The sequence below is a fragment of the Labrus mixtus genome, chromosome 14, assembly GCF_963584025.1.
Source record: "Labrus mixtus chromosome 14, fLabMix1.1, whole genome shotgun sequence".
Lineage (NCBI taxonomy): Eukaryota > Metazoa > Chordata > Actinopteri > Labriformes > Labridae > Labrus > Labrus mixtus.
In genome coordinates this window covers 16347336-16485990 of record NC_083625.1, presented here as the reverse complement: position 1 = coordinate 16485990, position 138655 = coordinate 16347336, and the positions used below count along the sequence as shown (strand labels likewise).

The following is a 138655-nucleotide window of genomic DNA, read 5'->3' as shown; positions in this document are numbered from 1 at the left end:
TTTTTTGCGGGCCTATCTTTTTCCTCAGTTTTGCTGTTTTTACACTGCCCTGCACCTATGTGATGTGCCTATAACTACCTCTTTTTCACCTTTTAAGATTAGCCTATCAGGATGGTATCATTAGTTAATAATCTCATTTGCACTTAAGCCAGGCAGGAAATGTCTTTGGCTTCACTGGCAGATTTCATGCTAATCTACGTTTATTGTTGAGATATTGATGTCAAGAACACAATGCTGAACCTGCCAGTATAGCACTAGAGGAAACATTAGAGGATTGTAAAATTCAAACGAATATATTCTCTGGGCACCTTTGAACATCTGTACAAAAATTCATGTCAGTCCATTAGCCTGGACCAAAGTGGTGAACCCACTGACAGACTGATGATGCTATTAAAAGAGCCTCACTATTAAAGTGGCTAACAAAAAGAGTTACCAAACAGATTATGTAACGTTCTATAATTGTGCCTGAGCTTTTCGACAGTGACTCTGCACACAGCTCATCTGGTTTCAGTTGAATAAACTGCACTCATTCTATTGAAAGGCGTTTAAATACCTGCTAGTTTAATTTTACCATTAAATCACAGTGAATGTTTGTGTTCAGATATACATCTGATTGAAGTCAACAAGGTTGAAATGATCTGTGTGTTATGACATATAAGTGTTTTATTTCTTTATCCGCATTACAGTCTGCGTTGTTGTGCAGTTTGTCCCAGTTGACCGACCACGGAGGCGGCAGAGGGCACACAGGGACTGAAGCCTGAGTAGGCTGTGGTTGCATGTTGGCTGGAATTCCCTCCTCTCTGCAGATTACCGCTTTGTAAGAGCAAACATATCTTTCTTTCAATGGGCTACCCCCAGCAGATACTCATTATTCGCAAAAAGCCGGGTAACACTGGTTGGATTAGCCCTAATCTGATCAACACAACTGGATCCAGCCCACATGCTCAACAACATGACAGAAGGAAATCAGCAGATATACAGACAGAGCCTGTGGCTATTGGAGTGTTGGATGAAAGAATCCCCTTTAATATTTCACTGCACCACTAAAAGCACTGCTTACACTCCACCTACACATGCTTTGCATATAGCCTCCTGCTAAAACCCCATCCAAGGACCACTTTTATAAGAGACTGAAGAACACAACAAACTCGGTTTCAAAGAACTATAGTGCTGCAGAATGCACTCGGATATGGATTTAAATAAACATCAGACAAATGCACATGTGTAGGAGTAAAAGGGAACATCTGATATCTCTGGCATCAAAGTATTTTCTATTGTCCAAATTCTTCAATTAATTAAAAAAATATGACTCTATCCTGTACAAATTAAAAACACTTTTTAAAAATCTGCAGTTCAATTGTTTATAGGAATTTAAATTAGTTACAAAACATAACTCTGAACCTTGTCTTTTCATAAGCACTCATCGTCTGTGCTTGAAAATAAAAATGAAAAGTCTCAGTGGACAGAAAATAGACAAAACAAAGGAAATAAATAAATGAAGTGAATATCAAACTAGATATTTTCATGTTTTTCATCATTTTAGTTAATTTAGCAATGGAAAAGTTTAAAGCACTATTTTGCCCCTTTACAGTAAACACAGACTCTCATACAACGTCTTCAAATGTATCAAAGCAGCTCCTCTAAATTATTCACAGGCCTCCTGGTTCCTGAGGTTTTCTTTAGCATGGGTTTTCATGTCTTTAACCATAATCTCCGGTTACATTTAGTGAACAACAGCTGAGCGTCAGAGGCAGCTGAGCGTCAGAGGCAGCATCGCTGACGGAAGTTGTATCACACTGCTGCACCCTGCTGCAGCATCACTGTAGCTTGTCAGTAGTGATCACCATCGCCGCGTTTCAGCGCTGACATGGAAGCACTCTGATGCAAAGAATGAAAGACCAACGTCACATCTCCAGTGGTGTGCCCCCTGCACCTATTCACTGCTATTCCATTATTTTTGCAGCACTGTAAACAACCAGGGTGAGTAACAAGAAACAAGATGCTTATATCATAGATATGTGCCAGATTCACATGAAGTCATATGACGTTTAAAAGTCTGCTGAAAATGTTGTCATATCTTGAGCACCACTCTTCTCTTATACACAGAAAGCTAATGCATTAATGCTCCTGAAATCCTCCTGTTTATATCTATCGCTTTATGACGTTATAATGGGAATATTTGTCTTTATATCAATGCTACGCGTAGTTTGACAGAATCACAATATCAACAAAAGAGCAGAGAAGATCATACTGGCCAACAGAAAACGTAATGCAGCAGTTTAATTACATGTGCAGATATACTGATCGCAGTCGCACCCCCTCCCACTCGCTCGAGGTGAATTCTCCTGATAAAATCCTGCTGCGTTCTCACATCAGCTCACTTAGAATTTTCTGTGGAAAAAATACCAGCAGGAGAAACTCTGGATGAAGTCTAAAAAAATCAGCTGTTTGTGTTCACACATGCAGCTCACCCCAAAAACTTTAGCAGTTCTACAGAAGTTTTGTGCAGGTGTAAAATCAATTTAAGAGTCAAACCATGTATGCATGTCATGAACACATCTGTTAGAAGACAGCTCTGGCTCCTACTGAAATTAGTATTAAATTAAATTATACAATGAATACCAAAGACTTTCTGAAAGCATTTGTATTTTATTATATGATGAGAAAGACATGACAAATCTGAGGAACAGGACTTATCAACTTGGAGCAGGTCATCCAAACTGACAGGACGCTGGGTGCAGTGGCACTTACTCAGATATTTTTATCACTGCATCGTGATAAAAGGACATGCTTTTGGGTAAGTGTCTCATCTGTTCAAGGGCTCCAAAATGGAGAGGATCCATTTTAAAGCTCGCAAATGCAGAAAATCAAAATACAAAATCACAGAAAATAGGTAAGTATGTGTTTCAAAGTGCACAATAATTTGAATTCTGAATGTATGCATTGGGCAGTAAAGCTTTAAAGCCGGTTTGGACATGTTTTTTTCTCTCACATTATTAGCAACCTCCCCTTTCTCTGCTGCTCCCATGTAACAAAGGGGTTTTTAATAATGACACTTCTTTGTTTACACAGTTGACCTGTGGCCAGAGAGTGTGAATTAAGATAGAAACTATCATGCAGCATGCTATCCCTCAGGCCAAACAATTTGACAACCTGGTCTCTGGTGCTAATGCATCATGCATGATGACTTGTTGGGTTTAATGAGGTCCCAGACTTATGAAGGATCCATGGTTGTTATATATTGATTAATTGTTGTTTATTGATATCGCAAGCATGTCTGTTTTAATACAGCATCTACAAAAATCATTACAAACCTAAGCCAAAAGAATGTTTGTTTTGGGATATTACAATATTTGAATGAACAGAAGCTGAGGAGCATTTCTTTCTATTCTCATTTTTTTTCCGTTCTTTTCCAGAAAACTCTGATGATGATGAGCCCTTATGATGGCTGTTTGATTTGTAAATGCTTGTGAGAAAGGAAGGCTGTGATGTGTCTTATGTTTGCTTTCCTGTAGAGATAAGACGATATAGATTTATTGTCATTATTACCAGCAGCTGTTTAATAGTTAAGCACAATGTCCGGAAACAGCTAGCCTAGCTTGCTGACAGGCCACAAAATACCACCAGCACTCAAAACTCATTACATAATAGACATGCTGCTGTTTTTTTTTAATCGCACTGGTAACCTCAGGGTGCTAATAGTGCAACAGAGAGTCACACCTGGCAATAGACCCCCAAACAATCTGTTGTTTTAAGGTTTTTGGTACGATGAAAAAATGAAAATGTCTACGGACAGAACTTGTTAGCTTGTTATGAAAAGTGCTGCTGGTACACAATATGATTGGCGATCAACCACACAGCTGCTAGGCAACAGCAACATGGGCAGAAAAGACTCAAACTTTATGCAGGAAATAAACAGGCATAACGATCAAAAAAGAAGAAAGAGTTTTCTTAAACATTTTGAGTTAAAAAATAATCTATACTATTAAAATTAAATGAATCTTACTCTACCACCCACCAGAAAAGAAATGAAACAATATGCAATTATGACGAGATTTGAACTAAGAGCTTTCTGAAAATGTCCACCGATGAAGTTTTCATGTGGACTTGTTTCATGAACCTGGTAAAAACGGCTCTATTTGAATATAGCACAACAACCTGTGAACTATTGCGCTAAAGAGGTACTGCAGGCATTTATTTTTACCTTTGAATGGTGCCCATCTGGCTTCATCCCTGTTCACAGTTTTTTGCTCACTGTAGTAAAGTGAAGCACTTAAACTGCTATTAATCCATCATCAAACTTTTATCAAACAACAAAAGAATTGTGATTTCAGCCAACATATGCCAACAGATCTGAACAGCCAATATATGAACAGACTTAGATAAAACAGATCTTTCCCTCTCCTAAACATCTCTTCTGCCTCCCTAAATAATACTCAAAACTGTTAAGTTAAATTACACTGGAATGTGTTGAATGTAGTTGAGTTCTTGTACTTTTTGGCAGGCTATATTTGCATAAAAAATGCCCGGTAAGGGGCGCTGGTGGGGCAGTGGTTGGAGCGCGCGCCCCATGTATGAAGGCTGTGGTCCTCCAGGCGGGCGGCCCGGGCTCGAATCCGACCTGTGGCTCCTTTCCCGCATGTCATTCCCTACTCTTTTTCTCCCTGATTTCCAACTCTATCCACTGTCCTAGCTCTCCAATAAAGGCACAAAAATGGCCAAAAATAAATCTTTAAAAAATGCCCGGTTAATACTAGAATGTCCTTATTTGGACACAGCTTATGAGTCAATTAAGTCTTAATAATGCAAAAGAAGAAGAAGAAGAAGAAGAAGAAAAAGAGGAGGAGGCTGATAAGGAGGAGGCAATCTGGCTACATAAACTGCTGCATTAGTGGGACTATCCATTGCCTACACATTGAAGTGCCCTAACATTAGCCTCTGTCTGAGCAGCACCTCACTGTTGAGTCATCGCAGAAGAGGGAGGATATGTGGCTATAATAAACACTTTATGGAGAAATATACTGTCATTTGTAACTGTCAAATTCTTCTCTGGAAAATTCTGGTCTTAAAAGATATGCCGCAGATGAGATGTGAGAAGGGAAAAAGTAAAGGCTTTATAAGATGTCTTTTTAGGTTCTCTTCTTCACATGGCATTGTAGTAAAACATACAGGAAACATCTCGATAGCAACACAAACTTAAAAACTTGAGGTTTTTTTTTCCCCACTCAAAAAATGTTCATACATTTGAGTCACTGTGAATTATTGCCATATACCCCTCACATACACTGAAAAGTAAATTGAGAAAATGCTATCAAAATAAAGATATGAAGTGATCTGTTCCTGCTGTCTGACCTGTCACCATATCCCAAAACTACATCCCATATGCACTTGGTTCAACTCCCCCCTGATTGTGCAGCCAGGCCAACAGGCTCCATCTCCGCTGTCATTTCCTGCCCTGACCTCAGTTTTAATGGACGTAACCTTCCCATTTGTGCATTTATGCACACAATCTGTCCCGGCCTTGGGCTATGTGTCACATCAATACATCCTGATCCTGAAGCATCACTCAAACCAAACACAAATTGGTGATATATAATAAACACGGCAGGCAGCATGGGGAAGTTTTCTTCGTCAGAATCAATCCACTCAAATAGTAAAAACTGTAGAAATTGTTTAATCCGATGTTTCGTTGGCTGTTCATGTCCTCTGTTTTGTTTGTTTCTCAACTTTCAGAGCTGCAAAGCAAGCATCAAACTGCAGATTCAGTATCTGCAGCCAAGCAGAGTTGGAGAACAGCCATATATTAGTAGAGAGGGACTGAGATAGAGAAAATGAAAGCTTGGTGAGAATTGATTTTTCCATACTGGAGCAAAAACTGGAGCCACACACACAGTACTACTGGACTACAGCCTTCCACCTATTGATCCTCGCTGCCAATAACACAGTCATTTGCCATCAGGGATTTGTAACAATCATTATGAACTGACCTAGCTGGAGGACAGCACTGTTGTCCGGCTTTATTCCATTCATGACATACAACAAACACACAAAATGAGCTCTAAACAGAAAGTAACTCCTCTTATGAATACAAAAAAAAAAGGTTGTCTTGCGGAAAGATCATTAGTTAAAATCTCAGTCTTCTTAACACTTTCTAATATTATCAAAATGAACGATGCAAACTGTAGGGAAAGCACAGCAATGACAAACATGTAACTCCTGCCAGAATAGAAATGTGTCAAATCATAATCATCACATTCTTTTGCTACATCAACACCTGCCAGGCGAGCATGGCATTATGCAACTCTAAAATAAGAATTTGGGAGTTTGGTGCATTTTCAAGCCCGAGTCACAAGCTAGCCTGGTTGTCTGCATAATGAGCTGCACGGCTTACATCAGCTTATCTCACTCAGATAAATCCTGCTGATTATCTTGTTTTATTTTCTATCCATCCAAAACAAAAAGCTTAAGTGCCTTTGAAAAACAATGGATTCCGGTTTGCTGAATCAGACTGAGATGTAAAACGGGCGCGTAATGCAAATACCGTAAAACTTCTAAAAGCCAATCCCAATTTAAGGCCACCTATGAGTGTTGATTAGTTTGCGGGTCAAAAATAAATCAACAAGGGTGTATCCCTCTCTCCCCCAAATCAGTGATTTGTAATATTATTTGTTTATTGATATTTTTGTACACATTTAAATATTTTTTGGTGTAAATTTACAATTTTACAGTCTTTCCCATCTTTTCTGTGGACAACGTTTGTTAGAAAATAATTCAAGGCCCATCTTAAATTGGCACTTGTCCCAAGTAAAGGCAGGGTCATTTTATAGACTGAAAGAAATGAAAGCCTGGGCTATTAATTGAAGAATTGCGGTATAGACAGAGATTTATTTTTCATTCAACAGGTCATTGTTTTCACTTCAACTCCACATGTGGCAGGAAACATATTTTTAACTTCAGACAAAACCTAAGTAAAAAATTGTAAAAAATGTGCGTTATCCAGCAGGATACATGCCCCAAAAACACATTGATATCCTATTTAGTCAAAGTATTCAAGTGTGGCCGAAGGACAACCTATAGGTTGAAGATGATGGCAGTAAAAGCTCATAGACACTCACAAGAAAATATTTTAACTGGATGAGTAATTTTTTACATAACGGCTCCCTTTTGACCTCGTTGAAATGAAAAACAGGCCCAAGTAGGAGTGCTTTAACCCTGATGTGGACAAGCCAAGCGTGTAATATTTAACTCTTCTCCTGTGATGACTGTTGAAGTGCCCTTAAGCTGAGCGCTGACCCCACAGGCACTCGTAATCCCACAGAGCACGGCTGTGGTGCACTGAGCAGTGTCAAACAAGGTGTGATGGTTTAAGACTGAATGTCCCTCCAACTTCAAACCATGTCATATAAACATTGTTTTGCATGTCCATTATATATGCATGAGGTACAATCAAGTTCAATATTCCTTTCTCTTTTTTTAAAGCCTTTTTTCACTTCAATAGGTCACGCAGCCATCTCTGCTGCTGCTCACAGAGCTGGGAGAGCTGCAGCTGATCCCAACGCGTGCAGTGTGAAGTGCAGTCGGTGGGAAGACGGATAACAAATTAATTCTCCAGACAGAACTTGGTGCCCTACATGGCAGAGAAGTGACTGGTAGACCAATTATGAAGCCATCTCAGACTCAACAAGCCTTCCTATCAAATTCATCATGTTTGTGCAGATGACTACATGGATTACAGCGTGTTACAGTTGATAAAGTGAGTTATTTATGCATCAAAAGTGTATTCAGGCAAATTAACGTCATTGCAGGCTGGTATAACACAATGTTTAAGATCATTATCAAAGAGACTGACAGCCAAATGCCCTGATTTAAACCAAACTGCATGAAGAGATGGGTAACAGCTACTATTTGAATCTACATTTTACTTCAATATTCAACTTCAAATATTCTACATAAGTCAATTTATCAAGGTATCCAGGTGAAGATGTTTTTATTTAACACTATGGATGTAGTAGGACTGGGCAGTAAAACATCTCATTATGGAGTGGTAACACAATGTACATTGATGATGATGGCACCTAGTGTATTACAAAGCAGAGATACTGAAGCCAGAAAGCATGGTTGGCACAAATGCCAAAGCCTTTATAATACTCTAAAGAATGTGAAATGGTTCTCACCTCAATTATATGGACATTAGTCGCACATTGCCTCGAAGCTACTGCTACTTTACTACTTTGTGTGTTCACTGAGTACAGTTTTGAAAAATGCTTAATTTGCATCTGAAACTGCTTCATTCTTTGCTTTACTGGTTTTAATGACGGAGTATGTATGGTTTTAAATAGGAGGAAGTTTTGTGGATATTTTTGCTTTGCATAAAACTAGACAACAATCTCCTTACCTGACCAAAAACCCACTAATAATAATAAGCAACTGGCTAGGCTAATGTAAGCAGCAACCTAGCTTTTGCCTCCTTCTGATTTCCCGTTTCAGGAAAGATGCTAATTTATAACTTGAGACTTTTTCTTTAGTGTTTTTACTACTTTTTAGTTCCAGTTGTGTTTATTTTAACGAGGGAGACCTTAGCTGATATTAAGACCCTATCATTCAAAACTTTGAGTATATAAAACAATGACGGTATACCTTCAATAACAAGCTGAGGTCCTTGAAACAAGCTAACATTAGCAGCAGCTTGTCTCTTAGCCTCTGAAGAACATTGGAGTGGCACATTTTTACCCAAAACTGCTCTATTTTGTGTTTTAAAAAGTTTGTATTATCGTTACCTCAAAAGACTATTATAATAACGTGTGATAAGCAACTTTAGCACATGCTAATATTGTAAAGTTTTTACTCTGGTTTATTCAGCCTTTGACATTTTGAGGATATTCATGAGATCATATTCCACCTTATCACCCAGCCCTATCAAACATCCATATTTCCAATAGTAAGCTCTACGACACTGATAATAACCTGCAAACATTGGCCAAAACCTTTATCTAAAATCACAGCCAGACACCACAACAACAAGAACAGCACTGTTTATCTTCACTTTCAAGTGTACAGTCATCTAAGTGCTGGACATTAGCTTCTCTGGAATTACTGAATTACAGTTTACTAAATCATAGTGGTCGGCCAATTACAGGCCATCATGCTCCATCATCCAGCTGGAGAGTTTTGGATTGCAGGACTGAGGAAAGTGTGTGTGTGAGGCCAGACACTTGGCAGGTGTCTGTGTGACAGCCAACCATTTTATGCAAACACCAGTTTCAGTTATACACATCTGTGTCATTCTTTGGATAAACCTGCCCATTAAAGACTTTGCTCAAGACATATTCAGGCCTACTGAATGTAATGACTGGAGCAAATGATCATTACTTTAGGATAAAGCCTATTACTGAGTTTCCAAGGAGTGTAATTAATACTCACAGGCGTGTGTGACAGAGAAACTGTTGGAGGACTCCAGGTTGTCAACATTATAATTGAGGTGGAAAGGTTTCTCCGTCACATTCTGGTTGGTGTTGTACAGCTGGACGGCGAACCTGAAGGCGCTGTGCTCCTGCACAGTGGAGCGCATGAACAGTCCACCTACAGGACAGAAATGTCTCATTAGAACCGCACTCACAATCATTTCATGTGGAAAAAAAAAAAATACTGATTAGCTAATACTACTACTCCACTTGAAAATGCACTCTTTAGGATTTAAATGTTTCTTCCATAGACTATGGTACAGAGTGAGTGCAGTCACCTCAAATAATCACCAAAAGCATTATTACACAGATTTGAACAAAATGACGAAATAAATACATGTTAGGCCTACTATACACACAAACACTGCGGATTCTAAAATTCATCTTTGCTTTAACAATTTAGTAACCTCCTTGTTACAAAGAAGAGCCTCATCCCAGAATCCTCCTGTCTTTACGAGAAGTGAACTTGGCTTGGATTTATGCACCAAACCGAATCAAGTGCGACTTTAAGACGTGTCCTAGTTAGAGAATATGCACTAAGACATGTAGAAATGCAGCCGGAGTACCCCTTTGAACTTACCTATGTTGATTTGATTTGGAAACCCTGCCAGCGAGTCCTCCCAAAAATACAACAAAATAAGCACTGACGCTATTGTGCGATGCCACATTTTCTCCGAGAAGTGAAATCAACTCCTGGCGTGGATGAGAAGCAGGGAGAACCATGTACACGGGCTTGTAGGCGCAAAGAAATCCACAAGATGCGGCGGGTCGGTCTCACTCGCTGTGTGCACCCACGTTGAATGCCAGCGCGACTGCAGCGCCAGATCTCGGCTGCTGCTGTTGCTGCTGCTGCTGCTGCTGCTGATGATGGAAAATCTAAAGGCAATGCTTTATCTCAAAGATGGAGGTGGTGGAGGAGAGGGTGGGGGGGGAAAAACGGTGCTCCTTACTGTGTATAAGGAGCAGTGAAATGGGCTAGAGGGAGAGAAGAAAAGAGAAGAGAGGAGGGGAGAGAAAAAGAGAGGGATAAGGGAGGGAAGGGGGGCGTTTATCAAACTTGGTCTGACGTTGAATTAAAATAAGAGCAGCCTCCAGTCCTCCTCCTCACGTCACTGCAGAGTTGGTGTGTGTTGAGGCTGTGCAGCCTTTGTTGGGCATGGTGTGAATTTGTGTGTGTGGTTGTGTGTGTGTGTGTGTGTGTGTGTGTGTGTGTGTGTGTGTGGTTGTGTGTGTGTGTGTGTGTGGTGCAAAGGAGGAGTAACACACACCAGAATCCACTCAGTTTGGGCCAATAATATACGGATGTACTTATATAGGCTGTTTGTTTGCCATGTCAGTATCTATTAGTCAACTATCTATCTATCTATCTCTCTATCTATCTTTCCCTTCTCTATGTTAAGCAGCACTCCTGCAGCAGTAACACGCATGCACACAGCACTTTAATCTCAGACTGTCCCCTGCAGGTGTTCCAGTGCAGTGTTGTGGGAACTTATTTATCCATGTTTAATCATCGCTTGCCAAGTGGCCTAACTAATGCTTCAAATTTGTATCTGGAGTCATTTAAATTCAAATCCCCCTCTCACTGGCTGCAAACACAGCTGATAGCGGGAATCGAGAAACAGAATCCACCACCGGTGTTGTGTTCTTTTTATGTGTCAGGATTTGAAAAACAAAAGCAAAGGTGGCATAGTGTCTATGCTGCTGTGTGTGATACCTATTTGTCATGTGGTGACATCACGTGTGCAGTTGCAGTGTATTAAAAACTGACAGGATGACAGTGCGCCATGTTCAATTGGTTTGGGGGGGGGGGAGCTTTTATGCCATTTTTTAGAGACAGGACAGTGGATAGAGTCAGGGATAGAGAGAATGGGGAATGACAGGCACACTTATCCATGCCAATCTTCATGCTTGAAACTTTTACTGGGTGGATGTTTGGATCCTTGTGATAGCGCTGACTGCAACAGGGCTAGTTTGTCTTCAAGGCAGAGTATACACGATGAAACAGTCGACAATTTGGCATTGAACTGCACCATGTAGTGGTTAAAGCTTATCATGTTGCAGACATTCATTCTCAAAATCTGCTAGCTAAAGACCATTTTGTTGCACATGTGGGAAATAGGGACCTGCGTGTCAACTTTAGCCGTGCCAAACCTGTCATACTTGAAGATGCTATTCTTGCTGCAGAGATTCAATTTATCAGAGGCTTGGGGAAACATTGCACAGTTTCGGAAGGAGAGAGTGTGTGGGGTTGGTGAGAAGTCTTACAGTGGTGAGCAAGTCGATGTGTTGTAGAATGTCTGAGACAGGAAGTGAAAACTCTGCAGACAACTGTACAGGCATTTAATAGATCCAATTAAATCTGCCTCTGCACCAACTCCTCCAGGGTTAGCTCCTTGACACTTGACCCAGGCATATGTTCCTGTACCCAAACAAGGGGTTCACCCTCTGGAGTGCTGTGTGGTGTAACCGACACCTAAGACGTGACTGTCCTTATGTACAAGGAAACTAGAGTGGGGCGTGCACAGATAACCAAATGCCTGCCCCGTCTCCTTTGTGTGCTTTGGCACCTGATGACACAAAGGGTGGTTCTGGCTTTCTGAAAGCTAAAATGGGTGGGTTTGACTGTCCTTGTAGATCTAGGAGCCCCTTGTCCTGTCATCCACAAACAGCTGTGGCTTTCTGCTACTAAAGGAGGGTGTCATTTAGTAGGCTATACTGGCAGCATACTACAGCTAATAGTCGGGGATTCATATTGTGGAGTCCTGGTATACGGTGTGTCACTTTGATTCTCCTGCTCTTGTTGCCTCACTTTAATCTCTAAAATCTCTCTGAGGAGTTTCTGCTTGGGTTTGCTTTTAATCTCAGTATCCTGCGGTGGTTGACCTGCTTAAGAAAAGACCTGTCAGATAATGGGGCAACTCTTTCCCCTGGTTGACCTCAACCCTCGTCCTTAGAGCCCCAGGTAGTCTCAGTCTAGTCTGATACGGTAATGCCCCTGACTGATGTGGTTGAGGCAGTCAGAGCGTGGCCTATCCCATAAACTCAGACAGAGGTTAAGAGCTTTGTAGGGAAAGCCTCATACTGCAGGAGGTTTGTAAAGGGTTTTGCTGACATCTACAGCGGGAAGTGACTGATGTGCTTGATGCACGTGATTCTTGCAGATGTCTTGTGGTTTCTTGGTTTACTTTGATGACAATATTGGTTTGCCAGACCTTTCAGGAACACCTGATGAGCCTGGATGGTGTGCTTAGGAAGCTTTCGGCAGGCCAATCATAAGCCGTTTTCACATATGCACTCCGGATAATATCTAGATATTTACAGGAGGACTTCTCCGGAGATTCTCCCGACCTAGCCGTTCACATATGCTCCTCACAGCGGGGGGACTATCCCTGTCAGAGGGGAGGGGGGTCGGGGGATTTCCTGAGGTAAGACGTGACGTAAATAAACAACGCGGAAGTAGCGGCCGAAGCAACAGAGTCTGCTACACAACAATGAGAATATTTGCCTTTATATCAATGCTATGTGTAATCCAATGGAATGACAACATCCACAAGAGAGAGGAGAACAACATACTGACGAACAGAAAACATAATGCAGCCGTTTAATAACGTGCATGGAGATCGTAGTGGTCGCAAGCAGACACTTTAGCCGGTCACTGTATATAAATATCATTCTCTTTTCATTGGCTCAAATTGAAACCTCCGGAGTATATTCGGCCACGTTCAGACATCAGCTCACTCGGATATTCTGCGGATAAAATACTAGGGGTCTGGCCGGATAAACTCTGGGTAACGTCCGCGCGAAAAATGCGGCTGTTTGCGTTCACACATAGCCTAAAGAACCTCCGGGTAGCCAAATCTCCGGAGTTTTTCAGGAGTATTTGTGAAAAGGGTTTTAGAGTTGCGTCATTTAAGTGCAACTTATGTTCCATCCATCTCAATTACCTTGAGCATGTTATCTCTGCCAAGGGGATGATGCCGGATCCTGCCAAAGTTGAGGCAGTTAGGGGGCCTGTCCCAAAAATGTAGACAGAGGTTCAGAGGCAGGGCAAGCCTCATACAACTGGAGGATTGTCAAGGGTTTTGCTAATATTGCGTGCCCTTTGCACAGTGCTTTTCAAAGGGAGGTGCTTTGTGAGAGATTGTCCGACCGCTTTTATTTAGCTTAAGGCTAGTCTGATTACAACTCCTATGTTGGCATATCCTGACACTAATTATCTTATCCTATCTTATCTTGGATACAGACTCAAGTGATTTGGGGACTGGGATGGTGTTGTGCTATGCTAGTCGGCCCTTACAAAACAAGAACGCAAACATGCCACTACCATAAAGAACTTCAGAGTATGGTTACTTTCACAAAACACTACTTACTGGGTAAAGAGTTTGTGTTACTAACTGACCATAAATATCTGCGGTGGCTGCAAAATTGTCAGTGTTTAGAGGGGCAGTAAGCCCGCTGGACAGAACTGTACTTTTCCACTTCTGAACCAGGAAGAATGCCTTATTGCAGCATTAGCTCAAGTCAAAGTTGCGAGTTTGAGTTCACACTGTTTAAAGAAATATGTAGGTTCTTGGATATTCACAAGTCCCACACATACCTTCCCCCTAGTAAGATGGGTTAACTGAGTGTTATAATCGTACCCTTTTGTCTATGCTGTCTCTTTTTGTGGAAGATACTTAGTTAAACATGGATGCTCTTTTGCCTTATGTAATGTTAGCCTATCGTAGCAGTGTCCATACTATCACCTCTTTTACTCCCATCTGTTTTGTTTGGGCAGTAACTTGTGCTGCCTGTTGTTCAATGTCATTAACAGTGGATGATTATGTGTCTAAGTTGAGGGACACATTGTCTTCTGCAGTAGAGGCAGTTCAGAGGCACCAGACCAGGGATACAGAACAACAGAAAACATCCTATGATTTCAGGGCAACTTTCAGTATTATTCTGAGGCAGAGCTTGTATGGGTGCAGCTAAGAAGCAAGGTGCGTGTCCAAAAATTACAGAGGCGTTATGGCGGCTCATTTAAAAGTGGTTGAAAGGGTGACAGATTTGCTGTATAGGCTAGTACCAGTTGAGGGAGGTCCAGAGAGTGTTGTTCATTTCAACTGACTCAAAGTCTTTACCTCCTCTTTGCCAGTGCCATCACATCCAGCTTCCAGAGTCTAGTTCAGTGTCATGGAATCCAGTTAGCTACCAGTTGGGTCCATCATCAACAAAGTCAGCATGCTGCTGCAGGAGGAGGACTTCACTGGCAAGTCGGGCGGACTGGTACTCTGTTGTGGAGAAAACATGGACAATTATTGCTGTTGACAGTCATACATACATACATACATACATAAAAGTATTCCTTTGAATGCAGACTCACAAAATACAAAGCATGAGATATTAATATTAATTTTTTTTTTAATTAACCTTTGTACTTTTAGTTGTTGATCTATTAAAGTTGCTTCTTCAGACAGCAGAGAGTCTATGAGGTAGAGGGAGGAATCAGTGCAGACAGATCTATGGACTCTGTTACTTAAAATGTTGGTGATATAACAGAGTCCATCCAATTATAACACCATCAATATGGCAAGGAAGTTGTGCTCTGCCTGGAAATCAGACTTGATTGCTGGGTAATCTCAAGCCATCCATCTAAATGCCTGATGAATGAATGTCAACAAACCCTCAGCTTGTCTTGTACACACTGCTGTGATTAAGAGCTTGACACTAATAAAGCAGTTCTGCTAAATCTGATGCAGATCTACACACTCGATTACATCGCTCTGTTTTTTTTTTCACTCGTCTTCTTGAGAACCCCAACTCTGTTAATTCCTGTCTAAATCAATAGTCTGTAATCATGTCTACAGCCTGTGCTAAATGCAGCATGGAGGGTTTTACGAAATCTCAAAGCTAGATTAAGTTTACAGGTGATTTACAGTCATATAAAATGCTTTATGTTATATGTTAATGAATTATTTAAAGCTCTCTCTGTTCTCCATGCTGCAGCACTGTGATTCATTCTATTGGAATAAAGTTATTGAACTTAATCTTTAATGATGAACCTTCCTCTGCTTAAAGTTCATCCTCTTTAATCTTTTATCTATTTCAAGACAGTAAAGTTAAATCCATTAATTCACTCCAGTGCTGCTTACTCATTACTGCAGCAGGCAACTTTTACATTCCATTAGATTAACTGAACAGTATATCAATTAGCATGTCTATACTGTAGCATATATATATATATATATATATATATGTGTGTGTGTGTGTATATATAGACAGAGAGAGAGAGAGAGAGAGCGAGAGAGAGACTGATACACTATACACACATACCGTATATGTGTGCGTGAGAGGTAGAAATCATTACAGCCTCCTGTTAGACTACTGAAAAACCAGCACAGCAGAACACTACAGAGTCCCTGCTTATTGATCTGGATGTGATTTAATGCTTGGCACACAACTCTAATTTCTCACACGACACCGCAAGCTGAACAACTGCACTATAATTAAGTTCAATTTAATGAGCAAAAATAATGTTATGACCTTTTCACAGACACACACCACAGTAAGCATGTGGTTTCTAAATATGATCCCCTGCCACATGAACCGTTAGAGTACTAGTTTCAGTGAAATTCTTACAAGTCATGCTTATGCAAGATCATTGTGTTTCAACATCTATTGCAGTTTGCAATACATCACTTTAACTCTCCATGCTGTCTCAATGCTGTTGAACCAGATCAGGGACTGTATGCAAGTTATTTCCTGAATCCCATTTTTAACTTGTCTTTGAGAAATCTCATGAGTTGCTCAAAAATGTACAAATATTCTAGTGTCAAAGAAACATTGTGTACCTTGTCTACATTGAAATAAAAGCTCCAAAATGATTTTCCTAGGACACTGAAAAGTGAGAGGGAGGATGACACCTCTGTCATTGCCAGTGTGCACCTCCAACACCTCTTCTCCCACTTTGTTAGTTGAGTACTGCAGGTAGAGTTTCATGGAAGAAGCCATGATTAAAGACGAGGCTTTCTGGCATAGCCCAAAGGCAAACACCTTACCAGCCTTAATTTGGTATTTACAGTCGGGACATGGGGGCAGCTGTGGCTCAGTGTTAGTCGCTTGTCTCTCAACCAGAAGATTGTGAGTTTGATCCCCAGCTCCTGCAGCCACATGTCAAAGAGCAAGTCACACCTTGGGCAAGACACTGAATCCCAAATTGCTCCCCCTGCTGCGTCAGCGGCCAGTTAATGTGTATGAATGGATAAATTACTGATTGACACTTTACTTGGATTGACACTTTACTTAGGCTGGCTACACCCAATTTTGGGCCTGATCATATATATATTGATCCATATTTACAATTCCAGATCGGGCTGCCTGCAAGGGCAATGAGGTGAAGCGCCACCAACTGGATGTAGCATACTTTAACAATTCACCTACAGCTCGCGCCTTATCCATCTACTCAGCCAGGATTTCACCCATATGCTTTTACTTGTTTTTGGTTTTTCGCTTCAAAAGGATGATGACATGGATAATCCTCCATATTTGTTTTCTTCTGAAGTCACGTTGATCATGTAAGTTTCTGTGAGATCTCTGGTCTGTGGAATCGCCACTGTGACGTTTTACTAACGGCAGGTGTGTGGTCTCACGGTCTGGCTGAATCTCGTCTGTTGTGTGCATTCGGAGGATTATAATGTTAAAAATTGGGTAAACTGTACAACGGTAGTAGTAGTCAGAAGACTAAAAAAGTGCTTATACAAGCTCAAGTTCATTTATTATTTTACTATTTACTATGTACATTACATCATGACAAAGGCAAACAGACATTAGTGAACCTTGACAGGGAAGAGAAGAAAAAAAGGGACCAAGAAAAAATAAGTTGTATTAATGAGAAAGTTAGTTTGACCCCAAACAATGTATCTGTGCACCAGCAAAAATACCAATGATTGCAAAGCCTTGCTTAAAATTTGCACAACTTTTTAGATACCACAAATTGTACCTCCTAGTGGAACCCCAAATGTGTACTGCTTAAGTACAAATGAATAAAACCCTGATTAAGACAGCTGTCCCCATCTTATGGTACTAAACAAACATTTTCTAATGTAACTATTAATATAATAAAAAATAAAATTATAAATAATAAAAAATAGCTAAAGGCCACCAATTCTTTTCATAGAAAAGTGACCATAGAAAAAAGCAAGACACATCTCTTTTTTGCCCCCTCTCTTCTACTGATCATTTTCATACAGTCCCTAACATGACAGTCTGATAACACAGTTTCCTTTAGTATGAAGTTTGGGAGTAAATATCGAGCAGTACGTCAGTGAAGAAGTCTATAGGAGAGCATTCAGGTTAGAACAGGACCGTGTATCCAACACACCTTGGGCATGCTTCCCACTTCCTACTGTGGCAAATAAGATCTGCTCGGGGAGTCTTCCTGAAACAAAACCTCTTTAGCAAGATTCAATAGTGTGGAAATGTCAGCAGGTCTCTCCAGAACCTTTGATGGTGTTAAAGTTAAAATGGCATTCATGAAGCGTGTACCATATGGTGGGTGCAATTCATAGCATACTGTTTTTCTGGCAAGAGGATAAACTGCATGTGAAGGTATACCACAAACTCGTGCAAATAAGTGAGATTCAGTGCAAACAAACAGAAGCACTGGTTTCAAAGAAGAATACTGTGTGTAAAGTCACACAAAAAACACCACAGATATATCCTAGAATACTCAATCACTTATCAATACCAATCTATCAAAGTCAGTGAACTTGACCTTGTTTTATATATAGCCAGTGCTTGTTTTAACCCACAGAATTAAGCACACAAGTTGTAAGCCTGAGGGAGTAGAGTGGCCTAAATACAGGCACATCCAGTGTTAGACATAACAGTGTTAGCAGGGAGCACACAACCACAGTCATCCCCAATGAAGTCATCAAAAATGAAAATTATTTCTACTCAGTTGTGATCATTCTTCACAATCCACTGTGAACATTTGTGAAAACATTTAAACACTGATGCTGCTACAAAAACAAATACCTACGAGGCTTGAACTGCCCTGAACAAGTGAGGCAGCATGTGGGCCTGTTTGAAAAGATTATGTGGCATCACCTTTCAGAAAAGGGAACACCCTCAGGAAGTTGAACTGAACTGACAAACCTTACATAAGAATTGACAGCTACCAGTAACTGGGCCAGTTTGACCATGAGTTCAACATGGGACGATTATGTAAAGGAACTACTGCACACAGGTCCAAGAGGGAAGGGTAACATAGGCTAGTAATAGGTGAGGGAGGTGACCCACCAGCATTTCATTTAGTTTATTAATCATGCAAGGCTGTGTTGAAACAGTCCGTCTGTTAGTCACATTGGATAAAAAATGTTTTGTTTCTAACACTATTGAACTTTGTTGAACTTGAAACACTACGTACTGGCAATGTAAGGGAGCACATGGGTTAAATAGACAGACAATCAGGGGATGATGAGACACAGGTGTGGGGAATCAGTGTGGGACCGACACACAAGGCAGGAAGATGAGGAGCAGGATCTGAAAAGACAGGGTGAGTAAAAAACTGCAAAAAAAACCAAACAAACAGGAAATAATAAAAAGAAATATACAACAAACGAAAAACATTAACAGAGTGGACGGTGTCAAGTGTACACTTTTGATATTGTATCTGAACCATTTCTAAGTTATATGCAAAGCTATGTGGGCTATGTTTTTTTACTCCTGTTGTTGAATCATTCTGTAAGGAATGCTTTTGTGATTTCACTTGTTTATCTAATCAAAGTTGTTTCAGTGTCATTACTCAGAGCAGCAACCTGTGAAATTAGTTGCGGAACTTCACAACAACGGGCACAGCTCTGCTATTCACATTTAAGATGACTTTTGGGGACAAAGCCTGCTGGGACAATTGGAAAGTACACAGCAGAAGCTCTTTGATGCAGGCGCAGCCTCATTTTCTCTGGGCAGACAAAATAAATGAGGGTTGGCACTGGTTAATTAAAGATGAGAAATGGAGTTGTAAACAATGTCTTCAGAACCAAACAGAGGAACTGTTCACCTAGAGCAATTATTTATTCCTGGTCAGGGATCAAAAGCCAGCAGATATCATCTAACAAAGTGTTATCAAGTTTCCTGCAAGTCAGACTGCAGCAGACGTTTTCAAAACAAAACTTTTATTTAGCCATTGAAATAGAAAACCTTAATGAAAGTGCACAGGAAAATGGGAATAATAATGCATTTGCCAAAACAGACACTACAGTATGTGCCTGCCCTCCTGGCTCCCAAGAGAGGCTGTTACATGTAACTAAATAATAAAAGTAATGCATTCAAAGTTCTTGAAATGATGATATTGTACTTTTTTTATTATCGTCCCCAAGGTCAGGGCCGCAGTAAGTGGTCTGTAGCTCCCAGAAAAGGTCAGGGGATAAAAAGAGCTTGCCGAGTTCTCTAAAATTTCACAATAAAACCTTTTATGTTCCAAGATCCTCCAAGGCTTCCTACAAAATGCCTGTATTTATTACACAACACAGAGTTTTAGCTTCAGTAAGGGCCTTGAGAATATCATCTTACCACATCTCGCAACACAGACTGGTTTTAACGCTCATCACTGAAAGAAAATCAGTTTCATTCTGACCTTTCAATCTCATTTGTGTTCTACCTATTGTATCATTAAAAGCAGATCTGATGCTACTTTATATTTTAGTCTCTGGGAGAAAAAAGTGTCACTCAGAAATGAAAAGAAGAAAAATCATTAAAAGTGATAACTAATAGTGACTGTACAGTTAGGTGTTTTGTCATTGGGAACTACAGAGGCTGTTGTGTTTCAGTGAATCTGTCAAATATATTTCTGTAGAGCGGCTGAGTGGACAAATGCAGGGTGCAGATGTGTCCTTCCATGACACTAGTTTTAGTTCAGTTTTAGCTGACAGCTCTGTGTAATCACACAGACAGACGGCGGACACAGCACAGGATGTCCCTGTGTTTGACCGTCAGGCAAAATCTACCTAACCTTCTGGAAGATGGAATCTCAACATTTATTCATGTATAAATAATTACGCTTGTTTTTTTTCCCCCCTGTCCCTTCTAGGTCTCAACTCACAGCTCTAAACATTAGAGCAAATTAACTTCACTTCCTTCAAGGTGAGCACATGTCACAAGATATTTAAATCTATTCAAGTTAGAAAAAATATATATTTTGAAAATGTATTTTCTATATTGTATTAGTTAATATTTATATAATGTAATTTTTGTTACAAAAGTGAGTGACTTAAATAAAATAAAAAGAAAGTATTTTCAAAGGTCACTGTAACCTATCTAGAGTTGCTTTGTGTGCCTAAACCCATAATACAAAAATACTATAGACAAGAGTCTAAGTTTGTGCTAGCAGCTTGTTGGCTTAATCAGGCAGTACAGGGACTTTGGGCTAAATGCTAGCATCAGCAAGATAATAGTTTAACCGTTGTAACTATTATCCTGTTTGACAGCTTTGCCAGTTAGCAAACATCTACTGGTTAGCTCTAGCATGGAGCACAGCCAAGGCAGGAGGGAATTAAAGGCAGGGTTGAAGTAGCATGATTCTTAAAGTAGCATTCCCTCGGTGCTCCGCCACCCATCCCGTCTGTGCTCCCTCAAAAGCCACGCCCCTCACTTACATGCACGAGCGGCGTTGCTCCAAAAGTGGACCTTAGCTCATCGATTGCATTGTGTAGAAACTCAATGTCTCATGTCTCATTCAGCAGTAAGTAAACACTAAACTTTATGTTAAAAAAAAACAACTTCTTTTACTACTCACACAGCCAACAATGAACTCACAGTATAAACTCTGTCATCTGTGATGCGCTTTGAGTGTGGGTTAGTTCACGCAAGGGGTAGAGTACGAGCAGGGAGGCGTGATTGGTTCATCAGATTGGTACCTCGTGGCAGACATTGGTCAAAGTTTTTACATGCTACAGGTGACGGATTTTCTTGGTTCTTTTTCAGAGTGCTTAATTATTAATTGAGGACCTGAAGACAATTTCAACCAAAATCTTAAAAAGTGTATCTGGAGAAAATGACCGTGGCGTCCCCTCACGTCACCTTTTGTACATTCTGTGCATGTGTGAGAGGAAATAACTCGGCATGTCAGCAGGCGGCGGTAGTCCGTTGTTATAACACGAGAAGGCCGTTGATGTGTAAAGGATAGAAATATCAGATATGTGTTTTCATTAATAAATTAGGCATAATGTCCTGCTAGACTTTTTTTCTCCTGTTTTAATAGGAAAGAAGATTATTCACCATATCATAGGAAATTGGCCACCATTTTAATATGGTGAGTAGTTGTTGAGTCAAAGCCACAAATATGAACGTGATGGTGAAGCTTGAGTTAGGGCCGACCAAACGACTTCACCCTCCATAGAGCCATGCAGCAGCTAGCATGAAGAGAAACACACAGATGCATCCTCTTAAACAAACAAGCCAGTTTTGGGTCCGAGTCCTTCATTTTGTTTGTTCATTTAATCCTGCAGCTAATAGTTAACAGATTGAATGGAAGACATTTTGGCTCAAGTATTTACATGAGCTGCCTAACGCACTAAATACTGGACACACAGTGTTTATGGGCCTAATGAAGAAACTTAAGTATGCACCTGACACCTGGCAATTTTACTACGCAGATAATAACCAAAGTCTGTGCGTTAATGCTTAGTGATAAAGTATTAAGTTAAATACAGTAAATGATGCATAGATGCCTTAATGAAGTATTAAACAAGTATTAAACTCACTTTGCATAAAATCTAATTGTGAATCTGCCACTGAAGGGCTGGTTAATGAACAGGGTTTTTAAATCAAATTGAAATGAGCTGATAAAGTGTAAACAAGCTTTAAGAGGACAAATATGTGTAAGGAGACTTTGCTGGGAGCCTTGCGGCAGAGTTTCAAACCAAGTGAAGATGATTTAAGGATGAATGTGTCATGAAAGTACAAGATGCATCACAATTATATAAACAAGATGTGACAAAAGCATGAGTAGGAAAATCCTCAAATAAAACAAGCTTAAACTCTAATATGGCTTTTACTGAAAAGCGGGCATGACTATGAGATAATGAAGCTGAACAGTCACTTCCCATCCATCCTCACTATGGCTAAGCACATCTGAAACACATTACAGGGCAATATCTTGGACTTGAAATGTACCAGGCTGATACAAACTCAAGACTGCAATAACTCAAACGCATTTAGAGCATATACAGTATATGTCACTCTTTATTTCTGTCTCGTACACACAAGCATGAAATGTGATAACTGTTATTAAAAAGTCATTTATACCAAACTGCCATCCAAAAGTTTGTTGCCAATGCTTTACTTTTTAGTTCTACGGCTGTGATTTCAATGAACAATGTTGAAAATAAACGTCTTAAGAGATCATTTGTTAGGATCTTTTGAGGACTTTTAGGATAATGTTGGATTAATTTAGGTTTGCCTGATAATTCTGTATTTTATGCGTTCTTCTAGGGTGAAGTGAAATGTTGTGTTTCTTCATGTTTATCACTTTAAACTTGATTGTTTTTTAAAGGGGTGAAGAATTGTGACTTTGTATCGACAAAACATCACAACAGATTTGATTTGATATACCATGAGACAGTCTGTCCTTTTTAGGTCTCTGATAAACTAGTGTGCGCTCTCTCTCTTCTTCATCTTCTCTGTCTTCTCGTCGAGCTCTTGAGTTTTGCTTTTGCAACAGCAACAAAAGCCTGTTTTTCTTATCTTTTGCACCTTAAGATATCTCAATTTAATACATCAAAAGTCACACTCCTGCCTTTGAACAACAGATATAAAGTAAAACTCCAGAGACTTTTCTACCAAGTCTACCAAGGTGGATACTTTTGGCCAGCTGAGAAACATTCCGACTCGTCTTCATCACCTGGCTGGTCAGCTGGTGTTGTCGGATTGGAGCCAAAGTGGATCACTGGACCCCTCTGGAGATCTTCTATGAGACAACTCTACAAGAAGTAGACCTGAAACATGCAATACTGATGTGGTCAAAGTTGTAATAGGATTGTTTAATTTCTCACAGACTCCAATTGTGTAGCGTTTAGATTAGCAATACCTCTAATCAACCAAAAATAATGTTCTTCATCACTATAACACTGCCAAATCTGTCTGAGACATTTTATATTATTTCCTTAAGTGCTTATCCTTCATGTATTCATTAATTTGTAATCATTTTATTCTAATTTATGTATGGGTATTATTTTCATTCAGCCATACATAATACAATAATATATATATATAAGTCAACAGTCATGTATTAAGTAGTGACTAAACATAAATTATATATATCGCCAAAGTCATTAATTATTTCTAAGAGCAGAAACTGAAGGTCAATGCATTTGAGAAGTTTGATCATCGATTATTAACTAATGTTAATTTGTTTAATTAAAGCAGGAGGGCTTTGTAAAACAACTTTTTTTTACACAACATTTTTCCGTGACCCGTAATGTCATGAATTATTAATTGATCACCTTTAAATCTCTAGATTTCATTTAAGTTTTCATCGCTGAAATCATACAGATGCAAACAATACAAATTAATTACTTGTTGTGAAAATCACACCTTATTGCCTTATTGCCTTGTTTATGAAGAAGGGGAAGCTTGAGGCAATGTTATATGTGGAGGGATGAATTAGAGGGCTTTGTAATCATTGTGCTCTTTTCTTTAAGTCAAGTCAAGTCAACTTTATTTATATAGCACATTTATAACAGCCGAGGCGGACCAAAGTGCTGTACAGTAAATTAGGCAAAATACATTACATCCAAAACATCATAAAGACACGTAAAAGCAAAAATTAAAAGTAAATTAAAACACAAAACAATAGTGAAAGTTCTAGTAGACACTACTGCTGGGATAAAACACTCAACTAGAGATACAAGCTAAGGAAAAGAAATGGGTTTTTAAAAGTGACTTAAACTGTTCAGTTGTGGCAGCAGATCTTCTATTAAATGGTAATCTGTTCCAAAGTGTCGGCGCTGCAACAGAAAAGGCTCGATCGCCCCTAGTTTTGAGCCTTGTTTTGGGCACGTACAGGAGCAGCTGGAGGACCTTAGTGCTCTGGATGGAGCATGAACATGTAGTAGTTCACTTAGGTAATGAGGTGTTGAGCCATTTAATGATTTAAAAGCCAGAAGTAAAATTTTAAAATCAATCCTGTAGCGAACAGGAAGCCAGTGGAGAGAACGGAGCAAAGGGGTTATGTGGTCCCTCTTTTTTGTGCCTGTTAGGAGGCGAGCAGCCACATTTTGGACAAGCTGCAGGCGTTGGATGGATGACTGGTCCAAGCCCACATATAGTGAGTTGCAGTAGTCCAGGCGAGATGTTATGAATGCATGTATTACTGTTTCTAGATCATTGGCAGGGAGGTATGATTTTATTTTGGCTATAAGTCTGAGCTGGTAAAAACAAACTCTAAGGCTTCAAAGACTGTTGAGAGCGCAACTGGACAGGCAATGGAGACTGAAGCTGCAGAGTAAATTCTTGACTGACATCTGAAGGCCCAAAGAACAGACGTCACCAATCCCTCTGTCCCAGCTGTCTGAGGCACTTGTGGGCATAGCTGCTGTGAATACCTCTGAATCTAAGTCACAAACTGACAGGTATTTATTGTTTGCAGATGGCACAACTGCCTAAGCATACCATTATTTCTTTTCCTCTTGACAAGATGAAAAACTGGGATAATACATAATTTAAAAGAGCCGATTCCACTGTGGTGGGGGGAGTCCACTTGTCCATTATTATTCTGAGAATGTAATTAAACTGTCACATGGAGATCCTCTGAAACAAAGTGTCTTTGAAAGAAAGAGCAGCAACTGAATCAAAACGATATTTTGAAGAACAGATTGCCCACAAATGGAGAAAGGATGGGGTGAAAGTCTAAAAATGTGGTAATTAGGAAGATATTTGAACAGCGTGATGGTTACCAGGGAGAGCTAAGGTGCAGAAGCACAGATGAATATTAATGGAAATCTGATTAAACATTCTCACGTCTTTAACTGCATATCCCACAGGCAAAGAGCTCGCAGAACAAAACAAATTAACCCAGCAATTTTAATTATCCATGCTCTGTGTTCTTTCATTCCACATCTGTTTTCCTGCCCAATGAGACCTCAACAACAGATGTTTTTAAGGACAAAACAAACATCAGATTTTCTGTCCTTTGGCTGATGTTGCGTTGATATTCTCCATAGTTCACATTACCTTCAAAAGAGTAGAGTGCTAATTCAATATTTCAGTATTATTTCAATATTCTTCTTATACTGTTTTCAGAAAACAAACAGTGTAAATGGCTCAAAGAGTTCTGCAGTTTTTGCCACCCTGCTTAATGCGAGTTGCTGCCATTAGAAGCCGAGCACAGAGTTAATAGCGTGCAATCCACCAGCGAAGCACTTTATGAATGTAATGCGCTGCCAACATTTCACAGTGATACCAACACAAAGGAACATGGCACCACTGATGTTTTTAAATGCTTATTATTGCTCAGTGAGGTTTGCAGTATATGTGAAAGCACATTAAATGCTAAAGCTGAGATGGTGACCCGGAGGCATCTGATGGAGTAGTGGAGTGGAGATATTATGGTAGTGGTGCTTGATGAATTAGGGGCAGAATATGATGCTGGTTGCATCCTACACAGATACAAGTAACTTTTATATTTAGACTATTTTTCTTACATAAGATAACCTGAGGTCTGAACAGGTGGGCTGCAGGTTTGTCACAGAAAAAAACAGGTAACATTGATTTTCATTTCTGACAAAGGGAATCAGTGCTCTTACACCTCTTGAAAAACTGCTTCAAAGTCAAGAGTTCTTTTTTCCACCTGCACCTGAACTCAGAGTCTATTTTCAGTAGATCCAGCAGTCCTGAATGATTCTTTTTCAGTAAATAAATATGTTTTCATAAACAGGGATTGAGATTAGGGACCGTCAGATGTGGGACTTTTGGGGCCGATACCAATATCGACATAAGGTAGAAAAATCCTATACCGATATCTTTCTTTGCATTTATCCCTCAAATGCAGTAATCAAACACTTGGGGAAAAGATATATATCAAAGACAAGATGGTCACTCAACTGGAAGGTAACTTCACATGTACATGCATCAGCATTTGACACTCTGAATAGTGATGATGCTTGTTGTTATCCATATAGCGCACTCTGCTGGTGACAGAGATCTGTAATACGATGAAACTCAAATTAAATGCTATTTGACTGATGAATAAATATTTTATTATCGGCACACATCTGTGATAAAATTAGCCAATACCGATTGTCACTTGATACGTTAATATCGGCCGATATAAACGACAGGCCGATTCATCTTTCGGGCTCTTATTAAGATCTGCAACAGCAATTTATCACATTATTCTGAGTAAATGTAGATTTTAAGTAAAGATGCTGTGATAAATATTTATCTGATGATAAAGTTAAAATAAGTCATTATTACCCTCTATCTCCTTCCTTGACCCAAACACATACAGGAGTGAATTTATATCACCTTTTTAACCACTTCTCTCACACATTTTATTTACATCTCTTATCCTAAAAAAACAACAACCTAAGGACTGCAGAGGAAACACACCTTTAGATTTTTGTTTAAAGCTTGTTTATAATCCGCTGTCCAAAAAAAAAAGAATAATAAATAAATAAAAACATGTGAATTGAAGTCCTTAGGTGTTTCCATGGATTGTTGGTTAGCTTAGTTTGCACCAAAGGGAAATGCACATCTCCGTGCCACTCTTTTCAAATGAGCCACGAATCACAGTTTTCAATCCGTCAATCTGACCTTCAGTTTCACTTATAATGACTTGAGTAACATTTGTCCAGCTTCCTTACCTAATTTTTATACTGGAATGTTTTTAGAACATGTGAAAAACATGCAGGCCAAGAGATGTATTGTTCTTCTCAGTGTGGTGATAAAAGATGAGGCGTATCCATAACAACGTGTGTTCATATGCATCTAGGAAACACACAAAGCACACCTCAGCTGCTCCGTCCTAAATTGAACTGAACAGCCCGCAGGCAAACTGCAATTACAGCTCCAAACAAGGTGACTGATTGGCACAGGTGGAGACTTCATTCCACGTGGATGGAGACATGTTCAATTTAGTGTTTCAATAAGGAAACCATATGTTGGATATTACTTCTAAACATTCTCAGTGAAAGAGATCTGGCTTCAAGCTATTACTTTTTTATTGATCTGAAATGGTAAAACAAATTGAAATGTGTGAGAATACTTAGGGGTAATGTGTGATTGCTGCACACATCAGAAAGGAAAACCTGCTTGTGGATGATTTGCCTCAATATTTCTCTGACATAACAGCACATATTTCCATGAAGATAAATCATACAGTAAATGTCGTCAGATTTGCAAACCTTTTCATGTCTGAGTTTCTTCTGATATTTTTTAAGAGTTCATGCCCTTGCTCATGTTTAAAATCGCCGTCAACTACACCTACAGTGTAGGAGAGAGCAGAAAGCGTTGGTGTAGTTTGAAGACTGGACAGTTCAGCTCACAGAGCCCCCCCAAACAACTGCGTCTATAAATAGGGTAACTTGGCTGCCTTTTCTCACTCTGCTCTCTGTGGTTGCTGCTCTCCCCTGTAGCATGGCCTGCCACAGCAGCACACAGCCGTCCAGCAGCCTCTAATACAGCACGAAGCGCTGGTGGTCGACACCCCTGACTCACTGGATCACATCAGCCTCGGTTCTGCTCCAAATTTGCTCAGACCTGCGGCCTGTGAGAACTTAGCAAAGATGGGGCATTACGAGCCAAGGCTCTGTGTTAGACATATTTGTTTGAAAATGTTATTTGTCTATATCCAGATGTCATCTTCATCCTAGGACCAGGAATGTGATTATCTTTGTAGCATGTAATCCTCTAATATGATCAGCAAACACAGGAGTAATTGCTCCTGAGGGAAATTTGTAATTTTAGAGGAGTTATAAAATAGTAGGGGCAGCAAAATAATAATAATTTTACTGCATATTGAAAAACAGCTATGGTCTGTGAGAGAATGTACCGTGATAAAAAAAAGTATGCAGTTTTAGGGATTCTTTTTATCATATTATTGTCACTGGATGTTATAAAGTTGAATGAGGACTGCCTCTGACAGGACTTAACTTTGGGGACATTTGGTGTGACACACATTTTGCAGCGAAGGATTGAGATTTCACAACACCTCAGACATGTTTGACTCTGCCTATAAGCTGTTATAAATGCAGATATGTGGTTTGCAGAGACAGCAAAGATGAATCTAGTAATAAGAGGCTTGTGTAGAGCTTTTGCACAGAGCACCCAACCCCTGGTGTAAATTTCTTTCAGTGGACTATACAGTATTCTCTTTTGCATCTCGAGGTATTTGCAGGAGTTAGTTTCCATGCTTTGTTTCAAAAATATTTGATTCATATATTTATTTAAATATAAACCAATACCATTAAAGGAAACTCTTTCTAAAACAGCATGAAGAGCTTGTTGTTTTTGGCATATATTCAATAAGAAGTATTAGACTTGGTGTTGACGCAGACTGCTGATGACAGGCAGGGCCGATGACAGCAGATGTTCTGATTTGACACTCTGCACTCTGACGGCACATCAGCCTCAGAACCACAGGGAAGAAGGAAAGATACACAAGTACACAACACGACTTTACAAACCCATCGATACAAAAAAAAGTAGTCGGTGAAGACAGCATTTCAGAGCTGGTTAAAGGTCAGGGGGAATATTTCGGCAAACATTCAACTTTAAACAGGAGTGTATGTGTACCTGTAACTGTACATGGAAGCTGTGGGCTGTTGAGATATTTTATTTGACTCTGCAGTATGTTTGATTATATCCTCTGAAGAACAGCAGGATGGATTCCAACACTTATTTCCCTACAGGAGCATTTAGGAACATTTTATCTTATAGTTAATGTATTTGATGTGATTTGTCAATAGAGCTGGAAACTTAAAGCTGATTTGGAGTATAACACAAGTAGCGACTCCAGATCCAAAGTTAGTATCCTGATCGAGTGCTGCTTGGAGTCAGACATGAGGAGACAGTTTATTAACTTTCTTGTTTGCCTGGCCCACTAATTTTACACACCGTTAGTTCTGAATGTTGATTAAAATCGTCGGGGAGCCTATCGATTGCTTTTTATAATATATTTCACATCACTTCTGGTTTGCAACGCTGAACACAGTGTCTGGCTGCTGTGCAGATCTCACTACAGCGAAGAGCCAATGAAGAGGCAGAAAAGCTTTTATTCAGGCTGTACTGCCTGTTTCCCACTAGAATCATGTTCCTGTGTTGTTTTCCATTAGTGGTGAAATAAAGTTAATACAGCGTTAGATTGTTCTATTATTGTTTCCTGTTCAGATGGATTCAGAAATTAATTCCTCAACCTACAAGTTCACATTGACTTTATTAGGTGAAGTCAGTGGACATGACAACAGCACTAATCTCTGAATCGAGGTGTTTTAGCAGCACCCATTGCTAATAGGTTCGTAAAATCAACAATGTAGCCATTAAGTCCTTAAAACACAAACATTAAGAAAACCGAGCAGGGCGGAAAAGAGCTCAGTGTCCTTCAACTTGGCAACTTCATAGGATTTCATTTTTTCTACAAGTTCCTTAAATTCCTACTTTTCAAAATCTGCCCCTGTCAACTGTAAGTGCTATGTTTGTGAAGTGGCGCGCCTAGAAGCAAAAGCAGCTTTGCCACAAAGTGGTAGCACAGACTAACACACAGAGTGCTGATGCACATAGCATGTCAAAATAGCCTATCAACTGTCGTATCGCATACAGAGTTCTAAACCGCCTCTGGAAGCGACATTAGCACGCGAGCTGTGAACCAAGAGCTTCATGAATTAAGTTTCCATGGACGAACTGCTGCACACAATCCTCACACGATGTGCAATGCCAAGCATTAACTAGAGAAGTGTAAAGCTCTGCAACTGGACTCTGAAGCAATGTCACCTTTTTTTATGAAAAGGACACCCACTCTTCATTATCTGACAGCTTAAAGGATGATTCTGGGTTTATCTGGTGCTAAAACAAACTAACTTTTAGAGTGCAAAAGGCTGACTTTAAGATCTGCAGTCAAGGCATAATGGTGTGTGTGGGTGCGTGTATATGTGTGTGTGTGTGTGTGTGTGTGTGTGTGTGTGTGTGTGTGTGTGTGTGTGTGTGTGTTCCTTAATTAAGGAATTTATTGATGCTACAGGGTGCAAAATACAATTAACCATTTGGACGCCTAACATTTAGTGCAACTAGTTTGGGAAAGGTTTCAAATAGTACCGAAGGGGTTTTAGACTGGAATGTAAATCTCATAGGTAATCCAACTTTTGGTAAAACATTGCATCAACCTTCACTCTCAATGACTTTTTAAGAAACAATAATGTCTGTATTTCCTTCAATAATAATTAAATGAAGACTGCTGTTGAAACGTAAAGTCTGAAAGGCTCCTGGAAATCACAGCGCTCTCATAGGTGAGGCCCTCACCTTTGACAACAGCGCCCTCTGCTGGATTTTAAATGGACATGAGGACAAAGACTATCTCAAATTCGGTTTCTTTCAGCAGGATAACATGCAAAAAAATTTTATTACTACATTATAAATAGTAACGTGATATTGAAAAATACTGCTTCTGGCATGAATTTGTGTTATTAATGCATGACGTGATCGAAAGCTTATTACACAAAAAGGCTGATAGTCAAAGATAGAATAGGAACATTCCTCAAAAGTTTTACTCATGCTGTTTTGCAGGCTCACTTCATCAGACTGATCCAAGAGTGCACTGGATAAAATCAAGTGATATTCTGTAAAGAATGTATTTGATGTGTTCATCTTCTGCTTGCTGTGAAGCAGTGAGTGTTTCTCTCAATATGTGTGATGCTCTTTGGTCTAGACTTTATTAGAATTTCCACTCGGCTCTCCATGACATAGTTTTACCTTGAGGCTTGAAACTCTGAACTCTTGCAAAATGTATTAGCACTCATGACAACTTGACAAATAGCACAATTATCTGGTTCATCGTGATGTTTATCATCATCCATCCTATGACTGCAGTTATTTTTGGATTGACCTCTATATAGATAGATAGATAGATACTTTATTTATTTCTTCTATTGAGGGAAATTCAAAGCATCCAGTAGCAGGTAACAAAGACATACATGACATGAAACATTGTTACAAATTAACCACAAAACCGACGCCCCCCTCCCATACATATATATTAACCCGAAAAAAGATTTAAAGAATACGCCTATAAGAACTTCTAAATAGAAAATATTGATTTATTTCCAAATGAAATCAAATAGGTCTTCCCCTTTGTACTGATGTAATATAAATAGAAACCCAATGGCATATAAACCTACTTCATCATAACAAATTCAACTTTTTCAGATAAATGAGAAAGTTGTAAAAAATGTCATACAAGAATCATATGGGCCTTTTATTCTAATATCTGCTGTATCCAAAAACTCTGCGAACATATATGTTAATTTAAAAAAAAAAGAATGTTTGGCTTTAATTTTTATAACAGACAATCAGCAGTTAGAAATAAATTGAGATTCATATAAAATCATGCATTGCTTAGTCATTATTTCTCAAAATACTGCTTAACACCATAGATTTGCAATCAACAATACTTTATTATTTTGTAAAATTAAGACAGAGGTCTCTTGAAAGCACAGGCATATTTGAACCATCACACAAACTACTAGGAGTAGTACTACTACTCTTTTCACTAGAAAGTATCTCCTTTCATTTAGAACATTTGCATTTGATTTTTTTTTTTAAATATCACTGAAAGTCTTGTCAGTGATTTATATTTACTGAAGTCTGCAAGGTTTTATTTTATTTAAAAAATAGTTTATGGGAGCGCTGGTGGTGCAGTGGTTGGTGCGCGCGCCCCATGTATGGAGGCTATAGTCTTCCAGGCAGGCGGCCCAGGTTCAAATCCAGCCTGTGGCTCCTTTCCCGCATGTCATTCCCCACTCTCTCTCTTCCTGATTTCAGACTCTAGCCACTGTCCTATCTCTACATTAAAGGCACAAAAAGCCTAAAAATAAATCTTAAAAAAATAATAATAAAAATAGTTTATGCGGGGCACTGATGGCCTAGCGGTTAGGTCACACCCTCTGTACAGAGGCTATAGTCTGACCTGTGGAACCTTTCCCACGTGTCATTCTCCACTCTATCGCCGATTTCCTACTCTGCTCATTGTCCTATAAAAATAAATCTAAAATATATTTATATATATTTGATGTGACTCAAAATGTGAATGATCCTTTTCACCATATAATTTGGTAATTGTTTGACTTTAAATCCTAAAGGGAACAACACAGACTATTCAAGGACAAATTTTAAAAGGGGATATCATTAAAATAAGGGTCAGAAGTTAAAGTGTTCTACATAGTTTCTGTGGTAAGGCAATTAAGAGAAAGCAAGAAATTGAAAAGCAGATTCCTAAAAAGAAACTATTGATAATTGCATTAAAAACAATCTCTTTCCTTCCCCTTGTGTTAAGAAGTGCTTTTGTATTATTTGCAAATATTCATTCAGCCCAAAACGTTGATTGAATTAAATACTTTGTCCATCAATATCTTCCAAAATTCTCTTCAAATAAAAGCCGTCCTCTAGTAACACAGATGTATTGAAATGGTGAAATGTTTTTGTTCAATTCACGAACACTGTGTCTGTTCTAAAGAGCCATTCTTTTTCTTTCTGTGTATTTCTTTGGCTCTGTACACATCATCACTGCCCACCTCTTGTACAAATTAAAGGTGTGTTTGCTGGCTCAAGTGACTCATCATCAGGTTTCAGCAGCTCGACTGCCTGTAGACGGTCCCACGCTGTCACTCTGTCCCTCCTCCTCCGCAGAGTCCTCAGAGCTGTTAACCACTGCAGCGCTGAGACTGTGGAGCTCTTCTAAAACAGACAGGAGCCCCGCTGACAAGAAGCAGACAAACCGTCGTTAAGATCAATGTGGCATTTTTGGGGGACTTGAAAATAAGAGTCTTATGCATGAAGAGTTAAGACACTACCTACCATCTGCATGTATGTCTGAAGGTTGTTCCCTTGGTGCTTGAGACTTTTGTACAGCTGTTGTCTGTGCTCTTGTATACTCAGACGTGCTCTCTCTCTCAGCAACAGAGACCTGGATCAGGTTATGTGTTGTAATCATGAGGACAGAAACAACATTTTTCTCACAGTTTTCTTTTGCTTTGCAAAGTCTTACCAGCAGCAGGTTTTTGTCTTTCATGGTCTCCCTGGGTTGTTTATTCTGGACTTTCTTTTTTATATGTTCAAACTCATAGTGGTGGCTTTTTCTCATCTCATCCTGTTTCTTTCCTGCCACTTTTTCAAACTGACGCAAAGTCATAACTGCAAGAGACAACACAGACAGATGGAAAACCACAGGGAAATGCAGCCATATACTGCGTAAACAATCATATTAGATCACAGATATGATTTCACCCCCCTGCTTTAAGCTACTGTGGGCTGAGACAGCATGCTACTAATCCTGCTACCTGCTTTGGTGTGCTCTCTTCTGGCAGTATTGACCTGCTCCTCCATCTCTCTCAGCTTCTCAGCACAGTGGTCCTTGATCTCAGACACTCTCTCCTGCAGCACTGAAAAGGAAAAAACAAATGCATGATTCTTCAGCGCAGTAGCGCACACAATGAGAAGCACATACTAATGCTGTTTCTGTACCTCTGGGCATACACCGGATTTTATTGCATCTGTGAGCAAAAGTTCACATTTAATCGTTTTGATTCATGTCATTTACATCAAACCCATGTGACCAGATTGTAAAACAGTAAAGCTAGAGGAATACAGTTAGGACCTTAGGACCTGGCATTTCAAGAATAAAAAATCAAACAGTGAAGATGTAATGTTTGAACTGTTAAAGTAGAACTAATCAATACTATACAAGCATAACAATACTTAAACATTATATATGGCAGCAGTTTTCTGTAACCCATGAAAAGCTGAAAAACAATTTCATTCTTAACATCTAACACCAAATAGAACGCACACAGTGAGCAAATATCTGTTTTAAAAAAGAGCAGCGCTATCAGCTGCAGCTTAAGAATCAGATATTTCCCTCAGGAATCAGTGTAACATCAAATAGAGCTCAAGAGGAGTACGAGTACTTGAACACAACTGCAGAATGTTAATAGTACTCTGTAACTGAAAGGAGTTCAAATATTATTAAATCAAATTATTTTTTTATTAAAAATGAAGGAACTTTTTATGGATCATTTTTGTGTAGTGATTCAGTGCTGTGTGTTCTTAACTTTTTTTAAATGCTCCCATGAAGCCAAACAATTAGTTAAGGGTAGTAGGGTTCAAAATGTGTACAAACACAAGAGTGAGGTGCCAATATGATCAATGAAAAGGGTTTTGTTTGCTTCAATTATTCCTCCCACTGGCAAATTAAAGAGCAACTCCAGTTTAAAGTACATAAACTGAATGTGCCTAATAACGGTTTTTAAACAGTCATGAGAAAATGTGCTGTTATACCATTAATGTGGATATAAAAGTAAGATATTTCCTAAATGGCCCAACTGGGAATATCATATTAGTATCGGTAACTGTCCCTGAACCAGTACAGTCAAGGTGCTCTTGAGTGTGTCACTTAATCCCCCACTGCTCCAGCAAAGCTGTGGAGCAGGCAGGAGGTGGTCAGGTGTGAAATGTGTAGGGCATTTCTGGAAAAGAGCGGGGGTGCTCAGCCGGCTTTCCCTGGATAAGTCAAGGTTGAAAAACAGTCATGCCACAGCTGCTGCCTCACCACGTTCGCTGTGCTCCTGCTGGTTGAGGAGCTCAAAGCGCAGTTTCTCCAGGTTGATTTCACTCTCCTTCAGCTGGGCCTGGATCTCCTGCAAGTTCTCTTCAGCCTCCTGTCTACCTGCCACAGCCTGACGGACCTCCATCCAGCTCTGCTCCAGCTCCTGCTGCTGCTGATGCACTTTGCCTTCATCTGAGGAGGATGTTAAAAAGATAAATGAGGCATCATGCAGATTAACTTATCATGTTGAGGCGTTGAGAGATATAAGTGTGCTCACGCTGTTCTTTTAGGTCAGCCAGTGCTCTCTCAATGAGCTCCGGGGTTCTTTTGAGTTCCCATGTGAGTTTGTCTCTCTCTTCACAGACCAAACGGAGCTCAGTGTGCAGGTTTGAGATGCTGCGGGACACACACAGACAAGATAGTAGAGAAAAATGGAGGTGCAAAAGGAAGCAGAAAGGGCCTGGAAGTGGGTTCGCGCACCAGGCCTGGCCGGAGTATGAGTCCAACCTGTGGCTCCTTTCCCGCAAGTCATTCCCCACTCTCTCTCTCTCTCTCCTCAGTTTCAGACTCTATACATGGCCCTGGCAAACATCCCTTTGTTTGGACAGAGTAATAGAATAGTATAGTAATAGTAGGATCAAATGTACCACTCAAAGGATTAGCACTGAAATGGTTAGTTCATAAAGTTAATCTAAAATATCTCACTAGCAATTTTAATTAAGCGGACTGTGAAATTGAAAACATCTGTTTACTGCTTACAAATGAAAATAGATCCCTGACTTTTTTCACTACACATAACAAATAAAATATTTTGAATTTGGAGGCTGTCGATCAGCCAAAAAGTGCAATTTGAAGACATGACTTCCCTTTAGCAATAAGAGGGTTAAAGATTGTCTTCTGAAGTACACACTTTACATTTTTTGTAATGAAATGCATGAGGGAATTACCAGGCAAACAGGACTAAAAGAAGACTTTACTTCCTGCAGGTCGGTAGAGATTGATTAGGAGCATTTGTTGTGTAAAAATGACCTCATACCTGTCAGCAGCCTGTTCTGCATGTTTACTGGCCTGTTGAACTTTCTGCAGAGCAACCCTCCTCATGACCAAACCTGTCAAAACAAAAACATGATGTCCTTTTTTAACCTGCTATGATATCCAAAGTGAGGCCCATGCAATCATCAAATTAACGGCCATTCAAATCACACCTTGGATTGTCGCCACTCGTCCCTTAGCAAAAGTTAGCCTCTGTGTTAAAGTGTTGAGCCTTGTTTGAGCTGCATCCATTTCTGCCATCTTGCTTTCAAATGCTAAAGTAAACCTGGGAAGTAAAGCCAAAGGGTGAATATATATATTTTACTGGAGAAATTACCACAATGACGTGAAGAACACATTTGCTTTCCAACCGTTTTCCTTAGTAATGAATTCATCTTCTGATTTTGAATCCAGAGTATTTTGTTTTACCTCTGCACTGCTTCAGAAACAGATTCAAGATCAGCTTCTGCTTTTTGATTCTGTGACTTCAGCTGAGAATTTTCCTTGTGAGCCTGGGCCAAGTCCATTTTCAGTGTCTAAGAGAAAAGACAAATTCAAACTAAGTCAAAAACACAAAGTATCATACACAAATAACACTGTGATTCTCAGTGCTAAGAATATCTTACTAGCCAGCTGCTGTTCATAACCTCAAGTACGACTGAGACCAAGCAACGTTTTCATTGAGTCAGCATTGTGTGCAGGGGTACAAATGAACGTGCATTTATCACTCTCCTATGCAGCCCCAAATTTATCTTGCATCATCAAATATTAAGACACCCACGTAAATCACATCACTTGCTGTGGTACTAACCTCCTTTTCCACTCTTTCCAGGTCCAGCTCAGCTCTCCTGTTATCTACACTGTGTTGGAGCACACTAGTCCGGTGCTGCTCCTGCTGGAGCTGCTGCTCCATGGCTCTTACCTAAATCAGAGACCAGGACAGAACCACACTTTAAACATAGACTCAAAGACATTGAGCATGATAAGTTTGCTATGACATAACATCAGATGACTGTCTTCATACGTTTGAAAGAAGTTCATTCTTCTCTCCTTTTGATTCAATGTCCTTTGAGCGAAGCTGGACACACAACTTGAACACTTTCTCTCTCCAGAGCCGGAGCACCTGAAGGCTTTCTGATCCATTCTTCAGAAGTGGTTCTTTCAAGGTCTGTTGAAACATAAACACATATATGGCAAACACTCCAGCAGTAAATGCATAGCATGAGCATGAATAATAGTACAGTAGTATATATCACTAATTAACCTTGGCATTTCCAAGACATAATCCAGCCCTTTAAAATAATGTGTCCCTTTTCTGCCTTCCACATATATAATATTCTGCCAATAGTTTTAAAACAGTCTCTGCTGTTAAATTAATCACTGAGCTACAGTAGTACAATGTCTGACAGGAACTTCAGAATCCAAGCAGTCAACTAGGACAATTACTTATCAAGGAATGTCCAAGTTTATAAAGGGTTGGCATTTATGAGAACTATGCAAAATGCACTTTAAAATAACACATTCAAAAGTATGAAAAAATGTTTTATTTGACACCTGAAGGGTCAGACTGTAAATACACTACATTTAGAAAAGCACCTCAGGTGAAGTGAAACCCCAGGGTATGGTTTAGAAAATGTTAGGTATAATCATCCTCCATGGAGTGGATTCAAGTTTCTTAGAGCTAAGATAAAGCTTGATAATTTTATAGCCAGGAGACACTAACACATATTTAAAAGTGTATGTTTTGTTGGGTAAAGAGATATGATAGAACTCACATTCAGTTCAAATCCTTACACAGTTCCATTCAAGAAATGTATGTGGCATTTTGGAGAGGTGGAGTTGTTATTCTCTGATCAAAACATCGAGCGACTCCAATCATAAGCTGTTAGCCGTTATATTCATTTGTTGCCATTATTTAGATTTGATTAGAAGGTTTAGATTGCAGAACAGCGTCGCACTATGAATCACTGATAAAAAACAGATGTTTTCTGACTAAAAAGATCTAAGTCTTTGAATGACGTCAACACACTGCTATAATCATGTTCTTCTTTAAGATGCATTTAACACAAGTACTCTGTGATAGGGATAAATCCATCACAGAGCCTAGATGTTTGTAAAAAAAATATATTGGAAACAAGAAAATCTTGTTTAAAGCCTAATGAGGAAATCATTGTTTCAGTCTGCAAGCAGCAGCACAACTGGTGGTTTGTTTTCAGCATAGGTTGGTATCATCCATTGCTATCTAAAGAAAAAAGACTGACCTTCGTTATCATTTTCTCTTCTTGGAGGGCCAGTATCTCATTCACAGAGTGAAGCCTGACAGTCAAAAGCTCTGTGGTCTTCTGGAGAGATATTTTCTCTTTGTTCAGCCTCTGACAAAATGAAAAGCATTATAAGAAAGGTTTGCTATATATTTAACTGCATGATCATTCATAAATCTAGCTCTTAATTTATCCAACAGTTTTTGCTTAAACATGCTGAAATTAAGATTTTTTTAAGCTTCATCCCCAAAGCAATTACTTTACAGTAGGATGATTGTAATCAATACTGTTTATATTGTCCCCACCTCAACAGCGTCATTTAATCGTTCCTTCTCTCCTTTCTCTGGGGCAAGCTGACCAATGTAATTTCTGAGGCTATGCAGTGTTGCTGATTGTGTTTCAAACGCTTGTCCCATTTGGCTGAAAAATAAACAACAAACCCGAAAAGAAAATCATAGAATCTGACTGCACAGCGTGTCAAATGTGTAGCTGGGTTCTTTTTTAGACTGAATATTGCACCTTAAATGTTCTTTCAGCCCGTCTCTCTCTGTAGATATCACCACCCGATTTTTTTTCAGCTCAAGCACCTCTGAGGTCATTGATTGAAGTTTGTTGTGTAGTTCTCTGCTGGTAATGCTTGCTGCATCCAGCTCTGCACTGTGGTAGGCATTAGACTGTTGAAGCTGAAAGTAAGGAGAGAGAGAAACAATGAAAGGTTTGAAAAATATAAATTCTAACCTGAATATAAATGATTTCCATTAAGAAGTGGGAATGTCAGAAGTACGGATCATTTTCAGTAAAGCACTGTGCTACATACTCCCTGTTTTACTAAAGAATATTACAGCATAGCAGAGGCCCATTAATATGGGGTCTTACATGCATGGTATTGAGCAGAAGTCATTTGAATCAGTATGCAAAAGGTTTGAAACAGTTTAAAATTCCTTTCAGAGGTTGTGCCACACACCTCGACCTTATGCTTCTTGCGCATTTCCTCCAGTTGTTCTGATAATTTAAGAGTCTGCTGTTTGGCTTCCTCCTCAGCTTGTAACCTGCTCATTTCAGCTTTCAGCACAAGCTCCCGGGAGTCCTCTTTACTCCTCTCTAAAGCACTTCTCAGCTTTGCAATTTCCTCACAAGATTCTTCCTCCAGTCTTTCAAGCTGCAAAATAGAAAAAATTAAACATGGAAGAATCCTCATAAATAAAAAGTAATTAATGTTGAACTGTCAGATGACTATAAGCACTTATAAAGATAACAAGCTTGTCCAATAACACCAGACTACAAACTGCTGAAAAGAATTAGAGGTACCAGTAACTCCCAGGTGATCTCTGTCAACAACAGTGTCATGATGAAATTTAGTCAGTAAACAGCCTTACCTGTGAGCGTATATTCTCCTTCTGTGCACTGCTTTCACTGAGTTCCTCCCTGATTTTACCCAGTACTACATTAGCCTCATGTAGCTCTTTGCACAGTGCTTCCAACTCCTGGCTCTGTCTGTCAAACAAAGGTTATGCCATGTTCAGCTTGTTCAAAATGATTCATCTAAGTGATTCATGAAGTGTTATGTAAAGAATGTCTGACCAAACTGTAAAAAGACTTGATTGCATAACAACATAAGCATTTCTCCTACCTGTTCAGTTTGTAGTCTCTGTCCCTCAATTCGTCCCTTTGTCTCTCTGCAGTCTCCTTCAGGGCCTCCACCTGCCCCTTCAACCGCTCAGCTTCGGCCTTGTGCTTCTCCGCATCCGGATGCCGGTCTGACTCCCATCTAGACCACTGGTCACCTTTTTCTGGACACCTGCATTTCGAGGGAGTAGTTATTCGTGTACCTAATTTACTATCCAACTGACCATAATTGTAAAATATATTGTTAAAATATCTGTATTTGAACATTAAAAAAAAAGCTGGATACCTTGGCCTAAGGTCGGAAGGATGATCCACAGCAACCCCTACTCCTCTGTTTTTTCTTTGTGACATTAAGATCCTCTGATTTTCCCTCTTGAGCTCCAAGATTTCCTGCTGGGCCTGGGATATGGCGAGCCATGGGTTGGCAGGACTGGAATGCTCCTCTGATGGTACCGATGTTGTACTTGGGTTTATCCATGAAATGGATGACGATGGGTCTTGGATCTTTGCGCTTCTGTTTGCTACGGCAGGCTGGACCCTCGATGTAAAATGCGATGGGGGTATCAACTCTTTCTGGATACTTCCTAAATTACATAAAGTAATGTGCTTTAGTCCGCATGCGTTAGATATCCTTGCTTCGTGTTCCCCTATGTTAATATAATCCATGAACATAAACTGATAAATCAGACTCAACAAGCACTCACTTTGAAGTCTAAGGAAGTTATACAGTAGGCTAACGTTAGCTCGCTAAGATCATATCAAACTCTATATTTAGTTACGAGCAGCTAAATTGGTAGCTAGAACAAGTGACTTACTTGAAAGTGCTGATGACGTGAAGTCATTTGGAACTATGAGCCTTTCTTTTCCCAAATTGTGTCCGTCCATGTTCAGTAAATATCACAGGAAACCTGAAGAGGAAAACACTCCGTCGTTGTTTTGCTCTTCTTTATTCTCCCGCGAGTCCCGTCAAACGTCGTTGCTAAGTTACGGGCTACGACGGTAACCTGCAAGAGCTTTACGCTTTAGCTAAACTTTTAAGCACTCTTTTAATACTCGAACAAGTTGGTCAAACATGCGACTGCTAATAGCATCCAGGCAAATATATTTACTTATTATTGACTTATATTAAATGAAATGGTTTGTCGAAAACAACTAACACAACCTCGCGGTGCATCACGGGAAAGAGGAAGGAAGGTAAACACTGCTTGGTAGTTATGCCCTGATATTAGACTTGCAGGGTGGTCTTTCACCAGCCCGTGTTGTATTGAAGTGTCGCTTCCGTATCGATAATCCTGTAGTGCCTCTATTCTCTACAATGGTTCGTGCATTGTTAATTTAACAAGGAAGGTTAAAGTAGAGTACAAACCCCGGGTGAAAGTTTTCCTGACAGTCGGAATTCAGGACATCCAACAACCTTTTCACATTTTGGTGCACAACGGTGGCGAGTCTGCGTTTCTGTCGGGCTATTTCATGATAGCGTCTTTGATTGGGAGAGAGTCAATTCAGCTGGGAATCCCTAGAGTTTGGGCAAGAGAATTAAAAAAATAGTAAGTCTATATTATAGCAGAGTCCAATTTCATCAATACAAGCACATGCAATGTGAAATATTGGAAGGATGTATCGATTTACTTCTTTCTTTGGAGATAGCCAGTGGTGGTTCTACAGTCTGTTGGGGCCCTAGGCAATTAATCAATTGGGGGGCCCTCCAACCAGAGTTCATCACCATCATGTCTGCCAGCCAACGCTTACTCCTCTTCCTCTTTTGTCCTGTTTATTTTTTCTCTCACATAGACAGATCATTCATTTTTCTTCTGTGACTTTCATTAACAAACTTTGGTTTTCACAGCAATAATGCATGTGATGCTTAGCAGGGCAATGACATTGAGTGCACATTTTTGGCCACTGCTTTGGTTTGAGTTTGTGAGCTATCTGGGGCCCTTTACTGGTCCGGGGCCCCAAGCAGTTGCCTGCCTTGCCTGTTGACAAGCAGCAGCACCTCTGGAGATAGCCTGGGTGTCTCAGTGTCAGTGCACCTAGTCACGTTGAAAGCAGGGGAAAAAACGCAGTTCTTTGCTTTGGACTCCCATGGGGTGTCTGACCAGAGCATGTATTATGGTAGCCACTAATTGCAGGTTTGAATGATAATTGGTGATAACATGGTTATGCAATTAACCATATTATGGTTGAGGTGCCCCCTCTAAATATGTTATAGAGCTATAAATTATCTATAAACTTTATGTATATGAATAATTGACTAAATGCATTTGCATATTTTGACAGACTTCTGAGTGAAAACTTTCCTCCATCTGCAGTAATGCACATTTGGTATGCAATACATCTGTCCTGTACATCTATAAACTGCAAACATAGCCTTGCTTGTTTTAGGAATGGCACTTGCAGTATTCACTATTTAGTATGCTCAATGTGGCTCAATCCAAAGTATTTTCATGTATCCTATTTCCTCTGTATCATCAGCAACTGTTTTTGTAGCACCTAGAATGTATAATGTTCTCTCTTCTGCCATGACCCACTTTCCCCTGGGTTTCATTAAAGTTTTATTTTATCTAATTAAATCTTTGAAGAAATAAGACAGCTTTTTTCAAATGTATTTACATAAAGTTTCACATCGTATTGCTAGTGTGTGACAATATGAGACACATTCATTGAATTGGTTGTGTTAGGATAACATTGGAACTGCTTTGCATTATTTGGGCAGTTTGGTAAAGACTCCTTCAGCACTCGACACACACTGCAGCAGGTCCCGAAGAACAAAGCACAGGAAGAGAGGGATCGGAAGGGGCCACGGGGAATAGAGAATAGAGAGAAAATAGAGACAATACTGACCCTTATTAGAAAGAGGGCAGAATTAAGATGCAGCTCTGTTTCTTTGAAGAATACTCAAGAGCTAATCAAGGTGTAAGTTCACTGCCTAGTTCTTGAAACATTTACTGAAAAAAAAGACCATTTGGAAACCGGTTGGTGGAAGATTGAAGGAGGATTGTGAGTTGTTGTTAAAAATTAAACTCAGCTCTTCCTGGGGGATTCCGAGGATGTCCCAGGTCTCATGTGATATGTAATCCCTTCAGTGTGTTCTCGTCTGCCCCAGGGTCTCCTCCCAGTTGGATGTGCCTGGAAGGAATACTTATCAGATGCCCAAACCAGTGAAGAACTAGTCAGGCTGGTAAAAGAAACTGAGAAGCCTGGCACACAGATCCCTGACAACACACATTAGCCTACTCAGATTTTTTGTTGATCAGGAAAACACACATGAATAAAATATATGGTGCCTTGCTTGGTATTTCAATGTCCATGGCACCATGGCAACAGTCCTTTCGAGTACAACAGCTCAGCAAAGATATGAATCTTCAGTAATGAAAAAGAATATAGATATTTCTCATAGCATCCTTTAAGGACACTATATCTTCGCACACCGGCAACGGAAGCTTCTTTGTCTTTTTGTCCCTAATCAAGCAGACTCAGCTGTGGGTTCATGCTCAGAAAGTGCCCATGACTGCAAAATAGCTTGACTGTAAAATTAAGTGTCTTCCTTTAGGAATGTGTTTGTTGTTGAACTCTTCACATACCTTCAGGAAAATGCTGATAAGTTCAGCACACACAAATACATTTCCTACACTCAAAATAAATAGCAAGCCCAGCAGAGGTGGCCAGCATTCTCTTTACATTTGCTCACAGATCATAATCGCTCTGCATTTACATGTCTATATATATTATTACTGTAAATATTTGATCCTTATATTTTACACTATAATTTGTCACTTGATAAAGTCATCAATTCTAAGCTTATTTTGCTTTTGCAGCCCAGCTTGAAACAGGCCAATAGGCAGCATCTCTCCTAGGTTGATCCCTCAGCTCTATAAACGCACAGATCACAGCTGTGCAGCTATAGCCATCAGGCATGATATAAAAGCATATGTGTTGGGGGGGGATTTGCTGTGTCAGCAACTTTCTGGACTCTTGATAAGATACTCACATAAGAACACAGAAAGCTACAGGAGAAGATAGGCTACAACAGTCATTTTAGTGATTTTCAGTATAGGAAAGAAAGAGAAAGAGAAGCACCTTTCACCCTGTCATGCACTCATTTCCTCAAACCTTGTAATGCATAATTTGAAGTTTACATTACAGGGGATGCTATTCAATTGATTGGGCTATAGCCTATAGGCTATGTGAGCTTGATGTTACAGAGCTGGTAGTTTTTTGTTACAATTCCCATCACAACAGGAGGTCTGATTAGTAAATTTGAAGGCTATTTATTAGACTTAGACTGGAAAACATAAAGGAGAACGGTTGCAGATGCTTGATTTTCTTATCCCATCGTCTATAGAGCAGCAGAAGACCCATGTTAATTAGATGTTCTTAAAGCACCGTCTCTATCCTCTATCCTCGCAGCTCTCCTCTTTAAGAGCCTCGCTCGTTTATCTGGTCAAAGGTAGATGCCCGAGCACAAAGCGTTGTGAGCGCGTGAGAGCTGTCCGAGGTTAAGGTGGTTACTTAATGGCTTCTAAATTGGGATTTTGTCGGTTGTTGGAGGGTGAATTTAATGCACTGGCGTATCCCGGTGGTTGCCTAGTAACGCGCTGGCAGTGGGCGCCGTACAGAGATCTGTGTGGTGGGCGCTCCATTAAAACCGTTGGCGCTCCTGACCTTGGCGTCGTGAATGCGCAAAGCACACAGACTGTGTGTGCAAAGCAGGAGAGATAAGAGAGTACAGATCTGTGTGTTTGATACTGGAACAGGGGGGGGAACATTTCACACACAGCCACATTGTCTCAGGAAGCGAGAGTGACGGGCATGGTATGGAGGAAATCTCGAGATGGAGCGCGTATTATCAGCTTCTGTAAAAGCAGGTGAGTTAACCTAATGATTACGTGTGTGCGTGTAGGCTATTTTTTATTTTTATTTTTTACTTTACGATATTTGTTTGGATTGATCACTTACACCCTCTACAATTATTTCACCCATGTCGATTCTAGATGATAAACCTTGCTGTAGCCTATCATTTGGTAGATCGCTATTCCCCCCCCCCCCAATTTATTTCTTTATTTCCCCTGTCCTAGACCTAGATTAAACAAGCTTCTCGCTGCACACACACACTACAGCAGTTTGTCGATGCTATCGGGGCTGTGGCTTGCTTTTCACTGTGAGTCTGCATGCATTCATTTATAAAACACCGATCCATATGTTGAGTGCTACCTGCATGTTCGCTATAAGGTATTCTCCCCTGCATCAAGCCCTGGTCTTGATTATTTCTCAGCTAAATTAGGGGGGATTTGGGGAATCCGCTAAAACGGTTTTGATCCTTACCACTGTCGAATTACAAGGGCATCAGGAACCCAGCTCTGTTGTTTGACATGCCAGGCTCCTTCTCAAAATGCTTTCATGTTAAGGGCCCCGGGCTACAAGAAAAGAATCGATATGATGTTGTCTCAGAGATTTTTATTAGTGCTGAATTGGTGTTGAGTTGTGTGCCTGTCAGTGATGGAGGTGTAGCGATTGTAATGGTGGGAGAGGAACATGATTATAGCAATCATTCTAATAGGGCTGCAATTAGGATCCAGTCAGTCAAATGGGAATTAAAGTATTAAGAGTCCCAAGTAACCCACATTATTGTAACCCACCATTGATGCATAAACACCTGCTGCAAAATGGCACATTAATGACATGCAATGGTTGCGAAATATTTGTATTTTTAAACTCAGATATTGATTTGATGCATGTAATAGGCAAGAAATAGCTTCGTCTTTCCTGTAGCTGCTGCTGTTCTTTTCTCCTGTTGTGAAATTACACAAAAACTTGTAGGGAATCTAACTTGACTGATTGATAGCTTACGTTCATTACATTGCTCATTTGGTGTAAGATAAATGTTTTACCCACATATGTCCCATCCCTGAGCACAAGTCTAAGAAATAAAATAAAAAATAACACTCTGTAGCCAAGATTTAGTCTGTGACAATCTGCACAAGGATCTGTAAAACAAAATGAAGGTGCTGTTTACCATGCATAGCCCTGAAACCTTTTCGACTATTTAAACAAGTGGTTTGATTTGATAGCAAAAACGCATAAATACATTTAGGCCAATATAAAGAATCAATGTTTAATTTAGATGAACATGTCTAATAAGAACATTATTCTATACAGCAGAATGACAAATTTGATTATTTCTAAAATGTGAAATGATTCGATTGTGGAATTGACTATAGAGGACAGAATAAACATGAAAGTGTTTATGTGAAGCAGTATAAATAGCCTAACTCAATTTTTGAGGAGGTTGATATGCTGTATATCTTGAATCACTGGCAGACTCAGAATGTTTGAACTGCAGGGGCAAAAATTAAAAAAGGGCACCTGCTCGTGGGGTAATAAGTCATCATACATTTATAGGGAAATAGTTAGAAATGTTTGTTAAGATTCAATGTTTTTTTAATTATATGCCTGGAGGGGCACCCTGGAGGAAACGTTAACTCTTTTTTTGGCCACTGGAAGGGCACCTTGGAGGGCACTTTATCACATTTTGTCTACTAAGAGGGCACACTGGAGACACCAGTGTTGGATGAAGTGGAAACTGATTCCCATTTTATCTTGCTCTGTACAAAATTCGACGACCTAAGAGAGTTATTGTTTCATGAAATAGCTCGCCAAAAGCCTGAAATATTGTGGTGGCCAGGTGAGCACATCCTGGAATGGCTGTTTAAGTTTGATTTTGTCTATCAAGCATGGAAAAGAAGACAATATAGTCTGTTTAATTTGAGGTGATGTTGTATTCATTTTCTACCTTTTCTTCCATGACAATGATTTACTGTAACCTACTATGCACTCTGATCCTGGAACGTTTAAATTCATGGTGTCATGTAAATCCAATATGCGAACTGGGGCTTATATGTATGTATGTATGACACAATAACAAAATAAAAAACCTTAAACTTCTAATGACTCCACAGCAGGTTTTGTGTGAAAAGAGAGGATTTTTCCCCCTCTAGATGATTTATTATCAGTGTCAGCCCCAAACCAGAAGATGTGTCCTGATCTGCACTGTACAAAGAAAAAAAAAAGAACTGGTTCTTTATCTTTTCCATTTTAATGTCTTGGGAGTCGTTCATCATTGTCACATAACAGATATAGGAATGGAACAAGTTTGGGCCTCTTCTGGCTATGGGGAGCATTTATAAGTGTTAATTAATGCAGACAAAGCCGGGCAGAGATATACAATATGTCTAAAATGATCTTGTGTGATATTACTTTGATTTGTCCCCCTTTTTTTATAAGGCCAAACTGTGATGATGTCGTATCAGCTAATGTGCTAATGCACACCTGTGAAAGAGGACAAGAGCTGCCTTTATTTTTTGTGTTTATTTTGCTGCTAGTGTAAACTTTCAGCTGCAGGGACTTAGAAAAGCCAATGAATCACATCTATGGCTAATTAGCTTCTCATATTAGGAGGGAAGAAATTGTCCCCTGACTTAATAGCTACTGTAGCTTCATCACACTTGAAGAGAAAGCTATTTAGCTACAGTCTCTCACAATCCTGGAGGCGGTACTCGTCAATAAGTTTGATTAGGTTGACAAGCTTGTTTTTGCTTTGTTCATTGACGAGCCAGTGAGATCCTGATGTTGAGCTTATTATGCTAACCACTATCTTAGTCTATGAGGACGAAGGCAGGATGCATTTTTGGATTACAAAGAAGCTAATTGGAAGAAGGACAACACAGTTCCCTCCTTGTAATTCTCCATGGGTGAGCTCACATTTGATACCTTATTTTACATGAAGCCTAAAAGGATCACTGCAAAGACTAACAGATCCAAGAAAAAGGAATTTCTCGCTTAGAAACAACCTTGATCAGTAAACCACACCTCCCTCCTTTTTTCAAAAGACAACCGTTTGTAGAAGGAAACGAATGGTATGCAGTAGTCAAGAATAAAATAAATATTATTCTTAACAAGCAGGAAATAATTATTTTCATCTGATATTGAATTCTCTCACTACCAAGTCTTTCAATTAACCTGCAATTACTGGGCTTTATAAAACAGGGGGTTGAGCATGTGTGGTCCCATCAGACATGTTTGTTCAAAGACACTTCCATTTTGCATCTTATTCTCAGTAGCTGGCAGTGTTGCTGAGATGAAAGACACACTAAAGAATCCAACATTATTCATGATGTGAGATATTTGGTGTTTTTCGAAACATAATAAACACCGACACATCACAATCGGATAAGATGTTTCTTTTTCTGTGTGGTCCTTTCTAATCTCTATAGTCAGTGCATATTAAAGATGTGTCAGTCTGTGGCTGTGCTCACTTCACTTTGTTGCCTTTACATAAGAAAAGGGGTGCTTAACACCTTTTATCTTGAGATGCTTTCGCAACATCACTTCAATATCACAGCAGATGGATTTGTCCAATTCCGCTCATTGCCTCCCCCACTGATGAACACAGAGATCAGTATTCAGCGATTTATAAATTTCAAAGCATGTATCTGCTCCTTTAAGAAAGCAATTTGTTGCAAAATGTTATTTGCATTAGAGGATGAGGCAAACTGATATCAAGTTTAAATGAAACTATATTTAAAGAGTCCTAGGATAAAGAGAGAGCATATTTGAAATGATAAGATACAATACAATACAGCCAGATATGATAAAAAATAAATAATACGATACAAATTTGTTTGTTTGATCAAATTCAATATAGTATTGGGTACAACACTGTGCAAGAAACCACGACATGATACCATACCATACAATGCTACACAAAACAATGGGATACCATATGATATTAAATAATTACAATACGGTTCAGAAAGATTAATATAATTTGATTGGATTTAATATAATGCCTTATTAGAGTCAATGCAGTTCATTACAATAGCACGATATGAAACAATGCCATACGACTCGACACAGGACAATGCATTGTGATACAATATAAGAGAAGATAAGATTTGCATCAATATAATACAAGTGTACTGTATAATTTAAGAGGATGTAACAGGATACTTTATGAAATTATAAACTTTTTTTTTCTCCTACTGCTGCTAAAAGTTGTTCAATAACACAAGTATGACTTTTTTTTAAAGTTCTACATTTAACTCTTGTCCTTTTCTGATTATCTCTTTTCAGATTTGTGTACACTGCAATGAAAAGTGGAGGTTCCAAGAGTTCTTACCTGGCTGAGGTGTATTTGGATTTGATAACCCTCTGAACCAGAGGCTCAGTGAGTGATGTCTGTTTGACGGGGTCAACACAGACGGACTGAGTGGACACTACAGTGTGCATTTGTGCTGTGAAGGGCACTGTCCGGCCCAGACCATGTGGCTGGCTACATTTAGAGACCATCTGTTGCCTTCACACCTTCTCCATCATCAAGGCACTGTAACCATCACCCATTGTGCTCTTCTCTGGTGGATACTATGTTCCTGCTGGTCACTCACCAAGGCAACCAGCCAGAAATTCTACCCAACTGTGACCACCCAGTTTGGAAAACTGCGAGGCCTCCGGGTTCCTGTGCCCAGCGAGGTTCTAAGGCCCGTTGATCAGTATCTGGGGGTTCCCTATGCTGCTCCACCTGTTGGGGAGAAGCGTTTCATGCCCCCAGACCAGCCCTCTTCTTGGTCCGGTATCAGAAATGCTACCCACTTCATGCCTGTGTGCCCTCAAAACATCCACAACACGGTGCCAGAGATCATGATGCCCATATGGTTCACCTATAACCTGGACACGGTGGCCACATACATTCAGGATCAGAGCGAGGACTGTTTGTATTTGAACATCTACACACCGACAGAGGAGGGTGAGTTGTTGTGGTAGAATAGACAGCAAGGGTTCTCCATGTCCATTAGTCACTGATAGTGTGGCTCTAATGTCATCACCATAAAGCATGTGTGTGACTGAACATTGTTCATGTCATTGCTGACACTAAAGGCTGATTTACCATCTCAGCAACACCATCTCTGTTTCTCTGTTTCTGTTGCAACCATATTTCATTAAAAATATTGATAATTTTTCCTCTTGCTGTATATGCAAGAATAGATACAATAAGTATCATGATACAAGGTTTACAATCCCATATATTGGGACTTTGCTATTTTTAATTACATTTCCACAAAAGCTGTCACAGTAAAACACTCACACCACCACTTTCCTACAATGCAATATATACCTAACTTGCAAAGTGTGTCATTTATTTAAATAAATAGTGTTTTTCTTTTTAATTCACTTTCACAAAATATTGCCATAATTAAATGTAGTGATAGCTTCCAAAATCCTCAATGTTCCCCTTGACACATGATAATATTGCATCTAAAGTGAATTGCAACTGCCTTTAAGCACCTTAATATGTATGGACCTAGAAAGACATAACATAGATGTGCGGGGGTATGTGTATGGGTTTCCCACTAATATACGCACAACAAAATATTGCTGAGGTAGGTGTTGTTCAAGTATTGGTCCAAGGAAACAAAGTTTCAGCCTGAAAAATGATGAGCCCAGCATATTTGGGGACCATCACTGAGCTTCAAATGTAATCATGAAGGATTACAAAGGAGAAGCTAGACAACCCAGCTGCCATGTTTGGGAAAAATTACAAATTCTTTATATTTTACTGAATCTCTGCTTGGTGCAGACACTGAGTCTGTTGGGGGCCAATTAGTGAGATACAGGAGTCAAGTCCCGTCTATCGCTTGCTGGTTTTATCCCATTTTTGTATAACAGAAACTGCAAAATGAACCAGCAAGGGAGTATTTGATGTGTGTGCTGTAAATCTGTAGATTAGCAGAACAGGGTCATACCAAAGAACTGCTATGTCTTCTCTGCATGTAGTGTTGACAAACTCTTATTCAGGTTCCTGCAATGGTCCAATTAAACATTGTTCTGTGGATTCAGAGTATAATACACAACTTCCAGCATTCAAAGTTGAACAGTGTTCAGCTTTTGTATGTAACACGGCACTCTTTTACTGACTTTTCTATGGTCGCGTAGCAACAACACATAAACAGCCTGCTTGAGAGAGAGCTGTCCAAAATGGTGCAGCAGCCCACGTTTTATAAAGCTCCTGTTCTAAGTGCTGCCTCCTCACCCCACACACAAGCAGGTTAATTAAATTTTACATTTACATTCACGTTGCATTCAGAGGAAACAGCATAGCCCATATAGGTTCCATACGTTCTCATTCTTTAGGCTGTGTCGTTGTGTATTTCAAATGCACTATTTGTCTCTACTATGTGTTTTTACTGGTGCGAAAACCTCTGCTGTTTTGACGTATCAACAGTTTTAATTAAAGAGTGTATTTCTGAAGTGATTTAATATTCATTTGTGTTCCCTGATGCCCCAATCAAGTCATAGTTCATTAATAATTCATCAATAAGCCATACACTGTACCTCATATATCCTCAGGATAACTATGCTGCAGTGAGAGAATCAACATGAGAGTTTGTGTTAAAATATAATTGCACCGAGTGATAAAATGAACCAAGAAAGATGTATTCCTACTGTCAAAACAGAGGCAGCTGGGTCAATATAATGATGCAGATAATAAAGCATTCAGAGGTAACACTGTGTGTTTGCACAGACACACAATGTGCCATTTCCTACAAACTTATAACAAGGAACAAGGCTGTGTTGACTTGATAAAAACAGATTCCAGACACTTGTGAATTTGTAACTCTACCTCATAATGTAATGGTGTCATGCATCTCTCAAGATTTAACATAATGCCATCCACATTTTGTCAGAAAGCAATTACAAGGAAAAAGTGCAAACATACTGTATGTAAATGGGCTAATCTTCTTTCTGCCTCTAATTTATGGATCTTTTTCCCTGATTCTGTCAGTTTGATTGGATCATACATATTAGAGAGACACATTCAACCACTCTATTTTGAATTCTCTACTTCTTTTTTGTCCTCATGTGAATCCCAGGGAGCCAACACAGGAAAAAGGGGGCGGCTTTCTCACATGCCGAGGTTCATATATCTGAAGGTATTTTTTCAAGAGCTCACAATCTTGATGCATGGATTCTTTTGGCTTGAGTTTTTTTTTTTTGGATGAAGATCTTTCAATTTTTACTTTACTGAGGAACTGCGGGGGTTCTTTTATTTGAGAAGGAGTAAGAATAATGTTGTCAACTGATTTATGATTACATAAGTTTGCTGCATCTCATGTCTTGAATTGAGCACAGTTGCAATCCTCTCAATATGTGCTACATCTGTGCTGCTGTGCAGATTGTTCCAGAGATGCATTATCTACTCATCTGTCTCACAGTTCCCTTTTTAAAGACCGTCAACGGTCAATACATTTAGTTGGGCTGCAAACATGGTGCAAAGATTGTCTAATTTAGTGAAAAATAAAGCTTATTTTTGACATTGCATTCATTGAAAACAAAAGTTTAATGTTATGTGGTACTTAAATGATAAAGTCTACACTGAAAAATATGTATTTTCTTAGTTTGTGCATGCTTATTTTCACTGAAAAACTCAGAATTCTATAATATTGAACATTTGACTCAACTGAGATCTAACCACAAGTTATATCAATATATTCTTTACTCTTTTGATCCCTGAACCAGATACTTTCAGAGCATAAGAATGCAAAGTTAAGCATGAAGTATTAAAGCGGTTAATTACTCTTAATCCTTTTTATTCATACACCCCTTGTAAGATTGTATTTCCCATGCATTTTCTGAATGTCATTACAGCTTCCAAACCTCAGGCCCACCACTGCTTCTGAGCACCTTTTCTAAGCAGCAGTTCCCCCATACCTCATACTGATCTCCCTCTGACTCATGCTGTTTATATCAAGTTTTATTAACAGTGCTCCATTAACTCTCTGTTTCATTACTGTTGCCTCTGCAGTTGTTTGCTCAGCATCTATGTATGTGTGTGTGTGTTGATGTTACAGATATAAGGGACTCTGAAGCTCGACCTGTAATGGTGTACATCCACGGAGGCTCGTACATGGAGGGCACGGGGAACATGATGGACGGCAGCGTGCTGGCCAGTTATGGAAATGTTGTTGTCGTTACGCTCAACTACAGAATCGGAATATTAGGTGAAGAACGCGTCGATGTGTGGTAACTTTTTATGACAGTTTAGATTGGGTCTTTAGACCCTCAGATTGAACTTGTTGATTTCCACTTCCGTTGCTTTTATGAACTGAAAAATGCAGACCACAGCCCTAGAGATGATTGATTTTTAAAACTGATACCCACACTGACATTAAGGTGTTAAAAATAACTCTGATTTTGGATCGCTGGCCAAAATAGAAAAAAATGCAAATTTCACCCCCTCTAAGCTGGCTTTATAACTGACATGTGCCTGTAAAGATACTTTTTTCTTATAAAATAACTTTATTGTATTCCACTTTTACACATTTTCAGCCAATTTTTGTAATGGCATTATGAAAACATGTCCCAATCACCTCAAGCATTTAATGTCTGCAATTTCAAGTTCTCCAATCAGCTTAAATTGGGAAATGCAAACTAATACCGATACATTTGTGATAGTCCCACATTAACTAAAAATTATTGACCGACCGATGTATCAGTCCATCTCTAAGAGAGACATTAAAATGTGAGATAATTCATGAAATTATGGACAACTGAGAACTTGGACTTGGCATGGTTTGATTTGCCTTCAAACTTTGGCCTCAGTGGAAAATCAATGCAAATACATGCTCTGTCCTTGTCTAACAGAGACTTTTAAGACTCCTTTTGAAAACACTATTTACCTTCCTTATCTATTCTGTACAAGATAATCAGCTTCTGTTGTTCTCCAAAGAAAAATGATTTAAATACTGTATGCAGCATTCACAAGCACTCACAAGGTCAAAAGTTTTTCATTTCACTGCGTTTAACATTCAAAAGAGTGTGTTGTTTAGATGAGATGAGACAAGGGAATAAGTAATAGGATCAATTGTAAGAGAACCAGTGACCTCTGTGTGGTTTTATGAAATGCATAAAGGAAAGGACAAGCTAAGGATTTTAGGCATAGTACATTTTATAAAGTCCCATGCTAGGAGAGCACGATTTGAAGAGCAGAGACTATATCTCTAGCTGCATGGAGACTTTTACAAAGAGTTGACTAAAGTAGTCGAGACACTGGGAGAGAGCAGAGGCGTATTTGCACCTGAGGGGAAACGGTGTCAGTTCATTCCGATGCCCTGCTGGGCTACAACTTTAGATCAAAGCTGTTACAGATACTGTGGATCTCCTCTTCAGCACTGTTGTGTCTTAATATACTTCAGGCTTCCTCAGTACCGGGGACCAGGCTGCAAAGGGAAACTACGGACTCCTGGATCAAATCCAAGCTCTCCGTTGGATCAGTAAGAACATTGGATACTTTGGAGGAGACCCAGGTCGCATCACTGTCTTTGGATCGGGAATCGGTGCCTCCTGTGTCAGTCTGCTAACTCTGTCGCACCACTCTGAGGGTGAGAACCTGCGCAGTCACCTCCTCAATGATCTCAATACTGATTTATTTGTAGTTAAAGTTGAAGAAATAATTACTAATGATTCAACAGTAGTGTCAAAATTCACAAACTTTAGATGTAAAATTTAATTTTATCTTTATCATATCAATTTCATATCTTGAAGATGTCGCTTTTTAAACAATAATTTTAACTCATTTCTTCTCAGTTTCAAGTGCAGAATGAAATAGTCTGTCAGAGAGATGAAGTGTCATGATATGAGAGTAGAATAAATAATTTGTTAAGTAAGTGATTGCTTTTGTTCCCCTATACTCAGTCTAATCAGTCTAAAAGCCTTGCCTCTTCAAATGTGAAGCTCTTAAAGATGGCTGCAGGCATTATAAAGTTTTCACCATGTCATCACGTTTACCTGTGACCCTTAGCTTTCCTACACGATTCATGTTGCTATCTCTAAGCTTCAAATCTGTTTATTTCTCTTTTTGTCTGCCTGCACAGATGTATAGTTCTCTGAAAAATCATCAACACACTGTTTCACCGTATTTTAAAGTGTAAACTTTTCAAATTCAACTGAAGTGCAAAAGTATTGTACTCAAAATATACATACACAAATGCATCATCCATACATTTTACTGCTTTAATGTAGCAGCTGGTAATGTTAGGCCTAACTTTATCTACTTCATTTACACGGTGGTAGTTTTTGAATCCTCATATTTTAATTATAAGAACATGTTTTATAAGAACAGTACGTGCTGAAATTGACCTCTCACCACTTTCTGTAAAATGACTTGAGAGAAGATGCTGATTACCAAAGGCAAAGTTGGTTTGAAGGATGAAGAAAGATCAGTAAAACATCTAGATTCTTCAGATATTTATGTAAATACTAATATTCAGAGAGATAAGCTGAAGCATTATTTGAAAATGGTCCAGCTCTAGTTAAATTTGAAGTGCAAGTATATGTAATCAACGGTTGATACAATATATTGGAAAAGGACAAAATCAAAGTTATACTGAGTATCCTGGAAACTGGAATCGGATTTCAACTTACAAGAAAAAAAGGTTAAAGTTTCCCATTTTTTCTGTTTAGCCGATATCGTGTCTTTTGGTTAACACTTGTTCAAAGCTTCTTGCCAGAATCAGAGGGGCATATTTCAATATGGGTGACCCACTTGGGATTAAAACCTCTTATCTTTGCCGTATTGTTGCTCCGGCCGTCCTATTGAAGCTGGACAGAATCACGAGAAGGGCAGAAATTGTGTTTTCTCATCAATGCCAGGGAGGCTGCGGCAACTGTCCTTTGTAAGGTTCCTATTTGATGCCCAAGCTCGGCTGCAGTGAATTTACAAAGACCTCCGGCTGTCTTTGAAGTAGACTAGCTAGCTGCTGCACCCTATCCCAAAAAAAAAATGTAATAAATGACAGTAAAGGAGGTTGAAAGTGACACTGGTTCTGCACTCTTTTTCCCAAAGACTTCGGTAACCTCACCAGAGTGTTTTTCAGTTGATACATATCATTTGTCAGTTTAGGTGGTAGATACAGAAATCCCCCGAGACAGAGGTGACTCACTGCATATAAACAATTCAACAGAGTGATGTTTACTGTATCAACATTGAAGGATCAGGGTTACTGCATATTCAGCTCCCAGCACGGACCCTCCACTGCACACTTGGCATCAGCAGTGTATATGTAAGCTAAGCAGCTTGTTAGACACACAGTATTAACAATCCCACAATTACAGTGTGCCTTTGAATAACTGGTATACAGAAAAATAGACTCCCACACACAGAAACACATGAGCGAATCAAAAGAGAAAAGCAATTTTATTTTCTTATATTTTACAATAGACTGGGCCAATATCCTAATACCAGTACACTTCTTTCTAACACCCAGTTCACAGAGCAGCCTCACACTAGACTGGTTTAACTATCTGGCTAGTATTCAGAGTAAATCACATTTAGCAATTCTTTTTACTAACAAACCTTTGATTTAATTATGAATAGCAATGAGTTTAAAGTGAATCTTGTATTTGCTTGGGGAACAGCCTGTAGAGGTCTGTGTTAAAAAAAAAAAAATCACATATTAGGCTGATAGGGTATTTGAGAAGGGAAAGTTAAAGATGTGATGATTAGCAAAGTGAATTTTTAATGTGGATTTTGTACTCATTTGGTGCTGATACTGTATGACTCTAAAAGGGGACACAAGACCCTGCTTTCTTGGGAAAAAAAACTTGATTAAAGATTATTTAACATTATAAAATGTTAAACACGCTGTCTGCGTCAGCTGTGATGCTCTGCTACGTGTGCTGCAGACAGTGTTGAGAGTATTGTTAACAATGTAGTCGGAGTAGACAAAGTGCCTGATGTCATCATTTCAAAACCACCCCTAGCATTGTTTAATGTATACTATGCTCTGTGAAAAGAGTGTTCTTATCAACACATATTGAAAACAGAAACATGCCCATATATCTTTGATAGACCATTATGAGTCAGCAGTATTGGCTAACAGATATAGGTTTACTGTATGTGTCAGGCTAAACTAATAATGTGAATTTTAAATCACTAACCTCTTTTTTTCCGGCCTTCTGTTGTTCTTCTTGGGTTTTTTTGTGTTCCAAGGTTTGTTCCACAGAGCCATTATCCAAAGCGGGTCGGCCCTGTCGAGCTGGGCTGTCAACTACCAACCAGTAAAGTATACTCGCATGCTAGCTGAGAGGGTTGGCTGCAACGTGCTCGACACCGTGGACATGGTCTCCTGCCTGCAGAAGAAGAGTGCAAAGGAGCTTGTGGAGCAAGACATCCAGGCTGCCCGATACCGCGTGGCTTTCGGCCCTGTTATCGACGGAGACGTCATCCCAGACGACCCAGAAATCCTGATGGAACAGGGCGAGTTTCTTAACTATGACATAATGCTGGGTGTCAATCAGGGCGAGGGACTGCGCTTTGTGGAGAATGTGATGGACCTGGAGGACGGCGTGTCTGGCAGTGACTTTGACTTTGCTGTGTCAGACTTTGTGGACAGTTTGTATGGCTACCCAGAAGGAAAGGATACACTGAGGGAGACGATTAAGTTCATGTACACAGACTGGGCGGACAAGGACAACCCAGAGACCAGGAGGAAGACCCTAGTGGCTCTCTTTACCGACCACCAGTGGGTGGAGCCCTCAGTGGTGACAGCTGACCTGCATGCCCGTTACGGCTCACCCACCTACTTCTACGCCTTCTACCACCACTGCCAGAGTCTGATGAAGCCGGTGTGGTCAGACTCTGCACATGGAGACGAGGTGCCTTACGTGTTTGGCATCCCCATGGTGGGTCCCACTGATCTGTTCCCCTGTAACTTCTCCAGGAACGACATCATGCTCAGCGCTGTGGTCATGACTTACTGGACCAACTTTGCTAAGAGTGGGTGAGTAGCAGCAAAACAGGAATCAAGTTCATTTTACCTGAATGCTGGATATTTTACTATAGTTGGATGAAAATATGATTCAAGTACATAATTGACCTCAAGACCTTACCTGGGTTAAGTCCCTGATTTATACTACAATTTGAATTCCTTTACCATAAATGACAGTGAGATTCAGCTAAACAAAACCGTATCAACCTTGTTAGTTAACAAGATCTTGCACGTGATAAGTGGTGCAAACAAATGTGAATTCTTTAACATCAAAGTCTGGAATTAGCTCTCTTACATATCCACATCTTACTTTTAGCTTCTGCTTGCTCGAACTGATTTGACCTCATCATCAATGTAAAGAACAGGCTCCTTCTCTCTCTGCCTGACTGTATAGTCAAATAAAATGATGAAACTGTAGAATACAGACAACACACGCAATCCAAGGAAAGCTGTTTCAAATGCCATGTTGTCTTTTCTTTTAAGAGCCAAGTTAGCCTTCTGTGTAAACTCTCTTTAAACACAAAGCAGATTTTCATCGCTTTGGGCAGACTTCCTAAAGATGATTGATCTTTAAAGGTTACAGCTTCAGTCACATAAATATTTAAAGCACTGTTGAATGAAATGATCTTTACAATGTATACCACAAACCCTCAGCATGTTGTGATTTCAAGTAGTGGTGATAAAAAATAATCAGTGCCGAAATGTAGCTTGCTGTATTACACATTACTGATACACTGGTACCTAATATAAGTGTATTTATACTTTTGTACCTTAAGTTGAGATAAGATAAGATAGACTTTATTAATGCCCCAGTAAAAGAGCTCACAAAAAAAGGAAAAGGTAATAAAATGAAAACAAAAATGGGCTGACAATAATTAAATATAATAAGAACAAAATAATATTAACAATAAATATATAGTTTACATCCGGTATACAACAAGTTTTTAAAAACACACACAGGGAATATAATATATATAGCAGAGATAAACTCTTTTTAACCTATTTAACAATGGATGTCAAGCACTTATTTTGGATTACAGAGAGACAAAACACATATGCATTCTTTAGGCTTCCTTTTGGCACATGCAATGTATCTGTTTTGGATTATAAATTATAAATATTCTTTAGCAAACATTTTTGATTTTTAAGCCTTATAAAGATTTCAGCCATGAAAGTTTATTGTCACTGACAGGCTATAATTCAACATGTCTGATATCACACTCTCACTGACTCAGCACCGGAGTATCATGCTGTTGAAGTGCACCAGAGTGAAGCTCTGCAGCTCTCCCTCTGACAGCTTGTTATACGATTTGTCATAGAGAGGTAAAGATTTCTTCTTGTTTTAAAAGATAAGAGACACCTAAGTGATTCACACTGTTGTGGAGGACTCCTCTGATGTCCTCGCTGCAGTTCACATGTACAGCTGCATTGAGTCTTAGTGGAGGATGACCCTCAGCAGCAGGAGGACGCACCACGGGTCACTGCAGGCTGCTGTTTCAGTGTGACGGCATGAGGGAATGCTGAGCCCTTGAGGAGACATAGTGATATTACATTGTGTTGCCCTACTTTTTTGCCCTTAGTCTTTTTCTTCATTGGCACAGAATTAATAAGGCTGCTTTCCTTTAACAGTTTAAATCATGGTGTGGCAAGTGCAAGCAAATGTACTATTAAATGATTAAATAAAATGTCTATAAATCTATTTGAAAAAATCCACAAGAAGTTTTTAAATACATCTTGTTCTGAATCCATTAGGCATTAAAATCCAAAATCCACAATAGCCTGCTCACCATTTACCATAGGGTTGGGTTACAGTAAACAGTAGACATATATAAACTTTAGAAAAGACAAATTTTTCTCATCTAAGTTTTTGTGATAACCCTGAACTAAGGTTAAAATGGACATGGTTACTCTGTGATTTGTTACAAAAATCATGCATTAAAAGCAGGGTTGGTCATTTTCTCCAGATACACTTTTTAAGATTTTGGTTGAAATTTTCTTCAAGTCTTGACAGACATTAATAACTCATGTGCTCTGAAAAAGGAACGAAGAAAATCCATCATCTGTAGCAGTTTGTAAGCATGTAAAAACTTTGACCAATGTCTGCCACGAGGTACCAATTTGATGAACCAATCATATCATGCCTTTGGACCAATGGCGCTTGTGCATGTAAGTGAGGTGTGTGGCTTTTGAGGGAGCACAGAGGGGAGGGGTGGGTGCAGACGGAGCACTAAGGGAATGCTACTTTCAATATCAGGCTAGTTTTCGAAAAAATTACCAACCCTGCCTTTAAATTGGGCTAACCAGTCGTTAGAATCATAAAGAAAGTATTTAGGCTATCAACACTCAGCATGGGTGACCATTTTTGGCTGCGAGTGTTGTGTCAACTTTAATCATCTATTTTTGGTGGTGGATGTGCAGAGGCAGTTTTGTTCCCCAAAAAGTATGGCATTAGCTAAAGCTAAAGATATCACCATAACAGCTTTTGGGGAAAAAAAGACGTAGTCATTAAACATTAGCATCTAAACAAAAGATTCATGTGTATGCTTACTGTACTGTGATCTGGATAGCAAAGCCTAATCTGGAGACTAATTGGCATGAATCATTTTCAGATTAAAAAAAAGCCTCTGCTTCCTGGTCTGATTCCTAACCAGACTTCTCAAACATGATATCCTTATTTTCAAATTTGCTGTTGTTGTGCCCACAGCCAGAGAGATGTATGTCAAAACTAGTGAGGTATCAACCAAAACAGGATTTCACATGCATAGTCTTGAGAAAAGGTCAAAACAGCTAAACTGTTTTTAATTAGGTTTTTTAAGAGATACTCATTCTTATTTACCTACCTCGTATATTATCTCAAGACAAATTAACAGTGCCTAGTTTTTGGAAAAAGTTCCATCCAAAATTTTCCATAAAGGCTACTTTCATTAAGGATTTTTCCACCTCTTTTTCTTCATCCTTCATGTTTTTTCTCTTTAATGTGTACATAGGGATCCAAACAAGCCAGTGCCGCAGGACACGAAGTTCATCCACACGAAGGCAAACCGCTTTGAGGAGGTAGCGTGGTCTAAGTATGACCCCTACGACCAGCTCTACCTTCACATCGGCTTGAAGCCTCGTATCCGGGATCACTACCGCGCAACCAAGGTGGCCTTCTGGAAACACCTGGTGCCCCATCTCTACAACCTCCATGACATGTTCCATTACTCCTCCACCACCACCAAGGTCACACCGCTGGATCCCACCCAGTCTAACGGGAAGAGGCCCGGCAGCACCGGCAGACCTCCTTTATCCAACGGCCTTAACGAGGGTGAAAGCGGGAGAGAGATGGGTCCGCTGATCATGCCCAACCCAAGAGATTACTCCACAGAGCTCAGTGTCACCATCGCTGTAGGGGCATCATTGCTCTTCCTCAATGTCCTGGCCTTCGCCGCTCTCTACTATCGCAAGGACAAGCGCAGTCGGCAGGACACATCCCAGCAGCCCAGTCCTCAGCGGGACAGCAAGGGCAACAACGTGAGCCACACCACCACCATCGATGAGACCCTGTCGTCACAACGGAACCAGTGCGAGGCCCTTCACAACCCTCTTCACGTCTCGCCCAGCATGGACTACTCGCTCAGCCATCGCCGCTCCCCTGACGACATCCCTCTGATGACACCCAACAACATCACCATGATCCCCAACTCCCTGATGGGCCTGTCCAACATGAGTCCATACAGCACCTTCCCTGCTGGTTACAGCTCCGCAGGCTTGCCCAGCACCCACTCTACCACACGGGTATAGCCTGGCAAAAGACCAAAGGAGCTGGAGTTTGAAACGGTGTTGTACGCAAAACATGGAAATGTAAAGCTGTATTTAGGCTGTGTAGGTAAAATAGGATTGATTATGTTTGTTCTGTCTTTTCCAAAGGTGTACTACCGCCTACATCCTGCCTTTGCTCTCTCATAATAGGAAGTGTAACTGCAGAGTCATTTTCTAATAATCATTTTCAAAGGCAGACAAAAAGAAAAAGTGCATTTCATTTTCCACTATGGCTTTTTTGGAACTTTACCTAGCAAGAACTTAGTATAATGTTTATACAGTTGGATTTGTATGGGAAGCTTTTTCTTACTCTGTGATATATATTTTCATCTTGTGGAACAAAGTGACATTATAACTCGAGGTGGACGGAGGGGAGATCTGGGAAAGCTGAAAGCTGTATTATTATGATTATTATTAATATTATCAAGCTATTTTATACATATTTCTCATGGTACATTGCTTATAATGAACTGTATTTTTACTGTAAATACTTTAAAATGCCTTGTAAACCACTCACATAAGGATTTACTGTGGAATCACAACAGCAATGGACAAAATTTTCCTCAAATACTGTTCACACATGCGGTGAAATATCTCTCTGGTAGTGCAAAATATAGCACCCAAATGTGTGCCAGTGGGTGGTTGGGTGTATGTGTGGGATATTGTGTGTGTGTGTGTGTGTGTGTGTGTGTGTGTGTGTGTGTGTGTGTGTTTGTGTGTATGCATGTGTGTGTATGCGTGTGTGTGTGTGTATGAACTGACAATTGCGCTAGAAAACTGTAAATTAGGCATTGTTTGGATTCTATAATTCAGTTTGGCATATGTATTGTCGTGTAATCTATTGTAGTCTATTTGAGTATCCTTGCTATATGTTTTGCTTCATGTGTCTTTAATTTTTTGCTCAATACATTGTAGAAATATAGCTTCTGCTTTACTATGAAAAGAAAATCGCTTCAGATGTGTTTCCTACTCCAACCAACTCATGGTTCTTTTGGCTTGCCTTCTTTGTACAGAATAACCTTAGACAATGCATTTTATTTGTCCTTTGATGATTATGATACTGTAAGGTCTTCAGAGGGATAACTGTAATTACATTGTAATTGTATGTATACCAACTCAATTATTCAAAATTTAAAAGGAGTTTCATGAAACTTAAAGATTATCACTCCTCTTAGTGGTTGGACCCTGTGCATACCACCACATAAACAGGGGTCAGTCATTACTGAATTGACTTGATGGATATTAAGCTTTGAAATTTGATTTCTTTGAACCTATCATATGTTGTTTAATCTACATGAGACAACTATTAAAGATTTTTAAAACTAAGGAGGACTCTTGTCACAAGTTGGGATTTGATCAATCATATGGTTAATGTAGGTATTCCGGGACTAAAGTGTGTTTCAAAAAGTAGGAGGTTCCCAACAGTTTTAGAGTTGGCATCATATCTTTGAGCCTGTAATGTCTGCTAATAGATGAGAAAGTTGTGAAAGTTTATGATTGTTACCAAAAACTGAGTTAATGTGTAAATTCTGGGCCAATATATTGTTTATTATCGAACAATATAGTGAAGCCATGATGAAGGAACTTTCCAAAGATCTTCATCCCGGCAGCACAGAGGATCTGTATTCACCCCAGTATAGGCAGCCAAGAAAAGTGCCATTAATCCAGTGTCTGACGTAATTTAAGTCAGTTCAATTAAACTAATGTATGATAAAAACAATATTATAACCCTTCTGTTTTCACGAGTTCTGTTGTCGTACTGTGGCCAAATTTTTTCATTACCTTTACTGTATGTACTCAATATTTTTCAACCAGGTTGAAAGCAGAGGTCGTATCAGTCAGCTAGTCAGTACTAGCATTAGAAAGATGTTAGCAAACACATGTAGGCCTAAATATCCTACCCAACTTTTTAGCTGATGGACTTTATTGGCGGTAATGTTGGAGAGCTTTGGAGAGGAAAATTATTTCATGAAGAAACGTTGAAATCTTAATGTTTCTACCTTGACAATATAATTTCATTTTTTGTGTAACAGTAGCCTTGCTCACCATGGCTTTCTTAAGCTAATGTTAGCCTTCTGTTCTGCTAACTTTATGATAATTGTTTCGGCACCCCTACATTTCAGGTCCCTGGATATGACCTGAATTTGTTTCCTACTGCTGTTGCTCTGCTCTTGCTGCAATTTTAAGGGTAATTTTTAAAGATGTTTTAACCTGGTGCCTCATGGCTGGCTGCTTCCCAAGCAGAACAGAGGCTCAGAATATAAATCAAACACGAATGCACGCACACACACACACACACACACACACACACCCACACACACACACATACACACACACACACACACACACACACACACACACACACACACACAAATGAACACCTTACTTAATGGGGAACAGATAAGTCATACCTATACTTTATCAAGTGATACAATTCAAACCCAAAACAGAGGAGGTCAAAGCCACTGAGCCCAATTTTGATCAAACCTCATGTGTCTTTGTCCCCTAAGTGCTTACTATGTTTGTTTTAGTTTATTGTCTGTTTGTTCCTTTGGTCACATGATAATACATTACCATAATGGGGATAGAAGGTGGTTGCAAATACATCCCTTTCCCACTCCTCCCCTGTTTAAATACATGCAAATGAGCACTTTCACTGCGTAAATATTAGCATGTGGATATATCGCACAGCAAACAGTTATTATAGAAAAATTAAAACCTCAAGCAAAGATCACTGTGCAATGTTATACATGTAGTCACAGTGCATTCATATACAGGGCATTAGGGTAATCTTACAATGAAGTGGATGCTGTCCATGGTGCTGATTATGATATATACCATTTCTATCTGATTATGCACATATAAAGAGAGATAGGGATTTTTGCATATTAACATTTAGAGCTCACTTGAAAGCTTGGCAAGTAATATGTATACATGCATTTACTTTTTACTTTTAGGCGGCTGTACTAAGTGTTACCCAGTAATTCATCATCTGAGCTGCTTACATCCGTGACCTCCATCTGCTTCAGCTTTTGTGGAATATGCTTTATTCATAACTGAATGAAACGCTCTCTTCATGTCATCCCAGCTAAAGCAAGCCTCTAAAACTTGTCCTCCTACCTAATCCCCGCCTTTGATAATCAACATTATTGCTAATTTACATCTCTCAAGTAAAGCTGACAGCCATTCTGAGCCCTCGCATGCAGTACAGAGGTTAATTAATGCTCTCCTCTCATTCTCTCACTCTTTCTCTCTCTCACACACATTTTTCTGAGATTTCAAAGGCATTGACCTCTTTTACCCTTCCCTCACTGCTTAACAAAGCGGATGTCATTAATCCTTTCTACATACTTATTATTTGATCTGTCAATGTTTTGTGTTTTTTAGAGACAAAAGGTAACAGACTGTAAACTCAAACCAAAGAATTTACCAATCAGTCAGTTTTATTTTTGAAAGACATCATCTTAACAGTGGTGTGTACATGTAAGTCCATGGCCTGTTTGTTAGTGGAACAAGATTGTTACATGGAGGATTATCTAGCTGGGTCGTTGAAATGTCAATGTGTCTTTAGCTTCATTTGCAATACATTTTACTACACCAAGAGTACAATTTTAATAGTGTTTCATTTAAATATAAAACAATATGGTATAATACTTTGTAGTAGATCATGGATTTTTCAGTTATTTTCATTTTGACACGGGCCTAAAATGTGAAGCAAAAATAGGATGAGGGTCTTCTCCAAAAAAATTGTGTTTTCTCCTCCTGCTCCACACTGGCTTCTTTGTACTGATCCCAGCTTTGACATCAACTGGGTCAAACATGCGGGAGGGAGGGAAGGAGGGCAGCAGCTGGATCCGACCGTCAATGTCACCCTTGTTAGTCAACTTTATCCATGTCAGTCACTGCCGATTCAATTTATTTCACTCTTTTGTCTGTGCAGTCCTCTTCTCTTTCCTTGTTTCTCAAGATGCCGCTTATACATCTTCAATCCAATTTACTGATGTCTAGCATGTGTGTGTGCAGATGGATTACATAGCATGTTGTTGTTGTGAAAGGTAACTGAAGTCACCCTAAAAGTTACTATGCACAAAAATTAACAACTCTGTGGGTTAACATAAACTGAAAGCGCTGAACTAAGTTTAAATACATTTTCATTTGCATAAGAAAACTAAACATTTCTAACTGTCCAAGTGACATAGCAAAAGTCCAATTCTTACTTAATTGCCATATTGTAATATTACATAAATATCTATCATAATTCATGTGTATTTGTCTACTTAAATTATCCAACAAGAATTTTTCAGAACATCTGAAATACAGAAAATATCCCCAAATACCAATAAACTCTCATATTCGAGTTTGTGAGCTGCTCTGTGTCCCCTGTCCTGCACCCATGGCTCTATAAATAATGACTGGCAGCTGAAATGGGACTTTGTGACTTTAAGATGTGACTCGGGGAGATGTGCTCTATCTATTGTTGATGAGACAAAAGCGCGAGTCAGATTCATATAGGAGTGGCGGGGAATAACTTCTCATATCCTCATATCAGAGTCACAAAGCCAACCAGCAAAACTTCAATAACCCGCGCACTTCTTTCTCGACATGGGTGAGTGGATCGAATTTTTAATAACTCTTATCATCTATTATTAATGCCATTTGAAAATGTGGATTTCAATAACTTACTAATGTTGCCTTTAATATATCCTTGCTGTCCTCAGTCATCGTGTTGCCCTTCTGCCCCGTGGGAGAGATTTGCTGCTTTAGTCCTGTGTTGAAGTATTTTTATATCCACATATGGATTATTCATACAATCACACTTTGCTCTTATTCTTTATATATGATGTTTGTTAACATACAATGACAATTTCAGAAGATTGAGAAGAAAACAGCACAGTCTTTCAGGATTTATTGCTTTTGAATAAAGAGAGCAGTCCTTGTTGCCTCGTCTAACCCTTTAACCCGTAAAGCAGACTCCACTCAGAGCTGCAGACAGAGACGGACAGTCTCATCATGCCAGGGCCATGCAAGGTCACTCATGTGAAAGAGGTCAAATACTCCCACATGTTTTGCAGGCATAAATTAACAATTCTCCATGAGAACTGAGGACCCAAAACAACTTCTGCCAACCATTTTTCTCACTCACAGGCATCTCGTGGGCTTTCTTTTGCACATTTTATAACAGATTTCCAGTCCTGATTGACAACCTGGCATCCACTGTTTCTGTTATGCAGGTTTGTGCACTGAATAAAGAGGCCTATAATGGCCTCTGTCACTTTGTTAATGTAACTACACAGCTGAAGAGTGGGCGTCCACAGGCACAATCATATTTGGGGTCCTCGTCCTGCTGCTTCTATTTATACTTTAGAAGTAGTTTGTTTAACATACTTAGTGTTCCCTCCCACTAAAATCCTGTAATCTGTGAAATATCTGAATGTTTTCGTTCCTCTGAATCAGGTCCGATTTCTACATTTAAAACTACATAACTCTTATTTTATATATATTTTAAGTTGTTGTTGTTGTTGTTGTTGTTGTTGTTGTTGTTGTTGTTGTGGATCCATTCAAATTGCCCCTTGCTCATAAAGATCCGCTCGCTCTTTGAACACTTGAATACACCCCCTGCTGGCATCAACTCTCAGTGGTACCAGTCTCAGCCATCTGTGGGTGGAGGATGGCTTGAGTAGTGACATTGCCTGTAGTGTAGATGCAGTCCTGGTGACCCCACTGCCACAACTTACTACATTGTGTGTTTGTGTGTGCGTGTGTATTGTGGCACTATTGCCTTTGTTTGTTTGACATCGCTGCCCTTTGTTCCTCCCCGAACGTGGCTAAAAAAAAACAATGGATATTCTATCTGCAGCCACAAAGAGAAGCCTTTTCTTGAGGCCACCATCTCTCACTTTTGCCTGGTGACGCCTGTGACCACTGGAGACAGAGGGCAGGACCAGATTTGTGCTGTGAGGTGTTGGTACAGGCAAAGGACCTTTCACATGCGGATGAAATCAGCGTGTCAGAGGGGCTTATTTTACTGTAGGAAAAGCTTTTAGGCAGATTTGTTCATCCCTGGTTGGCTTTGGGATCTTTCTTGTTGTGGAGCACAGGATCAGAAGCAGCAAATGTTTCCGGTCAGGCAGCCTTGGCTTTGCAAAGCCTTAGGTGCTTTCCTCTATCCCATTTCTGCCAATGCATTTATTAACACTGTGGATGTTTGCTACCTGCTTCAACAGCACTGCTTACACTGGAAGAGGTGCATGAGATTGATGTGAAGACACTTTTGTTTGGACGCTTTTGATGGGAGTCGCTGCTTGAACTTTGCCGCTACTGCATCATTTCTTTTTTTTTGTTCTGTTGCTTTTTTTGCCTCTTGCTGAGTTTGGGGTGTGTGTACATGGATGTGCAGACAGAGCACGGCCTATTTCATAGCTCCCCCACAGTGGCGTAGATGTGCTGTGTGGTAATATGTGCGGTGTGTGCCGCCTGTGTGCTGATTTATTATGCCCCCTCAGGTTGTTATGATTGCTGTATCCGCTGCCTCGGGGCAGTGCCCTACCCGTCCCTGGTGGCCACCTTGCTGTGCTATGCTGGCATGGCGTTATTTTGTGGCTGTGGGCATGAAGCGCTGACCAACACCGCAGTCCTGGTGGAGACTTACTTTGCCCGCAATGTTCAGGACTTTGCCATCATGGCCTCCTTGTGAGTAACACTTCATTTCACCATCTAGAGTGTGGTTTTTGGAATGTTGAGAATTGTTAAATTGTTCTGATTACTCCCTCCTCTTCTCCCCAACTTCTCAGTATCAAATACTTCCAGTACGTCATCTACGGCCTTGCATCATTTTTCTTCCTCTTTGGTATCCTTCTGCTGGCTGAGGGTTTCTACGCCACCAGTGCTGTCAAGCAGACGTTTGGTGAATTCAGGAGCACCCACTGTGGCCGCTGCCTCAGCCTGACGGTGAGAATAACAAGCGGGGGGGGGGTTATGACATCATTGCCAACATGTACCATGTAGGCTTCAGAGGATCCATAGCGATTTCTTCAATGAATTGAATTCAACCAACTTTATAAATCCCACTAGCGGTGGTTGGTTTGGTTCAGTTTTTATATTAAAAAAAAAACAGTGAGTGCAGACAACAATAAATTATACATATGTGCTAAATATGAGATAAGTTCTAAAAGAAGTACTGTTATTAAGTAGGCCACAAAGAAACTTAGTTAGAAAAAATCAAAAGAGCTGTCTTGATGACAGGATTTTTCATGATCAAAGGATAAAAAGACTGTCAAGAACAATGCATCTTTGGGAGCATTTTGTTATCTGATTGCAGAGGGTATGAACGTCTTTGATACACTCTTTGAATCTAATATCATATTTTTGAGGCAACAGTTAGAAAGCATATCTGTCATAAAGAAATGAATCTTTCATTCAAATTAACTTAATTAATGCCCCAAGAAAGGGATCAGACCATTTCCAGAGATCTAAGACATTACTGTGAAATGATTGGTTGATTTAATGTATGAGACACACTATGCCAAATATTATGGCCTATATCTTTTTTAGCCACAGCCATCTCAGTCATCAGTTCAAGTCTTGTGTGTCACCAGAACCTTAATACTGTCCTGATATGAATACGATTTATTTTCAATTCTTCATTGCGAGAAACAACATCTTGTTGTTATATTTAAGAAGACATAAAGCATTATTGAATGTTGGGGCTGGGCTGATTTATTATGCCAATTCTATCCATTTACATTTATAAAAAAATAATAATAATAATGATGTTAAATATATCATATTGTAAAACAAAGTCGAATGCAGTCTGTGGTTTTGAAAGCTTCTCAGCAGAATCACAAACTCTGGTTTGATAGCTGATTTAATGATATGATGACACTTAAACTATTTCCATGCACTTTTTTTTATTTCACCAGTTCATCGTAGTGACGTACATCCTGGCCTTCATCTGGCTGATTGTCTTTGCCTTCACTGCTATCCCGGTCTACTTCTTGTTCAACATGGAGCAGACCTGCCACACCGTCAACATCCTGGCTGAAACCACCCCCAGCATCAATCAGCACGGCTGGATCTGCATGGACGCCAGGCAGTACGGTGAGTTGTTTATGTAATGACTGACCAGATCGGGAGAATCTAAATGTGTTAGTGGATAAGTTGTAAAATGATGGGGATAACTACACCTTTATCTTATTTGATCTGCTACTGTTTTCCCGGATTTGCTCTGTGCAAGCCAGAACTAAAATGTGTCATAACTCATCATGATTCAGCGACAGTCAGAGGTACTTACGTCATGTCTCCGTTTAAGGTCTGCTCCCGTGGAACGCGATGCCAGGAAAAGCTTGTGGGATGACCTTGGCATCTATTTGCAAAACCAGCGAAGTGAGTAGATGAAGCCAATCGAACTCTTTAGTATTTCAAATCAGCTTCCTCGTTTTAAAAACATTGTGCAGAATCAATCTATCTTCTGAATGAGGATGGCTGTGTAAGAGAGTTGGCATTTGTATCTAATAAAAAGACACAAAAATACAAGTAATGTGTTTAATTCTTTGAATAAATATGAACTAAACTCTGTTTGGCATTTTTTACAGTTCTACGTCACCTATGACCTGTACATTGCCACATTTGCTGGCGCTGGGATCACTCTCCTAGCACTGGTGAGCAACTGCTTTGACATTTTGATGCTTTTTGGTAAGACTCAGACTCAGAGGGAGTTAGACTCAGTCAGTCAGACTTTACATTTGATTCAAGTGTGCTTACTTTTTAAAGGTTAGTTCACCAAAAATTACAAAAAGACATGACATATTTAACTATAGTATGACATATTCACATAGTTTAGTCTTTTGGGTTGGCCAGGTTCAGCAATATTTGTCTGCCCAGCAAATGAGATGAGATGAATGAAAGTCAAGCATTAAACGATGAAAAAAATGAATAAAAGAAAAAATGAACCTGCATCCTACTGATGAAAAAGTCCCTACCTATACTTCACAGTAAATCTGAAATATGTAAAGTTAGAAGGATATCACCGTAGTCAGTGGTATGTGTACAGGAGAAACAAAATCATTTGTGATGTCATGATACATTTTCTGTTACATTTTGTCTAGTTGTTTTGTCTCTATATATTGTCTCATTAATGAGATTGTGAGATGTTTTTTGTAAATGAGTGTTGGTGATGTAAAAAAAATCAAAATAATATACCTCATAATAAAAGAGTTACTTAGTACAACAAAAAAACAAGCTAACACCTTTACTATACTCCAAACCAAACTACTCTCATAGCTAGATACCTATTGATGTAAGACATTCTATAATGTGTACTGGCCCTTTCAAAAAGTACTTTTCAAACCTTGTAGTTGACCATGCATCGACATTTGCTCTACTATTAATACCACCATCTGAATGTCATCCTTTGTAGTTCCTGTACATGGTTGCCACCACCTACAACTACGCAGTGTTGAGGTTCCTGGGCAGGAAAGGGGTCCGCTAACGGCAACACCTCCACCCCAGTCAACCCCTATCCACTGGATCCCAGAGGGAAAGTCAACACATGCAGCATTTACATTCATCCTCTGGGACTCAGCCCGTTCAAAACCTTAAGTATTTCTCCAGACATCTCATATAACAGACGTAATTTTTTCGTATGAACAACAGACAGAGAGATGAAAATTACTCACACCCAGCACATCCAGCAGCAAATCCTCTCCTCTCCTCAGATGATTCTCTTGGCTTTGTTGTTCATTTTCCCTCTCGCAGGACGTGTCTCTCATTTGATACTTTTTGTGAAGCTTCATCGGTGCTGATGCTGTTGTCAGATTGTGATGTACGACGTTTCATGAATAATTAAAAGCGATGACAGCTCGCCTTGCAAATCATAACTGCGGATCATCCGCCCAGAGTTTACTGATGCATATATTTGATTCTGATTTTTCTGCTGCCTCATTATCAACTAAAGCAAGTGAAGCTGAATGTACCAAAGTTCTGTGTGAGTGTTAGGTGAATCCTCATACAGTTTTTCTCTTTGTACTTTTACTCACTCATGTACTTTGAATTCACTCATAATACATTTCTGCTTTGCTTGAACAGCACTGAGTAAGATGAAACAAAAAAGCGTACCCATTTTACTGGAGATGTTTTTTGGTTAGTGCTTCAATTACTCTTTTTTTTTTAAGTTCCTGAGGTGTTGATGCTTCAATAACGGGCCTCCAGGTGATTCGTGTGTGTATGTGTGTGTGTGCTCATTTAAAATTAAGGCTGATTAAACCATTTAAATCTCAAGCAGTAATCTGTCATTTTATTTAAACCAGTATGCAATGTTGCAATAAAAAAAATCATATGAAAGTGTTTCAATCCAAACAGAATCCCTTCCCCTGACAATGCACCATGTCCTTAAAAATAACCCAGTGTGGAAATGCACAGATAAGGCAGCAGTGGTGAGTTTCTCACTCCAAACAACACATTAATCACAGAACGCTCTGGGTCTTCTCTGATGACATATTTGTCCCAGTTAGGCTTTAGGTCTTGAGAGCTTTTGCAAAGCAGCCATCACATTGGATCACTTGGTTATGCAAAAACATGGGGGTCAGCAAATCTCCCAGGGCCTTAGCACACACACCACACTGCAGAAGAAAAAAAAACCACTCAATATTAAAATTATGCAATGACGAGAGCCTGTCAGATTCAATACAAAGCAACAGCAGTATGTTTCCTTACGAGAGAAGAAGAAGAACAAACCTTGAGGCAGTCAGGGTGGCACCTCACCAGAGGTTCACTGAAGCTGATCTTTGTGTTTCCATCAATTATTTTGTCGCAGAACGAACAAAAAGGTATTCCATTGCTGCAGAAGAGAGAACGTGTTTAAAAAGAGTATCCCCTTTGTGTATGAACTTTGCATCTACACCAATAAACTAAACGAAAGTACTTGAAGACCCTACTTTGCATGACCTAACTCTAAAGAGTTGTTTTTAAAGTGAGACATTACCTGGTTTCCTTCAGAGTGTATGTTGGTTGTTGCTCCTCCACAGGCTTTTGCATCACTTCAGAGCTACAAAATGAAAGTAATAGGCAAGGGATAAGTCAAAAGATATGACTATTCCACATTAATATGTTTTGTTTCCTGTTGTTTATGAGAGCTCACTCACCCATTTATAACATCAGGGTCTTGGATCACTTTTGTCTCCTCTGTGTGGATTTCTTTCAGGTCCGTCGCAGGTTCAGGAGCTACTTCATCAGTGGCCGTCTCCACATCTAATGCATCTGTCAGTTCAATGACCCTGTAGGTGAATGTATCCTGAGCAGCTTCAGCATCTGAGGCTGTTACTGCTTCAGCAGCATCCACCCCAGGATCTGCAGCACTCTCAGGAGCTGGTTCAACACTTTGCTCGACAACAGGCTGGATTTCACATTCAACTACCTCTTCAACTGTTGTCTTTAAAAGTGGCTCTGCTGAGGCCGCAGACTCTTCACGCCCCACAGACTTCATTTCAGGTTTAGCAGCAACTTCAGTAGGGGATACAGATACAGTATCTGCAACTAAGTCAGGGACTGGGACTGGTTCCTCGTGGCTGCGGGGGGCGGCTTCTTCTTTTTCCGTTTCAGTCACATCAGGAGTCTTAAGAGACGACTCCACAGCGGCTGTGGCTTCAACAGTTTCTTCTGCAACATCTTTCTCACAGCTCTCCTCTGTAACAGCTTGAGTGGGCGACTCAGACTCAGATTCTGCCAATAACTCTGCAACTTTTTCAACACTTTCTTGGAGAGCGCTATCCTCTCCTGGCTTGGCATCAGTCACATCAGTCTTGTCAGATGATGACTCCACTGAGACCTCAACTACAGATTTAATAATTTCTTCTGCAGCCTGTTCTGGAGGGTGACTCTCCTCTGTAGATTGAACTGTTGGTTCAACTGCTCCATCCTCCACAAGTGTTGCATTTGTTGACTCTGGTTCAGGCGCAGGTTTTTCTTGAGTTTTGACTTCGACTGGAAGTGCAACATGGACTTCAGTCGTATCTTTAACCGCCATTGATGCAGAAGTTTCCAAAACATGATCTTCCACTGTAGTATCTGCAGAGATCTTAGCTTCTTCAACGGTTGTATCAGCAACCTCTTCCTTTAATATTGCAACTGAGTTTGCAACTTGTAGCTTAGCTTTATCTTCTGCAGAAGAAACTGGTTGTGCCTCACTATTTTGGAGGCATTCTTCTACTAAAACTTCAGAAGCTACCTCTGTGTGTTCTCCATTTTTCTGGTCACCTGATACATCTGCTATTTGTTGCTCAGCTGCATCTTCTGCAGAAGACACTGGTTGTGCCTCTCCATTGTGAATGCATTCTTCTACAAGAACATCTGCACAGACCTCAGCAGCCACCTCTATGTGTTCTCCATTTATCTTGTCAACTGATGCATCGGCATTTGCTCCCTTGTTTTCTGCAATTGTGTTGGCAATAGATATTTCTGGTCCACCATTTTGGATAGTTTGCTCAGCAGGTGCTTCGGGCCTGTAACAGAAGACAGATACTGATTCCAAGCATGCAAAAAAAGCACATGAAGAAGAATACCCATCTTTTTGGGGAGGAGTAACTTCAACATTTGCCTGATTAGGCTAAAATGTGGAACAGAAAAGAATGAAGTTATACAGTATATATTTAGGCCGATGTATGTAAAAATTAGTTTAGGTGTTCAAACTTTGAAACAAGTGGATTTATAGGGTAACCATGAATAGTTGCTCAACTTATTCACTGTTTGTGGGTTATTAAAATTCAGTATACAGCCTCTTAGACTGAACAAAGTGTCTGTGGAGAGGACTCAGCGGATCATTTTCTGAGCTTCAGATTAAGAACAAGAAGTCAACCTTGGAAAAAACCTTGGCATGTATAACCTGTAAGAACTGAGAATACTTGAAAATAGATAGTTATATCTTGCTAATTATTTTTTTTACACAAGCAGAGGAAGATTTCATCAGCTTCACACTATAGGCTCAAATTCCCATCAGGGCTGAATGGTCTGCAATACAATGGTTTAAAGATTTTCTTCTTTTTGAAAGTGTGAGAGGTTCATCTATGTCCTACACACAAAAATATTTCGAAGACAGTATGTCACTTATTAGAGGATGAGCGCAACAAGTTTAACATAAAAGATGCAATAATCTAAGCTGAGTGGTAAAAAAAAACAGAATAAGTAAGTTACATTTATTGATGAAGTAAAGCAGATAAATACGGCATTAAATATCAACAAATCTAAGTTACTGAGGGGTGGAGATGTTTTCTTGATAATCCTACTGATCCAGTTATCCATGAGTCAATTTGGTCCCAGATTGTGTCTCATCTATGAGCGATGCAAGCAATAAATCAGAGGCACAAAAATTGGACAAGAGTCAATTATGCCTGCAGTAGCAAAACATCTCAATAATGATTCAGCTCCAGATCGATCGTAAGGTCATGCTCCACTTGTTTTTCTGTCCAAGAGAAGAGCAGAGCAGAGAGCCTCTCTATTAAGTAACACAACCAATACTGGTCATTGTGTCGTACTCAAAACAAGGTGTACTCATATATGACTAACTAACTAGTTAAGATGGTGCTATTTAACAGCAAACATTTCACAAACCATCTAAAGGTGGGGAAGGGTGCACAATTTGATATAGAAAGATAGAAAAAATGTCGCCATAGTTTTGGTTTGATTTCTTTTTTTTATTCTCATAAATATTCCAGCTCTCTTTCGTAGCTGTAGTTCGATAGGATGACATTTTTTATGTTCACGTTTGTCTTAAGGGTTATACACTTATTGTGTAAACAGGAACTTTTTATGCTCTTACTTTGACGGCACCGTCGCTTAACTTCCGGTATACTTCCTGGATTGTTGTGTAGCCGCGTTAGCCATTTCATGCTAAGCAGGTAAGTGTTCTGTCCTGGTTAAACATAACCGCGTATTTTAAACCTTCTGTCACGATATATATTTAACAATGAATTACCCCCCTCTTGATAACAGCGTGCTCAGCGTCACATTGAACTCAGGAGAAGAACGACGGCTCCCCAAAACAAGTAAGTGACCTGTAGTTTTAACATGTAGTCCTTTACTAAAGGAGATCTTTGACTGGGATAGAAAGAAAAAGTGTGCCGCAGAAACCTTAGTGAAAGAGAGGCTAAATGAATAACTGTGAGTAATTCAAGAAAGACAACTTGATGGAAATGTTCTACTACTATTTTAAGAGCTCTTTTTCTTTTTCTAAGTCGATTAGAAAGAGGGTTTTTGGGATGTTTTTCATGTTGATGATTTGTTACAACAGAAAATCACCTGAGAAAAAAAATGATGTGTTTGGGACTCTGCTGCTGCAAATTCTGAGTATTGCACTTATAAATAAGGATATGATGTAATTCCCATACCAGAGAACTGTGTGTTATCTGCTGTTCATTGTAGTCAAGGTGAAAGTGTGGACCACAGAAGATGAAAAGTACTGAATGTGTTGAGTCTTTGTGAGAAACTTTTGTTTTCAAATGAATTGATTAAGATTCGTAAGCTAGTTGTAATTGTAATTCATTTTCATTTTTCTTTCTGCCGTCCTAGAAATAAATGCCATCGAGAAATCATCTGGACAAAATCGGGAGGAAAACGAAGAAGAAATGGACAGAGGAGTCCATGGAGCGAGCGCTGATCGAGGTGAAGTCTGGGCGGTGCACAGTGAGACAGGCTGCAAAGCAGTTTGGAGTCCCGAAATCGTCACTGGGGGACAGAGTCAGTGGACGGGTGACACCGGGGAGTCGCAGCGGGCCAGCTCAGCTTATAACATCTGCGGACGAGGAGCTTTTGGTGGAGTTCTCTTTATACATGTCCAAGCATGGATTTCCGCTGACTAAGCAACAGCTGGTGTCGTTTGCTTCGTCCATTTATAAGCGGCAGCATCGGAGGGTCGCGTTCTCCAAACTAGGACAGACCTGGTGGCTTAATTTCCGAAAACGGCAAGAAAACAATATAACAATTCAGCCAGCGGACAACGTTGTCCGAGGGAGGACTGTGTGTGTTAGGAAAGAAGCAGTGGACCAGTTTTTTCATTTACTGAACACCGTCATGGACGCTCGAGAGCTCCGAGACAAACCTCACCAGATCTTTAACTGCAACGAGACAGGCTTTCAGCTCAGCAGGAGGAGGGTGATTCTCCCCAAGTCTACCAGCCAGGGCTACAAGCCAACGCCGGGTTTAAGAGATCAGATCTCTGTCCTGGCTTGCTTTAACGCAGCTGGAGAGGACATTCCCCCGTTTATTATCTACTCAAAGGCCTACCCAGGAGGGGTTTGTTACAAGACACAAGGGCCTCCGAATGCTCTCTACGGATGGTCAGACACTGGGTGTATCAACTCTGAGCTTTTCAAGAAATGGTTCCTCAAACACTTCCTTCCATGCGCACCGAAGGAGCGTCCCCTGCTGCTGGTTTTCGATGGCCACAAGTCTCCTGTGAACCTCGAGGTGGTGGAAGCGGCTCGTAAAGAGGACGTCATCTTTCTCTGCCTTCCCCCTCATTGTTCTCACGTCCTGCAGCCACTCGATGCAGGGCTCTTTGTCCTACTGAAGCAGCGTTTTGGGGCCCTCATAGGGGACGGTTGTGCCACTGACACTCACTTTGCAGTCAGTAAGAAGGAGTTCTCAGGTGTGTTTAAAGGAACTTATCAGGTAGTGGAGGAGGGTGAGGGTATCAGGACTGTTAAGGAAGGCTTTAGGAAATGTGGAATCTACCCGCTGAACCAGTTTGCTATAAATGAGGGTCATTTAACGCCGTCCCACAGCTTTGGGTCGGCAGCAGGAGTCTCACTTTCCACATCAGCACAGGGGCTGCACGGTATAAGGGACATTACAGCTTCTGGACCCTCCTCTTAACTCCTCATCACCAGAGAGACTACTGTCAAGTACAGAGATGGACTAATTTTATAACATGGGGATAAACACGATGAATTTGATCATCTGATCTGACACACTGAATGTGTTGACAGTCCTGTACCTCCCTCTAGAGCGCTCTGTTTGTCTGTCAGCTCAAAGAAAACAAGCTGTGCTGATATTTTCTATGTTATGCTCAGATTCAGAAGTTGAATAACAAAGGTTTAAGTGTAGTGGAGTCCAAGTTTAAAGAAAACGTTTTTATTTCTGATACTAAAAAAACTACATCTTACTTTCTCTAAGATTTTTTTTATTTTTTATTTTAAAATGTTGTTTACCTTTACCCCTTCAGGCCCTCATGATATTATTGAAATGGAACATATAAAAAAAGTCTTAAGTTGCTCACTAATCATATCCCCATGAAGCCAGACAGGGAGTCAGAGGTTTAAACAAGCCGTAACATTCAGAACTGTAGAACACAGTAACTTAAGCTCTGTCTTTTTGTCTTGTTTGTGTTTAACTCCATGAAAGCTAGCTAAGCTAACTCACATCTAGCAGTATGGATACGGACAAAGTTGTGTTTATTTTCTGATTAACTGGATCCTTGATCAAAAGCTTTGAGCTAGTTAACATGCTGCATGCTGGGAGCTTGTTTTCTGGTTGTCCTCTGTGTGATCATAGACACTTTTTAAAATTGTTTAATGTGTCTTCATTCAATTGACACATTACAGCATGATCAGATCACCTTATTTAATGGGCCATAATCTAATGGGTCTAATTAGCAATGTTTCCTTTGTGTTGTTCAGTCATGATGTGTGAAACACACCGAGAGATCAGAGGGGGGAACAATGTTTTTCTAAACGTGTAGAAGAGAAATGGTACCATCTCTGTGAAACCACTTAGGCTGGAATCTGTTATTTCTTTGCTCAAATATTCTGGATGTACTCGAGCCATTAGGAATGTTCTGTGTAACCTGCTGCTGGTTTGTTGATGGGTGTCTATACAAATATGTGTTCAAAAACGTCGTGTTTTCTTTACACACAGAAGAACAGACCGACAGAATTATGTAAAGGGGAAAAAACCTGAATAAATGAATTTTGTAACTATTGTTGTTGCACAAATGTGTTCCATAAACTTAATAATTTACTGAAGGGGGGGCGTGTGTGTGTGTGTGTGTGTGTGTGTGTGCTGATAAAGTCAGATGATGTAATATTGCTGCAATGGGTCTGGCTGCAACAATACACAGACAAGGAGCCCTTCTGCATTTATAAATACTTATAATTACTCTGTAGAGAGTTTGTCTGCATTAGAAAACACTGAGTATGGCTTAATCTATAATTATTGAAAACTTTTTATGAATAAAATCCGAAATCTATGCTGCAAGTTCTGACTAAAAAAATACATGGCTGGTAACATACGGTATTTGTACAGCTCAAAGTGTGTTTCATTATCATCATGATAATTCACGTTTTCGGCCGGCTGAATCGGTGTTGAAGGTGAAACATGCAGGTGTTAGAGCAGCTGTGTGTTCCTCTGTGCCTTTGGGGAAATAAAACCCCTGTAGGATTTGTATTTGCAGATTGCAGAGAAAGAGCACAGTTCAGGCTGCATCACACTGTTAGTCTTCATGAGCATTAAAGCAGCCCAGAGCTAACTTCATGTTTATGTATGTTAATGTCACATATGGGGATTTTGTGTGCCTGAAGCCTATTTTTGTTGTTTTCGTTCACTGACACAACACAGTCTAAGGAGAATTTCAGTTTAGCCTTCAGAAGTGACATTTCTAAGTATACAAGTGAAATACTTTGAGTTCATTACAGGAAGACACATGATTGACCTGCTAAAAGTTCCTCTGACGCTCCAACACTCTTTGTCTTGTGTCTACTTTCTCATAGCTGTCTTTTTCATTAAAGTATGTTTTTGCAGCCTTGAAATAAATTGGTTTCAGCCTCAGAATTTTTGAACTCAAAAATTGTTAAAAGCTTAGATATAGTGTTTAAAAATCAACTAGTTCAGAATTAATAACCCATAATTCATTGATAATTAAATCTATAAAATGCAAAAAAAAAGTACAGAATAGTAAGAACCTGTTTCAAATATGTCGTGAAACTACATTGACTAAATCAAAAATGACATGAAATGTAATACTCCTACATCATTTAGTGATACATGAAATGTGTGTCTGAAGAAGTGACTGTATATCAGTTGAGCAGTGTTGAGTTTGTAAGCATTTTACACCGTGTTTGATAAAGTGGAAAAGGTGACATCTGCAGGCCAAACTTTGGTACTACTGTATGGATGGACATACATCTGTGACAGTTATCACACAGTAAGAACTCAAGAGGTTTTTTCAACTGATGTTGTGTCCAGTTTGTAGGCCTATTATAAAACCATTATGCAGCTGTGCTTTTATAACCACTGTACAAGGGATTTTTAGTTTCTCAGTGAGTAATCCACCCCCTCAGTCAAATGCAAATCCTTTTTTTTAAAGGAATCATTTATATCTTTAAATATTCAGTCAGTAGCACTCACTCAAACTTCCTGACTGCAGACAGGACATAGGAGCTCTGCCTGACTGGACTGGGTTTGGTCTCTACCACAGCCTCTTCAGTTCTATAAAACAGAACACAAGTATGTTGAAATTACAACAAAAAACAAATTCACCGGTTGTCTCAGAACTTGTAATAACGAATAAGTGGAAAAACAAACATAAGTGGCATTGCTTAAACCATATAATATCAGTTAAATAAAGGAAAGCAAACTAGCAACAGCAGCCATGATAGTAAGTGCCATAATGCTTTAAATTAACAATTCTTTTTTTTGTTGATGTTGCAGTTTTATCGCTTATAGTATACCTTGCTTTTTCCTGCTCTTCCTGTGGCCGTTTAGATTTTTGGATCCAGCTGAGATCGTTCTTCAGTGAAGTCCGCACCCTGGTCGTTTGAAACACCTGTTTTCTGTCAACTTCTACAACATGCAAATTTTCTGTCAATACGGAGTAGTACAAAAAATACCTGCACGCCAAATTCAATTGAGTAAAAAAATCTATATATATTTGCATGACGTGACTTACCTTTTGACATTATGCTGTTCTCTCAGATGTAACAACCTGCTGAAATGATTTAATCTGAAAAAATGTGTGAATTTAAGGTTTGCATTTGACCTGTAATTATTCCAGCAGCAGTCCATCCCACTGGCTTCAGACCTGTTTACAGATTACCCAGCATCTCATACCTGTTGCTCTGCATTCTGCACAGAATCAACTCCCCCAGACTGTAAAAGTGACATTAAAGTATTTTGTATTCTTGTTAACTTATCACTCTTGACAGTTACAGCATCTTCCGTTGTACATTTATGTAAGAGTTTTTAATTCTTGTGTAAGTGCTCACTGAAATGGTATGCTTAAATATAACTTCAACCCTGACAGATTAGATTAATACAGTTTTTGCAGATGGATTGCGATATAAACTATGTACTGTTTTACTGCAATAAAAGTCAGGTTTCACTTTGTCCTCTCATTCTGTTCTTGTCCTTTGTATCCTCTTTGAGCTTGAGTTAACATTTTGACCTGCACTTTTAATTTCATAGAATGAGCCTCAATGGAGATTTAGCATCAATTATCTAGGTCAAATTCATTATGCACAGCAAATGACAGCAATTCTGACTTTGTAATGAGCCATAGCCCTGCAGAAACAGATAATATGATAATATGAAATCAGAAATAGTATGAAGTCCATCCCTGCACCATGTTGTGATCTCACCTGTGTGCTGGTCAACTGTATGAGCGCTGTGGAATCGGAGTGCTGTCGAGCGTCCTCCGGAGACGTCATACAGGCAGGTTAGTAAAGAAACTTCAACACAAGCCCCCACCCCCTTTCTCTTCAGATTCCACCCCTTTTGGATAGAAAGTCCCACACCTACTGCAGTGCAGCTCTATCAAGTGGGCTGCTTTTCATAACGATCAAAGAGTGCAGACATAGACATATACCAATGTGTTGAATGTTACATTTGAGAGTTATTTTTACAGGTTTTCACACTTTTCTAAGAACACAATAAAACAAATGTTTTCATTGTTTTTCCTGCTTGCAGTTATGTGTGGGGCAACCTTACACCATCTATCCCAGCCTTATAATTTAGTGATTTGTGGTCTGTATTTATTTCCACAGATTTACGTCCTTTACAATATACTTAACATGCTGTCAATGTTTCCAGAAACTCAGCGGCCCATAACTCATATGAAACAATTTTTTTACATTTTCAGATCTGTAAAAAAAAATAGGCCGTTTCACTTTTCATCATGATTGAATTTAAAAGAGATCAGAGTTTTAACTATCTGGAATGTAATCTCCTGCCTAATCAGGAACTTTGAATATATTGTTCTACATGTAAGTGATACAAGCATCTCTCTAGTGAAACGGATACATGCCACCAACAAACTAAACCACAGTCTTTGATGGTTAAGTAGTTTTACAAATAAAAGAATTAACTAAAATGTCTCCTCTGCTTGTAGTTCAGAGTATGTTGGTCACCATTTACTTTTTAAGTGTAATTTTTCATGACAGCCAAGTTACTTACTTTTAATTGATCAGGATGGTGGCAGTTATCTCAGTGAGAAACATATTGCAAATCATGAGCAAACACTCAAAACTAGAAGTCAAAACTATTTGGATATTGTTGTTCATTGCAGATCTAATTATCTGTTCAAGTAACACGGCCTCTTTGTGGACTGCATTCACAAATCAAGAGAACTGATGAAATGTTTCTAAATCTGTGCAGACTTATGCCTAACATATGGCCTGAAAGTGAATGAAAGACTGCAGCCTTACAAAATCCCTCACTACCACACACTGGTGCTCATATAATAAGTGAGACTGCGATAAAACGGTGCAGTTGTGCCATAAATCGTTTTATATTTTGTCTTTTCTTTTCTGGTGTTTTGTCTCCTGTGGTTGTCCAAGTAACGAAAGACTTTAGATGGATAACATTCAAAAGTTGTGTGGAATCCAGTAAAACCTCCTCTGTTGGTTTCCTGCTTGAACCTCAGCCAACATCTTCAGTAGAAATACCTGGTGTTCTAACAGCATGGAATCCAAACAAAAACATAGGTTGTCAAAGTCATGTGTCACAAAGTTCCAAACACAGAACACACAGGGGGGATGTGGTAGAACAGGAACGTATTGCTCAATGTCATGGTTGAAGAGAAAAAAGAGGAAACATTTTGAACCTGATAGTGAGTGGGTTTTTTTTCCCACATAAAAACAATTTTGCCACAAAATACTAATTTGTTTAACAAAAGTTATATTTTCTTCCAAATCTGAGATTGAGATTGTACTTTGAGAATTGTGACTATATGGCCACCAGCAGAATAAGGAAAATATGTGTGTGTGTGTGTGTGTGTGTGTGTGTGTGTGTGTGTGTGTGTGTGTGTGTGTGTGTGTGTGTGTGTGTGTGTGTGCGTGTGTGTGCCCCAGATGAGCCACCACAGTTCAAAATCAGCTTCCTTTTCTGTTGAGTCTTATAAAATAGTTTTAAATTAACAAGTTGCGGCTCACTTTTCCTGTTCATTTTAGAGCAATGTACCTCCATTTGAGTAAGGTCTTTTACTTACCTGCTCTTTGGTTAATATAATATAACAAAGAGTAAGGGCTTTTTACCTGCTTTTTGGAAAGTGTCTTGAAATTACATTTATTCAGAATTGGCGTTATACAAATAAGAGAGAGGGTGCAGAGGCTCAGATGAGAAGAGTGTTAGATATAGGCTATATATATATGAGCTAAATAATTGAAGGAAAGAAAAAATAATTTTCATTTAATGCACAGAGACACTCATCACTACGCTCTGCTTCAGAGGACACCAGAAACACATATGGCATTGAAATCCAAAACCTTACAGTTTTCCTAGAAAATCCTCTTCTATCAGACCATTTCCTTATTACTTTCGACTTTGTCCTACAGAATTAGCTCTGCTTAATAAAAATGTGCTCTCTAGAAGTTTATCTGATAGTGCTGTAGTTAAATTTAAGGAAGCTATTTCAGCTGCTTTTGAGTCAGTACCGTGTTTCAACCCAGTTGGAAACTCTTATGATAACTTTAGTCCCTCTCAGCTGGATCAGTTTGTTGATAGTGCAGTGGAGAGTTACTCTTGATTCAATTGCTCCCCTAAAACAGAAGGTTATCAAACAGCAGAGAATAGCTCCATGGTTCAACTCAGAAACCCGTACTCTAAAACAATTGTCGCAAAATTTTGAAAGAATATGGCGCTCGACCAAAACGGTAGAATCTCGTTTATTCTGGCAGCATAGTCATAATAAATATATGAAGGCTCTACGTCACGCTCGAGCTGCCTACTACTCCTCTCTAATTGAGGAAAACAAAAGCAATCCCAGATACCTTTTCAGCACTGTAGCCAGGCTGACAGAGAGTCATGGCTCCATTGAGCCTTGTATTCCTTTAGCCCTCAGCAGTAATGATTTCCTGAGCTTTTTCAACAACAAAATTCTAGACATCAGAGACAAAATTGGTAACCTCCTGCCCTTACCTGGTGCAGATACGTCTGATACGGCAGAGACAGTTCCAGGACCAGATATTAGTCTAGACTGTTTTTCTCCAATCGACCTTTCAGAAACTGCGTCTTTTAGACCCAATCCCAACCAAGCTGTTTAAGGAAGTCTTTCCCTTAGTTAGCAACTCTATATTAGATATGACCAATGTGTCTTTAGGCATCAACGTGAGGTGCACAGGAAGCATTTCAAAGTTGTCCTCATATACTACAGGCCAGATGAATCATCAAATCAGTACATTATCTTTACAACATCACATTTGTCTGGGTAAAATGATAACAGCATGATTCTGATCAAAGATGTATTTCCTGCTACTAATAATGCGGGGGATCAACCGATGTCTCTTCAGCTTCAGTCTGTGGAGGGTCGTTCATGCGAGACAGCTGTCTGTCACCGTTAACAGAGAGATGCTGCTCACTTCCTTTGATGATTTACCTGAGGGTTGTCACGCCTGCTCCTCTGTCAACATGCATCTCTCTCTCTCTATCTCTCTCTCTATCTCTCTCTCTATCTCTCTCTCTCTATCTCTCTCTCTATCTCTCTCTATCTATCTCTCTCTATCTCTCTTTCTCTCTCTCTCTCCTGTCTATCTATCTATCTATCTATCTATCTCTCTCTCTCTCTTCTGTCTATCTATCTATCTATCTATCTATCTATCTCTCTCTCTTCTGTCTATCTATCTATCTATCTATCTATCTCTCTCTCTTCTGTCTATCTATCTATCTATCTATCTATCTATCTATCTATCTATCTATCTCTCTCTCTTCTGTCTATCTATCTCTATCTCTCTCTCTCTCTTCTGTCTATCTATCTATCTCTCTCTCTCTCTTCTGTCTATCTGTCTCTATCTATCTCTCTCTCTTCTGTCTATCTATCTATCTATCTATCTATCTATCTATCTATCTCTCTCTCTTCTGTCTATCTATCTATCTATCTCTCTCTCTTCTGTCTATCTATCTCTATCTCTCTCTCTCTCTTCTGTCTATCTATCTATCTATCTCTCTCTCTCTTCTGTCTATCTATCTCTCCCTCTCTCTCTCTCTTCTGTCTATCTATCTATCTATCTATCTATCCCTCTCTCTTCTGTCTATCTATCTATCTATCTATCTATCTATCTATCTATCTATCCATCTCTCTCTCTCTCTCTCTCTCTTCTGTCTATCTATCTATCTATCTCTCTCTCTCTCTCTCTCTCTCTCTTCTGTCTATCTATCTATATATATATATATATATATATATCTATCTCGCTCTCCCCCCTCTCTCTGTCTCATCCTCGGCCTGTTGAAGAGCAATGTGTCTGGATTTCCTTCTAATAAGTTAATATTCGGCATATATTTGGTCTCAGTATAATAAAGATCTCATTTTAACATATGAGCGTTTTACTGTGTGCTAGAAAAGCTCCAACATATAACGAGAAGCATCACAGAGAACATTGTAGACTTTTACACATTAATGGCCTAATGAAATGGTAAATACAAAGTTTAACCATAAGAGTTCATATGCTACAGTCAGAGTTTTTGAGGTTACTCATACTGTCTGGGGAGTGTATTGAAAATGGCATATATTTCCAACATGTTTCAACTTAAAATATAGTCATTTTAAATTACAAATGTTTCCTTGAAACATAAAGCTAAAATTAATCCCCTTGATGTATATATTTAATGTTTGACATTAGACATCTTTCATGTCATGTGTTTAGTTTTTGACCCAAATGATAAAGAATAGTATCGTTACAGTTTTTCTCAGTCGCTTTGGTACATTTCTCAGATCAGAACTGAAATTCTCAAAACTACTTATTCAATCTTCACATCATTGTGTCACTTGTGCACATCAAAAAAGCAGTTTCTAATTTCTTTGAAGAAGTTGCAAATGCTTTGGTACATCCATGCAAATGATTATGTACAATTCTCTGCTGTTTCCTACATTATCAATGGCTTATGTCATGTTGATCAAAATGTTTTATAATGGGTCTCTGTTGAATAGTCTCACCCCCCACAACATTTAGGCATTAGTTCATAGCATAAGTCTTTACATGCAAAATGGTTGAACAAGTTGTCATAATATGTCAAGCATATTTCTATACATTTCCATTAGACTTTTTTTCTAAATCTGTCCTGAATTGGTAAATTGCTCCCAGGTGAATCTTGACTTTCTCTAAGGAAGGGAAATGTGTGAAGCATGTACAGTTTTCCCTAAGGAGATTGTCCTATGTTCACATTTCTACTTTTGTTTTTTTCTTTTTTTCTTTGTGCTATGCAGTGCTGTCTTTTCCTTTCTGTATCACAATGACATGGTCTGTCAACAAATTACATTACAAACAGTAAAAGCGTAAATGTGAATCTTGTCCAGTCTCTTGCAATCAATCTCCCACATACACTAAGGTGCAACTTACAATTTACAATAATTGTCATCATAACTTTAGCCATAGTTTATATCAGAACAACCCTCCAGAGTACACTGTTATATTGACAACATGACTAAGCAATTTGACTGTCTTAACCGTACACAATGACACAAGGACTTGTCATTCTGATGGCACTGACATGTTCATTGACACAGATATTTACTTTTGAGAGATGAACGAAGGATTTTGAGCAAGAGACTGGCTTTTGCAGGTAATCCATGGTGTTTTGCTATTTGTACGAATTGTTTTGAGAAATGCACTTAATGTTTTGCGAATGTCGAGGATGATTCGAGAAATGTACCAAAGCGACTGAGAAAAACTGTAATGGCCTAATGAAATGGTAAATACAAAGTTTAACCATAAGAGTTCATATGCTACAGTCAGAGTTTTTGAGGTTACTTATACTGTCTGGGGAGTGTATTGAAAATGGCATATATTTCCAACATGTTTCAACTTAAAATATAGTCATTTTAAATTACAAATGTTTCCTTGAAACATAAAGCTAAAATTAATCCCCTTGATGTATATATTTAATGTTTGACATTAGACATCTTTCATGTCATGTGTTTAGTTTTTGACCCAAATGATAAAGAGTAGTATCGTTAATATCGGTATCGATAAGCAGTACTGGTATGTATCGATAAAATCCTAACAAAACCCATCCCTAGTTTGCACAGATCGAGATGGACCAAAAAGTAAAAGTTTTTGAATTTGTACAGAAAAAGAATTTAAGTTTAACTGCTAGGCTCAACACTGATTAAAAAAAAGAGATTCGCTTTAAGATTACATAGATGTATGAAGGTAGAAACCCAGACATGTAGGATGAAGTGGAAAAAGTTGATACCGGATGAGACCTTCAGCAGGCAGCTGTGATTTCTCACTTTTAGGTGTCTTTGAATGCATCTTTTGCAGGATTTGCGATCTGCAGGAAGTGACGACACGAGCAGCAGCACTTGTGTTTCTTCGTGTGGTGGCAGCTTTGTAAGTGTTGTTGCTTTGTAATTCATCTCTAAAACACGTTATTTAAGTCTTTTGATAAGTCAATATGCCTTTGTGTAATTATTGTGACAGTGAATTCCCGGCTGGAGATGCGCTATAGCTAATTTTCCACTTCAACACTGATGTTTGATCATGTTAGCATGTTAGCACCTTTTAGCTGTGGAAGCCATGGCTACCAGGATAGCGAGCTACTTACACAAAACATCTTATATGCCTTTTAATGAAGGGAAAACTTCTTAGAAAAACACTTATAGACAGATTTAATGTTGAAGCTTGTATTTTAACCATATAATGTTTTACTCTAATAAACTTTAATTCTTGCCTCAAAGTGAAAAAAGTTTCTATATGTTGCATGACTTGTCTCTTTAAACTGCAACAATTAATTCACACATTTGTACTCTACAAACTGTTTTACTTGAGAAAAACATAATCTGTTTATTAAAAGTAGATTGTAGCCCTGCCCCTGATGATAATGAGGCTCCTAGTTTGAGTATTGGAGAGCTGTCTGCTTCATTATTAGCTGATTGAACTTCATTGTTGTATCATGAGCTGCCTCCGTCTAGCCTTCCCATCCTGAGTCTTGGTTTGTTTTAAATCTAAATTAACTGGTTTATTTTTTTTTATGTTTGGTCTGTTCATGCATCGACGCAGCAGAGCCATCAAAAATGACTACAGCTGCAAGACCAACATTTGAGCCAGCCAGAGGAGGGAGGGGTAAAGGAGAAGGGGATTTGAGTGCCCTGTCCAAGCAGTATTCAAGTCGAGATCTACCGGGTCACACCAAGATCAAGTACAGGTCAGTGGATCAAACATGAACGCAACTGAGATTAAGACTTTAAGCAGTGTGTTGGTGTATTTACTGCTTGCTTCTTTGACAGACACTGATTGAAATCCAGTGTAATATTTTCTCAACTGTTTTCTACTTCTTCTGCTAAGTCAGTTTGAGGATACACTTTGGAGGCATATTTTAACTGTTTTTTATTAACTCCCTGTTTCTAGGCAACCGACCCAGGATGCCCCCGAAGAGGTGCGCGCCCGTGACTTCCGCAGGGAGCTGGAGGAGAAGGAGCGTGTAGCTGCACGTGAGAAGACCAGAGAAAGGGGCCCAAGAGGTTGGTAACGGTATTTCTGCAGATATGAGCTTTACTGGTTATTACAAATGATTTTACTAAATACAATGTTGACCAAGTTTATGCCCATGACAACAGCTGTTTACAATAGTGCGTTGACCCTCGTTTTCAGAGCACACCACATCATCTTCGTCTTCATCATCATCTTCAAAGCGGCCCAGACTGGATCAGATCCCAGCAGCCAACCTTGATGCGGACGACCCTCTAACTGATGTGAGTGCTTTCACTGCATGACTTACTGGACACTTAGGGGTGATTTGTGCTCATTAAGTTCTCTTACAAATGATGTTTGGTTGTCAATAGGATGATGAGGACGAGGACTCTGAGGAGGACAGTGACGACGATGACACTGCAGCTCTTCTGGCAGAACTAGAGAAGATCAAGAAGGAGCGTGCTGAAGAGCAAGAACGCAAAGTAAAGAATTGCTTCAGACTGAAGTGTTTTTAGCTGCTCTGAAATCACAGTTAGGTCATTAGGACATGTGGTAATTGTTGAGTAAATATGCTGCTTTTCTGTCCTAGGAGCGGGAGCAAAAGGCAGAAGAGGAGAGGATTCGCATGGAGAATATCTTGAGTGGCAATCCATTGATTAATTTGGCAGGGCAGCAGCAGCAGCAGCAACAACAGATAAGCCAGACTCAAAACACATTCAGGGTCAAGAGAAGGTATCTACACAAAAACATGCACATGTAAATAATGGTTGTTCAATTTGGAGAAAACAAAGTTTAATTTGTTCAAATCTTTCTAGGTGGGATGACGATGTTGTGTTCAAGAATTGCGCCAAAGGAGTGGATGAAGCACGAAAGGAAAAACGCTTTGTCAACGACACGCTGCGCTCTGAGTTCCATAAGAAATTTATGGAGAAATATGTTAAATAAAGGACTTTGTTTTTCCAGATTTTACTATTTTCTATTTCATTTCTCACTTCCTTCTTTTTGCCCTCATGCATGTAATTGTAGATGTCATTCAAACACATTCTGTATTCAAATGCATTGGTGTTTGTACAGATATAGCTTACATGTTGTAAATAAATTAGTTGGTGAGTGACATCCTATCAATTACAGCTTATGAAAATGTAGACGACTTTGTTAAATGTAATTCAACATCTGAGTTGTCTTTAGTTTTTTTTTTTTTTTATTAATCTCAATAAACAAAAACGTGTCTTTAATGGCTTGTTGGTTTTCTTTGACAAACATGGCTGTCATTGTTTATGATAACTTCTTCACAGCTTTTTAACAAGTATACTTTTTCTTCATATTTTTATCTGGACCCAGAAAGTATTGCATAATTTGTATTGAGTAATATTTTGGCTATATCGATATTTTCCACAATTGGTGTTTAAGAAAATCTTATTGATTCCCCATTGGGGGAATTATGTGGACATATAATGATATTATTAAAATGATACATAAGGTCAATGTTTTGTGTTCTGAGTCACAGATTTTTGTTACAAAATGCTCAATATGTGAATTGATAAACGAATCAAATATTAATTATTATTATATTATATTTAATTAATTAAATATTATTAATGAATATATTCGATATTTTCACATTTCTATGCAAATTGAACCGTCGATTACATTTGATTTTATATCATTACAGAAGTCTTTCACAGCTGTTTCAGAGTGAAGGTCTGGTGCGTTGGAGCCCAGAATCGGCCAGCAGGTGGCGCCGTCTCAAACAATTGCTTCCTTGTGACAGGAGGGAGGCTTCTGGGAAAGATGGCAGCTTCCTTTTGAAAGTGGGGATTTGCTGTTCTCCGAGGAGGTGTCTGAAGTCTCTCTTCAGTGGATAAACGGACCTCCATCGCACAGTCTGGCTTCAAAGTAACACTTGTTGGTAGAAGATGGAGAAGAGCGGGAGCATCGACAGTCTGGGCTCGAAACGATCCTCTTCCCGGCAGCCAAGTGTTGATTCATTGTCCAGGTCGGCTAAACCCAACACAACACATCGTGATTCAAGCTAGCTAAAAGTTTTTTAAAAAATACCAGAAGGGGTTATATTTATGTACTATGAGTAAAAAGTAACACGTATTATACTTGTGCAGTTTTGCATCATTTAATGGCAGCAGTCATTGTCGGCACAATCACAAGAACGTAGAAGTACCATGCAAAACATAAGGGTTGAAAAGCAGATCACAGTCCACAGTACTTTGATATGTTTACATGCTTAGGCCACTCTAACAACCGATAAAGTTAAAAAAAAAAAAAAAAACCTTTGCTAAATTATATGCTTTATTGATTTCTGAGATTTTATGTTTCGGTCAATAAGTTGATCTTTTGGGTTTTAAAGATTAGAATATGAAAAGCATCGCGTCATCACAATTTCATGTTCCCCATGAAGCACTTGAAGTTGTTTGTTTTGCTTAAAAAAAGAGAGATAAAAATCATTTTAGAGGCTGGCAAAAGAGCTGGTGTCTAATGTTCAGTCAAATAAAAGATGTTAGATTAGGCACTATCTCTGCTGCCTAACATGCCCACTCTAACACTCGTGTTTTTAATTCAGCAAATAAAAAATGTAAATAAATAAATAATACATTTGTCTAATTATTTCCTAAGAATGTGGTTTCAGCATAACAGGAATGAGATGAGACATTCTTCATAGATTAGAATTTCCTTTCATCCTCTCTCTTGTTTGTCTCTCCACAGTACTTCCACCTCTCGCTCTGACCGGTCAGCCCCAGCCAAGCCACCCTCCGCAATGTCTTCGGAGTCTGTTGCCACCTCTGCAGAGCTCTCCCCAGAGATGAGGGCAAGTAGCCTACACGTAATACTACATGATAATTACTCTTTCAAAACAGTATAAAGTTGTTCTGTTTTTTTTTTTTGTTGCTTTGGCAGATAAGGCTTAAGTGTGTATGGTTCTCTCAAACTGTGTCGCTTCATTCATTATTAATTGTAACAACCAAAGCATGACACTCCTCTTTTCTGAACCCTTCAGGTTAAGCCCAAAGCTGCTGCAAAGGTAGGCCATGTCATCAATTAAGTATTGCAAAACGTTTGTCTTAGAATAGTTGCTACACCTCACAAACTGCTCCACAGTCAGATTCATTTTCATGTCTAATGTTAACGCTTGTATGTCTTATTTTTACAGAAGGTGCTGAGAGAGTCAGACAAAGAGGAACCACAGTTACTTCCAAATGAAACCGTGCAAGACATGGGTAACTGTCTGTGATTCTGTCAGCTCCAATAAAAACACTATGGGTTTTATTAGATATTAGAAATTGTCCTTTCCACCTTACAATAGTTTTATTTTATTCTATTTTTCTATTTTTACTTGGCTAAATCAGGGTTTCCTTCTTCCTTTTTCTTCTTCTTTTTCTTTGTTTGTAGCCCAAGATGTCACCTACTTCTGTCCTTTCATTGGCGCACTGAGGGGAACAGTGACAGTAACCAACTACAGACTTTTCTTCAGATGCATGGACAGGGTATGCTTTATTTTAGTTTTTCATGAAACACTCAAAAGGAAGGTTTACTTTTTTTCAATGTGTTTATGTATGGTTTCTAGGAGCCAACATTTGTGCTCGACATTCCCCTGGGTGTGGTGAGTCGTGTGGAAAAAATTGGAAGTGCTTCAAGCCGCGGTGACTTGTCCTACGGGCTGGTTTGCAAGGTAAGTAAGATGTGGAAATGGTCTGTAATAACTGCGCTTGTTTTATGTGGCCTTTGGGATCTTTACGGTTTCAGTGTGCACAAGCTTCTTTCAGCCCTGCTGTAGAAACACGGCCAGAACAGGAGAAAAAACAAACCCATTTTGATGCTCTGTGTTTCTGGCATGTTTTGGCCTTGCTGCTATGAAATCCTAAACTGCTTATCTCTGATTTGCCCATGACCTTCAGCTCTGCTTGCTTTGTGCAGGATGTGCGAAATCTGCGATTTGCACACAAACAAATGGATGACACACTGAGGAAGTCCATTTTCGAAGTGTTGATGAAATTTGCGTTTCCTGTTTCCAACGGGCTGGTGAGTGATTTTCAGAAACACTGTCCACGTCCCTGTCTCTCTGCCCCCCTCTGTCGACTGACGGATTTCTTTCCTGCTTCTCCGCAGCAAATCTTTGCCTTTGAATATGGGCAAGTCTTTCCTGAAAACGGATGGAAGGTGTATGACGCTGTGTCTGAATACAAAAGACAGGTATTTTAAATTCCCAACGTCACACTGCTGATGTTATTGTTAAGAAGAATGCCTCAGCTTGGCTGCTTTGTGTGTTTTAAGGGTATACCCAATGAAAGCTGGAGGATAACCAAAATAAACGATCACTACGAGGTTTGTGACACCTACCCATCAACCCTGGCGGTGCCAGTCAACATTCCAGACGAGGAGCTGAGGAGAGTGGCTGCCTTCAGAGCAAAGGGGAGGATTCCTGTGAGTGAACGATTTTCGACATGAATCCACTTTTCTGCTCGTTCGTTTGACCGTCTTGGGGATAAGTTGTTGCCCTCTGTGTGCAGGTGTTGTCATGGATTCATCCCGAGAGCCAGGCGACAGTGACACGCTGCAGTCAGCCAATGGTTGGGGTGAACGGGAAGCGCAGCAAAGAGGATGAGAAATACCTCCAGGCCATCATGGATGCTAATGCTCAATCCCACAAACTCTTCATTTTTGATGCCCGGCCCAGTGTCAATGCGGCTGCTAACAAGGTTCATTAAATCTTTAAGATCTCGATATCGTATCATAGGAGAAATGAATTTGGTATTGCCCCATGTTTGTATTTGTTTGAGGTAAGTGTTGTACAGCATCATCAGTGTCTGCTTGTTGTTGTTCTTCAGATGAAGGGGGGCGGATATGAAAGTGAGGACGCCTATCAAAACGCTGAGCTGGTGTTTCTGGATATTCACAACATCCATGTGATGAGAGAGTCGCTCCGCAAGCTGAAAGACGTGGTATACCCAAATATCGAGGACTCCCATTGGCTCTCTAATCTGGAGTCTACTCATTGGCTTGAGCACATCAAGGTGAACATAATGAATTGATTCAGAACAAGGAGAGAAAAAAAGGTGAAAGGAAAAACGCAGATAAATGAAGTCCCTGAGTCTTACACAAAGGTTGTGTGTTTATTAGCTGATCCTTGCAGGAGCCCTAAGGATTGCAGACAAGGTGGAGTCTGGGAAAACCTCCGTGGTGGTGCACTGCAGCGACGGCTGGGACCGCACAGCCCAGCTCACGTCATTGGCCATGCTCATGTTGGATGGCTACTACCGCACCATCCGTGGCTTTGAGGTGCTGCTGGAGAAAGAGTGGCTCAGCTTTGGCCACCGATTCCAACTGGTAACCGCAGTAATGTACAATTCTAACATTTCAGAAACCACAGACCGTAAGCTGGGGGTGTTTGCAAGTAGTGACTCATTTCCCTTTCTTTATTTCTTTCAGCGTATCGGTCACGGCGATAAGAACCACACAGACGCAGACCGATCTCCTGTTTTTATTCAGTTCATTGACTGTGTGTGGCAGTTGACTCGCCAGGTAAGCAATACATGGGATAATATTTATTTTTATTTTTACTCTTTGACTTGACGAAGCAGTGACATTAAATACAAACAATTTAAAAAATGAACAAAAACTATACAGTGAAGCATTTGTAAGAACACAAACGATGAGCTTGCGGACTCAAATCAGCTGTTCTACAATTTGAGACTGAGGGTAAACAAACTTAGGCCCCCGAGTCCACCTAACGTTTTTTTTCTCAGGGCCAGCGTCTTTTTTCAGTTGTTTTCAATGGGTAGAGAGCGTTCGCAGTAGAAAGCGGCCGCCTGGATGAAAAGCGATTTTTTTTTTTTACAAGCGTTCTGCCGTTTTTGTGCAGCCGCTCCGAGCACACCAAATTGAAAATCTTTCAACTTTTCAGAAAGACGCTGTTGACGTCACCGGCACTCTTTTCAAAATGTATTAAGCCTTCTACGGATTGTATCTTGTACTCACATCCTCTTTGCGCCGTGTCTGCTGGGGTGAAAAACGATCTCTAACATAAAACATGCAGTAAAAAGTGAGGGAGCTGGGGCGCTGGTGGCGCAGTGGTTAGTGGGCGCGCCCCATGTATGGAGGCTGACGTCTCAAGCAGGCGGCCTGGGTTCGCATCCCACCTGTGGCCTCTTTCCCGCGTGTCGTTCCCCACTCTCTCCCTGATTTCCGGCTCTGTCCACTGTCCTATCTCTCCATTAAAAGGCATTAAAAAAAAAAAAAAAAAGCCCAAAAATAAATCTTAAAAAAAAAAAAAAAAAAAAAAGTGCGGGAGCTGTGTCTGTCATACACCGGACGTTGTCAACAGACTGTTGTCATAGAGACCAGCAGTGCTTTTCTGCCCAGGAAAAACGCTAGGTGGATACAGGGGCTTAGAGTTATGGGTAAGACTCAGTTGAACCTCCTTTCTGAAACGAAGCCTGGACAAGTTTCTGTGACAGATTTTGGTATCTGAATGAAATTTTTTTTTTTTTTTTTTTTACAAATTCTTCATAATAACATCTTTCTATGAAACTAATGAAGCTGCTTTTATTTAAGTTTCCTGCTGCGTTCGAGTTTAATGAATACTTCCTGGTGACCATCCTGGACCACCTGTACAGCTGCCTGTTTGGGACATTCTTATGTAACAGTGAACAACAGAGGTTGAAGGAGGTAAGAGCAGCATATGGTTATGGTTGCAAAATGAGAATAATTGGGAGGGTGGAGTAGAAAGTCTGTTATTTATACGGAGGTTTGTGGTGTTTTTCAGTGTCTTCACAACCACACCTTTTAATTTACAGGAGATTCCAAAGAGGACAGTGTCGTTGTGGTCTTATATAAACAGCCAGCTAGAGGAGTTCACCAATCCTTTGTATGTGAACTATTCCAACCATGTGCTGTTCCCTGTAGTCAGCTTACGTCACCTGGAGCTTTGGGTTGGCTATTACATCCGCTGGAACCCTCGCATGAGACCTCAGGTATGTGAAAAAATGATTTCTCAAGTTAAACATCTGACGTCAATGTTTTCTTTCTATACGTGCCTCACTTGAGTTGCTGAACTTGAGCTTTGAATTTGTCAGGAACCGGTTCATCAGCGCTACAAAGAGCTGCTAGCAAAGCGCGCCGAGCTGCAGAAGAGAGTGGACGAGTTGCAGAGAGAGGTGACCAATCGCTCGGCCTCCTCCTCCTCTGAGAGGGCGGGCTCTCCCACACGCTCCATCACTCCAGTGCAGACCTTTGTTTGACACCCACTGACCCTCGTGCAGGTCGCAGAAGCAGAATTTGACTTGTGGGGAGATGCCATACAGTAGTTCAGGTCACACCTGTCGCCATAAAGGACCTGTCTGCATTTTTTTGGGGTGACACAATCTTGAAACACTACCACCTAAGACTTAGCAGATCGCTGTATTTGCATCTTTCACAGGGTTATGTAGAGTCTGTGTGTGTCTCAGGCTGCTTTAATACAGCCATAGTGCACTCTACTTTCACAGTTCAGAGGATACAAAACCAGAGTACTGTTTAGCATAACAACACACCTATACAATCAGTGTTTTTGAAAGTATGCTTTACTTTTACGCAGGTAAATTATATATGCCTTATACACTTCATAGGAACACTTGCTTATTCCTGCACACTACAACTGTTCAATTTTCATTTGAAAGCAATACTGCTGAAGCAAATGTGCAGAATTTCATTTTCTGCAGAAGTTTCTCACACTAGCACTAAAACTGCCTTAGTGGCTCCTGAGTTGTCTAATATCTCATCATGTAGCTAAAGGGCTGTAATGTCAGCGTCCTCTAAGAATGAAGAACTAGTCATAGAGCACACTAACAAATATCTATGCTTTTAGATTATTGTGACCAAATATTTGTATTACTACATAAAGGTTCGTGTTTGGCATTCCTCTCATTGAGCGAGTTCAGTTCTATAAGTTTCATTTTTCTAACTAGCTCATTTTATTTATTATCATTAAGTGCAGGCTTGTATTTATGGCTCACAAACACTCTTTTCTCTTGCTATTGGTGGATGAATATGTTCCCATGCAACATTAACAAACTACAGAGAATATGCAATAGCTCTTTTGTTCCAGCTACTCAAACTGTTCATGTGAGAGGACATTTCATAAAGATGCTTTTCAAAGCTGTCAGCTGATGTTCTTTTTATTCACAGCAGAATGTCTGACTAATCATTTGTTTTGAGTGGTTGTTTGTTTTTTTCTAGTTTCACTAATGTGATTGGATATCTGTGCCTTCCTCTGAGTGGCTGATTGAAAGAAGAGAACAGTGTGCACAGTTTTTTTAATTGCTAAGGTTTATAGAAAGTAAATAAAAAGTAAGTAAGCATTTCCTCTTTGCATGTACAAACTTGCAATAAACATGGGAATCAATTTCATGGAGTCAGTGTGTGTTTTTACATTTCTGTTTCAAATACTGTCAGAGCCTGTGTGACATCTCTTCTTCAGAGTATGCCTGGCAATAATAAAGGGGAGGAGTTTTGTTATAAATGAAGAAAAATAAGTATTAAGTATAAGTTTTACTTACTTTGTGATTGTGCTGCGGGGCAACATAAGACGTGATCTAAAACTATTAGCATGTTTATATTTGAACTGTTTCATCCACATACCTTAAAGGAAGAATACAGCAGAAATCAAGTATATCCTGTAAATGTCTCTCTGAGTCATGACTGTCTACAATGAGTGACAAGCCCGAGTCCCGCCAGCTGTACTGTTGTCGGGCCGTGTTTACATCATGTTTACATGGATGGAATGGCATATTCTTCTTTTCTCTAGGCTACAACATCAGCCCTACAACAGACTGTGTCAGGTCCGTTATGATTAATTCAGCTGACCCCGTACTGTTATACAGGTGCAGCTCAAAAAATTTGAATATCATGGAAAAGTTAATTTCTCTTCTGTAAATTAATTGAAAAACTGACACTTTCATATATTTTAGATTCATCACATATAAAGTGAAATATGTAAAGCCTAATTTAGTTTTTATCTTGATGATTACAGCTCTTGAAAATCAAAAAAATCCCTATCTCAAAATATTAGAATATTACATAAGACCAATCAAAAACAAGGATTTATAACACATGAATGTCAACCCTTCTGAACAGTCAGTTAATTTATCAATACTTGGTCTGGGCTCCTTTTGCACAAATGACTGCATCAGTGCAGTGTGAAGTGGATGCAATCAGCCTTTTGCAGTGCTGAGGTGTTATCCTAGCCCAGGTTGCTTTGCGGCCCTGTTGGGTCTGGTGTCTTCATCTTCCTCTTGACAAAAGCCCGTAGATGCTCTCTGGGTTTTCAGGTCAGAAGTCCAGTGTGGAGTTTCCATGGTCAGTGATTTGGGGTGCTATATCATCTGCTGGTGTTGGTTCACTGTGTTTTATCAAGTCCAGAGTCAACATAGCCGTCTACCAGGAGACACTTCATGCTTCTGTTTGCTGACAAGATTTAAGGAGATGCTGATTTCCTTTTCCAGCAGGACTTGGTGCCTGTCCACAGTGCCAAAACTACCATTAACTGGTTTGCTGACCTGGGTTTTACTGTGCTTAATTGGCCAGCCAACTCGCCTGACCTATTACAAAGAGGAAGATGAGAGACACCAGACCCATCAATACAGACCTCAGCAGTGGCACAGGCTGATTGCCTCCATACTTTTTCAATTAAATTATGGAAAAAAAAGAACTTTTCCACAATATTCTAGGTTTTTTAAACTGTACCTTTGAGGTCCAAACTGCACAATTTTTCATGAAATAAATCAGATTGTTTGAAAAATATCAGAAATGTGGCCTGCAATTTCTCTGAGGATTGGTGGTGGTTTCTGAGGGTAGACAAGTTGAGAACCGCTGCCTTACACGATCCACCTTTGGTCAAATGTCCTTTGGAGTAGCACATGAGGGAACAGCCTTCTAAGATTCAAAGGGTCATCTAAAGGTGTGGCTCAGAGCAAAATGTGTGACCATGTCTAACCACCACAGTGGTTAGTAATTTGTGCAATTACACCAGCACTTTACAGAAATGGGCATTATGGCAAATGTGCAATTTGCACCAGCACCTTACAATGATGTGCATTTAGCACTTTAACTCTGATGGTAACTTTAATCCTGGCCAATTTGTGTATCATTATGTGTGTCTTTGTCAACTAATATACAGTTTTTGTTGTTGTTTGGTTTTTGCTTGTTTTTGTGCTACCTGTGTTTTGTGAGGTTCTATGTACATTTGTGTATGTGTGTACCATCAACATGGCAGGGGACTACAGATGGAAATAAGCCTATGGCTATAATCTGGCACTGTCCCTATGTTAGGAATGACCAGAGTCTATGTGAATAACTGAATCAATGAAAATATTTTACTAGACATTAAATCAATCAGTAATGATACAGATAAAAGATTAACAAAGGTAAAACAATGTCGGATCGTAACATGTGTATTCAGAGTATGTGTAATTAAACTAACATTGATTTAAGTCGTTATTTTAGAGGCCAAAGTAGTTAAAGACTGAACAAGATAGTTTCATAATTAAATGCCGTAGAGCTGTGCTGAATAAATCCAGACGTGTGATTGGCTCTGCTGATTTTCAAACCGTGAATCCCGCGGACGGATGTTGTGTCGCGATAGGTTTCCTTTCTTCTTCTCGAGCAGTCAGCCACTTCCGGTTACATGACGACGGCGTCGATACAAAAAGAGAGAAGGAAAACAGGAAAAATATCTTTCTTGGCGAGAACACTGGAAACTTAAAATATAAATAGCTTGACGTGTACCAACTGGTTGTTTAATGTGGCGGCGAAACCAACGATCGACCTCTAGTTTGTGTGGTTTGATAACCAGTTAAAGATCACAAATATTTGGAGTTTATTGTTCTTCGCCTGCTCCCTCCAGCTAAGCTATTTCTGTGTTGCCCTACCTAGCCGTACTCGCTACCATTAGCTAACGCTGGATGCCAGCACAGTGAGTGTACTTAGTTTTAAATTAGCACTCGGCTAGAAAGAAAATAAAGCGCCGCTAATCCGTTCAGTTTGCAGCTGGACTCCGGTAACCTCTGCTAGCTCGGTGACAGTAGTTCAGCGAGAATGGCAACGTCGGCTCTGTACGCCTGTACAAAGTGTAACCAGCGGTATCCCTTCGAGGAGCTGTCGCAGGGCCAGCAGTTGTGTAAGGTACGTGAGTGTGTCTGTGTGTGTTGAGAGACACAGGATGACCATTAGACATTCACATCCCCAGAGTTACTGCTGACTGAGAGTGATGGTGTAACGTCGAGCAGCTTATATAACTTATCTCTTTGACCTGGACACGCAAATACTGTAACTGTAACCATGGCTGGATAGTTCAACACATCCAAACATGTTCATCCTCTTATTTCATGACATTTTTTTTAGACTTTAAATAATTACAGTTTATGTTCTAGTCACTTAACTTGTTAATTTGTAATCGCACTGAGGGAAAGACATTTAATTTCAGTGAGAAGGACATATTTTGGAGCCTCTAACAAAGACTTCTGTTTACATCTTTCCTTCAATCACTGTCAGTCTGCACTTAGTCACAGTTTTTGAAATGATTGTTGTAATAAATCTGTACAGCGCTTGTTTCCCCTGACTATTAGGACAACCTGTCCACAGGATAGTTACAGCACATTGTCAATAGAAGAACACTTTGATACAATTACAATTGGATGATTTTTTTTAGTTTTTGAAGAATTCCCCACGACAGGTGTGCGTTAATAACATTTACTCTTTCCGACCCTACCAGGTGAATGTGTTTATTAAACAAAAGCAGATACAAGATGTTCTATTCTCGCCCTCTTGTATACACCCATATAATCGTTTGTTGGTATTTCCACAGATGTTGTAGCCAAAATGTGTTACACAACAAACACCATGTTGTACCGATTAACACAACAACATGTGAAGCTGTTGTGTTTTGATGTGTTCATTGGATGTTATGTCAACCTTTCGCCAAACAAATGTTGATAAAAACACTGACGTTTCTTTGTTTTGTCCCCATAGGAGTGTCGCATTGCGCATCCAATAGTGAAGTGCACATACTGCAGGTCTGAGTTTCAACAGGAAAGGTAGGATATTTGCACCCAGTATAAAAATCAGACACATATGACAAAATAATAAAATGTCTATGTAGTTTACATAATAAAATACTACTTTCTTTTTCTTTACAGTAAAACTAATACAATCTGCAAGAAATGCGCCCAGAACGTCAAACAGTTTGGAACAGTGAGTAACAAGTTTTTCCTGTTTGTTCCTTGAATACTTTTAAGTAGCACGCACTTAATTATTCTTTTTTTCGGGCTTGCCATGGCTTTGTTGTAGAGGGAGGGCAGTGGATTGAGTCAGATACAGGGAGGAGAGCGTGGGGAATGACGTGCGGTGAAGTGCCAAGGGGCAGAGATGAAGCCGGCTTCTTGGACTAAAGCCTCTTTAAATTTGAGTGTCCAACATAACTGCTAGGCTATCCAGCACCCCGCTTAATGCTTAATATAATGTGTGGATACACTTTAAACTTTGTCCTTTGTCTGTCTATTCAGCCCAAACCCTGTCAGTACTGTAACATCATTGCCGCTTTTATTGGGACAAAGTGCCAGCGTTGTACCAACTCAGAGAAGAAATATGGACCTCCACAGACCTGTGAGCAATGCAAACAGCAATGCGCCTTTGATCGCAAGGAGGAGGGAAGAAGAAAGGTATATTCACACACACACACAGACATACTCATAAGCTAATATGTCACAGCAAGTCTTAAAAAAACACTGTCTCCTACCTGTGTCACAGGTGGACGGGAAACTGCTGTGCTGGCTTTGTACTCTGTCCTACCGCCGCGTCCTGCAGAAGACTAAGGAGCAGAGGAAGGGCTTTGGCTCCTCCAACTCCTCATCCCTGAACGAAAAAGACCATCACTCCAGACCTCATCACCACCACCACCACCAACACAGACACAGCAGTTCTCACCACAAGTATGTCCTCCTTTATGTTACTTCTCACAGTCCAGTCCTGATTCCACTCAGTTAGAACAGTTGGATTTGTGTCTTTTTCATGCAGTTATATCACTGTTTACATACAGTAAAGAGCAGAAGGGAGGTTAACTCAGTCTAATATTGTAGCTTGTCTTTTGCAGGCTGAGTGGAAGCTTGAGTCCTGAACAGGAGCAGGGACTGTGGAAGCAGAGGTAACACTTTACCTTTTTCCTTTCACAGACTACTATTAATCAGAAAACAATTTACCGTTTAAGGTTTTAAAGCACAAATTGCTAATTTTAATGGTCAATGTTCTTTGCAGCCATAAATCGTCTTCAATCCAGAAGGAGACTCCAAAGAAGAAACCAAAACTGGAGATGAAGCCATCCAACGGGGACAGGTATGAAAGGTGTCATTTTTTCTCTCTCAGCTGTTGACTACCAAAATCATATGGCCTCATGTTCTTTCTTCTCTCCCATCAGTAGTTCCATCACCCAGTCGATGGACTCTGGAGGAACGGACAACTTCATTCTCATCAGCCAGCTGAAAGAGGAAGTGATGTCTCTGAAGAGACTTCTGCAGCAAAGGGATCAGACCATCCTGGAGAAGGACCGAAAGGTAGGTCATTAGTCTCCACGAAGTTGCATTACTGTTGATTGTACCTGTACATGCTTGATGTACCTGTTACTATCTCCCTCTAGCTCACAGAGATTAAAGCTGACTTTCAGTACCAGGAGTCCAATATGAGAGTCAAGATGAACCAAATGGAGAAATCACACAAAGAGTCAATGGAGCATCAGCAGGTAGGAAAACATTCTCATCATGAAGGGAAAGCCAAAGAGAAGAGATACGTCTTCAGCTTAAGCCGTTTTCACATATGCACTCCGGATAATATCTAGATATTTACAGGAGGACTTCTCCGGAGATTCTCCCGAACTAGCTGTTCACATATGCTCCTCACAGCGGGGGACTTTCCCTGTCAGAGGGGAGGGGCCGCGGGGGATTTCCCAACGTAAGACGTGACGTAAATAAACAACGCGGAAGTAGCGGCCGAAGCAACAGAGTCCGCTACACGACGTTATAATGAGAATATTTGCCTTTATATCAATGCTATGTGTAATCCAATGGAATGACAACATCAACAAAAGAGCGGAGAACAACATACTGACGACCAGAAAACATAATGCAGCTGTTTAATTACGTGCACGGAGATCGTAGTGGTCGCAAGCAGACACTTTAGCCGGTCACTGTATATAAAGGTCATTCACTTTTCATTGGCTGAAATTGAAAATCTCCAGAGTATATTCGGCCGCGTTCAGACATCAGCTCACTCGGATATTCTGCGGATAAAATACTAGGGGTCTGGCCGGAGAAACTCCGGGTAAAGTCTGCGCGAAAAATGTTTGCGTTCACACATAGCCTAAAGAACCTCCGGGTAGCCAAATCTCCAGGGGTTTTCAGGAGATTTCTGTATGTGTGAAAAGGGTTTTAGATTCAAAACAATTTAAGTCATTATGTCTTGCAGACAATCAAGTAAGGGCTATAGTGAGCCCTTACTTTTCACTTTCAAGGGCACATAGATAATCACTTTGTCTGCAACAATGGGATGTCCCGTGACATATTTTTCAAAAATTGACCCCAGGGGCAGCAAATATAAAAAAAAAAATAGGAGGGGGCCCTAAACAGAACCTTGTGGCACACCACATGTAAATGCATCTTTCTCAAAGGAATAGTCCACCAGGTGGACAGAGAAGCTCCTATCTGTCAAGTAGGACTGAAAAACACTTGAGTTCAGCACCTTTGATCCCCACACAATTTTGTGTAAGTGACAAGAGGATCAAGTGATCGACAGTGTCAGAGGCAGCTGTTAAGTCTTAAAGTACCAGAATAGCAGAGTCTCCCAAGTTAACAATTAAGATCAGATCATTAAACATTCTTAAAAGTGTGTTTCAGTGCAATTACAAGATTGAAAACCAGACTGAAACGTATAAGAGCCATTATGAAACATGGATGAGTCGCTTAAAACTTGTTGTTATGGATACGATTATTGTCACAGTTAGGTCATTTTATTGTTGTATGTGTGACTTTTTGGTTGACTGTGTTTGTGCTATAAGGGGGTTTTAAAATCATTGAAAGTTGTCCATGTTGAGCCAAACCATTTCTGTTAGTAGCCTCTGATGAACAATGAGTTAATCCACCCATTATCAATAAGGTAGTATCTTATCTTAAAAGTTTTTCTAATTACTTACAAAGTTTCTATTTTCTGTCCACAGTCCAAGAACAGGGAGTTGATGAAACAAGTGGCGGCCCTCTCTAAGGGAAAGAAGTTTGACCGGACAGGAAGTTCTCTGCTGCTGCCCTAACAATAGGCCGGCCAGCTGGTACCAACACAGAGCGGCTTCACGTAACACTGAAAGTCTCCCTCCTGTGTTTACTCATTGCCATTGACATCAGTTACTTCTAAATTCTAGCCAGACACCATGTTGTACATGGTAAACAAATGTTGAACTAAAGAAACCTTTCTCTAAATGTCAACTTATTTTAGATTTTTTACAGCGATTTTTTTCCACAGGCTGTTATCCTGTGGATGGAGGATGGAGCCCTCGTTTTTAACACTGCCGGGCCAAAACAAAAAGCATGGTGTGCATATGTGGATATTATTCTGTTCTGTGTATCCACTTAATTTTTAAGAATGTCATGCAATTTATTTATTCAATTATATTTCTTAGCTTTTTTTATTTCCTCACAACATACTAAGAGAATATCCCACATTTGGGGGTTTTCTTCAATAGGGATTAGTTCTATTTTTCTAAATTGATTGTGGGGGATACGTTCTCCTAAATGGAGACCCTGTGCAACTTAACAATGTATGCAAATGTGGGAAGGGTGACCACTGAGCTGCTGCTCAACAGGAGAGAACTCCTAACTCTCAGTAACAACTCATAAATCAACCAATGAACACTTTGACAGGCTGTCTGATAGAGTGACACCTCTTGGCTGCCCTCTCTCTCACTGTGACAGCTGTAGTGATTTGCTGTTTCTCTTAAGTGGAACGTTTGTAATACTGCATGATTTTACTGCCAGACACCGGTTGGCATTGTGGTCGGACTTATTTTATCCCTCCCTTTATATTAGTTTTCTAAGAATCACTTGTAAATGTATTTCTGGGGTCAGCCGTTGTATTTAAACTGTTGCTTGTATCTGTTTTAGTGAGTACAGTATGTGTATAGTAAGGCCAGTTGAAATTAACATGTCTGTAGAAGATGCTTTTTAAAGGAACACACCTTTCACCTTGCATAATTGGGCTGGTTTCATACTGTGGCGTCCAGGATCACTTTTGTACTTTTTTCCAAACCAACTGTTTTAAAACTATTAAAACTGGCTAAACTGTTATTGTTTGGTGTTTTTTTTCTTCTTCTTTCAAAAGACAAAATTCTCAGATTAAGATCTTTTTGGACCTCTGAAGTTATAATACCATAGCGTAAATCTTGACAGGTTGTAAACCATTGCCAATTTTGACTAGTAAAGAACTAGGAGTAATTAATTCTGTAATTTCTTTTTAGCCGTAGTTATGAGGTGACAAAGCTGCGAAAACTGAAGATTCTCAAACCCTGGAGAAAACGAGCTCAGTAAACAAGGGTACAATGGCAATCCAACCCCTCACTCTGATATGAACTCCCTTTGTTGATCTTCAGTTCTATTGCCACTTGTCATATTTGTAATATGTAATATCCGGTGTGTTGTGCCTAGAAACAATGTAAAACAATTGTTATCATTTAAGAGTAAATAGGAACATATTTTTCGGCCAATTGGTGTGATTTGTCCTAACAGATGCGACTAAACTGTCCGTCCTTCAACTGGAGAAATAAAGTCTAGTAATCATTCATAAGATATTGAATATAAACTAGCAGCATAACATTACATTTTATTTCAAGAAAGGGACGAATTTGGGCAGATATTCACAAGTATTTAGTTCATAATTGAGAATTTCCTTTAGAAAAGTTTTGGCGCACGATGTTGTACAGCACATCGACTCATTTTGCTTCTTGTTGAAAGGCAGGTTTCCCACTTTCGAAGGAGAAACTGAACGCCTCATTCTGCTCATCCGGGTAATTTAGACTAGCCCACCACTAGCTAATGCTACTCCACTAGCTTAACTGGCGGTGCGGTTGTGCTGCTGGCTGCAGTTCGCAGCGGAGCCGCACACAAATATTAATAAAAAGAGAAGTTTAAACCAAACCTCTGCGCTGAATAAAACGCATTCTGTGATGTTTTATTTTGAGCTCATCGAGCTGTTGCAGTCAAAGAACAGTTATTTAAGCAATTTAAAGTAGCGTATAACAAGTTAGTTTGTCTTGCAGAGGTAAGCTAACTTAGCTACTTTGCAAGGCTGATTGTGATTGAATTGTATTTAATTATTATCATTTAGAGGAAACGGAAAGCTGGCTTCAACTAAAGCTGACCTGATCGGAAGTTAGGTGACTACAAAAGGTACGTTTATGTTTCACCTCTGACAGTCCTGACTTTGTTTACACGAGTTAGCTCACGTTAGCCGACGCAGCCAGCTGATAATGCTCATCAGTGAAGACTATAACTGATCAATACGACAGTCAGTGATGGACGCAGTGTGAGTGCATACACTAAGGAGATGTCAAGACAGTGAGTAACATTAATCTCAACAGGGTTTAACGTAAGATAACTCAAGTAAGGCTTCTATGTTTTGATAATAATAAGAGCTCCATCACTCATACATGATCATGGTGATCCTTCATTGTGTTTGTCACTCAGTTCATTCAAGATTCAAGAGTTGTATTTGTCACATGCTCATACAGATGTGCAGTGAAATGGACTGTTCCGCAAGGCCATGCAATAAACACTCAAATTACTAATACACATATATACAGTAAAATAGAATATAATGTCAAAAATAAAAAAAAGAATTATTTGAATGTACAAAATATAAAATATAGAGTAATGTAAACAGTGTAAAGTATCCAGGGTGTCAAAGTGCAATGTGCAGATTGGAATGTGTGGTGTGTGTGCATCATGTAATCACAGTTCTGTTTTGTTTTAGGAGCAGTATTAGGAGCTTAAACTTTAATCTTTTCCCTTTAAGGATGTCGGACTCAGACAGTGACGAGGACCAGGATCGTCCTTTCTCCATAACCGGCTTCCTCTTCGGAAACATCAACGAAGATGGACAACTAGAGGATGACAGTGTCCTGGACAATGTGTGTGTCTTACATACTTTTCTATAATAGATGTAGAAATAAATTTCAGTAGTATCACTTCTATTTTGCAAACAACATTGTTAAATGTATTGAACAATGCTCAAGAGTAACTGTAGGAATTTCAAGTTTTTTGTTGTTGTTTTCTCTTTAATTTTCAGCACTTATTATGACATTTATTTCTGTTTCTGCTGGGGTTTTTTTTTGTGGCACCATAGGAGTCCAAAAAGCATCTGGCTGGTTTGGGTTCTCTCGGTCTGGGTTCACTCATTACAGAGATCACTGCCAATGATGAAGAGGAACAAGAAGACAGCAAAGAGTCTGGGAATGTGGATGCAGATGGTCAGATTACACGTGAAAGTTACATTTGCATTGATTGAGCCAGAAACAAGATGGAACAAAATGAAATAATATTTACCTTTTAATGCAGGTTGGGTGAAAAGCACGGAAGATGCAGTTGATTATTCTGATATCAGTGAGGTTGCTGAAGATGAGACTAAGAAGTATCGTCAGGCCATGGGCACTTTGCAGCCAAGCAGGAAAGCAGGTGATCAATTTACAGCTTCTAAGAGGCAGATTTTTTTAAATTAATGTTTCACTCAATTAAAGTTACACATGAATTATAAGTGTTTAACGTTACCAAGTAGTCATAAATGTTGCTGGGTTCATATTTAAATCATTCTAATTGAACATTTTCATGTTTTTATGTTGTAGATGATGATGATGACTATGATGCTGACTGCGAGGACATCGATTCTAAACTCATGCCACCTCCACCGCCACCAAGTCTTCCTACAGCAGCTAAGAAAGAGGAACCCTCAGCTCCGAGTACAAATGGTTAGGACATGTTTACTCGTGACTAGTCAATGTAGAGAAACAGAAACGTCAGTGAATCATAAATTCAACTCAATGTCAACTCTGGTTAAATTAGTCATTCTGATCACCCGTATCAGATAATGAGGTTAGATTGTCTCTGCTATTGCTGTCTTTTTCTCTCCTCACAGTTGGGGAAGAGGGTGATGGCATTATCCTGCCCTCCATCATCGCGCCATCCTCTACGGCTGATAAGGTTGACTTCAGCAGCTCCTCAGACTCAGAGTCAGAAACTGACCGTCCCTGTCAAGGCATGGGACCCGGCCCCCCAGATAGACTCACCCTCCCTCTTGCTGGCATCATGCAGAAAGATGCAGCCAAAGCACTGCCAGGTGTCACAGAGCTCTTTCCAGAGTTCAGGCCCGGAAGGGTAAAGCACCTTTTTTTTTTTTTTTTTTACATGCCAAGAGTTTTACTTTATCACCATTTTAAAACAAGGACTGCACTTACACCCCTGTCTTGAATGTACTACCAGGTGCTCAGGTTCTTGCGACTGTTTGGTCCTGGAAAAAACATGCCCTCAGTTTGGAGGAGTGCCCGCAGGAAGAAGAAGAGGAAGCACAGAGACCCTCAGCCTGGGACCCCTCCTCCAGAAGGAGAGCCTACGGAGCAGAGCCAGGAGAAGAAGTCAGGATGGATTTATGAGTATTCACTTCCTCCACCTCCAGAGCAGTGTCTCTCTGATGATGAGGTAGATGCTCCATTGTTAAGAACTAGTTTAGGCTCCCATAATGTCAGACTGTAGTAGTCGGGCAATATGTCATCGTCTTCAGCTCTTAACATGCTTTTCTTTTCTGTCCAGATTACCATGATGGCTCCGGTTGAATCTAAATTCTCTCAGACTTGCGGTGATGGAGACAAAGAGGCAGAGTCTCGACCGAGAGTTGCAGAATGGCGATACGGTCCAGCCCAACTTTGGTATGACATGCTGGGCGTCTCTGAGGACGGAAGCAACTTCAACTACGGGTTCAAGCTGAAAGAGGAGTCCTGTGACTCTCCGAGGCAGGACGAGCCTAAAGAAATCACAGAGACCCCACATGAGGTATGCAGACCTGGACATCCGTAGAAATAACAGGATACGTATTTTCATTGTGTTTCTGATATTTTGTATAATTCTCCTGTAGTTTCTGAGGCGAGAAGACGATGGTAATGATGACAATGACAGTGAAAATGGAGAAAAGGATGGACAAACCCTTGAGAACGAGCTCTTCCTGATGGTCACTCAGCTGCAATGGGAGGACGATATTATTTGGAATGGAGAGGAAGTGAAACACAAGGGCACCAAGACTCAGAGAGCTAGCCTGGCTGGATGGCTCCCCTCTAGCATGACCCGAAATGCCAACGCTTACAATGCACAGCAAGGTAAGAAAAAAAGACATACGTATATAACTTGAAATGAGTCTTGTGATGCAAGCTTCATACTTAAATAACTACATTTGAAAGTGTTCTATTGTATTTGAATTGTATTGGAGCAGCTTGTAAAAATTCATGTGTGTGAAAGAAGACCAATCTTTTACAGGTCTGACAAGAAGTAATTCCCAGCTTGTGCCACCCACACCTCCACCTATGCCCAAAGCTTCTTCAATCTCCGGCCCAAAGAGAGACAAAAACAACCATGATCATCAAGGTGAGTGAATTTTCTAGGCACAGACGCACATGATGGATTCATCTAGGAACCAGCACTTTTTAATCTTTCCTAATTTCTCGTTCTCTGCATTCTCTTCATTTGTTGTGCAGCCTCTCATGAAGAAGACTCTCCCTGGTTCTCCATTTTCCCCATTGACAATGAGGAGTTGGTTTATGGACGCTGGGAAGATAACATCATCTGGGATGACCAGGAGATGGACCGCATGCTCATGCCACCTGTTCTTACTCTGGATCCCAATGATGAAAATATCATCCTAGGTAAATTTAAAATTCCCATTGTGTGTTGGTCATTCACATGCATTTCTTTTTTTTGCTTTTCTTCAAAATTGACATCTTACTGTCTCTTGTAGAAATACCTAATGAAAAAGAGGAGATGACTTCTCATTCCCCGTCAAAGGAGAATAAGAAGGAAACGGCAATCAAAAAGAGCCGCATCCTGCTGGGGAAGACCGGTGTGATAAAAGACGAGCCACAGCAGGTAAGCTGGCTCAGGTTTGTTACTGTGAAACGGCATAATAACGATAACGTGAACATGGGGGTTATTTGGAGCAGAAATTGGTAAAAGTCAATCTGTGATAAGGAAGCTTAGGGCAGACATATGCGGTAAAATGAACGTGATTAAAGGTTTACACCTCAGGCTACACAGGGAATGCTGTGCATGCTGTGAGTAGGGAAGAATTAGAATATTATCTAAACATCTCATTGAACAGGTTTGATTGACTTACATTGAGAACTGTATTTCTTTCTCCTCTCAGAACATGTCTCAGCCTGAGGTCAAGGACCCCTGGAACCTCTCCAATGATGAGTTCTACTATCCTAAACAGCAGGGCCTGAGGGGCACTTTTGGTGGAAACATCATCCAGGTGAGATAAACCTAACAAGATGTGATCAATGTGAAGAAGCTTTGAATTGTGATCCATTCTTTATATTTTCACAGAAACAAAGAGACACAGAGCAATAACCTGTGACTTTTTTTTCCTTCTTTTTTTCCTTTACAGCACTCCATCCCAGCACTGGAGCTTAGGCAGCCCTTCTTCCCCACTCACATGGGGCCCATGAAACTACGACAGTTTCACCGTCCGACTCTGAAGAAGTACTCGTTTGGATCTTTGGCTCAGCCCGGTCCACATGCTGTCCAGCCGCTGCTCAAACACATCAAGAAAAAGGCCAAGGTGTGTCCCTGCTCACAACAAGCACACGATCACTCGGGTAACCTCAAAGTGTTTTGCTATGTTAATGGTGTACTAAGTGTTTGTTTTAATATATGTTGCATAGATGCGAGAGCAGGAGCGGCAGGCGGCGGGAGGAGGAGACATGTTCTTCATGCGAACGCCACAGGACCTGACGGGGAAAGATGGAGACTTGATCCTTGCAGAGTACAGTGAAGAATACCCGCCGCTCATTATGCAAGTCGGCATGGCCACCAAGATCAAAAACTACTACAAAAGAGTGAGTGTAGTCTTTGCGCCTGTGCTTTCTACTCATCACGTTTTTATATGGATATAATAATTCAAATATGTCATGATGTTTGTTTGTGTGTTCTTCAGAAACCTGGTAAAGATCCTGGAGCACCTGACTGTAAATACGGAGAGACTGTGTACTGCCACACGTCCCCTTTCCTGGGTTCTCTGCATCCAGGGCAGCTTCTCCAGGTCAGCATCATCACAGACAGAGACTCAGTACTCAGATATGATATGCAAGGCATCACTGCACTCTTAGCCTGGCTAATCATGAAATGCTATGTCTTTTCTATTTCAGGCATTTGAAAACAACCTTTTCCGTGCTCCGATCTACCAGCACAAGATGCCAGAGACTGATTTCTTAGTTCTACGAACGCGTCATGGCTTGTACATCAGAGAGATTGTGGACATTATTGTAGTGGGGCAGGCGTGTCCTTTGTTTGAGGTTCCCGGGCCAAACTCCAAACGAGCAAATACTCACATCAGAGATTTCCTCCAGGTATGTTCGTTTGCTCCACATTTTCCCAGACACACAAGATGTCATTGGTGCAAATACCGAGCTCTCATCCCGGTCTTCTGCAGGTCTTCATTTACCGCCTGTTCTGGAAGAGCAAAGACAGACCCCGCAGAATCCGCATGGAGGATATAAAGAAAGCTTTCCCGTCACACTCGGAGAGTAGCATCAGGAAACGATTGAAACTCTGCGCTGACTTCAAACGTACAGGTAGACGAGGCTCTTTGGTAAACTCTGCACCCTGTATATCCATCATTCAGTCGTCACTATCAATTGTTTGACTAACCTGCCTAAGCTGTGCTACATCAGAGCAGTATTGAGGTTATAGAGAGTGCTGTTTGAAACTGCATGAGCTCAGACACGTGTGTGTGTGCGCCTTGAACTGACAGACAGGAATCTGTGCAGGGTCAGAGCTTTTTACAACTTCTATGGATTTTGCCCTCAAGGTAAGATGTAGGCTAAGGACAGTATCAAGACACAAGAAGCAAAATGTTAGTAAATCACATAAGATATTTCTGTTTTCTATAATGTTATCGCCGTTACAAAAAGTCTGACATAAAAGTTTCCAAACTCTGACTAGAAGATGTTTTGTTTTTTTGGCATAATGCTGTATTTTATGATCACCTGTAAGACAGCAGGGAGGAGAAGACTTCTAACTGTGTGTTGTAATCATGTCAGGGATGGACTCTAACTGGTGGGTGCTGAAGCCTGACTTCAGATTGCCCACAGAGGAGGAGATCAGGGCCATGGTGTCTCCAGAGCAGTGCTGCTCTTATTACAGCATGCAGGTGGCAGAGCAGAGACTCAAGGTAACGCAATCTAGAATCCTATATTTACCACAGGTGAGTATTGTTGCACTAAAAGCTATTTTACAACCCGTTTAGGATGCTGGATATGGTGAGAAATCCTTCTTTGCTCCAGACGAGGAGAATGAAGAGGACTTTCAAATGAAGATTGATGATGAGGTATTGATCAAAAAAAGCTTCCTCATAATGGGGTAAAATGTTTCCAGAATTGAAATGACAAATAAGCTCATCATGTGTCACTTATGATAGGTGCGGACAGCTCCCTGGAACACAACAAGAGCCTTCATTTCTGCCATGAAAGGGAAATGCCTGTTGGAGGTGACTGGTGTAGCAGATCCTACAGGCTGCGGGGAAGGTTTCTCTTACGTGAAAGTGCCCAACAAGCCCACTCAACAAAAGGTCTGACGAGTCATAAACGTGAACTCTTATCAGCCATTGTTCTGCCTTGTTTTTGAGTAGAGGAGGAAAACTTCCATCCTGTTTGTTTTTGCAGGATGATAAAGAGCCACAGCCTGCCAAGAAGACAGTTACGGGGACAGACGCTGATCTGAGGAGGCTGTCGCTGAAGAATGCCAAACAGCTGCTGCGCAAGTTTGGTGTACCGGAAGAAGAGGTAAGACCAGGGTGATACACTAGAACACTAAACTGTTATACGACTTAACTTTGTGGTCAAAGAGACTGTCTTCCAATAAGAGGATCTCAGGTTTGATAACAGCCCTGAGTTCAAGCAGACACTACATATAGATGGCAATTAATGCAATATATATGTGATTTAAAGTGTCGCAGCAGATCAGGGTTGATTAGATTTTGGAAATGTCTTCATAAGTACAAATGCAAGACAGGTTTGCTTTCTTATTTGGTTGTGTCTTTTTATGCATTAGATCAAAAAGCTGTCCCGTTGGGAGGTGATTGACGTGGTGAGAACCATGTCCACAGAGCAGGCGCGCTCAGGTGAAGGTCCAATGAGCAAGTTTGCCCGAGGCTCCCGCTTCTCGGTTGCTGAACATCAGGAGCGCTACAAGGAAGAGTGCCAGAGGATCTTTGACCTGCAGAACAAGTGGGACTCCTATGTTAAATGTGTTTATTCATGTATAGATTGTGTTTCTGTCTGAGCAAACTCTTGAGGTTTTTTTTTTCCCTTGTTACAACCCTGCCACAGAGTGCTGGAGTCCACCGAGGTGCTCTCCACAGACACAGACAGCAGCTCCGCAGAGGACAGTGACTTTGAGGAGATGGGGAAGAACATAGAGAACATGCTGCAGAACAAGAAGACGAGCTCCCAGCTTTCCAGAGAGAGGGAGGAGCAGGAGAGGAAGGAGCTGCAGAGGATGCTGATGGGGGAAGAGAGCGATCGTGACCACAAGGGACGCAAGGAGCGGCGCAAAGGCTTGTGTGAGTCATGGCGCTCTGAGGACTCGTCTGCCGAAGACTTTGAGGGTTGAATATGTTGTTTTCATTTCTGACTGTGAGCTTTACTTCTTTTTCACTCTACAGCCAGCTCCTTATCCACCAGTTCCCACAAGGACGACGACACGTCCTCCGTCACCAGCTTAAACTCCTCGGCCACCGGACGCAGACTCAAAATCTATCGTACCTTTAGAGACGAGGATGGCAAGGAATATGTGCGCTGTGAGACGGTTCGCAAAGCCTCAGTCATCGACGCTTACCTCAGGATCAGACAAACCAAGGATGATGAATTCATGTGAGTCTGTTTGGATAAAACCACTGCATCACGTCAAGATTATTCTCAATTGTACAGCTTGATGAATTACAATCATGTTTATTTTCTATCATGATTCATTGGTAAGATGAATACTGATGATTTTATTGCTCTGCACCTAGAATGCAAGTTTTGAAGCAGCTGCACACAACATATGCTATGATTGCTGTTTCAATGCTCTGTACATGAAATACTGTGTGTAAAAAGTCTTGCTTGTTAATAGTGAAGAATCAAGTTGCTGCTTAATTAATCTTTTTTTTTTCCATCATCTCAACTGAAAGAGTGAATATTAAACAGCCCGTACTCTGTGTCTTTGTATTTGCAGACGAAAGTTTGCCCTCTTCGATGAGCAGCACAGAGAAGAAATGAGGAAGGAGCGACGGCGTATTCAGGAGCAGCTGAGGAGGCTGAAGAGGAACCAGGAGAAGGACAAGATCAAAGGACCTCCAGAGAAGAAGGCCAAGAAGGTCAAGGAGAGACCAGACCTCAAGGTAAAAGTAAGCTTGCTGACTCAGTTCTATACTCTCTATCTCTTTTCCTTTTATCACCAACTTGTTGGTTCATAGCCTCATGCAGACTTCAAGCAGACTTGTTTCTGTTGCTGTAGATAATACATCCATTCATAGTTTTGTTCTTTAAGTATTATTAACATGCAGCACATGTCGATTATTTCGTGTTCCTTAATGTTTGCCTCTTTCCGCTAGCTAAAGTGCGGCGCGTGTGGAGCCATTGGACACATGAGGACCAACAAGTTTTGCCCGCTGTACTATCAGACCAACGCACCGCCTTCTAACCCTGTTGCCATGACAGAGGAGCAGGAGGAGGAGCTGGAGAAGACTGTCATCCACAACGACAACGAGGAGCTCATCAAGGTGGAGGGCACCAAGATCGTACTGGGAAAACAGCTGATTGAGAGGTAACTGATTGTTCAGGTTTAACTGATGTTCTGTTGCCTCGCCTCTCTGCCGTTTCTAACATTTATGTCGTCTACAGTGCTGATGAGGTGCGCAGAAAGTCTCTAGTACTTAAGTTTCCCAAGCAACAGCTTCCACCAAAGAAGAAGAGACGCGTAGGCAGCGCAGTGCACTGTGACTATCTCAATGTAAGACATGTTTTTACTCTTTGTTCGAACACATTTGAACTGAGAGTCTCCTCTGCTCGTCTTTAAGAATGTTTTTGTTCTTGTAAATCACAGAAACCACACAAGGCGATCCACCGGCGACGCACTGACCCCATGGTGACCTTGTCTTCTGTGCTAGAGAGCATCATCAACGACATGCGGGACCACCCCAATGTAAGATCCCTCACGCACTCGCTCCCATTCACCTCCTCTTCCGCACTTCTGTCTCCTTACTACTCTCGCCTTCTCCATGTAGACCTATCCATTCCACACGCCTGTTAATGCAAAGGTGGTTAAGGATTACTACAAGATCATCACACGGCCCATGGACCTGCAGACGCTGAGGGAGAACGTACGGAAGCGGATGTACCCATCCAGGGAGGAGTTCAGAGAGGCCGTGGAAGTTATCGTCAAAAACAGCGCCACCTACAATGGTACTGTATTATTATAAGAAAAAAAAATGAAACGAGCTCTACTTAAGGAAGACCCTTGCTCAGGAGTTGGACTGAATTGAAACATCAAATGTTAAAGTGTTAATGAGATGGCTGTCTTATTTTTGGTTCCGTCAGGGGCAAAACATCCAATAACACAGGTTGCACAGTCCATGCTGGACCTGTGTGATGCTAAACTCAAAGAGGTGCGTGTCAATATTTGTGTTTTTTCATTATCTTCCTGCATTTTTCTTTATTTTCACCACTAACTAATATGTATATATGTGTATGTGTGTAGAAAGAGGACAGGCTGGTGAGGCTGGAGAAAGCCATCAACCCGTTACTGGATGACGACGATCAGGTGGCCTTCTCCTTCATCCTGGACAACATCGTGACCCAGAAAATGATGGTGGTTCCTGATGTGAGTCTCTGTTTTCCTACCTGAATCCATTTAAGACTACAAATGAGTTTATCTGAAATCAGATCCCTCCCAATAACTTATTTTCTTCACTTTAGTCGTGGCCATTCCATCATCCCGTCAACAAAAAGTTTGTGCCTGATTATTATAAAGTGATAGTAAACCCCATGGATCTGGAGAGTATCCGCAAGGTAGGAGTTATACAAATTATCAACTTTAAAACAAATACAGTTATCTGAGTCTCTTGATATATGCACTACAAAGATTGATACAGAAAGAGTCCTTTTCTTGCACTTGTATATAATTTGTTCTTCTTCTACAGAATATCTCCAAACACAAATATCAAAACAGAGAGGTGTTCCTTTCAGATGTTGGTCTTATCCATACCAACAGTATCAAGTACAATGGTAAAGGTGTCAGCATCACTTTTTTATTTTGAACTTTTATCAAACATAACGACCACTTGAGAGGGGAGTTTTCTAGCTAAGGCAAAAAGTTGTGTAAAGTTCAAATACTCTTTATTTGTGTGTCACAGGTCCTGACAGTCCTTACACAAAGACCGCCCTGGATATCGTCAATGTGTGCAAACAAACCCTGGCAGAGGTAATTTAATGTCAGGGGGAAGGATCATGTTAATGAGCATTTATACAGTATGTTACCTTCTCTGGGCTGGGCAGGGCTTTAGTATATTTTCAGGATAGCATGATAGCATTGTTATGATGCAATGATATGTTTTCCATCTGCTTTTCATCTCCTATTATTTTAGGAAAGTGTTTTTTTTAAATAAACATAACATCACATTGTCTAACAATATTGTTTTCTTCTTGAAAAAAACAAGTTGTACATCTTTTATTAAAATGTCTTCTATTTTACCCAAGTGCTTGGTTTAGATTCAGATTTGATTTAGACAAGGAGAACTTGTATTTTTTACTCTGGCTGAGTTGAACCCTAAAAAGATAAACCTACATCTGAAACAAATTAATAACAAATCGTATTAAAAAAACAAAAAAACACCTGTCTTATAATAATCACCTTTGTTTGCTCCTCCAGTATGATGAGCACTTGACCCAGTTGGAGAAGGACATCTCCACTGCTAAAGAGGCCGCTCTGGACGCAGCAGATCTGGAGTGTCTCGACCCAATGACTCCCGGGCCGTACACACCTCAGGTAGGAGAGTAGCCTTGGACCGGTTTTGTTAATAAGCAAATGCAAGTTTTTACTGGATATTTTTTGCTACACTTAATGCAGACTTGATTAGTTTCATCTGTTTATAATGTGCCACACAAGGTAGTGTAAACTTCTCTAGATGTAGTAGTCTCCTTCACTTCTTGTAGTACTCCTGACCCTTCTATTTCCTCACTTGATCTACACTAATTCTCCTGTCCAGACTTTAACTTTTCATCTGCACAACATAGTTGTCTTCACTCTAGTGTTTCCTTATTTCCACCCTGTTTTTTCGCTTCACCTTTTCCCTGTCTCTCCTTGTGTGTGCGTCCCTCTGTGTGGTGTTGGCCAGCCTGCTGATCTTTTTGACAGCGGGGCTTCGGGGAGTCTGCCCAGAGAGACCAGCAGCCTTTTCTCTGAGGGACCGCTAGTGGTTGCTCCCGAGAAGAGAGGGGGGCAGGTATGGAGAGAGACAAAAATAAAGGCTCACAACCACACGCCACCTCTCCCTCAAGCTATCCTCTCATTACCCAGCTTCTTATTCAAACTTGCCATACTAGAACATAACAGACATTACTGTGTGAAAGTGTTTTCTTTTGCTTTTTTGTTCTCCCTTCAAGAGTATTTTTTCATCTTTCCCCCAGGGTCGCCACAGCAGAAGACCCGGGGAGGAAGAGTCGGACGTGGACATTGAAGGCTTTGAAGAGGATGATGATGGCAAACCTAAGACTCCTGCTCCGGTAAGAAAAACAGACCACTGAAGGGAATTTAGTCACACCTGCTGTAGATTCATTCATATCAATACCAGTTTTCAATAGAGGGGCTTGATGGTATAATTCGGTTTATATATATACATATATATACATATATATATAACTGAGGAAGCCATTTCTTTCCACGCTGTCAGCAGTTTTTATTTGTGTCAGACAGAAAGTGACCAAATACCCTCTTGCCAAATTTGAGCTTCAGAATGTTCCATTATTCTTTTCTCCGTTATACATGACTTTTTTTTTTAATCGTCCGTCTCTGACTGAGGGAACTTCCTGTGTTTTTTTTTTTTTTCAGGCTGAGGACGCAGATGGAGATCTAGAGGATGACGACGACGATGAGGAAATGTTACTGCCACCTCGCAGACGGCTGCACGACCGTGATGAAGAGGAGGAGGAGGAAGAAGACGAGGATGGAAGATCTAACCGCCCGGCCCAGGCCAGCGTGCTGTACCAGGACCTGCTCATGTCTGACGGAGAGGATGACGCTAGCGAAGAGGAGGGCGACAACCCTTTCTCCTGTAAGTGTCGCAGCTGTACTTACATCAAAAGCTCTAAAAACAGTGTGCAGATTTTTTACCATTCATCATGTGTCTCCTGCAGCCATTCAGCTGTCAGAGAGTGGGAGTGACTCGGACAGAGAGGTGGATGTTCGACCTGCGCCTCCACGGAGAACCCAAGAGACGGCTCGTATGGGCATGGAGCAGGACGAGAGCATGATGTCATACGAAGGGGACGGGCCTGATGAGCCTCACATGGAAGACAGCAATGTCAGGTAGAGATTGCCATCAATAAAGACAATCCATTCTCGGTACAAAATAAAATGCGTCAGATATAAGTATACAAAACAACAAATATGAACCAAGAGTTTTTTGTATCTGCAAAAAGAAACAACAAAAATTTCTACCTGTGATTAATAACCGATAAATCTACACGACCTGTATGTCACCAGAAGAACTTTTTTTTTTTTTATTAGCATTAATCAATGCAGCTCTGTTTTGAGAATCTGGAGAATAGATATCAATGAAATGAATTCAAAAACAAGACTAGGCATGTTTATTATTAACCACTATATAAAGAAATAATGGAGTTGAATCAAACCAACAAAATGTTTGTTGCTTTCTCTGTCTCAGTTACGGCAGCTATGAGGAGACTGAGAGCCGCAGTCAGCTGCAGCCCTCCAGCATGGGAAACGGAGACTACGGCATCAGCGAGGAGGAGGAAGATGAAGAAGATGAAGCGCGGAGGAGAGGCCCGGCTGTGCTCTCCCAGGTTCAGCTCAGTGAAGACGAAGAGAGCGAGGAGTTCAGATCCATCGGGGGAGACAGCGACATGGACTCAGACAACTAGTTAGGTTTATTGTTTTTTTTATTAAGAAGACAGTGTTTATAAGTGTCGTTTTAAAATGAAGACAAGGAGCTTTGCGAGGAGGTCGTTTTGTAATATTTTGTAAATGATGTCTAATGTTAATAGCTTCCTCCTGTACTGTTGTACCTGCAGTATGGCACATTGTAAATTTCAGTTTGCCTTTTTTATGTCGAGTGATTATTGTGTACTACGATGTGTTTTAACATGGAAGTGTTAAGATGTCTTTTACTCTTTGAATCATTCGTACCCTGCGCTCACAAAAGACCAGCTGTTTATTCTAACCAACTGAATAATTACAAACAAGAGTAAACAGACTTAAGGTGTAATGAGTTTTCTTTTTGTATTTTTAAAACATTTTTCTAGCAATAATAAATCGTTTTCCTCTTTTGCGGTTGAAATACAATTAGACATTTAAATCAGGAACACTGTGTATAAATTATAATGTCCTGAATGAGACATTATTCTCCAGTTGCTAAAAGCGTTTATTAAAGTGGTCTAACTTTACACACTCTCTACTCAGCTGTCCTTTGAGAGGATCAAAGGGATTCTGGTCCATGTTCAGTTTGGATGTATCAAGTGAAAAGTTAACATTCATTTCCTCATCAGCTGGGATTCTGTGTAGGAAAGAATCAGACAATAGTAATCATCCACTTCCTTTTCTGTAAGAACGCTTTCAAAGAACTTCCTCTTCAAATTCTTCAAATGCTTCCCCTTGTTGAAATGACAACACACCCATCTTTAGAGACAGCATTAACACTTTACCAAAGCAAAATGTGACGGATGCTTTGTGTGCAGGTGAGGTCACTAAAACTGACAGCTTGAAGGCTACAAAGTAACACCTGATTGTGTTGTGTGATTATTTTATTGTCTCTGGTCATCATGAAAATCTTGTAAAACACATGATTTACGTAAGTAATGTGGTAAAAAGTGAGCCCACTCCAGGAACTGGGTACTGTCATGCGTGTTGGCTTGGGCTCGACAAAATGAATGCTTTTACAAATACAGAAAAAAATTGTGTTTTCTGCCCGACCAACAGTCTAAAAATCCAAGTATAGTTGAAGTAAAACTGCATGTAGAGTGAGTTGATGTGTCCTATTCAGACACAGAAAGCAGGGCAGAGGTCAAACAGAGCTGAACAGAAGTTTAATAGATTTGCTATGAATTAAAGAAATAACATTGTGAAAGTTGCATTGGACAACATGCTTCAGCATTCATGGTCACCTCAGAAGATGATTTCAGGATAATGACAGGACAACTGTTGATCTGCTCTTTGGAAAGTAGAGTTAGATTAAAAAAACGATTTAGGAAAACACTTAAAACTGCAATAAAAAATAATAGGGTAGACTCATGTTGGTGTAGATATTTGTATTCAAGGTACAATGTTTCTAACATATCCATATTGTTCCCCTTTTTTTTTTAAATGACAATTGATCATATTACACCAACCTTAGCATCACTTCACTGACTCTATCAATTTCAGACGAGACTTAAGAGATATTTCTGATAACTTACAAAAATGTAAACCAGTTAACCTCGTAATACCTGCCCGATCTGACCTCATTAACACATACCGGTAGTTCAACAGGCTGCAAGATGTTTCATTTTGAATCACCTCTGCTTAAATTAAACAATTGAGAGTTTCAGTCAAACTTAAAAACTGTAAACTCAAACTTTTGACCTGAATTTTAAACTAACGCTAAGTCCTGATAAACCAGGCCTCAAACCTGGCCTCACAGATAAAGATGACTTCATGAATTCCTTCAAAATCCTACACTCCTTATAGGATAAAACCATAGAACGTAAATATTAATACATACTGTTAAAGTGGTTTAATACCAAAAAAATGTCTTGATGTTTAAATCCTACTTTAATGTTACATCACCATCGAGGTAATCAACTTGTAAAAACTTTCACCTTCGAGTGGATGGAACATTTCTGCCCCAAGCCAAAGAGGCTGACCTCTCGGGTGAGGCAAAAACACGTCCACTGAACGACAGGTATCCCATGGCGGAGTGAGGGATCCTGCAGGGGCTGGCAGACTGAGACCTCTGCTGCTTCTTCATCCGAGCTGAGACGTCCACCCCTGAGTGCACTGAGCCACTGGAGTTCTTCTGTGCTCCAGAACGTGATGGGGACCAGAAACCTGACCCTGTTATGGCAGGTGGTGGACCTGAGATGACAATTTGATGTTTATTTTTATGTTAAGTCTGTTTTTTAATAACATAAATGTTTATTTTATGTAAAAAGATTTGACAGATAAAATGTGACAAACAGATCCACACCTGATGTTGGATGACTGTCTTGATCAGCAGGTCCACAGCCGTCAGTGTCTAAACTTCGGTTGTTCCTCACAGCCTGGAGAGAGCGCAGGCTGGTCTGCCTGGTTCTGCCTGTTGATGTTGCTGCAAAACACCTCAGGGTTCACATTCACTCACTATTTCAACTGTAAGAAAAACATCTCTCAACAAACTCGTGTGTATCCTTTGTTTAATAAAACTGGAAAATGTATTTAACATCAGCTTAATCCATAAGAAAGAGGTTTAAAATGTTTAACAATACAAACATTTGTTCAAAATATTCATTAACAGGACCCTTTCTCATTTACCAACCTGTGTTTGAAAGTTATTACAGATCTTATTTTCTAACAAAGAAGAACAATTTCTCCTCTTCATACTATCTTTTTTAAATCTGTTTTGTTAATGAATGTCTTATGAAAGAGGGGAAGATCTTTCTGCTCCTTTCACAAGACATTCATTAACAAAACTCTGTTCATTCAAGAGTTGAGATTTTATGTTTGTATTTAGTTGTATTGTTTGGTCGATGAATGAAATAAACTTTACAAATAAATAAATAAATCATGTGAGAACATGCATAGCTCTTACTCAAAAATACGAATGCAGAAGTTGTGAATGCTCTCTGTACCTTGATTCTGAGCGAGCTTTAGCAGCTTGAACTGGGTGACTTGCTGTTGAAGTCTGGCCAGTTTTGGACTTTGACAACCCTGTTTGCCTCCTGATGCTGGAGACTGACACGGGGATGAGCTCAGCGACAGCAGACCGGGTAGCCAGCAAGAGGAAGAGGAAGCCTCGGCTTGACTTCCTGGAGTGAAGTCATCACTATTTTCGAAGGTGGTGTTAGAATAGGATGGCGACATCACTGTTGACTCAGGGCTCCTTCTTAGAGCAGTGGCTGGTGTGGAAACAAAGTCCTGTCTTAAACCTGAAAATATACATCAAAGTTATTACAATCAAACCTAAGCTGAGCAAACTCGTTCATCATAAACACTCTTCTCTACTCACTGGCTTCCTGTAAACGAGCCATTGTTCGCACATCTGTGATGTTGCGCAGTCTGTACCTTGTGGTTGTGAAGTCATTGGAGATGCTCAGCTCATTGATATCTGTGGAGATTAATAAAAGGAGATGTCTTAAATCTATCATCATGGTGGTCTTTTAGTAGAAATAAAATTGGCTGTAAAATTGAATATTTCTCCATCTTGATTTATTTTGTGTGATTAGTCAATGACAGAATTAAATTCTATGTCTCAGGGTATTTTGGAAAAAATATTGCTGTCATTATCATAATACCTAAAACATCAGAGGGATTCGTTGTTGAGCTGACAGGTGTTTTATCCAAAGAGGTGCCCACAGTCACATCCCCAGTATGTGGGAGAACTGCAGGACGTCTGTAGGAGTGACTGCCTGATCCTGTAAATACAGAGAGGGGCATGAGCTGGGGAACGATGATCAATATTCTCTCCTTTTCAACCTTAAACTGGACTAATAATCTAAAACACTGAACAAATTATTCTTTTTTTTGTTTCATGTTGTTGAAAGGGGAACAGTTTTCATGTATAAATCCATACTAATATCACAGTTTGTGCTCGCTGGGAAACCTCTTGCCAAACTGATCAACATTATGAAGTGAAAATGAGTCTGTGCTTACTTTCATCCAGTCTATTTATCAGTTGGCGACATGCTGCCTCCACCTCAGGACTGGGGTTATCCAGGACTTGTCGACACCATGTGAGAGCAGACTCAGTCTTCTCCTCAAACACCGGCTTCTTTGGAGACTCATATAACCTGTGAAAAAAAAAAACAGAGCACTGTCCCTTTGTTCACAACATATCCTAATGCTGCTCCAATAAAGAGCAGACATATTTTCTTGTTAAAAACTAGTCGTATGAAGAAGTACTTCCAATGACATCAACATGGCAGCCACTCAGACATTTGTATGTCTTTAAAAGTGTGCGTTGGCTTGTACAACAAATACATCTAGAGAATGCTCGTTGCAGCAGGTGGCTGTTCACCAATGAGTCGGATTCTGCTCGAGGTTTCTGCCTATAAATAGAAAGATTATTTGCCAGTGTGGCTTAGTAATTGCTCACTGGTCGATGTCAGGTCTCTGCAAATAATATTTAATAAATAATAATAACTAAAATATTTAAAATTGCAAATGCAATTGTTATCTACAACAGCAATAATAATAACAATAATGACAATAATAAACACAATATTCATTATTATTACTGTTATTGTTAGTGTTGGTATGATTATGATGGTTTTGATTATTATTGATAATATCAAATAATAATAACCATAATACTACCCAACATTTGTGCCAAAATCCCAAAAATGCACCCACTCACTATTCAGTAATATTTCATGAAATAGCTTTATTGTAATTTCACCCAAAATATTTGTATTTATTTATCAAACAAGGGCTGTATCTTTTAAAATGGAACGACACTAAGTCTTTTAGAGGTCTGACGGTACCTACCAGCTCTCTTCATCATTCACATCCTCCTCTACATCAAGGAGCTCTACCAAATCCAAGGCAGACTCTTCTTCCTCTGGATCCTCCTTCTTCCAAAGGTCTTTTTGACAATTATAGTTGTACAATATCCCGTCCACGGCTGGAAAAGGCAGCAATGAATTACACCCTGCCTTCAAGTTATTTAGTCTTAACCTAGCATCCATGGAATACGAGTGATTGTTACAACTTGTGATTCTCGGTTGCTCAGTGAGGGTCCAGATGCGGCTGTATGGATCTGAGTTCCCATCCTGCCTCCCAGAGCTGCTTTTCAACTCACTGAAGAGAAGATGAAGGTCTGAACTTGTGTCACACTCCACTGGAGGCTGATTGCTGAAATGCTGGCTCCAATCACTCTCCATGAGGCCTTGGTGGAGTTCCATATTCTTAATGAGTCCTCAAAACGTCTTACTTCTTCCCGCTCTTATCCAGTTAAGTTTTAGTCCACCTAAGCCCTCTATAAAACATTTACTGTAAATATATAACCACTTGAAGGTTCGAACTGCACTAGCAGCTACTGGGTTCCTTCACTGTGCATCTTTTGACCCACATTTGCTGAGTAGGGCTGTTAAGTATAGGCACACAACAGCTTGGATGGATTTAAAGAAGCATCATGAGCTTACCTGGATTAAAGAGTCCGTGAGTTGCTAAGAAAGACAAAAGTCTCTAAACATCACACCATCAGGACTAATATGAACATATATATTTGTATTTCTTTTTGTTTTTACTTCTTTGGTTAAGTCATAGGAGGTGCAATGTTGCTGTTCAAGCTGCCCAGGAGTTTTGAGCTCTTACTGCCCCAGTCATTACTGAGGATTTTTTTCTATCTAGTGTTAGGGCCTGTTTTTTTCCTCTATGTGTCCATTCATATGTTTTTTCTTGACTATAGTTGTAAAAAACCAAACTCATAGCTGAATGTGTTTTGTTGATTTCTTTCAACAGTAGCCGACATGACTCACTGAGCACACCTGAGGAAGTCGTACTGAGAAGTGTGTCAAGTAAAACAAGCACACAAACAGATTAGCACAAGATTTACAGCTTCCCTTACAAGCATGTACCCTACCTCACATTCTCCTCCTTTGTCACCCAAATGTCAAAGATCATAGCTACTTGTTTTTTTTTCTCACAACAGGTTAACAGCCAATTTAAAAAAAAAAATCTGGAAAGAAAAATAATATTAAAGCCACAGTTAACTGGCCTGCTAGTGCTAACTGACTTGATGGTAAAATAAGAATTTGCTTTAGCATAGCATGTCATTTTCTTGTGATGAGCTGAGTGTTTTGGGAACATATAGCATTAGGCTATTTGGAGTCTCCATAAGATAGTAGGGTAAATAAAGCACTAAAGGCATTTTACATGTAGCCTACATAGGCCTACACAAAAAAGTTTGATCATTCAGACAGAAATGTGTATTTTTTATTATAAATCTCTTATCATTTGAATCTACAGGCCTACTTAATTTGAATGGTATGCAGTTGAAATGTCTTATAAATGACCTGCAGAAGAATATGAAACTGTAATGCACAAAAACACATTACACAACAAGCCCATAGCACAGAAAAAAATCGGAAACAAAGAATGAATTGACTCTTTAGCTAAGCAAATCCTTCTATTAAACCACCTATTAAAAGACAAATTATTATTCTTAAAGAAAAAAAACAGAAATTGTGCAAACACTTTGAAATTAATTACTACTTATTAAAATTAATATAATATATAGCCTACCCATGGAAAAGTATGAATGCCACACCAGTTTTGTTTCTGTTGGTACAGGCTATGTTGATAAAAGCATTACACTTATTCTTTCACAATAAATAGGTTATATTCTGGCTTCATTATTTTGAAGGAAAAAGCTGAAGCTTACACGCAACTTTCGTTAAAGTTACCCGGGCCGGGTAACTCCTTTATATGTATGTAAATGTATGTACTTATGGAAGAATTTATTTTTACAAGACATCAAAATCAGAAAAAAAGACTCATTATCGTGATTTACAATGGACTTTGACAGTGGATTTCTGAAAAAGTACACAGTAAAAGTACTTCATATTACTTGTACATGTAGTCTAGGACGTACTAAGTTCAACTATATGAGAATAATTTTCTACTTATGAAAGCATTCTTTTTTACAAGACATCAAAATCATAAAAAAGACTCATTATAGTGATTTATAAAGGACTTTGTCAATGGATTTCTCAAAATCAGAATATCAGAATCATTTTCTACTTATGGAAGATTTTTTTTTGTCTGGAAAAGGAGATTAATAACGGGTCAAAATCGCTGCATTTACCATAAAGATCAGAATACGTGGGCACTTAAAGTTTAGGGATAGCTCACTTCACCATGTAAACTCGAGGAGCGGCTGGCTTGACCGCAGTGGTGAGGAGGAGGAGGAGGAGCAGGAGGAGGAGGTGTACTGTGCTGCACTTGTGCCCTGCCTTTCTTTTTAGTCCTTCGCATCACCGCCCACCGACCTGCCTCCTCTTCGTCATCGCTGATGTCTCTCCTGCCGCCTGCGGTACACTCGACTGTAACCCCGGCCCGTAAACTGCCTCCTTTAACACAGCATCTCTTGACAATACAGCAACATGGTGTACTTTCAAGATTGCCATCCCGTGAAAAATATGGATTAACAAGCGACAGATAAAAGAAGTGAAGCTCCACCTGTGCCGTGGGGGGAAATGCAGGACGAAAGCGGCAAAGCAGCAATCGGAAGCCCCGCAAACACCGCGCAGGTAGGGACGGAGGTTTGAAATTCAGGCTCTCAACACCAAACATTTCACTTTGTTTGGACTTCAGACATATGTCCGACTCTAAAAGCAGCGTGAGACCTCTTTACAGGTGATTTAACTTCACTTTGGTGAGGGCAGGCAAAATGTAGAAGAAGCTGTCTAACCTGTTAGTCCACATTGCTCCCTCCCACCTCTGAGGATTCAGCTACCTAAAGATACACTGTAGACACAGAAGATACAAGCTGATTACTTAACATGTGTGTTTGCTCAGACTGTTCTCAAGTTTCACATACAGAACAGAACATTATAAAGCTGCTGATCTGCTGCAGATCCAAAAGAAATTCACCTTTTCCACTTTGTGAGCTTTAGTGCCATTCAGTTGTCTAATGCTCACCATGCTTTAAAATCAAATTATAGGCTATTAACAAGTCACATTTGTCTTATTATAAACAGTAGTATTAATTTCAGAAACTTTACAAAGTCCTGCGTTAAAGTCAGTTTATTTCATTCATGTCATTTTTCAAGACAACAAACATTACCTGCAAGAGGGACAAGTTGTTGTTTTCTTGTAATATTTTGTAAATAATTTGTTTTATTAACCTTATGCTTTACTAACCTAGAGACGTCTTTTCTAATGTTATCTTTAATGTTGAAAGTTGTCATACAGTGCCTTTCATACTGTTATTTACACATGATCTACCGGTATATGAGATGATGATTAAAAAGCCTGTTGAAGTTCACTGATTCTTATGGAGTCCCATTGGTTTACTCTACTATAGATTTAGCATAATCCTTTGTTAAGTTTTGTTGTAATATGCTAACTTCCTGGACCATGCTACACCTCTATATGTTAAAATGTTCACATATTTTCACTTTGTGAGTGTAACAGATATGATAATTGGGGTTGCAAGAAATTACACTCTGGATGTCTCGAACAACGAGTATTATTTAACCAATCCACACTTTCATGTGTCATTGGAATAACTGATTAACTATTCATCTTTAAACACAGAACAATGACAGTTGCAGCCTATAAAGCGGAAGCTGTTACCTTCATCCGACTTCCTCAATGCGACCTGAGAAAGGGGAACGAAGGTCTACTTCGTGGTTTTAACACCGTGTATGTTAGACAGGGTAAACAAACCATGTGTAACAGTTGAAGTAAAAGACTTCCTACAGTTTCTCTGAGCTATTAGGTGTTTTGACTTAATATTAGACTTAAACAAGAATGAATGATTTATGTATATTATCACTGATTTATCTAATAATAATTTCTGCACTCTTATATACAATGCTCATGAGTACTTTGTCATGAAAAAAATGTAGAGGAGACGTGGCTTCTCCGACTTCTATTTCACTGACCAAACAGTTATGGTTTCATTTTTCCAGAATTCGGGACATTCGAAAGGACACGCTGCAACTCAAAATGGACACAACCCCACAGCTCCGGCTGTACCGTACCAACAGTTTGATTCCAGGCCGACGAGTCCTACACCCACAGCGACCCAGATTATCCCGAGAGAGCAGTGGGGAGGGAAGTATGAGTTCCTGCTCTCCTGTATGGGATACTGCGTAGGACTGGGGAACGTATGGAGGTTCCCGTACCTTTGTTACCGCAATGGAGGAGGTGAGCGGTCTACACGTGTTCACTCACTGCCCCTTTGATGCCTCAAATGTTTGAAATGCCGGAATATTGCGTCTGTAATAATTAGTTACACCCATTTGGGCAAGAGGCACCCTTCGCCCTGCCCTTGAATGTGCACTGTTCATCTAATCATGCTGGCTTATTCTGCACACAGCTCTCCTATCTGCGAGCTAGAACACAGAGCACGAACTAATCCTATAAGTAGAGACAGCATTTTCCTTGATTGCACCCCAGACATGAGGTCTGCCTCTTTAACCCAATATGCATCTTCACCTAAAATCGAACATGTTAAAGCTTGACAGAACAGCATCTGACTCTGAAACTACCACCTACACGTAGGTCACAAGTTATCCTGCTTCAACAGGCCGTCTACTTGTAGTCACACAATAAGGCCTTTTCACTGAATGTCTCCTTCAGTGCCTCGTTTCCTAACAGCTGGTATTTTCTTTCCTTTTCACAGGTGTTTTTCTCATCCCTTACTTCATAATGCTCTTCTTCACGGGTGTCCCACTCTTCCTCATGGAGCTGAGTTTAGGCCAGTATGGAGCAGCTGGCCCCATCACAGTGTGGAAATGCTGTCCCCTGCTCAAAGGTAATGTGTACCTGTATTGAGCTTTTTAGCCTTCGCAGTAATAATACACCTACATGCACGGTTCTTCAAGGACACAGCCTTCAGAACATTCCAGGAGACAACTATATGAGACTTAAAGTGGGTTGATGCTTGACTGTAATTAGTTGCAGCGATAAATAGTATAAAAATATCTGATCACAGCTCTGTGTTAATTTTCCTCTCATCTTGAGCATCCACATGTGACCATCTGAGTAAGCAGGCTCTCAAGATGACAACAAAATACCTGTGTCAACAGTCATTCATTGTTAGAGTCCAAGAAAATAACCGGCTGACTCACACTGGTTGGACATCTCACTGCTTTATGCCATGTGGCTAACTCGAAACATTCCTGAGAGTCAAGCAGCAGAATTGCCTAATATAAACATCCGAAGAGGAAACCTCTAGGAACTGTCTCAGAGCCAAAATCTAGCCGGAGAAAGCAGCTTTTTTTTCATTTATTAAAAGACAAGTTTATTTTTAGCTGGCTCAGTCTGAGATTGTTTTGAAACAGTTCCTTCAATTGTACCAAAAATAAACGAGGAGTCGCTGGTTACAAGGAGCAGCATTGAATGTCTCAAATGCTTTATTAAAGAGGTGATGCAATCTAAAGTCTTTATTTTATAATTATATAAATAGATTTCTTCCTTTATATATATACCTGTAATAAAAGGTTGTTCTCATTGGACTATAGTGTAATCATGTTGTCTTTTTGTACACACTGCTGTGTCTCCCCTTGTAGGTATTGGCATCGGGATGCTCTGCGTGTCGATACTGGTATGTCTCTACTATAACGTTATTATAGCCTGGACATTTTACTACCTGGGCAGCTCGTTCCAGAGCCCTCTTCCTTGGTCATGTGATGCTATAGCCAACGCAGCTCTCTGTGGAAATGGCACGGCAGGCAATAGCTCCAGCGGTAGAGTCCTCAGCCCCTCAGAGGTCTTCTGGAAGTAAGTGTCTCTCAGTCAGTCAGCTCCTTGTTTTGTAAAAAATAAAGGTAGCTTGTACCTGGAAAATATGCTCGGTCATAATAAATCGTATCATCAATCATCAGCTTTGAGTAGAAGTAAAGAGTTTATTTACATACAGCAAACAAACCAAAGGGCTCAAACTGAGGCAAGATACAGCATCTAGGTCAGACTGTTTGTTGACCTGATCACTGCAGCCTTCCCTCAGTGAGGCACAGCAGGCACTCAGAGGCACTGAGAGAGGCCGCTTCTCTATTGAACTGTAGCCCCTCCCCTCATGCAATCATCCCATCCAAACTACAAACTGCTGAATGACGGGCCCAGCATTTGTGTTTCATTTACTCTGTGAATAAGAACTTAATCCCAGTTTTTTTTTCCTTCATTCCAGCTCTTTTTGTAGTATCACATAGTATGTGCTCCATTTGACAAATGTGTGAGCGTGTTACAGACGTAAATTAAGAAATGCAAAAATACCATATTCACCAGACCTTAACATTTCATGCAGAATGGATAAACAAAATTCTGAACAGTTATAATTCTTAACATTGCATTGTCAATTAGGTGATTCTAATGAGTGAATTGACCCCATTGGGGATCAATAAAGTGTATCTTCACTTGTGTTGATCTTTTCTTCTCTATGTTCATATGTTAAATCCTGTACTGCTGCAACTGTTCATTAGGGATATGTTATTCATTCTCAAGGCTTATAGCAACTCTAATACTGCATTTTGTACAACACATTGTGTAAATACTGTATGTTGTGAAAATGCTGCTAATAATATCATCCTTCTTTTTTAAATCCACTGTCTTATAGAACTAATGTAATAAAACAAAAGAACTAAATGTTGCCATTGTATGAAATCCACAGTAGTTTTTAAGAACACCTCTTCTTTAGACTAGAGCCTTCACAGTTCAACATGTCTGCCCAACCCCATGCATAGTAAGCATGTCAGTAGGGGTGTTAAGTGTTGTATTACATGTTTTTGACTTGTGTGTCTCGCAGTGAGCGTGTGTTGGGTGTAGTAAACAGTGAGGGCCTCCATGACCCGGGCCCTGTCCGGTGGCCCCTGGCTCTGTGCCTGCTGGCCGCCTGGATCGTCATCTTCCTTTGTATGCTCAAGGGCATCCGCAGCTCTGGCAAGGTGAATCAAGACAATGCTGTTATTGTTCGCTACCTCCAAACGTACACACAATCCTGCATTTTGCTCTGACATCTTGTTGACGTAATGTTTATGTCTGTTGTTCTGTGTGTGTGTGTGTGTGTTTTCAGGTGGTTTACGTAACAGCTACTTTCCCCTACTTTGTGCTCATTGTTTTGATCATTAGAGGTGCCACACTGGAGGGATCTCTGCAGGGCATTGCTTTCTACCTCACACCAGACTGGAGCCGATTAGCCAATGCACAGGTACATGTGATGGAAGACTCACTAAGTTTGACCCTGCCGTGATAGTAACTGTGGATTGGCTTTTTAGTTTAAAAGATCAGTCTGTCAGCAAATAGTCATCCATCAAATGAAAATACAGGTTTTAATGTTATGACTAAATACAGATTATTAAAAAAAAATCACAAGGAATGCTTTTATCTCTAACTTATCTAAGTTGCCCTCATCTGTCCCCACACCAGTGCTTGGTTTTAGTGATCAATACCAGTATTTACTTTCCTTAACTCCTCATAGCTCCCCTAGATGTTTATAAAGCTTCCCTATAGTGATGTTTCTAAGTTTTTACATAGCAACACATGTTGGTAGGTCCTTAATGTATCTGGAACCAGATGTTGGTATTGGAATTGTTCTGGTCTCTGTGTTTTGGAGAAATAGTATTGTCTACTAGTGTTTCAGCGACAGGCAAACAGTCGTTGAGGAGAGCAAAAAAGGACGGATGGCAACCCACCGTAATGAAACCCTGAACCTATCAGTAATGGGTTAAAGTGTCCTGTATAATTTATTTACTTTTATTTATTCTTATTTGATTTGAACCTGTGGTACCGACTCGCTTTTTTTCCCCTTTGTGCTGCTGCAACACCTGAATTTTGCCTCCAGGGATCAATAAAGAATCATCTTATCTCATCATGTCTTGTCAATCCTCTGAGGAAGACAAAGTTTTAATACATGTTTATGAATAGATATCATTATAAAAGTGTGGCTTATAATCCCTTTTTGGTGTTGTTTTCCAACACCAACTTCATTCTGGTTTCTGAAGTTGCTTGTCGGGCTGTAAACAATCACAACAAGCGTAAATTGAAGTCTCGGTTGGAACTCCTTTATCCCTAACTGCTGGCTACACTGAAAGCTCTGCAAGGTTGGCCATAGTTAGAATTACAATTTTGCAGAGGCTTTAGCATTGACGGCTGACTGACAGCTAAAAAATCGGTTCTGAGATATGTTCTTAATATCTTGATTCTTGTTCTATTGCACGTCTTTCCATCCAGTAAGAGACACACGTTTTTAAGTGCATTCTCACTCCTCTAAGTGATCAACTCTTGGATTGATACCTAGAATGCACAACAGTAAACAAGTGATCCTCCGTTTTGTTATTTGGCTCATCATATCAAGACAAATGTTTGATTACATTGATTGTTAAAGAAATATTTGTCTCATACATTGCAGGTTTGGAATGATGCTGCGTCACAGATCTTCTACTCCTTAGGTATAGGAGTTGGTGGTCTGCTCTCAATGGCCTCTTACAATAAGTTTGACAACAACGTCATCAGGTGAGTACGAGCTCCAATGTTGCATTGGATCTGTTGTTACTGCCATGAAAGGTTCAGACTTTTCATCCTGCTTCTTTTGGTTTCAGGGACACTTTGATCATCACCACAGGAAACTGCTGCACCAGCTTCTTTGCAGGATTTGCTATTTTCTCCATCCTGGGACACATGGCATGGAGGAAAGGGGTGCCTGTGGGAGAGGTGGCAGATACAGGTAGTCACTTTGCTCAGTAATCTTGTTTAAATTCTTGAATGCAGACAGCTAAACTTGCAAAATGAAGCATTTGAGTGTGTTATGAGGATACTTATAGGAAACTGTATTTTTGTCTATTTGTATCCAAGAATATTTCATTCTAAACACAACATACAGTAGTCTTTATTTCTTTGAACTGACCTCCCTGACAAATGTATTGGCATCTAATTTATTTACAAACTTTTACAAACCAATTATTTTCCTGATCCACACTTTAAATTGTATTTTACTGCATTCGTATCTATAATTTGCCTTTCTGGACTTCATGTATTCACTTCAGGTCCTGGGCTAGCCTTTGTTGCTTACCCAGAAGCCCTTGCTCTGCTGCCAGGCTCGGTGTTCTGGTCCATTATGTTCTTCCTCATGCTCTTCATGCTGGGGATCGATACACTGGTAAACCCACACACCACACCAAGACATAAGCAGAAATAAAGACGTACAAGTCCATATGTTTCATACCTTCTTTTCTGCTGCTTTACAGTTTGGTAACATGGAGGGCATCACGACGGCTGTGCTGGACGAGTTCCCACAGCTCAGAGGGAACACGCTGCACAAGTCCATGTTCCTGGGTGCTCTGTGTTTTTGCTTCTACCTGATGGGTCTCCTGTTAGTGACTGATGTGAGTTTGGGATTCTGAAGAGATGCAATATGTTATGAATTCAGCTGCAACTGTGTCTTTTCTGTGATCACTCTCATATACCCCACGCTGTGTGTCTTCATAGGGTGGGATTTACTGGTTCACTCTCATTGACGCCTTCAGCACTAGTTTTGGCCTCATCATCATCACCCTCTTCATGTGCATTGGCATCTCCTTCTTCTATGGTGAACTATCTCATTACCCCTAACATTTACATCAAACTCTACTAACACTTAACCATTCCTCCAGTCATCCAGGAAATCTGGGGCTGTATTCACAAAGCCTCCTCAGAACAAAGAGATGCTCCTTGTGACGATATTCTAAGAATCGTGACATTTCCTCAGAATTATCCCTTAAAGTTAAGACTAGATCCTTGTGAAGGTATCTTAGTCCTTAAGAGAGCTTTGACACAGCCTCATGTTAAAGGAGCATTATGTAAGATATCTACTGAATTAAATCATTAAAGGACCTTACTATATCATCCGACATTATAAAAAACATGTTGAAGTACCGACAACAATGCAGCAGCCATTAGATTCTGGTCCCTAATGGTCTGTTTTTGTTTTGACCAGAGAAGTTAGGCAGTTTTATTCTTCTTTTTTTTTCTCTCTTTTTTGGATCAGCCAATCACAACTTTTTCAAAGAATGTGTCTCGCCTAGCAACACAGTCAACCTGCGCCTCCTCACAAAGATAAAAGTGACAGTCCCTTCCTCGCTCAGTGTTGCTCTGAGAATGTTCCTAAATCACTCCTGAGCTAAGACTCCTTGTCAGATATGTTTAAGCTACGTTAGGAGCTCTCTGAGAGGATTGAGAGTGAATACAGGCCCTGATGTTTATAAAGAAGAGGAATTAATCAAATCCAGTATTGATTTTATAATTGTGCTGACATCATTAAGTTTTTGACTGCTGTAAATTATTTGTTTCCATTTCTCACAATCTATTGTTCTTATAAATACCATATTGAACACTGTGTGTTCTCTTTGTTGTCCTTATGATATCTCATTTAATCATGGGTTCCAATTCTGCATCTTATACACCTCTCTATCAGGAGTGAACCAGTTCTGTCAGGACATCATTGATATGATCTGCCACTGCCCTCCTTGGTGCAGCAAATTGCTGCTTTACTTCAAAGCATGCTGGGTTGTCATCACTCCATTTCTGCTGCTGGTGAGTTTGAACATACCGTTAGCATTTATATCAATTCTTGATGTTTTGTGAGAGACAGGTGCAAATTGAGTCCCTAAGCATTGGAAGTATTCCAAATGTTTTTTAAGAATATCAATATAAGTTGTTTTATGGTGGATATCTATTCCACTGAAGTTTGTAGGTACTATACCAGAATACTGACGATGCAAAATGTGCATCTTTCAATTTAAAGTTTCGCTTACTATCAGGTGTATGATTTTTTATTTGCTCCATCTGTTTTGGAAGAAAGATTAATATACAAGTTGTTGGTTGAAGATCGGTCTCATCCTGCAGGCTCTTAATCATTCTAAATATATTTATTCTCTTATTCTGTTCTGCTTTGAAATTCTTCATTATCATCAATGTTTTTATTCTTTCTGAAAGCCAGACATTTAATAATGTAGAAAAAACATTTAGAGTCTAAAGGATCTCTTATGAGCTGAACAGTTATTGCTGGGTTAAAGGTGATCTAGTAGCTTTACAGTAGTGTTTTTTGTTTCCTCACTGCTCCTGTCCCCTGAAGTAGAATCCTTGTTTTGGCTGATTTATATAGAAACGGTCATTTGATGCCACCTTTCATTGTAATGCATGTTTCACTTGCTGTCACAGGGTAATGTGATGCTCATTATCCCATTAAGGGACTCAGGTAGTATGTAAATTAAGTTACCTATTGTTAGAAAAAGTTCCATCTAGAGAACTGAAATAACATCACAACTTTGAAATAATGCCAACTGTACTGACATCTTCTCAAGCACTGTTGTGAATAATTGAAGAGGAGGAACTGACATTCAATCTGAGTTCCCCCTGGAAGCATTTCTCTGCTGACCTTCTCTCTCTCTCTGTGGCTTTCTGTTCTTCCCACTGCTCACTCTACACTTCTCCTCTTGCGCCTGTAGTTCATCCTGACCTACATCTTCATCGAGATGTACAACACATCGCTCCTGTACGGGTCCTATGTGTATCCACGGTGGGGTAAAGCACTGGGCGTGTGTATAGGAGCCACCTGCTGTCTACAAATCCTCATCTGGGCCATTGTGGCCATCAGCAAAGAAACTGGAACTCTGAAAGACGTGAGTGTCAACGTCATGTCACTGTATTGTACAATGTTACACCTCAGCCACACTAGATCTGCTCAAACTGATTACAAGTGGTGAATGATTTTAAACATGTATCATATTTAGATGAGATTGCCTGTTGATCAGAGTTAATGACCCTCTCTCTTTTCTTTTTTTTCCCCCCAGCGTTTCCATAAATCAATCCGGCCTCTGAATTCATGGCGGGTGAACAACTTGAGGAGCACGACAAGAGTGGAGGAGCCAGAGAGGGTGGAGGCTCCATTCACTGTCACGCTCACAGACATGGACTACACTGCGATGAGTTGGGAGATGAGAAGCGAGGCGTGACAGAGAGCATGGGGCGAACTAACAGTGATGAGCAAACTACGTTAAGAAACAGAGGAATTTATAATGAGGTTTTAGGCTCCAGCGAGGCTCTGGTGGCCTTGTCTGAAGAGACTGTGTCCTGCTGGGCAGTGTGGATTTTTTTTTGCTTTATTTATATATTGTGGATTTTTAATTTGTATTTTTTTTTTTTTACATTCTGTAGAATATACGGTTAAATTTCCTATAGTAGGACTCTTAACAGGACATTGGGATGATGATCTTGCCACATATCTGCTTATCTTATTTATTATTTTATCTATGTATAATTCACTTTTAATGGCTGAAAAGTGCAATGACTCTTCATGATGGCATTCAACAACCTCGGATTAAGCCGGAAATTGACAGACGGACCAAATTGTGGTGATGACACAGTCAGGATTTATTTGAATCCATCTTGAAAATGTATTGCTTAAAATATTTAAATAGTAAATAGATTAAAAGACACTTGCAAAAATGAAATCTTATGTAGCTTCTGTGTCTCTATCACGTTTACCACTCAGATGTTTCATCTTACTTATTTTACTTCCTTTATTTAAGATGGGCTTTTAAAGGTAACTTCAAGTTATTTACCGTCTTTTGTTGCCTTCAGGGGAAAAAACAGAAGTCAATGTGTATCCACACAGGTTGGTTTTTAGTTTTTCATTTTATTGGATCTTGGCTTTGATTGTACTTCAGTGGATAATATATTCCCCTCTTTTGTCAATAAGCACAAAACACTCCTTAAGTCACTGAATATCATTGGTTGAATTCTTCTATTTAGAGGTGCTCATTGGTCAAAGGAACATGATCATTTTCATGGTATTAATCTTGACCCTGATGAGTGTTGCTGGAGCAATTTGACCTCTTCTAAGCCTTTCACTCTTCATGCACCTTGTCAGTTAGTGAAGTTTGTGCCAGAAAATCCTCTTGAGCTCCTGCCTAAACATGAAGACAAAGGTTGTTTGAATGTTATTTATTGGCAATTCATCATCACAGTTATTTCTAAATATTATCGTACAATGACATCACTGTATTTTACACGACTTTGTGTTACAAAAGCCACTTGGTCATTGATTTTTCTTTCAAAGCATCTTGCTTTGCTGAAAAGTATTTTATTGTCCTTTGTTTTAGGATCGTTTGCCTTGTCAGGAAAGCCCTACGTTTTCATCTTTTTGTTTTTGCCTTTGTACACCTTGATGCCCTGTCTTGTCCATGTGTTATCTGTGTACATAATACATTAAACATGTTTTTCTCTCTGTAACTATTTAGTCCTTCTGTTTAGCCATATCTTAAACTTTTAGTGTGGTATTTTTCTTCCATATAGGTTAAACAGAAACAAAAAATGAATGTTTCAAAACAGTGATAAAAACTCAACATTTGTGATCTGAACAATCGCTGTTGACCATCTCCGATGAGGTAAAGCACACACACCCTGAACATAAGGATCACAATGAAAGTATGACTGCTTAAATGGAGTTAAATTATGTTTAATGTGGGCAGTAACCAGGAAGAAGGTTCTCAAACCTTGCAGTCGTTTGTATAAGCAATGTATGACTTTTACCACAAGAGGGCGATCGTTGGGAACATCAGTGCAGGGTGGGGGACCATAGACTGTGGGGACATGTCTGACTTCATCAATAGATTGCTAAAACGTGACATTTGTGGTGACTACCGATTATTTCACGTAAGAGAAGAATAACCTATATTATTGATGATTATGTATTCATGAGTGATCAAGTGCGTACTGCGTCATAACGCATCAAAAACTGAAAAAGGTGAAAGGTAAACACATTTCAAACACGCTCACGTGGAGAATTGAGTGATTATTTAAAAATTTTAACATAATTTCAACACCGCTATTTAATTTATATTTGTATTCGATTAGCTGAAATTATGTGTCACCTACTCGTTTTATGCATTGTTCATAAACCCTTAGTTTGCGCCCTCTGTCTCCTGGCGGGATAAACACAAATGAACGGATGTTGCGTAGACATTTTCCCGCGTTTTCGTCTCGAGACTTTGGGTTAGTTCGTTTTCGGTCGGTCACGTGATCACGCAGTTCGCTCGCTGTGCTACACATGGCGCGATAACAAAACAGTTTTTCGACACAGAAGAATCTTCAAACAACACCGTCGACAGGTTGGTATAACTGGGATTGTGAACGCGGACTTTAGAGGGCGTCTAAATGTCGAAACGCTTTCGGTGAATGCGGCCGGCGGCGCACGGTGGCGTGACAAAACGAACACCACTCCACCACGGTTTCAGGAAGTCAGTCGGGGTTGTTGTATTGTTGCCACGGAACTTGTGAAGTGGGCTTTAAATTTTGTAAACGCTATTTTTTTTTTGCTTCTTGAAGACATTTCTATTTTAAAGTCTTGTATTTGCCTGGTAGGTAACTGGACACCAAGATGCCACCGAAAAAACGAAACGCTGGGACGGCACAGAACAAGGAGCTGAAGTCCGCTGCTGGAAGTGCCTCTCCGGACAAGAAGGAGAGTCCAGAGCTATCTGTTAAAAGGCAAGAAAATT

The 138655-nt window shown here is 39.9% G+C and overlaps 12 protein-coding genes and 1 long non-coding RNA gene across 37 annotated transcripts in view; 9 read left to right on the top strand and 4 right to left on the bottom strand.

The window, feature by feature from the left end:
• Positions 1–10551, bottom strand: part of gria3a (glutamate receptor, ionotropic, AMPA 3a) — a 78334-nt gene extending 67783 nt beyond the window's left edge. For 3 of the 7 annotated variants that reach the window (XR_009675793.1, XM_061055492.1, XM_061055491.1), the window contains exons 1-2: positions 10042–10551; positions 9421–9579 (exon numbers count right to left, since the gene is read on the bottom strand). Coding sequence is in view for 6 of the 7 variants with exons in the window: in XM_061055492.1 (XP_060911475.1) it covers positions 9421–9579; positions 10042–10129 (247 nt within the window). In the remaining variant the exon portion in view is untranslated. The remainder of the gene's footprint in view (positions 1–9420; positions 9580–10041) is intronic. The other 4 variants (XM_061055486.1, XM_061055487.1, XM_061055490.1 and 1 more) reach the window with 2 other exon arrangements.
• Positions 10552–18908: 8357 nt separating this feature from the next.
• On the top strand, positions 18909–21498 carry LOC132988757 (uncharacterized). The gene is made up of 3 exons (XR_009675851.1): positions 18909–18996; positions 20530–20582; positions 21423–21498. It is a non-coding gene; the product is annotated as an uncharacterized LOC132988757 (long non-coding RNA).
• A 10583-nt stretch (positions 21499–32081) lies between these two features.
• Positions 32082–41350, bottom strand: cchcr1 (coiled-coil alpha-helical rod protein 1). The gene is made up of 19 exons (XM_061055483.1): positions 40982–41350; positions 40453–40750; positions 40171–40338; positions 39917–40034; positions 39505–39699; positions 39060–39223; positions 38846–38960; positions 38541–38651; positions 37304–37447; positions 37091–37201; positions 36709–36815; positions 36453–36565; positions 36284–36356; positions 35525–35643; positions 35251–35439; positions 33983–34084; positions 33691–33836; positions 33501–33609; positions 32082–33401 (listed from the first exon to the last, which is right to left on the bottom strand). Exons 1-19 carry the CDS (start codon positions 41049–41051, stop codon positions 33265–33267), a joined length of 2589 nt encoding a protein of 862 aa, XP_060911466.1. The 5' UTR covers positions 41052–41350; the 3' UTR covers positions 32082–33264.
• Positions 41351–44712: 3362 nt separating this feature from the next.
• Positions 44713–63115, top strand: nlgn3b (neuroligin 3b). 3 transcript variants are annotated; one of them, XM_061055493.1, is made up of 7 exons: positions 44714–45034; positions 49299–49968; positions 52094–52153; positions 53072–53221; positions 54416–54601; positions 57211–58000; positions 60976–63115. In XM_061055493.1, exons 2-7 carry the CDS (start codon positions 49488–49490, stop codon positions 61769–61771), a joined length of 2463 nt encoding a protein of 820 aa, XP_060911476.1. In that variant the 5' UTR covers positions 44714–45034; positions 49299–49487; the 3' UTR covers positions 61772–63115. The 3 variants fall into 3 exon arrangements, with proteins under 3 accessions (XP_060911478.1, XP_060911476.1, XP_060911477.1); XM_061055494.1 differs by lacking the exon at positions 44714–45034 and adding an exon at positions 45267–45327; XM_061055495.1 differs by lacking the exon at positions 52094–52153 and having other exon boundaries at positions 44713–45034.
• Positions 63116–66239: 3124 nt separating this feature from the next.
• On the top strand, positions 66240–72064 carry plp1b (proteolipid protein 1b). 3 transcript variants are annotated; one of them, XM_061055481.1, is made up of 7 exons: positions 66240–66395; positions 68293–68479; positions 68581–68737; positions 69709–69886; positions 70098–70171; positions 70381–70446; positions 71205–72064. In XM_061055481.1, exons 1-7 carry the CDS (start codon positions 66392–66394, stop codon positions 71274–71276), a joined length of 738 nt encoding a protein of 245 aa, XP_060911464.1. In that variant the 5' UTR covers positions 66240–66391; the 3' UTR covers positions 71277–72064. The 3 variants fall into 3 exon arrangements, with proteins under 3 accessions (XP_060911464.1, XP_060911463.1, XP_060911465.1); XM_061055480.1 differs by lacking the exon at positions 66240–66395 and adding an exon at positions 67671–67942; XM_061055482.1 differs by lacking the exon at positions 66240–66395 and adding an exon at positions 67675–67911.
• si:dkey-125i10.3 (zinc finger protein 185) lies at positions 72061–81486 on the bottom strand. Of its 2 annotated transcripts, none has more exons than XM_061055477.1 (9): positions 81409–81486; positions 80721–80759; positions 80503–80614; positions 80180–80260; positions 73827–74283; positions 72928–73784; positions 72768–72830; positions 72521–72623; positions 72061–72405 (listed from the first exon to the last, which is right to left on the bottom strand). In XM_061055477.1, the coding sequence occupies exons 2-9, from the start codon at positions 80728–80730 to the stop codon at positions 72301–72303; spliced, it is 1788 nt and encodes a 595-aa protein (XP_060911460.1). In that variant the 5' UTR covers positions 80731–80759; positions 81409–81486; the 3' UTR covers positions 72061–72300. The 2 variants fall into 2 exon arrangements, with proteins under 2 accessions (XP_060911460.1, XP_060911461.1); XM_061055478.1 differs by having other exon boundaries at positions 80721–80756; positions 81409–81463.
• Positions 75603–79027, top strand: si:rp71-1d10.8 (uncharacterized). Its single transcript, XM_061055479.1, has 3 exons — positions 75603–75675; positions 75770–75822; positions 76346–79027. The coding sequence occupies exon 3, from the start codon at positions 76352–76354 to the stop codon at positions 77648–77650; it is 1299 nt and encodes a 432-aa protein (XP_060911462.1). The 5' UTR covers positions 75603–75675; positions 75770–75822; positions 76346–76351; the 3' UTR covers positions 77651–79027.
• Positions 81487–87464: 5978 nt separating the features above from the next.
• Positions 87465–89906, top strand: cwc15 (CWC15 spliceosome associated protein homolog). Of its 2 annotated transcripts, none has more exons than XM_061055474.1 (7): positions 87465–87591; positions 88261–88405; positions 88609–88721; positions 88852–88952; positions 89043–89153; positions 89261–89403; positions 89487–89906. In XM_061055474.1, the coding sequence occupies exons 2-7, from the start codon at positions 88275–88277 to the stop codon at positions 89614–89616; spliced, it is 729 nt and encodes a 242-aa protein (XP_060911457.1). In that variant the 5' UTR covers positions 87465–87591; positions 88261–88274; the 3' UTR covers positions 89617–89906. The 2 variants fall into 2 exon arrangements, with proteins under 2 accessions (XP_060911457.1, XP_060911458.1); XM_061055475.1 differs by having other exon boundaries at positions 87518–87591; positions 88264–88405.
• Positions 89907–90433: 527 nt separating this feature from the next.
• Positions 90434–97063, top strand: mtmr2 (myotubularin related protein 2). 2 transcript variants are annotated; one of them, XM_061055472.1, is made up of 16 exons: positions 90434–90667; positions 91390–91507; positions 91682–91705; positions 91835–91901; positions 92074–92168; positions 92249–92353; positions 92599–92703; positions 92791–92874; positions 92956–93105; positions 93192–93380; positions 93510–93695; positions 93802–94008; positions 94111–94203; positions 95236–95349; positions 95478–95654; positions 95757–97063. In XM_061055472.1, exons 1-16 carry the CDS (start codon positions 90588–90590, stop codon positions 95919–95921), a joined length of 1959 nt encoding a protein of 652 aa, XP_060911455.1. In that variant the 5' UTR covers positions 90434–90587; the 3' UTR covers positions 95922–97063. The 2 variants fall into 2 exon arrangements, with proteins under 2 accessions (XP_060911455.1, XP_060911456.1); XM_061055473.1 differs by having other exon boundaries at positions 90435–90667; positions 91390–91492.
• A 2271-nt stretch (positions 97064–99334) lies between these two features.
• fam76b (family with sequence similarity 76 member B) lies at positions 99335–105038 on the top strand. Its single transcript, XM_061055471.1, has 10 exons — positions 99335–99840; positions 100687–100751; positions 100854–100908; positions 101220–101375; positions 101464–101645; positions 101807–101857; positions 101968–102045; positions 102128–102263; positions 102347–102448; positions 103919–105038. Exons 1-10 carry the CDS (start codon positions 99754–99756, stop codon positions 104006–104008), a joined length of 1002 nt encoding a protein of 333 aa, XP_060911454.1. The 5' UTR covers positions 99335–99753; the 3' UTR covers positions 104009–105038.
• Positions 105039–105816: 778 nt separating this feature from the next.
• Positions 105817–119997, top strand: taf1 (TAF1 RNA polymerase II, TATA box binding protein (TBP)-associated factor). 11 transcript variants are annotated; one of them, XM_061055469.1, is made up of 41 exons: positions 105817–106136; positions 106762–106876; positions 107092–107215; positions 107304–107420; positions 107588–107710; positions 107878–108116; positions 108222–108437; positions 108549–108788; positions 108871–109108; positions 109266–109373; positions 109484–109651; positions 109744–109871; positions 110149–110256; positions 110392–110565; positions 110669–110842; positions 110941–111045; positions 111152–111352; positions 111436–111577; positions 112046–112176; positions 112252–112332; positions 112423–112572; positions 112667–112786; positions 113055–113230; positions 113333–113565; positions 113668–113875; positions 114219–114384; positions 114598–114809; positions 114887–114995; positions 115089–115187; positions 115270–115447; positions 115583–115650; positions 115743–115865; positions 115961–116053; positions 116185–116269; positions 116398–116465; positions 116913–117029; positions 117379–117486; positions 117671–117766; positions 118092–118314; positions 118397–118568; positions 118927–119997. In XM_061055469.1, exons 2-41 carry the CDS (start codon positions 106763–106765, stop codon positions 119141–119143), a joined length of 5952 nt encoding a protein of 1983 aa, XP_060911452.1. In that variant the 5' UTR covers positions 105817–106136; position 106762; the 3' UTR covers positions 119144–119997. The 11 variants fall into 11 exon arrangements, with proteins under 11 accessions (XP_060911452.1, XP_060911449.1, XP_060911448.1 ...); XM_061055466.1 differs by having other exon boundaries at positions 116185–116275; XM_061055465.1 differs by having other exon boundaries at positions 114219–114390.
• A 285-nt stretch (positions 119998–120282) lies between these two features.
• On the bottom strand, positions 120283–125088 carry LOC132988216 (SLAIN motif-containing protein-like). The gene is made up of 7 exons (XM_061055470.1): positions 123939–125088; positions 123105–123241; positions 122747–122866; positions 122461–122559; positions 122084–122380; positions 121444–121563; positions 120283–121331 (listed from the first exon to the last, which is right to left on the bottom strand). Exons 1-7 carry the CDS (start codon positions 124352–124354, stop codon positions 121072–121074), a joined length of 1449 nt encoding a protein of 482 aa, XP_060911453.1. The 5' UTR covers positions 124355–125088; the 3' UTR covers positions 120283–121071.
• Positions 125089–126505: 1417 nt separating this feature from the next.
• On the top strand, positions 126506–137387 carry slc6a7 (solute carrier family 6 member 7). Of its 2 annotated transcripts, none has more exons than XM_061055455.1 (14): positions 126506–126703; positions 128090–128327; positions 128806–128937; positions 129695–129905; positions 130927–131065; positions 131194–131328; positions 132529–132632; positions 132719–132843; positions 133163–133275; positions 133364–133501; positions 133605–133704; positions 134569–134687; positions 135602–135775; positions 135947–137387. In XM_061055455.1, the coding sequence occupies exons 1-14, from the start codon at positions 126650–126652 to the stop codon at positions 136106–136108; spliced, it is 1944 nt and encodes a 647-aa protein (XP_060911438.1). In that variant the 5' UTR covers positions 126506–126649; the 3' UTR covers positions 136109–137387. The 2 variants fall into 2 exon arrangements, with proteins under 2 accessions (XP_060911438.1, XP_060911439.1); XM_061055456.1 differs by having other exon boundaries at positions 126520–126703; positions 128070–128327.
• The last annotated feature ends 1268 nt before the right edge of the window (positions 137388–138655 follow it).

What these genes read in the sequence shown, in the direction of transcription:
- mtmr2 (XM_061055472.1), top strand. Translation starts at nt 90,588, where the DNA reads ATGGAGAAGAGCGGGAGCATCGACAGTCTGGGCTCGAAACGATCCTCT. An exon ending in CCTACGGGCTGGTTTGCAAG is followed by an intron (nt 92,354 to 92,598) that starts GTAAGTAAGATG and finishes TGCTTTGTGCAG; the next exon opens with GATGTGCGAAATCTGCGATT. An exon ending in TTCCTGTTTCCAACGGGCTG is followed by an intron (nt 92,704 to 92,790) that starts GTGAGTGATTTT and finishes GCTTCTCCGCAG; the next exon opens with CAAATCTTTGCCTTTGAATA.
- LOC132988216 (XM_061055470.1), bottom strand. Translation starts at nt 124,354, where the DNA reads ATGGAACTCCACCAAGGCCTCATGGAGAGTGATTGGAGCCAGCATTTC. An exon ending in GTGAATGATGAAGAGAGCTG is followed by an intron (nt 123,242 to 123,938) that starts GTAGGTACCGTC and finishes TTTTTTTCACAG; the next exon opens with GTTATATGAGTCTCCAAAGA. An exon ending in GATAAATAGACTGGATGAAA is followed by an intron (nt 122,867 to 123,104) that starts GTAAGCACAGAC and finishes CTGTATTTACAG; the next exon opens with GATCAGGCAGTCACTCCTAC.
- taf1 (XM_061055458.1), top strand. Translation starts at nt 106,763, where the DNA reads ATGTCGGACTCAGACAGTGACGAGGACCAGGATCGTCCTTTCTCCATA. An exon ending in TTGGTGTACCGGAAGAAGAG is followed by an intron (nt 112,787 to 113,054) that starts GTAAGACCAGGG and finishes TTTATGCATTAG; the next exon opens with ATCAAAAAGCTGTCCCGTTG. An exon ending in GACCAGACCTCAAGGTAAAA is followed by an intron (nt 114,391 to 114,597) that starts GTAAGCTTGCTG and finishes TCTTTCCGCTAG; the next exon opens with CTAAAGTGCGGCGCGTGTGG.
- plp1b (XM_061055480.1), top strand. Translation starts at nt 67,903, where the DNA reads ATGTTTCCGGTCAGGCAGCCTTGGCTTTGCAAAGCCTTAG. An exon ending in TTGGCTTTGCAAAGCCTTAG is followed by an intron (nt 67,943 to 68,292) that starts GTGCTTTCCTCT and finishes ATGCCCCCTCAG; the next exon opens with GTTGTTATGATTGCTGTATC. An exon ending in GCCGCTGCCTCAGCCTGACG is followed by an intron (nt 68,738 to 69,708) that starts GTGAGAATAACA and finishes TTATTTCACCAG; the next exon opens with TTCATCGTAGTGACGTACAT.
- nlgn3b (XM_061055493.1), top strand. Translation starts at nt 49,488, where the DNA reads ATGTGGCTGGCTACATTTAGAGACCATCTGTTGCCTTCACACCTTCTC. An exon ending in CGAGGTTCATATATCTGAAG is followed by an intron (nt 52,154 to 53,071) that starts GTATTTTTTCAA and finishes TTGATGTTACAG; the next exon opens with ATATAAGGGACTCTGAAGCT. An exon ending in ACCAACTTTGCTAAGAGTGG is followed by an intron (nt 58,001 to 60,975) that starts GTGAGTAGCAGC and finishes ATGTGTACATAG; the next exon opens with GGATCCAAACAAGCCAGTGC.
- slc6a7 (XM_061055455.1), top strand. Translation starts at nt 126,650, where the DNA reads ATGCAGGACGAAAGCGGCAAAGCAGCAATCGGAAGCCCCGCAAACACC. An exon ending in GTCTCCTGTTAGTGACTGAT is followed by an intron (nt 133,502 to 133,604) that starts GTGAGTTTGGGA and finishes GTGTCTTCATAG; the next exon opens with GGTGGGATTTACTGGTTCAC. An exon ending in TGGCATCTCCTTCTTCTATG is followed by an intron (nt 133,705 to 134,568) that starts GTGAACTATCTC and finishes CCTCTCTATCAG; the next exon opens with GAGTGAACCAGTTCTGTCAG.
- si:dkey-125i10.3 (XM_061055477.1), bottom strand. An exon ending in CTACAGTGGAAGATCATGTT is followed by an intron (nt 73,785 to 73,826) that starts TTGGAAACTTCT and finishes GATACGACTGAA; the next exon opens with GTCCATGTTGCACTTCCAGT. An exon ending in GACCCTGATGTTATAAATGG is followed by an intron (nt 72,831 to 72,927) that starts GTGAGTGAGCTC and finishes TTCATTTTGTAG; the next exon opens with CTCTGAAGTGATGCAAAAGC.
- fam76b (XM_061055471.1), top strand. Translation starts at nt 99,754, where the DNA reads ATGGCAACGTCGGCTCTGTACGCCTGTACAAAGTGTAACCAGCGGTAT. An exon ending in AGGAGGAGGGAAGAAGAAAG is followed by an intron (nt 101,376 to 101,463) that starts GTATATTCACAC and finishes CCTGTGTCACAG; the next exon opens with GTGGACGGGAAACTGCTGTG. An exon ending in AAGCCATCCAACGGGGACAG is followed by an intron (nt 102,046 to 102,127) that starts GTATGAAAGGTG and finishes CTCTCCCATCAG; the next exon opens with TAGTTCCATCACCCAGTCGA.
- cchcr1 (XM_061055483.1), bottom strand. Translation starts at nt 41,051, where the DNA reads ATGGACGGACACAATTTGGGAAAAGAAAGGCTCATAGTTCCAAATGAC. An exon ending in CACGTCATCAGCACTTTCAA is followed by an intron (nt 40,751 to 40,981) that starts GTAAGTCACTTG and finishes TATGTAATTTAG; the next exon opens with GAAGTATCCAGAAAGAGTTG. An exon ending in AGAGACTACAAACTGAACAG is followed by an intron (nt 40,035 to 40,170) that starts GTAGGAGAAATG and finishes TTTGTTTGACAG; the next exon opens with ACAGAGCCAGGAGTTGGAAG.
- cwc15 (XM_061055474.1), top strand. Translation starts at nt 88,275, where the DNA reads ATGACTACAGCTGCAAGACCAACATTTGAGCCAGCCAGAGGAGGGAGG. An exon ending in CGGACGACCCTCTAACTGAT is followed by an intron (nt 88,953 to 89,042) that starts GTGAGTGCTTTC and finishes GGTTGTCAATAG; the next exon opens with GATGATGAGGACGAGGACTC. An exon ending in CTGAAGAGCAAGAACGCAAA is followed by an intron (nt 89,154 to 89,260) that starts GTAAAGAATTGC and finishes TTTCTGTCCTAG; the next exon opens with GAGCGGGAGCAAAAGGCAGA.
- si:rp71-1d10.8 (XM_061055479.1), top strand. Translation starts at nt 76,352, where the DNA reads ATGCCATCGAGAAATCATCTGGACAAAATCGGGAGGAAAACGAAGAAG.